The sequence below is a fragment of the Watersipora subatra genome, chromosome 9, assembly GCF_963576615.1.
Source record: "Watersipora subatra chromosome 9, tzWatSuba1.1, whole genome shotgun sequence".
Classification (NCBI taxonomy): Eukaryota; Metazoa; Bryozoa; class Gymnolaemata; order Cheilostomatida; family Watersiporidae; genus Watersipora; species Watersipora subatra.
The window spans coordinates 21,957,605-22,101,783 of record NC_088716.1 but is presented as its reverse complement, the minus strand read 5'-3'; the positions used below and the strand labels follow the sequence as shown (position 1 = coordinate 22,101,783).

The 144,179-nt window shown below is 36.2% G+C and overlaps 1 long non-coding RNA gene across 3 annotated transcripts; it reads right to left on the bottom strand.

The window, feature by feature from the left end:
- Positions 1-57,526: 57,526 nt before the first annotated feature.
- On the bottom strand, positions 57,527-97,714 carry LOC137404381 (uncharacterized). 3 transcript variants are annotated; one of them, XR_010979673.1, is made up of 4 exons: positions 97,647-97,708; positions 63,944-64,069; positions 59,735-59,842; positions 57,527-57,827 (listed from the first exon to the last, which is right to left on the bottom strand). It is a non-coding gene; the product is annotated as an uncharacterized lncRNA (long non-coding RNA). The 3 variants fall into 3 exon arrangements; XR_010979672.1 differs by having other exon boundaries at positions 63,944-64,077; positions 97,647-97,702; XR_010979674.1 differs by lacking the exon at positions 63,944-64,069 and having other exon boundaries at positions 57,529-57,827; positions 97,647-97,714.
- Between the last annotated feature and the right edge of the window lie 46,465 nt (positions 97,715-144,179).

The window sequence follows — 144,179 nt, the reverse complement described above, 5'->3', positions numbered from 1 at the left end:
TTAGTAAGCATAAGTTATGTTATAAGCACAATAGTCAAAATCTGCTCTTCCGTTTTGAAAAATGCAATCAGTTAGTGCAACAAGTGTACGAAGTGTAAACTGAAAAGTTTAAATTAGTGCAAGTTAGAAATTTATAAAGTACAACGCTGAATCATTGTAACGATAGGGTATAAAATTGTCGGTAGAGGTCAACTCCAAATCCATTCAAAGCATGGTAACGGCATGGATGACTCATGCATGGCAAGGATAACATGAGAGTTTATATTCAGTATCTCCCTGAGTTAATCTATTAAAGCTATTAAATTTCTTTACTGTTTTTCTTTCTGTTTACTTGTGAAAGTTCTGCCCTGAAAAGGTTTTGTGGTTCTTGATTAGCTAAAGATTTTAGCTTCGATGGGTCACCAATTCCCTTGTGAACTGTAATAAACAAAATGAGTACAACTGTAATAAAAACTGGGAAATTACAACAATTGTGCAAACAAGGCAAATGAATTACAAATTTTTGTTTCATACATAACCAAATATACGGTACAACTATCCTAAACAAGTTTAATCCTGCATAACACAATCTTTTTGTCTCAACCTTCAATGACAGCTTTAGAAAGACAGATGGGCAAGAATATTATTAAAATAAAGATTTCAAGAAGGAACTTCTGTTTCACGCGCTTTTAGAACTCATATACAGGTCCTTATTTGTAAGTTTTTACCCTCTCATGGTCTAAATTGCTGCCTAAACTGTGAAGTTTGGATAAAATCGGTTGTAAAATGTAAAAACATAACGATTATACAGACTAACAGACATAACACAATGACAAAAAGAAATTTGTTAGCACAAATATTAGTAGATACCAGGACTTAACAATGTGTGTAATCTAATCATACTCACGGCAGCAAACATACATTTTATTTGCTGCAACCGTTAATTTTTACATCTTAATTTTAATAAAGTCTATAATAAGTAATATAATAAATTTAATAAAGTATAATATAAGCAATCTGTCAAATCCAAAAGTGTCATCAATTTAATTGTGAAATTAAATTATTGATGTAATGAACTCGTCACTTTTTATGCTCGGGGAATAAATTTTTTTTCGATAAATGTTGTTTTCATCGGTCTTCACTAGTAATAGGTTCTCTCTAGTTGAACTCCTTCATGGTCCAAAGAGAGAATGACCATGCTATTAAATATGTGAATCAGAGGGTGTTCATGAAGTTACCAAGCAATCCTCAGCTCTGTGTAGTTTCTATAGCTGGACACACTTGCTATCTCAACAACCCTGTCCTTTGACCTGAGCAACTAAAGAAGTCTCTACATTCGATGTGAGAAAGAGAGATAACATATTACTGTAGACTTAGATTATACTCTTGGGTTGGGACGCTGTTATTAATTCTATAACAGTGCAGTTGGTATCTTGATGAAGCCAGGTAGTTATGTTCAGCAAACAGTTGTTATATTCTTGTCCAGTTATTATTTGTATCTCACCAATATTTATCGTAACTACCTTGTGAATCATGCAATTTTGTCATCCAATATTGTTTCATGTAACTTGAACTTTGAAGTATTCTAGCATGACAAGTCTTTACTGCTGAGTTGTTTCTATTTAACCACTTTCTGTTGGTCAGTTTTCTCCTTCAAACGTATATCACTACAGAAGAAGTAGGAGCTCCATGAATTTTGTACAAACGGCTCTAAAAATAGGCGTTAGAAAGGGAAGTTAGAATACGAACTAGTGATTGATCCTGACAAGCAAAATATATGAAAATTAGTTCTCACGCAAACACATGCAGTGAAACATGGAGTTGTCTGCTCGTCATTTGAATATCACAAATGCTGATAGATGTAAATATAGATGCTAAAACACCTACACCTACCTTATAAGAGAGTAAGTCTTAATTTTTTGGGCTATTCAATTGATAGTATATCAGTGAGGTAACAATAAAATGATAGTTTTAAAACAACTTGTAAAACGTATTTTACTGAAACAAGTGAGGACAACTCTTTTTGTCTCTCACAGCTTCTATAGCTTGTATAGTTTTGACGATGATTGGCTATTTTATTATGTTATTTAGATACAGTTATGACCAAGAAAAGGAGATCAGAACTTTCAAAAGACAACTGAATTTACATCAAATAAAGTTTCCATCACCTCCACAAACCACAAGGTTTTTTTCTTTCTTACCCCCAATTAAAGAGGTTGAGGAGATTGATGAGGTCCAAGAAGCTATGCAGTTAGAAAACATTGTCAAGGCTGAGTGCAAAGGTAAGTGCTATGAAATTAAGATATAAATAGAGTAAATAAAATTAGTCTTGAAAAAGGAGTAAAGCTAAGTTTCACCAAAGTTTGATTTAAATTTGGGAGTTGAATTAGTTAAAGGAGTGTCTTTATTTAGAGCTTTTGTAAAGCATTTGCACTCTGGCAGTCTAGTGTGCCACAAAAAATCATCAGGTATAGTAGCTGTGCGTACAACTATTCTTGAATATCAGGAGATAATTGATTGGTGCAGTTGTTAGAGTGTCGGGATATTTGTCTGAAAGTCATGAGTTCAAACCCTGTATGATGCAATATATTTTTTCATGTTCACATGTCCCTGCTCATTTCACAGCTTCTGTTGCATTCATGTCTGAGTCTACATCTACACCTGTGAGCATCTAGTTATAAGTCTGTGTTGATCTCTATGTCAATGTATGTTTCCATGTCTACATCAATGTTTATGATTATGTATTTGTCCACGTCCATATCCATTGTATTATCCACATCCATGTCAATGTTTACATCTGTTTCTATGTCTGAGTATTTGCCTGTCTTTGTTTAAGGCTACATATAGTTCTATGTCTTTGCCAATATCTATGTCTACGTCCATGTCTGTCTATACTCATGTCTATGTCTGTGCTTTTGTTGGTGCCCTTGTCCGCATTCATTTACATGTCGATATTTGTGTCTATGTCCAAATCTATGTTCACATCCATGTCAGTTTCCAGAATATATGTCCACATCCATGACCACACTCATCTCTACATCCACTTCTCTTTTCATATCCTTGTTCACATCCATGCCTATTCTTCGTGTCCATGCTTACAGTTATGCATGTAACCATTGCCACGACGTTGTCTATGCCCATGCCTATGTCTATGTCCGAGCACATATAACTTTCAACGCCTATAATAACTTTCATGAGTCGAAACTATACATTGAATAGCATATGTTCATCTTATTCTGTACTAGTGTTAGTAAAGTTATTAACTAGTATTTATTAATAATAACAATGTGATTATCACTATTATACGAGGTTACACTATTACATTACAGCTTCCTTTTCTGGTGATGCTTTTGACCTCATGGAAGGAGACAACTCCGAGGAACAAAATGGCATGACTAGTAAAATGCTGTTTGACAAAGAGATAACCTCTGGATATCAACTAAGAAGAGTAAACACAACAGAGCATCTTAATGACCAGGAAGCTGACGCTAGCAGGATAACTACTGAGGACAGCGCTGCCAGCTTCAACCATATCACTGACACAGAGATTGGCTTCTTTGACATTTCAACTGCTAATTCTGCTGTGAGGCAGCCAAAAGCAAATAAACGATGCCATGGAATTCCGTTATTTACTTCTTGTTTTGGTTATAAATAATGTTAATGTTATTTTACTTTTTGTTTAAATAATAAATATTTATTTATTTAAGAATTACTTGCTAATCCATAACTAACAGCTGCTACTGACATGTAGTTATCTCTCTTGACTTGGTCCAGTGTGTAGCTAGCGGGAATTAGTATTGCTGCTGACAGCACTGCTTCTGCAGCCTCAACAACAAACATCAACAGCTTTTACTAATGCTCACCGGTAATTATCAAATTGTAGGCCTTAAAAACCTTGACAGAATTTTATAACTACTTTGTTTTATACTTACAAAATATACCTGATCTAAGTTAGTAATAGGTATTGGTGGACAACCGGCAAAGCTTTTTAAATTATTAACATTTCTATGTTATTCAAATGACACGCAACCAACTTCTCAGTTTCACTGCATGAGTTTATGTAAATGTTTAGACTATAAATAGATTATATAAAAACATTGACCATATTATCAATGCTGTCTTAATACTTTGAAGTGCAGTGCAGTACTATATAAAAACCGGTTTCCATTTACAATGGTAGATGAACGACTAATTTTAGGGTAAAGGTTGCGTTTAGCGACCAAAATTTTTAAATGGTGCATTTGTGCTAGAACCGCTGGGTAAAAGTTTTGCTCTGCCAAAAATTGTTTGAAGGCTAATATCGACTAGTTCAGCAGTGCAGAAAATGAGTTGAGGTCAGACGACATTTAGGAAGGTTTTGGACAACCAGAAGATGTTTGTTTTATCAAAAGCAACAATCAGAACGCAGCTATATTAAGAAAGAGAAGATGTTCTCTTTCTTCACCCTACCTGTACTTACACCAACTGTACTTACACCTCCTGTACTTACACTACCTGTACTTACCAATACAAGAAAGAGAAGATGTTCTCATTCTTCACCCTACCTGTACTTAAACCAACTGTACTTACACCAACTGTACTTACACCCCCTGTACTTACACTACCTGTACTTAACAATACAAGAAAAAGAAGTTGTTATCTTTCTTTGCTCTTCTCATGCTTACATCCCTGAACTGCCACTGTACCTATCAACATAGGCATGGTGCTTAAAGTTACTTATTAGAAATATATAAATGAGTACCAAAGTCCTTACCATAAACTGATAGCACAGGCCCTGCAAGCCAAGGGAAAGAATTGGAATATAATTTTGTTAGTTTGGGTTTAAATATCGATGGAACCTTTCATCTGCATATCATTACCAACACTAGCTACTTGAATGAGCAAAAGTCACTCTGTTATACAAGCTGGAAAAATTGGACTCATTGGTAATCAATCTAACTAGCGCTTGCTGGTAATTTATAGTTTATAAATTAGATATTCACTAGTCTAAACCTCAAAACTTTTGGGGCTGTTTACCTAAAGATCAACTTATGGTATTGGAACTTAAGATTTTTCAGAAAACGATAACAGACTATCACAACACTTCATGGACCTGCATTATAACATGAACTGGTAGCTTATCAGAGTCATATTATGGTTTTCTTGATGTTTTTTGTGGTGGTAGCAGGCCTGTATTCACTGGTTGCAAGTTGGGGCGGCTAATGTTAGGCGACTAGTTATGAACACCTGGGGATGTGAAAGGGGTGGTGTAAGCCTCCCCAACAGGTTTCTCTCATGTAGGGCCTCAGCAGGGCCTCTGATATGAAGATTTAAAAAATTTTATCGAAAAGTGTCAACATTTTTTTATTTTTTGAGATTTGTTTTGTTTTAGGTGATGTGACTGCCGGGACGTTTTTAGATTCAAATAGGCAAAACTGGTTGGCAGTTAAAACGCTCAGAAAAAAGACATTTTTTTTAGCGTTTTAACAAAGATCAATTTTGCCAATTTTATTTTAAGTTCATCCAGAGGTTTCCATGCTTTCGATGGGACATGGCCAAGCGGATGTTTGGTAAAACTTGATATGTTGCAAACCTCTATAAAAGTCGTTAACAAGAATATTTTGCCGCTGATGATGATACTAATGACGCCTAAGAACTACTAAAAGTTGATGTTTGTCTCTATGGCTTGGAATAAAGTTATATTCTACAGCGATAAAAACCGTCTCCATAGCCGTTGGGCAAATAACTGTTCGAGTAAATGATGTTGAGGTCGAGTTATCTGAAGCAATTTATCATTGCTTGGGATCGAACCAAACAAATCCGTTCGAGTTAAACTCGTGTTTGAGATGAAATGTTACATTTTATCCGAGGGCGAGTTATCCAAGTTTGACTGTACCTAGCCGCGGAAAACTCCTAAAAAGTTGGGGCGGCTCAGCCAGCCAGCCGCCCCAGGGAATACGGGCCTGGGTGGTAGCAAGTCAGCTTTTTGATGAGTGAATGATGTTTATATGGAATAAAGAATATAATTGTTTAACACCACATAAATAAAATATAAGTAATATAATAAAAAGGAATATAAATGCATACATGGAGGAAGTCATAAATACTATAGACATTTTATTGATTAATATCAGTATTCATGGAGAGGAGTAATAAATCTCAGAGTCAGCTGCTGATGCCACTATTGCTGCCTTAATTATATCAAGTACAATATAAGCAATACAATAAAAAGGAATATATGTACATACATAGAGGAAGTCATAAATATGTGATATTTTATTGATTAATATTAGTATTCATAGAGAGGAGTAATAAATCTCAGTGTCAGCTGCTGATGCCAATATTGCTGCCTTAATTATACCAAGTACAATATAAATAATATAATAAAAAGGAATATATGTACATACATAGAGGAAGTCATAAATATGTGATACTTTATTGATTAACATTAGTATTCATGGAGAGAAGTAATAAATCTCAGTGTCAGCTGCTGATGCCAATATTGCTGCCTTAATTATACCAAGTACAATATAAACAATACAATAAAAAGGAATATATGTACATACATAGAGGAAGTCATAAATATGTGATATTTTATTGGTTAATATTAGTATTCATGGAGAAGAGTAATAAAACTCATAGTCAGCTGCTGATGCCACTATTGCTGCCTTAATTATACAAAATATAAATTACCATTATAACAACCGACACCATTTTCCCTATTAGCTTATGTGAAACATAAATAGCTTTTTCCTTTTTCACATAGTCAACTCTAGTGATACACAAACTGCTATCTCTGCTTAGTTTTAAATATTTCAGCTACATGTAATTGTTGCAAGGGCATAGTGAGTTGTCTATGCTTGCTCTAAAAGTTATTTATTCTGCGATGTAGCACCTGATTAGCAGTTTTAAAACATTCAATTTGTCTATTATCATATGTAGGTATGTTTCCGTGTCTATCCAGCTTTCTCAGTATATGAACACATAAATTTACTTTGTAGCTACGCGAGTGAAGAGGGGTAATTGGATATTATTGACATGCATGTTTAATAATGAGAACGTAACTAACAAGATCATCATGATCAAGATCATTCACTTGATTGTTTCTATCTTTTGCATATTATGCTCAACTTCCTGTGCTAGTTGTAACTATTTATAGACATTGAAGGTTCCTAAGTTAAATTTGTTGTATAAATTTTGGCAGTTCGGAGTGTTTCTTCTAAAGTTAAAGTCTATGGGTAACCTTGATTATACAATGATGGTAATCTTTATTCTACTCTGATCAACAACCATATTGCCTCCATAAACATTATGATTCAGACTGAATAAATCTGTGTGACAGTTTTTGGTATAAGTAAGAATTTTTATTATAAAACAACGTGTCGCTTTTTTCGAAGACGAGCAGTCAATGGTCTACCTAGCTGCTTCATTGATTTTGACACTGACACTCTGTGTAGGTACTCTCTGCAGAAGTCACCCACTGCCCATAGTGACATTCTGTGTAGGTGGTCTCTGCATAAGTTACACACTACCCATTCCCACTTGCTAAAAGTGACAGTCTGCATGGGGCTTTGTTTCCCAGTAATGGAAGCATTTCTTCAAAACAAAACTCATGTTTAGGAAAATGTTGTTACTAAATCTGGTAGTCAGAATCGTAGCCTAAAATATATTCCATGCCTTTTAGTAGGTCATCTCCCAGTAGTGGGTCATCTCTTTCTGCTAGCTTACATTCCTCATAAAATATTGTCATAGATTTGCGATATGCATTATATGTCATAGGCAGATTTGATGTTCATCGCTGCAACCCTGCAATACAGTATCTATTCGTCCAATAAACCCTTTTTACTTTTGACATATTACTCAAACATTTTGAGGTTTTTAAAATATTTAAATTTCGATATAATATATTCATACCTGTCTAATCTAAAGAGCTTTTAGTTTTGATACCAACCGTTTATGTTTGAGAGTTATCCTCACCTTAACTTTTGCAATGTAAATATTTAACTATCATTAATTTGTCACTAGAAATATTGAGAGAGTAAAGGAGTTTAAGACTTGTAAACTTTATGACTTGATGTATTATCATACCTCTGCAATACGAACCTAAAAATATACGGTGTTATTATGTTTTACTCTCAATCAGATGAGGATAGAAGCTAGTGACCTTGTCTGTTGGACACTTTACTCCCCTAAATACTAATAGCAATAATATTCAAATATGATTAAGAGATTGTCTTCTCTTGCAGGAAGACCAAAAGGCAATCGAATAGCATGTGTCAGAGAGAGTGCTGAAGGAGAAGACTTCAGGTTTCAGTTAAGTTTCAGGTCCTGAGTCACGGTCATGTATGGTCTGGACAGACATGTGCTGAGTAGTGCTGCACAATAAAACGATATTGCATGGTAGGTGTCGATTTTGTGTGGGACGATATCATTTTGGGGCGTTTTGTAGGTCGATTCTGCAATCGGGTATATTGACGTTTTCGATGTCATATCACGATGATAATTATCTGTGTTTAGTTGGCAGAACCAACGTCGATTATCACCGGCTTTCGTGGCTCAATTTCGGCACAGCAGTAGTTCCTGAAAACTGATTTGCGAGCCTCAAAGAAAAAAACTGATTTTTTCTTTGAGAATCCTCTAGAAATAGACCGGCGAGGTAGAAAAAAGTTTCATAAAAGTTTCTTAAGCAGAGTTAGAGAGAAAATACAACTCCTAATTTTCTGTATTTGGACACGATTATCGCCCTTGTATTTCTGTTTTATGGTGAAACACCACAATAATCTAATACCGAAAAAGCATAACTCTAACGTTTTGATACGGAACGATATCGATAGCTCACAGGGTCATTATATCGTTTTGGCATATGGTGTCATATGCACATCACTAGTGCTGAGTCAATTGCTTGCAGCTTGAACTTTAATGAGTTGAAACTATACATTGAATATCATATGTTCATCTTATTCTGTACTTGTGTGAGTAAAGTTATTAACTAGAGTCTATTAATAATAACATGATTTCATCCCTATTATACTGGATTACCATTAAATTATAGCGGACAGTTCTGGTGATCTAGACTTTATGGAAGAAGACAACTCCGAGGAACAAAACGTAATGAGTAGTATGATGCTGCTTGACAAAGAGATAACCTCTGGATATCAACTAAGAAGAGCAAAAACAACAGAGCATCTTAATGACCAGGAAGCTGACTCTAGCAGGATAACTACTGAGGACAGTGCTACCAGCTTTGGCCATATTACTGATCCAGAGAGTGGCTTTCGTCAACATATCAACTGCTAATTCTGCTGTGAGACAGCCAAAAGCGAATAAAAAACGCCATGGAATTCCGTTGTTTACTTTTTGTTTTGGTTCCAATTATTGCTAATGTTATTTTACTTTTTGTTTAAACACATCAATTACATAAGCAACTTTATTATGTATTTCACTACATCTTAGTGTTGGCTTTCGATTGAGCCTATATTTAGTACACAAAAAGTAATAAAACTATAAAAAACAGGGTATCAAAAGTATGTCCTCCAATAAAAAAACACTTGGTTGCGGTTCCCACAATGTGGTGTCATAATTATTATTTAGCCTTAAGTTGTTGATCCCTTTCCCTGCCATTGAGGCTGCGCTTTTCTGTAACAATCGGTGCTCTTAAACCCAGAGAGCGCTAATAATATACTAGCATTCTAGATAATCAACAATGCTCGGGGATCATGCTAACGCCCGGCCTATACAAACACATGTTCTGGGTTAATAAATTTTGAGTGATTGTTAGAGTTTACTTTTTCCATCCTTTCGTTCATTTTAAGCATTTATAGTAGTTATTATCACATTGTTTTATATGATGGCATTGTTTGTCCCATACAGAAAATTATTATTAATAACTTGATTAATAAAAGACGAAATAAATAGACGAAATCACACAATGCTTGAAATTAATTAGCTTCAGTCGTGCCCCTCAACATCACAATAAAAAGAGAAGGTTAGTGCATAATATTGTCGGGAAAATATAGTATGGTGCTTGAAATCGGAGTTATTTATCAAAAGAATAATGTGTACATGGAGAGCTAATGATATTGATTCCTTTGGTATCTTTATGGGTTCTCTGGAGTTGTCCTACCTTTGCCTACCACTAGCGTCATTATCGTAGTTGATAAATATAAGCAGAAAGCAGTAAAATAAGCGGTAAGAGCAAACAACAATGAATATGAACATTGTGACGTCACAATTTTTGAGCCTATAGGCCTACCATTAAACACTTCTGTGATAGAGCTCTGGGAAAATCCTATAAACACCAACCAATGTTTGTCTCACCATGTCAAACAATAGCTCATTTGAAAGCCAAGATATTAAAGAACCTGAATAAGCTGAAACAGTCCTTATGTAATTGATGTGCTTCAAATAATAACTAGAAATTCCCCTGTCATACAGCCCATGACCTGATAATGGAATAAGTGATAATGGAAAAAAAGAAATGGCAGTGCTGGTTTTTGAAAAAGTAGTTGTCAGCAGGAATTGGCAGAGTATAGTGTAAATGAAAGCACAGCTAATCTACTACTATCTCAAACCTATGTTTCACAACAATAAATAACACCTAATCACACAAAAAATCACACCTAATCTACTACTATCGCAAACCTATGTTTTACAGCAATAAAATAAATATTAATTAAAGCTGTAGGCCTAACCTACCGTCATGTATGTATTTTAACAACAACAATAATGAAATATGTTTATTATAATTCTGAAATGCAAAATTAGAAGTAAAATGTCAAGCTACTGTGTCCTATACACACTTTGAAAGTTGGTTGTGTTGAATGTAGAATAGTTTTGATAGCGATCTTCAACAGAAAGCAAGTATGAGCGTTCACACGTCTGGAATTTTTCTGCAAACTGGAGCAAAATAAAATGTTCTCGTCATAAAGGGGCATTGTAGTTCAGCCCTAGCTTGTACGTAAGTTGTAAGGAATTTTGGGTAACGTCTTAAATAATTTAATGAAACCTTTGGTAATTGGACAAAAAACATAGGTTGATAAACTGTGTACCACAAATTTGTACTTGTAAATTGGTCTGTGCCTCAAACGGTCTACGTTTATTACAGAAACCTTCGGATAAATTTGATTACAAGTAAACAATGCCATCGACTAGTAAAATGAGCAAGGTTTTCTCGTGAAATGCGCACTGCTAAATAATTCTACTATCTGTCGCATGGCTTTATTGGCGTATCGTAGGTCGGTCTTAACTTTTATTAAACCAAGCTTTTTAAGCGTTTTGTGGCGATTTTTGGCCAAATTAATCTGTCTATATATGTATAATCCGATCTGATGGGTAAGTTTTAGGATACTGTCGACACTTTTCAAAGACTTGGTAATATATTTAAATAGGTTTATATGTGTTTTGTATCGTTATTATACTTAAACGACTCTACAAAAAAATGGTTAAATTTGTTGATGAGATTTCGATACAAGGGTTTGCGACGTTGTTGATGAATAATTTTCGTAAGTTGTGTGCCCATGCATTTATCTGAAAAACTCTCAAATTTTGCTCCACTGGTTTGGCCCAGGGAATATTTATTTCATTAAGAATTGATTGCTAACCCACAAATAACAGCTGCTACTGACATGTAGTTATCTCTCTTGACTTGGTCAAGTGTGTAACTAGCAAGAGTTAGTATTGCTGCTGACAGCAATGCTGCAGCATCTTCAAAAACACCAGTTCTGAATCACGCTCACTATTAATTGTCAAATCTTAGGTTTAAAAATCTTGACAGAATTTGATCGCTTTTTTGTATTATATTTATAAGATGTACTTGATATAAGTTAGTAATAAGTATTCGTTTACAACCAGCAAAGCTTTCTAAACTATCAGCATTTGTGTTATTCAAATGACGAGCAGACAACTCCATGTTTCACTGATGTGTTTGCATGAGAACTAATTTTCATATATTTTGCTTGTCAGAATCAATCACTAGTTTGTATTCTAAATTCCCTTTCTAACGCCTATTTCTAGAGCCTTTTGTACAAAATTCATGGAGCTCCTACTTCTTCTGTAGTGATATACGTTTGAAGGAGAAAACATACCAACAGAAAGTGGTTAATTAGAAACAACTCAGCAGTGAAGACTTGTCATGCTAGAATACTTCAAAGTTCAAGTTACATGAAACAATATTGGATGACAAAATGGCATGATTCACAAAGTAGTTACGATAAATATTGGTGAGATAAAAAGAATAACTGGACCAGAATTTAACAACTGTTTGCTGAACGTAACGACTTGGCTCCATCAAGATACCATCACTACTATAGAATTAATGACAGCGTCCCAACATAAGAGTATAATCTAAGCCTACAGTAATATGTTATCTCTCTTTCTCACATCAAATGTAGAAACCTCATTAGTTGCTCATGCCAAAGGTCAGGGTTATTGAGATGGCAAGTGTGCCCAGCTTTAGGAACTACACAGAGCTGAGGATTACTTGGTAACTTCATAAACACCCTCTGATTCACATATTTAATAACATGGTCATTCTCTCTTTGAACCATGAAAGAGTTTAACTAGAGAGGACCTATTACTAGTGAAGACCGATGAAAACAACATTTATCGAAAAAAAATTTATTCCCCGAGCATAAAAAGTGACGAGTTCATTACATCAATAATTTAATTTCACAATTAAATTGATGACACTTTTGGATTTGACAGATTGCTTATATTATACTTTATTAAACTTATTATATTACTTATTATAGACTTTATTAAAATTAAGATGTAAAAATTAACGGTTGCAGCAAATAAAATGTATGTTTGCTGCCGTGAGTATGATTAGATTACACACATTGTTAAGTCCTGGTATCTACTAATATTTGTGCTAACAAATTTCTTTTTGTCATTGTGTTATGTCTGTTAGTCTGTATAATCGTTATGTTTTTACATTTTACAACCGATTTTATCCAAACTTCACAGTTTAGGCAGCAGCAATTTAGACCATGAAAGATTAAAAATAACAAATAAGGACCTTTATATGAGTTCTAAAAGCGCGTGAAACAGAAGTTCCTTCTTGAAATCTTTATTTTAATAATATTCTTGCCCATCTGTCTGTCTAAAGCCGTCATTCAAGGTTGAGACAAAAAGATTGTGTTATGCAGGATTAGAACTTGTTTTAGATAGAATATTTGTACCCTATATTTGGTTATGTATGAAACAAAAATTTGTAATTTGTTTGCCTTGTTTGCACAATTGTTGTAATTCCCCAGTGTTTATTACTGTTGTACTCATTCTGTTTATTACAGTTTACAAGGGCATCGGTGACTCATCGAAGTTGAAATCTTTAGCTAATCAAGAACCACAGAACCTTTTCAGGGCAGAACTTTCTTGGGTAAACAGAAAGAAAAACAGTAAAGAAATTTAATAGCTTTAATAAATTAACTCAGGGAGATACTGAATATAAACTCTCATGTTACCCTTGCCATGCATGAGTCATCCATGCCGTTGCCATGCTTTGAATGGATTTGGAGTTGACCTCTACCGACTATTTTATACCCTATCATTACAACGATTTAGCGTTGTACTTTATAAATTTCTAACTTGCACTAATTTAAACTTTTCAGTTTACACTTCGTACACTTGTTGCACTAACTGATTGCATTTTTCAAAACGGAAGAGCAGATTTTGACTATTGTGCTTCAAATTTTAGCTCGATTTCCACGAATATGCTCCGAAGATCCTCTGTTCAACGAATGGCGCGTGTATAGTCTATATTATACGATTTCCGTGATTTGCAGTTTGTTTAGAATAAGAATGGGAATGTGAATTTTTGTTCATTCATCATCGTTCTACTGTGTACCTACTGCAGCATTCAGTTGATTTTCATGATTATCGTCACTATTAACAGACTGTAAGTCCACTACAGCCATAATTTTAAAAAGAATAACTTAACCGTGCTGCTCTTGCTGTAAGAAAAGAAAACGATAACATTTGATTCTTGTATTTATCTGCTATCTTATCTATGATTATTTTTATGATTAATATAATAATCATAATGCATATTATACAAAATAATAATATAACTGCGTATAGAATAAATGATGTAACTAATATAATTTGTAGAAAATTTTAAATGATAACCGAAATTGATTCCATTTATTAGCTATAGTTAAAAAAAATCTGAACAGCGCTAAAAGATGTGTCTGAATAAGGAAGCTAAGTGGGAGAACAACAAACCTGAGCTGAACTAGCAAGATAGCGAAATGTTGCGAAATAATAGATGCGTGTAATTATTTCATGCTAAAACTAATCTACACGTCAGAGGGACTGGTTCGGAGTTCTCAGAGCAATGATTGTTAGGCCCAATTTGATTGTTCTATACTTCCAGGGATTAAACCATTTAAAACGCCGTGATTGTTATAGGAGAGCGCACCAGTTGGCTTAATTGACCAATGGCACACAAGTCGATATATTGATGCTACGGTAATATGAGTATTACCAAAACACTTATGTATTTTGGTAGACCTGTGTTTGGCTGGCTATATCTCAGCTTATGGTTGGTCAATCTCCTTGTTTCTTTTTTTAGAACATCAGTCAACACCTCAAGATAAATAATGAAAAATAATAATATCACACTTTCCCTATTCTTTAATGAGCTGGAAGTTGACTCTAGCAGCATAATAATTAACACTATTAAGGACAGTGCTGCCAGCATTCATCACATCGCTGACCCAGAAATTGGCTTCCTTGATACTTTAACTGCTAATTCTGAAGTGAAGCCAAAATCAAATAAAGATGCCGTGAAATTATGTTATTTACTTTTTGTTTCGGTTCCAAATAATGTTAAAGTTATTTTACTTTTCGTTAAAATAATAAATATATATTTCATTAAAGGTTGACTTGCAACAAAATTCACATTACAGTTATTTGGTATCAAAAGATTCACCATGTCTCACTCTGTTGTGTTGTAGGTGCCAAATATGTGGAAATGTGATTAAAATCTTTTAAAAGGTCAAAAACGAAAAGCCGCCGTAGATTGGAATCTCTTTATTTCGATGTCGTAGCCATGAAATTTGGTTATTGTCTTGTAACGTATGTTCTCACGTGAATTGAAAGGCCAATAAAAAGCTCAATATAAAACTTATCGTAGCACTAGTTTATGACAAACACTTCGGGTTTTACCGAAGACCCCGTATCAAATATAGATGCTCGCTACTTCACAGTTTTCTTTCGGTTTGTTCTAATCGGCAAGTGGTAATCTGATCATGGGACCTAATACTTCGAAAATAATTTTTGCAGCACTTTTAGATTATCACAGGTGACCAACAGGTTCGTCATGATTAACAGACAATGATATGTACTCCTTCGAGGTAAGGTTAAAAAATTAAATGATTTTTTACGGTAAGTTATAAGATATCACTGGTAAAAGTGACAGCATTACAATGACGATAAAACAGACGCGTAAGAACAACAGACATGGTTTTATTGAATGCGTGAAGTATATTTGTGAAAATATTTCGACGACTAAGGTTGCATGAAAGTGTAAACAGAAACCATCTCTCACAATTACGTCACATTTGAGCCGTTTTGGAAAGAGAATCCAAACTATGGCGGTTTTGTGTGGCTGCAATTAACTATTCATTTTTGAGCTTTTAAGAGCTTGTAATTACATTTCCACATATTCGGCACTTACAACACAACAGAGTGAGACATGGTGAATCTTTTGATACCAAATAACTGTAATGTGAATTTTATTGCAAGTCAACCTTTAAGAATTACTTGCTGACCCATAAATAACAGCTGCTACTAACATGTAGTTAGCTCTCTTGGCTTGGTCAAGTGTATAACTAGCAAGAGTTAGTTTTGCTGCTGACAGCACTGCTTCTACATCTTCAAAAACACCAGTTCTGAATCACGCTCACTATTTCTTGTCAAGTTTTAGGTTTAAAAATCTTGACAGAATTCGATCGATTTTTTGTATTATATTTATAAGATGTACTTGATATAAGTTAGTAACAAGTATTGACAAAGTGATAAACAGTGGACATCAACTGAGAAGGGTCAACAGAACAGAGCATTTTAATGACCAGGAAGCTGACTCCAACAGCATAATAATTTGCACTATCGAGGTCAGTGCTGCAAGCTTTAATCATATCGCTGACCCAGAGAGTGGCTTCCTTGATAGTTCAACTGCTAATTCGACTGTAAAGCCAAAATCGAATAAAAGATGCTATGGAATTTTGTTATTTTCTCCTTGTTTTGGTTCCAAATAATATTAATGTTATTTTACTTTTTGTTTAAATAATAAATATTTATTTCATTAAGAATTGCTTGCTAACCCATAAGTAACAGCTGCTATAAACATGGAGTTATCTCTCTTGACTTGGTCAAGTGCGTAACTGGCAAGAGTTAGCATTGCAGATGATAGCACTGCTGCTGCATTCTCAAAAACACCAGTTCTGAATCACGATCACTGTTAATTGTCAAATCTCAGGTTTAAAAAGTCTTGACAGAAATTGATCACTCTATTGTATTATCCTTATAAGATATACTTGATATAAGTTAGTAATAAGTATTTGTTTACAACCAGCAAAGCTTTCTAAACTATCAACATTTGTGTGTTATTCAAATGACGAGCAGACAACTGCATGTTTCACTGCATGTGTTTGCATGAGATTTAATTTTTACAAAGAATTTACTTGTCAGCATCAATCACTAGTTTGTATTCTAACTTCCCTTTCTACCACCTATTTTTAGAGTGTTTTGTTCAAAATTCATGAAGCTCTTACTTCTTTTGCAGTGATATATACGTTTAAAAGAGAAAACATACCAACAGAAAGTGGTTAAATAGAAACAACGCAGCAGTAAAGACTTGTCATGCTAAAATACTTCAAAGTTCAAGTTACATGAAACAATATTGGATGATAAAATTGCATGATTCACAAGGTAGTTACGATACATATTGGTGAGATAAAAACAATAACTGGACCAGAATGTAACAACTGTTCGCTGAACATAACTACCTGGCTTCATCAAGATGCCAACCCTACTATAGAAATAATGACAGCGCCCCAACCCAAGAGTATAATCTAAGCCTACAGTAATATGTTATCTCTCTTTCTCACATGAATGTAGAAACCTCTTTAGTTGCTCAGGTCAAAGGTCAGGATTATTGAGATAGCAAGTGTGTCCAGCTTTAGAAACTACACAGAGCTGAGGATTACTTGGTAACTTCATGAACACCCTCTGATTCACATTTTTAATAGCATGGTCATTCTGTCTTTGGACCATGAAAGAGTTCAATCAGAGAGTAATTACTAGTGAAGACCAAGGAAATCAACATTTATCGAAAAAAAATTTATTCACTGAGCATAAAAAGAGTTCATTACATCAATAATTTAATTTCACAACTAAATTAATGGTGTTTTTGGATTTGACAGATTGTCTATATTAGACTTTATTAAAAATTATGTGTAAAAATTAATGTTTGCAGCAAATAAAATGTGTGTTTGCTGCCGTGAGTATGATTAGATTACACACATTGTTAAGTCCTGGTATCTACTAATATTTGTACTAACAAACCTCTTTTTGTCATTGTGTTATGTCTGTTAGTCTGTATAATCGTTATGTTTTTACATTTTATGACCAATTTTATCCAAACTTCACACTTTAGACAACAATTTAGACCATGGGAGGGTAAACAATTACAAATAAAGACCTTTTGATGAGTTCTGAAAACGCAAGAGCAAAAGGTTCCTTCTTGAAATCTTTATTTTAATAATATTCTTGCCCCTTCGACTGTCTAAAGCCGTCATTGAAGGTTGAGAAAAAAAGATTGTGTTATGCAAGATTAGAACTGGTTTTAGATAAAATACTTGTACCCTATATTTGGGTATGCATGAAACAGAAAATTGGTAATTTATTTGCCTTGTTTGCACAATTGTTGTAATTCCCCAGTACTTATTACTGTTGTACTCATTCTGTTTATTACAGTTTACAAGGGCATCGATGACCCATCAAAGCTAAAATCTTTAGCTAATCAAGAACCACATAACCTTTTCAGGGCAGAACTTTCACAAATAAACAGAAAGAAGAACCGTAAAAAAATGGAATAGTTTTTATAGATTAGCTCATGAAGATACAGATTATATACACCCACATGTTATGCTTGCCATGCATGAACCATACATACCATTGCCATGCTTTGAATGAATTTGGAGTTAACTTCCAATGACAATTTTACACCCTCTCGTTTTAACGATTCAAAGTTGTACTCTGAGTTGTATTCAGAGTTGATTCAGAGTTTTCGGTTCATGGTCACTTTTCAATTTACGCTACGTACACCTGTTGCACTAACTGAGCCTGGATACCTGATCAAGTGTTTCTTTTTATTTTCTTTATTGCTGCCCTCTATATATTATATAACAGCAACAGAATTTGCTAATTTCTATACAGTTGTTCTTCAAAAGTCGTGTGAGCGACTTTTTTTCATATATATTTTTTTCATATAAATATATACATATATATATTTTCATTTTATGGTGTAAACGTAGTAGAAAAGCATTAAAAGGTAAACAAAAATGTTACATGTAGTGTTGATTTTTACAACATTAAAGTATTTTAAGGGGTTTGTGGCTCCCACTGTGTTCCTTCCGACGGAAAACGGGTCCAAATAGCTCTTTGAGTGGAAAAAGTTCGACTTCTGACCTAGGAAGAGGAATTGGCAGAAGTTAAATTTGAATCTGTACAATCGGTAGGCTCAATTATTTCACGAATGAGGTTATAATATAAATAAACAGGTACATGTAATTATCTCATCTTGCCATATGAGCAACCTATAGTTGGTGATAGTGGTTAGAATATACCCACAAGGTAGTGTGATGAAATGCGTGGAGTTGTTTTATCTCCACTAGGAGTGCTTAGCTAGTTATTATTGATTCAAAACCATCCGCAGTGAGATATTCTGTGTTGTTGATTAATAGTCTCACTGTGAATGTCTTTGTTGAAACTTTGGAAGTGAAATCGCTTCGAATCTTTTTGGATTTTACCATTTCGATGATTTGGGGTGGAAAAAACTTCAAATCCATTTGAAGCATGAATTCCACAGGAAATCCACAAATTATAGTGGTTGCTCTTTGATAGTCTGCGAGGTGAGAAACATGGGTGTAAGAGAGATAATCAGAGGTGTTTTTAGAACTTAGTACGAAAATACATTTAGGAGGAAAGAAGCACAAGTAAGATACTCAGATTGGCCAGTGCTTGCGAGGCTTCAAAGGACTAGAGACAAAGTTATATTATTTCATATTAATCTGAAAATTTTACCACAATATTCTCTAATAATAGTCATTTTTATCTCAAATCTTGTGAGTATTAAAAGGACAACAACAAGGCATAAAGTTACCAATAAAGGCATGAAATTTGCTAATAAACTAACTCCAAAACAATTTACTTGTGTGTTTTTTACTAAACAATGAATACCAAAAGTCAGTCTATGTGACACAGTGTACTATGAGACACCATATTCACATTTGAGTAGCTTCTTTCATGATTTTATAATACTGAATACTTAAGCAAACAATAATTATTTTATTTTAGCAGTACATAGTAAGATATAATACTGGTTATAACACACACAGGGGGTGTACATAAATTTGAATCGTTCAACAATCAACTATGACGTAATGACGTTGTGCCAACAATCCAATTCACTCGAGATCCTAGCATACGACGAGCGAGATGTGTTCTTTCAAAGCTCTGACAGATATTCTTTTTTGTATTTTTCTTTTCGCATTATTCATGCCTATCTCTATCATCACTATAGTTGTCAGTGTTATAGGGCAACTTATTTTACTCGGAATCGTCTGCTCTCCAATGATATTCCTGCTGAGGTGAGTAAAGCATTAATTGGGCTTATTCTGGTTGAATTTGTTAATAGATACTCATGAGAAAGCCTAATCTCCCGAGAAAAATGTATTTTGCCATGGTTTAACTGAACTACAGTGTGCACCTTATAGGATCTAAAGCTAATATTATATTCTAATTCGTGGAAAAAAACAATTAGTATACAACCTAATAATCGTAGCAGTGAAAAGAACAAAACAGAATATTCTAGAATACCAGAGACTTCTGAAGCAGCTATAATAGAGAAGAGATACTCTTGTATAAATTTAAGGTTCATTACATTGTTGATGTCATCAAACAGGAAGTTTATATTAACCTATAATTATCAGATTAAATATGTCAGTGGTTTAAGGATAAAATTAGCTATGCGCAATTTGATGCATGTTGAAAATGATCATAGGTACCTTACACCTGTCTTGTGTTGTAAATATAGATGCTAAAACACCTACTGGACATGTAGCAACAATTGTACTATAACACCTACTGGCTATGTTACTGTAGTTGCATTGAACTCATAGACAGAAGATGCCTACATATCGCTAACTAGTGTAGGCGGAGCTTTTCTATGACATCATTTCCGTGATATCATATCAAACGATCATCATGATGTACAATATTACTATTTCTTATAAGAGAGTAAGTCTTAATTTTTTGGGCTGTTCAGTTGATAGTATATCAGTGAGGTAACAATAAAATGATAGTTTTAAAACAACTAGTAAAAGGTAATTTACTGAAACAAGTGAGGACAATTCTTTTTGTCTCTCACAGCTTCTATAGCTGGTATAGTTGTGACAATGATTCGCTATTTTATTATGTTATCCAGATACAGTTATGACCAAGAAAAGGAGATCAGAACTTTCAAAAGGCAACTGAATTTACATCAAATAAAGTTTCCATCACCTCCACAAACCACAAGGTTTTTTTCTTTCTTACCCCCAATTAAAGAGGTTGAGGAGATTGATGAGGTCCAAGAAGCTATACAGTTTGAAAACATTGTTAAGGCTGAGTGTAAAGGTAAGAGCTATGAAATTAAGATATAAATAGAGTAAATAAAAAGCCTTGAAAAAGGAGTAAAGCTAAGTTTCACCAAAGTTTGATTTAAATTTGGGAGTTGAATTAGTTAAAGGAGTGTCTTTATTTAGCGCTTTTGTAAAGCATTTACACTCTGAGCGTCTAGTGTGCCACAAAAAATCATCAGGTATAGTAGCTGTGCGTACAACTATTCTTGAATATCAGGAGATAATTGATTGGTGCAGTTGTTAGAGTGTTGGGATATTTGTCTGAAAGTCATGAGTTCAAACCCTGTATGATGCAATATATTTTTCCATGTTCACATGTCCCTGCTCATGTCACAGCTTCTGTTGCATTCATGTCTGAGTCTACATCTACACCTGTGAGCATCTAGTTATAAGTCTGTGTTGATCTCTATGTCAATGTCTGTTTCCATGTCTACATCAATGTTTATGATTATGTATTTGTCCACGTCCATATCCATTGTATTATCCACATCCATGTCAATGTTTACATCTGTTTCTATGTCTGAGTATTTGCCTATGTCCTTGTTTAAGGCTACATATAGTTCTATGTCTTTGCCAACATCTATGTCTACATCCATGTCTGTCTATACTCATGTCTATGTCTGTGCTTTTGTTGGTGCCTTGTCCGCATTCATTTACATGTCGGTATTAGTGTCTATGTCCATATCTATGTTCACATCCATGTCAGTTTCCAGAATATATGTCCACATCCATGACCACACTCATCTCTACATCCACTTCTCTTTTCATATCCTTGTTCACATCCATGCCTATTCTCCATGTCCATGCTTACAGTTATGCATGTAACCATTGCCACGACGTTGTCTATGCCCATGCCTATGTCTATGTCCGAGCACATATAACTTTCAACGTCTATAATAACTTTCATGAGTTGAAACTATACATTGAATAGCATATGTTCATCTTATTCTGTACTAGTGTTAGTAAAGTTATTAACTAGTATTTATTAATAATAACAATGTGATTATCACTATTATACGAGGTTACACTATTACATTACAGCTTCCTGTTCTGGTGATGCTTTTGACCTCATGGAAGGAGACAACTCCGAGGAACAAAATGGCATGACTAGTAAAATGCTGTTTGACAAAGAGATAACCTCTGGATATCAACTAAGAAGAGTAAACACAACAGAGCATCTTAATGACCAGGAAGCTGACGCTAGCAGGATAACTACTGAGGACAGCGCTGCCAGCTTCAACCATATCACTGACACAGAGATTGGCTTCTTTGACATTTCAACTGCTAATTCTGCTGTGAGGCAGCCAAAAGCGAATAAACGATGCCATAGAATTCCGTTATTTACTTCTTGTTTTGGTTTTAAATAATGTTAATGTTATTTTACTTTTTGTTTAAATAATAAATATTTATTTATTTAAGAATTACTTGCTAATCCATAACTAACAGCTGCTACTGACATGTAGTTATCTCTCTTGACTTGGTCCAGTGTGTAGCTAGCGGGAGTTAGTATTGCTGCTGACAGCACTGCTTCTGCAGCCTCAACAACAAACATCAACAGCTTTTACTAATGCTCACCGGTAATTATCAAATTGTAGGCCTTAAAAACCTTGACAGAATTTGATAACTACTTTGTTTTATACTTATAAAATATACCTGATCTAAGTTAGTAATAGGTATTGGTGGACAACCGGTAAAGCTTTTTAAATTATTAACATTTCTTTGTTATTCAAATGACATGCAACCAACTTCTCAGTTTAGTTAGACCATAAATAGATTATATAAAAACATTGACCCTATTATCAATGCTGTCTTAATATTTTGAAGTGCAGTACAGTACTATATAAAAACCGGTTTCCATTTACAATGGTAGGTGAACAACTAATTTTAGGGTAAAGGTTGCGTTTAGCGACCAAAATTTTTAAATGGTGCATTTGTGCTAGAACCGCTGCGTAAAAGTTTTGCTCCGCCAAAAATTGTTTGAAGGCTAATATCGACTAGTTCAGCAGTGCAGAAAATGAGTTGAGGTCAGACGACATTTAGGAAGGTTTTGGACAACCAGAAGATGTTTGTTTTATCAAAAGCAACAATCAGAACGCAGCTATCCTAAGAAAGAGAAGATGTTCTCTTTCTTCACCCTACCTGTACTTACACCAACTGTACTTACACCTCCTGTACTTACACTACCTGTACTTACCAATACAAGAAAGAGAAGATGTTCTCTTTCTTCACTCTACCTGTACTTAAACCAACTGTACTTACACCAACTGTACTTACACCCCCTGTACTTACACTACATGTACTTAACAATACAAGAAAGAGAAGTTGTTATCTTTCTTTGCTCTTCTCAAGCTTACATCCCTGAACTGCCACTGTACCTATCAACATAGGCATGGTGCTTAAAGTTACTTATTAGAAATATATAAATGAGTACCAAAGTCCTTACCATAAACTGATTGCACAGGCCCTGCAAGCCAAGGGAAAGAATTGGAACATAATTTTGTTAGTTTGGGTTTAAATATCGATGGAACCTTTCATCTGCATATCATTACCAACACTAGCTACTTGAGTGAGCAAAAGTCACTCTGTTATACAAGCTGGAAAAAATGGACTCGTTGGTAATCAATCTAACTAGCGCTTGCTGGTAATTTATAGTTTATAAATTAGATATTCACTAGTCTTAACCTCAAAACTTTTGGGGCTGTTTACCTAAAGATCAACTTATGGTATTGGAACTTAAGATTTTTCAAAAAACGATTACAGACTATCACAACACTTCATGGAGCTGCATTATAACATGAACTGGTAGCTTATCAGAGTCATATTATGGTTTTATTGATGTTTTTTGTGGTGGTAGCAGGCCTGTATTCACTGGTTGCAAGTTGGGGCGGCTAATGTTAGGCGACTAGTTATGAACACCTGGGGATGTGAAAGGGGTGGTGCAAGCCTCCCCAACAGGTTTCTCTCATGTAGGGTCTCAGCAGGGCCTCTGATTTGAAAATTTAAAAAAGTTTATCGAAAAGTGTCAACATTTTTTTATTTTTTGAGATTTGTTTTGTTTTAGGTGATGTGACTGCCGGGACGTTTTTAGATTCAAATAGGCAAAACTGGTTGGCAGTTAAAACGCTCAGAAAAAAAACATTTTTTTTTTTTGAGCGTTTTAACAAAGATCAATTTTGCCAATTTTATTTTAAGTTCATCCAGAGGTTTCCATGCTTTCGATGGCACATGGCCAAGCGGATGTTTGGTAAAACTTGACATGTTGCAAACCTCTATAAAAGTCGTTAACAAGAATATTTTGCCGCTGATGATGATACTAATGACGCCTCAGAACTACTAAAAGTTGATGTTTGCCTCTATGGCTTGGAATAAAGTGATATTCTACAGCGATAAAAACCGTCTCCATAGCCGTTGGGCAAATAACTGTTCGAGTAAATGATGTTGAGGTCGAGTTATCTGAAGCAATTTATCATTGCTTGGGATCGAACCAAACAAATCCGTTCGAGTTAACCTCGTGTTTGAGATGAAATGTTACATTTTATCCGAGGGCGAGTTATCCAAGTTTGACTGTACCTAGCCACGGAAAACTCTTAAAAAGTTGGGGCGGCTCAGCCGGCCAGCCGCCCCAAGGAATATGGGCCTGGGTGGTAGCAAGTCAGCTTTTTGATGAGTGAATGATGTTTATATGGAATAAAGAATATAATTGTTTTACACCACATAAATAAAATATAAGTAATATAATAAAAAGGAATATAAATGCATACATGGAGGAAGTCATAAATACTATAGACATTTTATTGATTAATATCAGTATTCATGGAGAGGAGTAATAAATCTCATAGTCAGCTGCTGATGCCAATATTGCTGCCTTAATTATACCAAGTACAATATAAATAATATAATAAAAAGGAATATATGTACATACATAGAGGAAGTCATAAATATGTGATACTTTATTGATTAACATTAGTATTCATAGAGAGAAGTAATAAATCTCAGTGTCAGCTGCTGATGCCAATATTGCTGCCTTAATTACACCAAGTACAATATAAACAATACAATAAAAAGGAATATATGTACATACATAGAGGAAGTCATAAATATGTGATATTTTATTGATTAATATTACTAATCATGGAGAGGAGTAATAAATCTCATAGTCAGCTGCTGATGCCACTATTGCTGCCTTAATTATACAAAATATAAATTACCATTATAACAACGACACCATTTTCCCTATTAGCTTATGTGAAACATAAATAGCTTTTTCATTTTTCACATAGTCAACTCTAGTGATACACAAACTGCTATCTCTGCTTAGTTTTAAATATTTCAGCTACATGTAATTGTTGCAAGGGCATAGTGAGTTGTCTATGCTTGCTCTAAAAGTTATTTATTCTGCGATGTAGCACCTGATTAGCAGTTTTAAAACATTCAATTTGTCTGTTATCATATGTAGGTATGTTTCCGTGTCTATCCAGCTTTCTCAGTATATGAACACATAAATTTACTTTGTAGCTACGCGAGTGAAGAGGGGTAATTGGATATTATTGACATGCATGTTTAATAATGAGAACGTAACTAACAAGATCATCATGATCAAGATCATTCACTTGATTGTTTATATCTTTTGCATATTATGCTCAACTTCCTGTGCTAGTTGTAACTATTTATAGACATTGAAGGTTCCTAAGTTAAATATGTTGTATACATTTTGGTAGTTCGGAGTGTTTTCTTCTAAAGTTAAAGTCTATGGGTAACCTTGATAATACAATGATGGTAATCTTTATTCTACTCTGATCAACAACCATATTGCCTCCATAAACATTATGATTCAGACTGAATAAATCTGTGTGACAGTTTTTGGTATAAGTAAGAATTTTTATTATAAAACAACGTGTCGCTTTTTTTCGAAGACGAGTAGTCAATGGTCTACCTAGCTGCTTCATTGATTTTGACACTGACACTCTGTGTAGGTACTCTCTGCAGAAGTCACCCACTGCTCATTGTGACATTCTGTGTAGGTGGTCTCTGCATAAGTTACACACTACCCATTCCCACTTGCTAAAAGTGACAGTCTGCATGGGGCTTTGTTTCCCAGTAATGGAAGCATTTCTTCAAAACAAAACTCATGTTTAGGAAAATGTTGTTACTAAATCTGGTAGTCAGAATCGTAGCCTAAAATATATTCCATGCCTTTTAGTAGGTCATCTCCCAGTAGCGGGTCATCTCTTTCTGCTAGCTTACATTCCTCATAAAATATTGTCATAGATTTGCGATATGCATTATATGTCATAGGCAGATTTGATGTTCATCGCTGCAACCCTGCAATACAGTATCTATTCCTCTAATAAACCCTTTTTACTTTTGACATATTACTCAAACATTTTGAGGTTTTTAAAATATTTAAATTTCAATATAATATATCCATACCTGTCTAATCTAAAGAGCTTTTAGTTTTGATACCAACCATTTATGTTTGAGAGTTATCCTCACATTAACTTTTGCAATGTAAATATTTAACTATCATTAATTTGTCACTAGAAATATTGAGAGAGAGAGTAAAGGAGTTTAAGACTTGTATACTTTATGACTTGATGTATTATCATACCTCTGCAATACGAACCTAAAAATATACAGTGTTATTATGTTTTACTCTCAATCAGATGAGGATAGAAGCTAGTGACCTTGTCTGTTGGACACTTTACTCCCCTAAATACTAATAGCAATAATATTCAAATATGATTAAGAGATTGTCTTCTCTTGCAGGAAGACCAAAAGGCAATCGAATAGCATGTGTCAGAGAGAGTGCTGAAGGAGAGGACTTCAGGTTTCAGTTAAGTTTCAGGTCCTGAGTCACGGTCATGTATGGTCTGGACAGACATGTGCTGAGTAGTGCTGCACAATAAAACGATATTGCATGATAGGTGTTGATTTTGTGTGGGACGATATCATTTTGGGGCGTTTTGTAGGTCGATTCTGCAATCGGGTATATTGACGTTTTCGATGTCATTTCACGATGATAATTATCTGTGTTTAGTTGGCAGAACCAACGTCGATTATCACCGGCTTTCGTGGCTCAATTTCGGCACAGCCCTAGTTCCTGAAAACTGATTTGCGAGTCTCAAAGAAAAAAACTGATTTTTCTTTGAGAATCCTCTAGAAATAGACCGGCGAGGTAGAAAAAAGTTTCATAAAAGTTTCTTAAGCAGAGTTAGAGAGAAAATACAACTCCTAATTTTCTGTAATTGGACACGATTATCGCTCTTGTATTTCTGTTTTATGGTGAAACACCACAATAATCTAATATCGAAAAAGCATAACTCTAACGTTTTGATACGGAACGATATCGATAGCTCACAGGGTCATTATATCGTTTTGGCATATGGTGTCATAGGCACATCACTAGTGCTGAGTCAGTTGCTTGCAGCTTGAACTTTAATGAATTGAAACTATACATTGAATATCATATGTTCATCTTATTCTGTACTAGTGTTAGTAAAGTTATTAACTAGAGTCTATTAATAATAACATGATTTCATCACTATTATACTGGATTACCATTAAATTATAGCGGACTGTTCTGGTGATCTAGACTTTATGGAAGAAGACAACTCCGAGGAACAAAACGTAATGAGTAGTATGATGCAGCTTGACAAAGAGATAACCTCTGGATATCAACTAAGAAGAGAAAAAACAACAGAGCACCTTAATGATCAGGATGCTGACTCTAGCAGGATAACTACTGAGGACAGTGCTACCAGCTTTGGCCATATTACTGATCCAGAGAGTGGCTTTCGTCAACATATCAACTGCTAATTCTGCTGTGAGACAGCCAAAAGCGAATAAAAAACGCCATGGAATTCCGTTGTTTACCTTTTGTTTTGGTTCCAATTATTGCTAATGTTATTTTACTTTTTGTTTAAACACATCAATTACATTAGCAACTTTATTATGTATTTTATCTTAGTACTACATCTTAGTGTTGGCTTTCGATTGAGCCTATATTTAATACACAAAAAGTAATAAAACTATAAAAAACAGGGTATCAAAAGTATGTCCTCCAATAAAAAAACACTTGGTTGCGGTTCCCACAATGTGGTGTCATAATTATTATTTAGCCTTAAGTCGTTGAACCCTTTCGCTGCCATTGAGGCTGCGCTTTTCTGTAACAATCGGTGCTCTTAAACCCAGAGAGTGCTAATAATAAACTAGCATTCTAGATAATCAAAAATGCTCGGGGATCATGCTAACGCCCGGCCTATACAAACACATGTTCTGGGTTAATAAATTTTGAGTGATTGTTAGAGTTTACTTTTTCCATCCTTTCGTTCATTTTAAGCATTTATAGTAGTTATTATCACATTGTTTTATATGATGGCATTGTTTGTCCCATACAGAAAATTATTATTAATAACTTGATTAATAAAAGACGAAATAAATAGACGAAATCACGCAATGCTTGAAATTAATTAGTTTCAGTCGTGCCCCTCAACATCACAATAAAAAAGAGGGTTAGTGCATAATATTGTCGGGAAAATATAGTATGGTGCTTGAAATCGGAGTTATTTATCAAAAGAATAATGTGTACATGGAGAGCTAATGATATTGATTCCTTTGGTATCTTTATGGGTTCTCTGGAGTTGTCCTACCTTTGCCTACCACTAGCGTCATTATCGTAGTTGATAAATATAAGCAGAAAGCAGTAAAATAAGCGGTAAGAGCAAACAACAATGAATATGAACATTGTGACGTCACAATTTTTGAGCCTATAGGCCTACCATTAAACACTTCTGTGGTAGAGCTCTGGGAAAATCCTATAAACACCAACCAATGTTTGTCTCACCATGTCAAACAATAGCTCATTTGAAAGCCAAAATATTAAAGAACCTGAATAAGCTGAAACAGTCCTTATGTAATTGATGTGCTTCAAATAATAACTAGAAATTCCCCTGTCATACAGCCCATGACCTGATAATGGAATAAGTGATAATGGAAAAAAAGAAATGGCGGTGCTGGTTTTTGAAAAAGTAGTTGTCAGCAGGAATTGGCAGAGTATAGTGTAAATGAAAGCACACCTAATCTACTATTATCTCAAACCTATGTTTCACAACAATAAATAACACCTAATCACACAAAAAATCACACCTAATCTACTACTATCGCAAACCTATGTTTTACAACAATAAAATAAATATTAATTAAAGCTGTAGGCCTAACCTACCGTCTTGTATGTATTTTAACAACAACAATAAGGAAATATGTTTATTATAATTCTGAAATGCAAAATTAGAAGTAAAATGTCAAGCTAATGTGTCCTATACACACTTTGAAAGTTGGTTGTGTTGAATGTAGAATAGTTTTGATAGCGATCTTCAACAGAAAGCAAGTATGAGGGTTCACGCGTCTGGAATTTTTCTGCAAACTAGAGCAAAATAAAGAAATGTTCTCGTCATAAAGGGGCATTGTAGTTCAGCCCTAGCTTGTACGTAAGTTGTAAGGAATTTTGGGTAACGTTTTAAATAATTTAATGAAACCTTTGGTAATTGGACAAAAAACATAGGTTGATAAACTGTGTACCACAAATTTGTACTTGTAAATTGGTCTGTGCCTCAAACGGTCTACGTTTATTACAGAAACCTTCGGATAAATTTGATTACAAGTAAACAATGCCATAGACTGGTAAAATGAGCAAGGTTTTCTCGTGAAATGCGCACTGCTAAATAATTCTACTATCTGTCGCATGGCTTTATTGGCGTATCGTAGGTCGGTCTTAACTTTTATTAAACCAAGCTTTTTAAGCGTTTTGTGGCGATTTTTGGCCAAATTAATCTGTCTATGTATGTATAATCCGATCTGATGGGTAAGTTTTAGGATACTGTCGACACTTTTCAAAGACTTGGTAATATATTTAAATAGGTTTATATGTGTTTTGTATCGTTATTATACTTAAACGACTCTACAAAAAAATGGTTAAATTTTTTGATGAGATTTCGATACAAGGGTTTGCGACGTTGTTGATGAATAATTTTCGTAAGTTGTGTGCCCATGCATTTATCTGAAAAACTCTCAAATTTCGCTCCACTCGTTTGGCCGTGGGAATATTTATTTCATTAAGAATTGATTGCTAACCCACAAATAACAGCTGCTACTGACATGTAGTTATCTCTCTTGACTTGGTCAAGTGTGTAACTAGCAGGAGTTAGTATTGCTGCTGACAGCAATGCTGCAGCATCTTCAAAAACACCAGTTCTGAATCACGCTCACTATTAATTGTCAAATCTTAGGTTTAAAAATCTTGACAGATTTTGATCGCTTTTTTGTATTATATTTATAAGATGTACTTGATATAAGTTAGTAATAAGTATTCGTTTACAACCAGCAAAGCTTTCTAAACTATCAGCATTTGTGTTAATCAAATGACGAGCAGACAACTCCATGTTTCACTGCATGTGTTTGCATGAGAACTAATTTTCATATATTTTGCTTGTCAGCATCAATCACTAGTTCGTATTCTAACTTCCCTTTCTAACGCCTATTTTTAGAGCCTTTTGTACAAAATTCATGGAGCTCCTACTTCTTCTGTAGTGATATACGTTTGAAGGAGAAAACATACCAACAGAAAGTGGTTAATTAGAAACAACTCAGCAGTAAAGACTTGTCATGCTAGAATACTTCAAAGTTCAAGTTACATGAAACAATATTGGATGACAAAATTGCATGATTTACAAGGTAGTTACGATAAATATTGGTGAGATAAAAAGAATAACTGGACCAGAATGTAACAACTGTTTGCTGAACATAACTACCTGGCTTCATCAAGATACCAACTGCACTGCTATAAAATTAATGACAGCGCCCCAACCTAAGAGTATAATCTAAGTCTACAGTAAAATGTTATCTCTCTTTCTCACATTGAATGTAGAAACCTCTTTAGTTGCTCAGGTCAAAGGTCAGGGTTGTTGAGATAGCAAGTGTGTCCAGCTTTAGGTACTACACAGAGCTGAGGATTACTTGGTAACTTCATGAACACCCTCTGATTCACATATTTAATAGCATGGTCATTCTCTCTTTGGACCATGAAAGAGTTCAACTAGAGAGGACCTATTACTAGTGAAGACCGATGAAATCAACATTTATCGAAAAAAAATTTATTCCCCGAGCATAAAAAGTGACGAGTTCATTACATCAATAATTTAATTTCACAATTAAATTGATGACACTTTTGGATTTGACAGATTGCTTATATTATACTTTATTAAAGTTATTATATTACTTATTATAGACTTTATTAAAATTAAGATGTAAAAATTAACGGTTGCAGCAAATAAAATGTATGTTTGCTGCCGTGAGTATGATTAGATTACACACATTGTTAAGTCCTGGTATCTACTAATACTTGTGCTAACAAATTTCTTTTTGTCATTGTGTTATGTCTGTTAGTCTGTATAATCGTTATGTTTTTACATTTTACAACCGATTTTATCCAAACTTCACAGTTTAGGCAGCAGCAATTTAGACCATGAAAGATTAAAAATAACAAATAAGGACCTGTATATGAGTTCTAAAAGCGCGTGAAACAGAAGTTCCTTCTTGAAATCTTTATTTTAATAATATTCTTGCCCATCTGTCTTTCTAAAGCCGTCATTCAAGGTTGAGACAAAAAGATTGTGTTATGCAGGATTAGAACTTGTTTTAGATAGAATATTTGTACCCTATGCTCGGTTATGCATAAAACAAAAATTTGTAATTTATTTGCCTTGTTTGCGCAATTGTTGTAATTCCCCAGTACTTATTACTGTTGTACTCATTTTGTTTATTACAGTTTACAAGGGAATTGGTGACCCATCGAAGCTAAAATCTTTAGCTAATCAAGAACCACAAAACCTTTTCAGGGCAGAACTTTCACAAATAAACAGAAAGAAAAACAGTAAAGAAATTTAATAGCTTTAATAAATTAACTCAGGGAGATACTGAATATAAACTCTCATGTTATCCTTGCCATGCATGAGTCATCCATGCCGTTGCCATGCTTTGAATGGATTTGGAGTTGACCTCTACCGACAATTTTATACCCTATCGTTACAATGATTCAGCGTTGTACTTTATAAATTTCTAACTTGCACTAATTTAAACTTTTCAGTTTACACTTCGTACACTTGTTGCACTAACTGATTGCATTTTTCAAAACGGAAGAGCAGATTTTGACTATTGTGCTTATAACATAACTTATGCTTACTAATGACATAACTCCAAAACAATCTACTTGTGTGTTTTTTACTAAATACTGAATACCAAAAGTCAGTCTATGTGACACAGTGTACTATGAGACACCATATTCACATTTGAATAGCTTCTTTCATGATTTTATAATACTGAATACTTAAGCACACACTAATTATTATATTTTAGCAGTACATAGTAAGATATACTACTGGTTATAACACTCACAGGGGGAGTACATAAATTTGAATCGTTCAACAATCAACAATGACGTAATGACGTTGTGCCAACAATCAAATTCACTCGAGATCCTAGCATACGACGAGCGAGATGTGTTCGTTCAAAGCTCTGACAGATATTCTTTTCTGTATTTTTCTTCTCACATTATTCATGCCTATCTCTATCATCACTATAGTTGTCAGTGTTGCAGGGCAACTTATTTTACTCGGAATCGTCTGCTCTCCAATGATATTCCTGCTGAGGTGAGTAGAGCATTAATTGGGCTTATTCTGGTTGAATTTGTTAATAGATATTCATGAGAAAGCCTAATCTCCTGAGAAAAATGTATTTTGCCATGGTTTAACTGAACTACAGTGTGCACCTTATAGGATCTAAAGCTAATATTATATTCTAAGTTGTGGAAAAAAACTATTAGTATACAACCTAATATTCCTAGCAGTGAAAAGAACAAAACAGAATATTCTAGAATACCGGAGACTTCTGAAGCAGCTATAATAGAGAAGAGATACTCTTGTATAAATTTATGGTTCATTACATTGTTGATGTCATCAAACAGGAAGTTTATATTAACCTATAATTATCAGATTAAATATGTCAGTGGTTTGAGGATAAAATTAGCTATGCGCAATTTGATGCATGTTGAAAATGATCATAGGTACCTTACACCTGTCTTGTGTTGTGAATATAGATGCTAAAACACCTAATGGACATGTAACAGCAATTGTACTATAACACCTACTGGCTATGTTACTGTAGTTGCATTGAACTCATAGACAGAAGATGCCTACATATCGCTAACTAGTGTAGGCGGAGCTTTTCTATGACATTATTTCCGTGATATCATATCAAACGATCATCATGATGTACAATATTACTATTTCTTATAAGAGAGTAAGTCTTAATTTTTTGGGCTGTTCAGTTGATAGTATATCAGTGAGGTAACAATAAAATGATAGTTTTAAAACAACTAGTAAAAGGTAATTTACTGAAACAAGTGAGGACAACTCTTTTTGTCTCTCACAGCTTCTATAGCTGGTATAGTTGTGACAATGATTGGCTATTTTATTATGTTATTTAGATACAGTTATGACCAAGAAAAGGAGATCAGAACTTTCAAAAGACAACTGAATTTACATCAAGTAAAGTTTCCATCACCTCCACAAACCACAAGGTTTTTTTCTTTCTTACCCCCAATTAAAGAGGTTGAGGAGATTGATGAGGTCCAAGAAGCTATACAGTTAGAAAACATTGTCAAGGCTGAGTGCAAAGGTAAGAGCTATGAAATTAAGATATAAATAGAGTAAATAAAAATAGTCTTGAAAAAGGAGTAAAGCTAAGTTTCACCAAAGTTTGATTTAAATTTGGGAGTTGAATTAGTTAAAGGAGTGTCTTTATTTAGCGCTTTTGTAAAGCATTTACACTCTGAGCGTCTAGTGTGCCACAAAAAATTATCAGGTATAGTAGCTGTGCGTACAACTATTCTTGAATATCAGGAGAGAATTGATTGGTGCAGTTGTTAGAGTGTTGGGATATTTGTCTGAAAGTCATGAGTTCAAACCCTGTATGATGCAATATATTTTTTCATGTTCACATGTCCCTGCTCATGTCACAGCTTCTGTTGCATTCATGTCTGAGTCTACATCTACACCTGTGAGCATCTAGTTATAAGTCTGTGTTGATCTCTATGTCAATGTCTGTTTCCATGTCTACATCAATGTTTATGATTATGTATTTGTCCATGTCCATATCCATTGTATTATCCACATCCATGTCAATGTTTACATCTGTTTCTATGTCTGAGTATTTGCCTGTCTTTGTTTAAGGCTACATATAGTTCTATGTCTTTGCCAACATCTATGTCTACGTCCATGTCTGTCTATACTCATGTCTATGTCTGTGCTTTTGTTGGTGCCCTTGTCCACATTCATTTACATGTCGATATTAGTGTCTATGTCCAAATCTATGTTCACATCCATGTCAGTTCCCAGAATATATGTCCACATCCATGACCACACTCATCTCTACATCCACTTCTCTTTTCATATCCTTGTTCACATCCATGCCTATTCCCCATGTCCATGCTTACAGTTATGCATGTAACCATTGCCACGACGTTGTCTATGCCCATGCCTATGTCTATGTCCGAGCACATATAACTTTCAACGTCTATAATAACTTTCATGAGTTGAAACTATACATTGATCAGCATATGTTCATCTTATTCTGTACTAGTGTTAGTAAAGTTATTAACTAGTATTTATTAATAATAACAATGTGATTATCACTATTATACGAGGTTACACTATTACATTACAGCTTCCTTTTCTGGTGATGCTTTTGACCTCATGGAAGGAGACAACTCCGAGGAACAAAATGGCATGACTAGTAAGATGCTGTTTGACAAAGAGATAACCTCTGGATATCAACTAAGAAGAGTAAACACAACAGAGCATCTTAATGACCAGGAAGCTGACTCTAGCAGGATAACTACTGAGGACAGTGCTGCCAGCTTCAACCATATCACTGACACAGAGATTGGCTTCTTTGACCTTTCAACTGCTAATTCTGCTGTGAGGCAGCCAAAAGCGAATAAACGATGCCATGGAATTCCGTTATTTACTTCTTGTTTTGGTTTTAAATAATGTTAATGTTATTTTACTTTTTGTTTAAATAATAGATATTTATTTATTTAAGAATTACTTGCTAATCCATAACTAACAGCTGCTACTGACATGTAGTTATCTCTCTTGACTTGGTCCAGTGTGTAGCTAGCGGGAGTTAGTATTGCTGCTGACAGCACTGCTTCTGCAGCCTCAACAACAAACATCAACAGCTTTTACTAATGCTCACCGGTAATTATCAAATTGTAGGCTTTAAAAACCTTGACAGAATTTGATAACTACTTTGTTTTATACTTATAAAATATACCTGATCTAAGTTAGTAATAGGTATTGGTGGACAACCGACAAAGCTTTTTAAATTATTAACATTTCTATGTTATTCAAATGACATGCAACCAACTTCTCAGTTTAGTTAGACCATAAATAGATTATATAACAACATTGACCATATTATCAATGCTGTCTTAATACTTTGAAGTGCAGTACAGTACTATATAAAAACCGGTTTCCATTTACAATGGTAGATGAACGACTAATTTTAGGGTAAAGGTTGCGTTTAGCGACCAAAATTTTTAAATGGTGCATTTGTGCTAGAACCGCTGCGTAAAAGTTTTGCTCTGCCAAAAATTGTTTGAAGGCTAATATCGACTAGTTCAGCAGTGCAGAAAATGAGTTGATGTCAGACGACATTTAGGAAGGTTTTGGACAACCAGAAGATGTTTGTTTTATCAAAAGCAACAATCAGAACGCAGCTATCCTAAGAAAGAGAAGATGTTCTCTTTCTTCACCCTACCTGTACTTACACCAACTGTACTTACACCTCCTGTACTTACACTACCTGTACTTACCAATACAAGAAAGAGAAGATGTTCTCTTTCTTCACCCTACCTGTACTTAAACCAACTGTACTTACACCAACTGTACTTACACCCCCTGTACTTACACTACCTGTACTTAACAATACAAGAAAGAGAAGTTGATATCTTTCTTTGCTCTTCTCAAGCTTACATCCCTGAACTGCCACTGTACCTATCAACATAGGCATGGTGCTTAAAGTTACTTATTAGAAATATATAAATGAGTACCAAAGTCCCTACCATAAACTGATAGCACAGGCCCTGCAAGCCAAGGGAAATAATTGGAACATAATTTTGTTAGTTTGAGTTTAAATATCGATGGAACCTTTCATCTGCATATCATTACCAACACTAGCTACTTGAGTGAGCAAAAGTCACTCTGTTATACAAGCTGGAAAAAATGGACTCGTTGGTAATCAATCTAACTAGCGCTTGCTGGTAATTTATAGTTTATAAATTAGATATTCACTAGTCTTAACCTCAAAACTTTTGGGGCTGTTTACCTAAAGATCAACTTATGGTATTGGAACTTAAGACTTCAGAAAACGATAACAGACTATCACAACACTTCATGGAGCTGCATTATAACATGAACTGGTAGCTTATCAGAGTCATATTATGGTTTTCTTGATGTTTTTTGTGGTGGTAGCAGGCCTGTATTCACTGGTTGCAAGTTGGGGCGGCTAATGTTAGGCGACTAGTTATGAACACCTGGAGATGTGAAAGGGGTGGTGTAAGCCTCCCCAACAGGTTTCTCTCATGTAGGGCGTCAGCAGGGCCTCTGATATAAAGATTTAAAAAATTTTATCGAAAAGTGTCAACATTTTTTTATTTTTTGAGATTTGTTTTGTTTTAGGTGATGTGACTGCCGGGACGTTTTTAGATTCAAATAGGCAAAACTTGTTGGCAGTTAAAACGCTCAGAAAAAAGACATATTTTTCTTTTGAGCGTTTTAACAAAGATCAATTTTGCCAATTTTATTTTAAGTTCATCCAGAGGTTTCCATGCTTTCGATGGGACATGGCCAAGCGGATGTTTGGTAAAACTTGACATGTTGCAAACCTCTATAAAAGTCGTTAACAAGAATGTTTTGCCGCTGATGATGATACTAATGACGCCTAAGAACTACTAAAAGTTGATGTTTGCCTCTACGGCTTGGAATAAAGTGATATTCTACAGCGATAAAAACCGTCTCCATAGCCGTTGAGCAAATAACTGTTCGAGTAAATGATGTTGAGGTCGAGTTATCTGAAGCAATTTATCATTGCTTGGGATCGAACCAAACAAATCCGTTCGAGTTAATCTCGTGTTTGAGATGAAATGTTACATTTTATCCGAGGGCGAGTTATCCGAGTTTGACTGTGGAAAACTCCTAAAAAGTTGGGGCGGCTCAGCCGGCCAGCCACCCCAGGGAATACGGGCCTGGGTGGTAGCAAGTCAGCTTTTTGATGAATGAATGATGTTTATATGGAATAAAGAATATAATTGTTTAACACCACATAAATAAAATATAAGTAATATAATAAAAAGGAATATACATGCATACATGGAGGAAGTCATAAATACTATAGACATTTTATTGATTAATATCAGTATTCATGGATAGGAGTAATAAATCTCAGAGTCAGCTGCTGATGCCACTATTGCTGCCTTAATTATATCAAGTACAATATAAGCAATACAATAAAAAGGAATATATGTACATACATAGAGGAAGTCATAAATATGTGATATTTTATTGATTAATATTAGTATTCATGGAGAGGAGTAATAAATCTCAGTGTCAGCTGCTGATGCCAATATTGCTGCCTTAATTATACCAAGTACAATATAAATAATATAATAAAAAGGAATATATGTACATACATAGAGGAAGTCATAAATATGTGATACTTTATTGATTAACATTAGTATTCATAGAGAGAAGTAATAAATCTCAGTGTCAGCTGCTGATGCCACTGATTTACTTTTGACATATTACTCAAACATTTTGAGGTTTTTAAAATATTTAAATTTCAATATAATATATCCATACCTGTCTAATCTAAAGAGCTTTTAGTTTTGATACCAACCGTTTATGTTTGAGAGTTATCCTCACCTTAACTTTTGCAATGTAAATATTTAACTATCATTAATTTGTCACTAGAAATATTGAGAGAGAGTAAAGGAGTTTAAGACTTGTAAACTTTATGACTTGATGTATTATCATACCTCTGCAATACGAACCTAAAAATATACAGTGTTATTATGTTTTACTCTCAATCAGATGAGGATAGAAGCTAGTGACCTTGTCTGTTGGACTCTTTACTCCCCTAAATACTAATAGCAATAAAATTCAAATATGATTAAGAGATTGTCTTCTCTTGCAGGAAGACCAAAAGGCAATCGAATAGCATGTGTCAGAGAGAGTGCTGAAGGAGAGGACTTCAGGTTTCAGTTAAGTTTCAGGTCCTGAGTCACGGTCATGTATGGTCTGGACAGACATGTGCTGAGTAGTGCTGCACAATAAAACGATATTGCATGATAGGTGTCGATTTTGTGTGGGACGATATCATTTTGGGGCGTTTTGTAGGTCGATTCTGCATCAGGTATATTGACGTTTTCGATGTCATATCACGATGATAATTATCTGTGTTTAGTTGGCAGAACCAACGTCGATTATCACCGGCTTTCGTGGCTCAATTTCGGCACAGCACTAGTTCCTGAAAACTGATTTGCGAGCCTCAAAGAAAAAACTGATTTTTTCTTTGAGAATCCTCTAGAAATAGACCGGTGAGGTAGAAAAAAGTTTCATAAAAGTTTCTTAAGCAGAGTTAGAGAGAAAATACAATTCCTAATTTTCTGTATTTGGACACGATTATCGCCCTTGTATTTCTGTTTTATGGTGAAACACCACAATAATCTAATATCGAAAAAGCATAACTCTAACGTTTTGATACGAAACGATATCGATAGCTCACAGGGTCATTATATCGTTTTGGCATATGGTGTCATAGGCACATCACTAGTGCTGAGTCAATTGCTTGCAGCTTGAACTTTGATGAATTGAAACAATACATTGAATATCATATGTTCATCTTATTCTGTACTAGTGTTAGTAAAGTTATTAACTAGAGTCTATTAATAATAACATGATTTCATCGCTATTATACTGGATTACCATTAAATTATAGCGGACTGTTCTGGTGATCTAGACTTTATGGAAGAAGACAACTCCGAGGAACAAAACGTAATGAGTAGTATGATGCTGCTTGACAAAGAGATAACCTCTGGATATCAACTAAGAAGAGCAAAAACAACAGAGCACCTTAATGACCAGGATGCTGACTCTAGCAGGATAACTACTGAGGACAGTGCTACCAGCTTTGGCCATATTACTGATTCAGAGAGTGGCTTTCGTCAACATATCAACTGCTAATTCTGCTGTGAGACAGCCAAAAGCGAATAAAAAACGCCATGGAATTCCGTTGTTTACTTTTTGTTTTGGTTCCAATTATTGCTAATGTTACTTTACTTTTTGTTTAAACACATCAATTACATAAGCAACTTTATTATGTATTTCATCTTAGTACTACATCTTAGTGTTGGCTTTCGATTGAGCCTATATTTAATACACAAAAAGTAATAAAACTGTAAAAAACAGGGTATCAAAAGTATGTCCTCCAATAAAAAAACACTTAGTTGCGGTTCCCACAATGTGGTGTCATAATTATTACTTAGCCTTAAGTCGTTGATCCCTTTCCCTGCCATTGAGGCTGCGCTTTTCTGTAACAATCGGTGCTCTTAAACCCAGAGAGCGCTAATAATATACTAGCATTCTAGATAATCAACAATGCTCGGGGATCATGCTAACGCCCGGCCTATACAAACACATGTTCTGGGTTAATAAATTTTGAGTGATTGTTAGAGTTTACTTTTTCCATCTTTTCGTTCATTTTAAGCATTTATAGTAGTTATTATCACATTGTTTTATATGATGGCATTGTTTGTCCCATACAGAAAATTATTATTAATAACTTGATTAATAAAAGACGAAATAAATAGACGAAATCACGCAATGCTTGAAATTAATTAGTTTCAGTCGTGCCCCTCAACATCACAACAAAAAAGAGGGTTAGTGCATAATATTGTCGGGAAAATATAGTATGGTGCTTGAAATCGGAGTTATTTATCAGAAAAATAATGTGTACATCGAGAGCTAATGATATTGATTCCTTTAGTATCTTTATGGGTTCTCTGGAGTTGTCCTACCTTTGCCTACCACTAGCGTCCTTATCGTAGTTGATAAATATAAGCAGAAAGCAGTAAAATAAGCGGTAAGAGCAAACAACAATGAATATGAACATTGTGACGTCACAATTTTTGAGCCTATAGGCCTACCATTAAACACTTCTGTGGTAGAGCTCTGGGAAAATCCTATAAACACCAACCAATGTCTGTCTCACCATGTCAAACAATAGCTCATTTGAAAGCCAAGATATTAAAGAACCTGAATAAGCTGAAACAGTCCTTATGTAATTGATGTGCTTCAAATAATAACTAGAAATTCCCCTGTCATACAGCCCATGACCTGATAATGGAATAAGTGATAATAGAAAAAAAGAAATGGCAGTGCTGGTTTTTGAAAAAGTAGTTGTCAGCAGGAATTGGCAGAGTATAGTGTAAATGAAAGCACACCTAATCTACTATTATCTCAAACCTATGTTTCACAACAATAAATAACACCTAATCACACAAAAAATCACACCTAATCTACTATCATCGCAAACCTATGTTTTACAGAATAAAATAAATATTAATTAAAGCTGCAGGCCTAACCTACCGTCATGTATGTATTTTAACAACAACCAAACCCAAACCCCAAACCCCAAACACCAAACCCCAAACCCCAAACCCCAAACCCCAAACCCCAAACCCCAAACCCCAAACCCCAAACCCCAAACCCCAAACCCCAAACCCCAAACCCCAATAATGAAATATGTTTATTATAATTCTGAAATGCAAAATTAGAAGTAAAATGTCAAGCTACTGTGTCCTATACACACTTTGAAAGTTGGTTGTGTTGAATGTAGAATAGTTTTGATAGCGATCTTCAACAGAAAGCAAGTATGAGCGTTCACGCGTCTGGAATTTTTCTGCAAACTAGAGCAAAATAAAGAAATGTTCTCGTAATAAAGGGGCATTGTAGTTCAGCCCTAGCTTGTACGTAAGTTGTAAGGAATTTTGGCTAACGTTTTAAATAATTTAATGAAACCTTTGGTAATTGGACAAAAAACATAGGTTGATAAACTGTGTACCACAAATTTGTACTTGTAAATTGGTCTGTGCCTCAAACGGTCTACGTTTATTACAGAAACCTTCGGATAAATTTGATTACAAGTAAACAATGCCATAGACTGGTAAAATGAGCAAGGTCTTCTCGTGAAATGCGCACTGCTAAATAATTCTACTATCTGTCGCATGGCTTTATTGGCGTATCGTAGGTCGGTCTTAACTTTTATTAAACCAAGCTTTTTAAGCGTTTTGTGGCGATTTTTGGCCAAATTAATCTGTCTATATATGTATAATCCGATCTGATGGGTAAGTTTTAGGATACTGTCGACACTTTTCAAAGACTTGGTAATATATTTAAATAGGTTTATATCTGTTTTGTATCGTTATTATACTTAAACGACTCTACAAAAAAATGGTTAAATTTGTTGATGAGATTTCGATACAAGGGTTTGCGACGTTGTTGATGAATAATTTTCGTAAGTTGTGTGCCCATGCATTTATCTGTAAAACTCTCAAATTTCGCTCCACTCGTTTGGCCGTGGGAATATTTATTTCATTAAGAATTGATTGCTAACCCACAAATAACAGCTGCTACTGACATGTAGTTATCTCTCTTGACTTGGTCAAGTGTGTAACTAGCAAGAGTTAGTATTGCTGCTGACAGCAATGCTGCAGCATCTGCAAAAACACCAGTTCTGAATCACGCTCACTATTTATTGTCAAATTTTAGGTTTAAAAATCTTGACAGAATTTGATCGCTTTTTTGTATTATATTTATAAGATGTACTTGATATAAGTTAGTAATAAGTATTCGTTTACAACCAGCAAAGCTTTCTAAACTATCAGCATTTGTGTTATTCAAATGACGAGCAGACAACTCCATGTTTCACTGCATGTGTTTGCATGAGAACTAATTTTCATATATTTTGCTTGTCAGGATCAATCACTAGTTCGTATTCTAAATTCCCTTTCTAACGCCTATTTTTAGAGCTTTTTGTACAAAATTCATGGAGCTCCTACTTCTTCTGTAGTGATATACGTTTGAAGGAGAAAACATACCAACAGAAAGTGGTTAAATAAAAACAACGCAGCAGCAAACAATTGTCAAGCTAAAATACTTCAAAGTTCAAGTTACATGAAACAATATTGGATGACAAAATTGCTTGATTCACAAGGTAGTTATGATACATATTGGTGAGATACAAATAATAACTGGACAAGAATATAACAAGAGTTTGCTGAACATAACTACCTGGCTTCATCAAGATACCAACTGCACTGCTATAGAATTAATAACAGCGTCCCAACCCAAGAGTATAATCTAAGTCTACAGTAATATGTTGTCTCTGTTTCTCACATCGAATGTACAAACCTCTTTAGTTGCTCAGGTCAAAGGTCAGGTTTATTGAGATAACAAGTGTGTCCAGCTTTAGGAACTACACAGAGCTGAGGATTACTTGGTAACTTCATGGCCACCCTCTGATTCAGATCTTTAATAGCATGGTCATTCTCTCTTTGGACCATGAAAGAGTTCAACTAGAGAGGACCTATTACTAGTGAAGACCGATGAAAACAACATTTATCGAAAAAAAATTTATTCCCCGAGCATAAAAAGTGACGAGTTCATTACATCAATAATTTAATTTCACAATTAAATTGATGACACTTTTGGATTTGACAGATTGCTTATATTATACTTTATTAAAGTTATTATATTACTTATTATAGACTTTATTAAAATTAAGATGTAAAAATTAACGGTTGCAGCAAATAAAATGTATGTTTGCTGCCGTGAGTATGATTAGATTACACACATTGTTAAGTCCTGGTATCTACTAATATTTGTGCTAACAAATTTCTTTTTGTCATTGTGTTATGTCTGTTAGTCTGTGTAATCGTTATGTTTTTACATTTTACAACCGATTTTATCCAAACTTCACAGTTTAGGCAGCAGCAATTTAGACCATGAGAGGGTAAAAATAACAAATAAGGACCTGTATATGAGTTCTAAAAGCGCGTGAAACAGAAGTTCCTTGAAATCTTTATTTTAATAATATTCTTGCCCATCTGTCTGTCTAAAGCTGTCATTCAAGGTTGAGAAAAAAAGATTGCGTTATGCAGGATTAAACTTGTTTAGGATAGTTGTACCCTATACTTGGTTATGCATAAAACAAAAATTTGTAATTTATTTGCCTTGTTTGCGCAATTGTTGTAATTTCTCAGTGTTTATTACTGTTGTACTCATTCTGTTTATTACAGTTTACAAGGGAATTGGTGACCCATCGAAGCTGAAATCTTTAGCTAAGTAAGTAAGTAAACAGAAAGAAAAACAGTAAAGAAATTTAATAGCTTTAATAGATTAACTCAGGGAAATACTGAATATAAACTCTCATGCTATGCTTGCCATGCATGAGCTATCCATGCCGTTGCCATGCTTTGAATGGATTTGGAGTTGACCTCTACCGACAATTTTATACCCTATCGTTACAACGATTCAGCGTTGTACTTTATAAATTTCTAACTTGCACTAATTTAAACTTTTCAGTTTACACTTCGTACACTTGTTGCACTAACTGATTGCATTTTTCAAAACGGAAGAGTAGATTTTGACTATTGTGCTTCAAATTTTAGCTCGATTTCCACGAATATGCTCTGAAGATCCTCTGTTCAACGAATGGCGCGTGTATAGTCTATATTATACGATTTCCGTGATTTGCAGTTTGTTTAGAATAAGAAATGGGAATGTGAATTTTTGTACATTCATCATCGTTCTACTGTGTACCTACTGCAGCATTCAGTTGATTTTCATGATTATCGTCACTATTAACAGACTGTAAGTCTACTACAGCCATAATTTTAAAAAGAATAACTTAACCGTGCTGCTCTTGCTGTAAGAAAAGAAAACGATAACATTTGATTTTTGTATTTATCTATTATCTTATCTATGATTATTTATTATGATTTATTTAATATTCATAATGCATATTATACAAAATAGTAATATAACTGCGTATAGAATAAATGATGTAACTAATATAATTTGTAAAAAATTTTAAATGATAACCGTAATTGATTCCATTTATTAGCTATAGTTAAAAAAATTCTGAACAGCGCTAAAAGATGAGTCTGAATAAGGAAGCTAAGTGGGAGAACAACAAACCTGAGCTGAACTAGCAAGATAGCGAAATGTTGCGAAATAATAGATGCGTGTAATTATTTCATGCTAAAACTAATCTACACGTCAGAGGGACTGGTTCGGAATTCTCAGAGCAATGATTGTTAGGCCCAATTTGATTGTTCTATACTTCCAGGGATTAAACCATTTAAAACGCCGTGATTGTTATAGGAGAGCGCACCAGTTGGCTTAATTGACCAATGGCACACAATTCGATATATTGATGCTAATATGAGTATTACCAAAACACTTATGTATTTTGGTAGACCTGTGTTTGGCTGGCTATATCTCAGCTTATGGTTGGTCAATCTCCTTGTTTCTTTTTTTAGAACATCAGTCAACACCTCAAGATAAATAATAAAGAATAATGATATCACACTTTCCCTATTCTTTAATGAGCTGGAAGTTGACTCTAGCAGCATAATAATTAACACTATTAAGGACAGTGCTGCCAGCATTCATCACATCGCTGACACAGAAATTGGCTTCCTTGATATTTTAACTGCTAATTCTGCGGTGAAGCCAAAATCGAATAGAAGATGCCATGAAATTATGTTATTTACTTCTTGTTTTGGTTTTAAATAATGTTAAAGTTATTTTACTTTTCGTTAAAATAATAAATATATATTTCATTAAAGGTTGACTTGCAATAAAATTCACATTACAGTTATTTGGTATCAAAAGATTCACCATGTCTCACTCTGTTGTGTTGTAGGTGCCAAATATGTGGAAAAGTGATTAAAATCTCTTAAAAGGTCAAAAACGAAAAGCCGCCGTAGATTGGAATCTCTTTATTTCGATGATGTAGCCATGAAATTTGGTTATTGTCTTGTAACGTATGTTCTCACGTGAATTGAAAGGCCAATAAAAAGCTCAATATAAAACTTATCGTAGCACTAGTTTATGACAAACACTTCGGGTTTTACCGAAGACCCCGTATCAAATATAGATGCTCGCTACTTTACAGTTTTCTTTCAGTTTGTTCTAATCGGCAAGTCGTAATCTGATCATGGGACCCAATACTTCGAAAATGATTTTTGCAGCACTTTTCGATTATCACAGGTGACCAACAGGTTCGTCATGATTAACAGACAATGATATGTACTCCTTCGAGGTAAGGTTGAAAAATTAAATGCTTTTTTTTGGTAAGTTATAAGATATCACTGCTAAAAGTGACAGCATTACAATGACGATAAAACAGACGCGTAAGAACAACAGACATGGTTTTATTGAATGCGTGAAGTATATTTGTGAAAATATTTCGACGACTAAGGTTGCATGAAAGTTTTGGAAAGAGAATCCAAACTACGGCGGTTTTGTGTGGCTGCAATCAACTTTTCATTTTTGAGCTTTTAAGAGCTTGTAATCACATTTCCACACATTCGGCACTTACAACACAACAGAGTGAGACATGGTGAATCTTTTGATACCAAATAACTGTAATGTGAGTTTTATTGCAAGTCAACCTTTAAGAATTACTTGCTGACCCATAAATAACAGCTGCTACTAACATGTAGTTATCTCTCTTGGCTTGGTCAAGTGTATAACTAGCAAGAGTTAGTTTTGCTGCGGACAGCACTGCTTCTACATCTTCAAAAACACCTGAATCACGCTCACTATTTCTTGTCAAGTTTTAGGTTTAAAAATCTTGACAGAATTCGATCGCTTTTTTGTATTATATTTATAAGATGTACTTGATATAAGTTAGTACCAAGTATTGACAAAGTGATAAACAGTGGACATCAACTGAGAAGGGTCAACAGAACAGAGCATTTTAATGACCAGGAAGCTGACTCCAACAGCATAATAATTTGCACTATCGAGGTCAGTGCTGCAAGCTTTAATCATATCGCTGACCCAGAGAGTGGCTTCCTTGATAGTTCAACTGCTAATTCGACTGTAAAGCCAAAATCGAATAAAAGATGCTGTGGAATTTTGTTATTTTCTCCTTGTTTTGGTTCCAAATAATGTTAATGTTATTTTACTTTTTGTTTAAATAATAAATATTTATTTCATTAAGAATTGCTTGCTAACCCATAAGTAACAGCTGCTATAGACATGGAGTTATCTCTCTTGACTTGGTCAAGTGCGTAACTGGCAAGAGTTAGCATTGCAGATGATAGCACTGCTGCTGCATTCTCAAAAACACCAGTTCTGAATCACGATCACTGTTAATTGTCAAATCTCAGGTTTAAAAAGTCTTGACAGAAATTGATCGCTCTATTGTATTATCCTTATAAGATATACTTGATATAAGTTAGTAATAAGTATTTGTTTACAACCAGCAAAGCTTTCTAAACTATCAACGTTTGTGTGTTATTCAAATGACGAGCAGACAACTGCATGTTTCACTGCATGTGTTTGCATGAGATTTAATTTTTACAAAGAATTTACTTGTCAGCATCAATCACTAGTTTGTATTCTAACTTCCCTTTCTACCACCTATTTTTAGAGTGTTTTGTACAAAATTCATGAAGCTCTTACTTCTTTTGCAGTGATATATACGTTTAAAAGAGAAAACATACCAACAGAAAGTGGTTAATTAGAAACAACCCAGCAGTAAAGACTTGTCAAGCTAAAATACTTCAAAGTTCAAGTTACATGAAAACAATATTGGATGACAAAATTGCATGATTCACAAGGTAGTTACGATACATATTGGTGAGATACAAACAAAAACTAGACAGGAATATAACAACTGTTTGCTGAACATAACTACCTGGCTTCATCAAGATGTCAACACTACGATAGAAATAATGACAGCGCCCCCAACCTAAGAGTATGATCTAAGCCTACAGTTATATGTTATCTCTCTTTCTCACATCGAATGTAGAAACCTCTTTAGTTGCTCAGGTCAAAGGTCAGGGTTGTTGAGATAGCAAGTGTGTCCAGCTATAGAAACTACACAGAGCTGAGGATTGCTTGGTGAGATCAAGGTTGCTTGGTAATTTAATTGTGAAATAATTTAATTTCACAATTAAATTAATGGTGTTTTTGGATTTGACAGATTGCCTATATTAGACTTTATTAAAAATTATGTGTAAAAATTAATGTTTGCAGCAAATAAAATGTGTGTTTGCTGCCGTGAGTATGATTAGATTACACACATTGTTAAGTCCTGGTATCTACTAATATTTGTGCTAACAAATTTCGTTTTGTCAATCTGTCTGTTAGTCTGTATAATCATTATGTTTGTACATTTTATGACCAGTTTTATCCAAACTTCACACTTTAGACAACAATTTAGACCATGGGAGGGTAAACAATTACAAATAAAGACCTTTTGATGAGTTCTGAAAACGCAAGAGCAAGAAGTTCCTTCTTGAAATCTTTATTTTAGTATTATTCTTGCCCATCTGTCTGTCTAAAGCGGTGGTTGAAGGTTGAAAAAAAAAAGATTGTGTTATGCAAGATTAGAACTTGTTTTAGATAGAATACTTGTGCCCTATATTTGGGTATGCATGAAACAGAAAATTGGTAATTTATTTGCCTTGTTTGCACAATTGTTGTAATTTCCCAGTACTTATTACTGTTGTACTCATTCTGTTTATTACAGTTTACAAGGGAATTGGTGACTCATCGAAGCTGAAATCTTTAGCTAATCAAGAACCACATAACCTTTTCAGGGCAGAACTTTCACAAATAAACAGAAAGAAGAACTGTAAAAAAATGGAATAGTTTTTATAGATTTACTCATGAAGATACAGATTATATCCACCCACATGTTATGCTTGCCATGCATGAACCATACATACCATTGCCATGCTTTGAATAAATTTGGAGTTAACTTCCAACGACAATTTTACACCCTCTCGTCTTAATGATTCAAAGTTGTACTCTGAGTTGTATTCAGAGTTGATTCAGAGTTTTCAGGTCACGGTCACTTTTCAATTTATGCTTTGTATACTTGTTGCACTAACTGAGCAAGGATGCATGATCAAGTGTTTCTTTTTATTTTCTTGATTGCTGCCCTCTATATATTATAAAACAGCAACAGAATTTGCTAATTTCTATACAGTTGTTCTTCAAAAGTCGTGTGAGCGACAGTCGCTTTGAGTAAAAATATTTCTATGTTGGGGGAAATTTACACCTAAGACCGGAGTCCGAAACCTGCAGTTCTGGAGCCGCATGCGGCTCTTTCATTCCTCGCTGCGGCTCTCTCTGACTTTGGAGTTTTTTTTTATTTAACTTTCTTATTATATGCTAAGTAATTCATGAAAAAAATATAGAAGTTTCATCACTAGACTTTGTACCATACTTAAAAAATTGTCATTATGGTGATAAATCAGATATTGTCGGTTGTTATGCTTCATTATTTATGTTATATTACTAGTAGCACCTTATCACATGATCGTCACGTGGCTTTAATTTTAACATACCTGCCACATATTTTCATTTTATGGTGTAAACGTAGTAGAAAAGCATTAAAAGGTAAACAACAATGTTACATGTAGTGTTGATTTTTACAAAATTAAAGTATTTTAAGGGGTTTGTGGCTCCCACTGTGTTCCTTCCAACGGAAAACGAGTCCAAATAGCTCTTTGAGTGGAAAAAGTTCGACTTCTGACCTAGGAAGAGGTTAGCAGCAGTGAAGTTGGAATCTGTACAATCGGTAGGTTCAATTATTTCACGAATAAGGTTATAATATAAATAAACAGGTACATGTAATTATCTCATCATTGTCATATGAGCAACTTATAGTTGGCAATAGTGGTTAGAACAGTGGTTCCCAACTGGTGGTCCATGGACCCCCTAGGGGTCCACAGGAGGTTTTGAGGAGGTCCACAGGCTGGTGCCAGTATTGGTTTTTCTAGCTAGATATTTACAGCTATTTCTGTCATAGTGGTTGGATCAATGATATAAAACCCTAAAAGGATAGACGACGGCTATCATATGGGCTGGGTTTAATGATCGAAGTCTGCTGGGATTGTGCTAGCCTGGGTTTCTGGGCTAATGCAATTCCCGCGAAGTGGTCACGTTGTCTTCTTAGGTTTTTGGGTCTAGACTTTTATCACCTATGTGCGTCAATCGCTAGATAGTACCTGATTTCTGGTTAGTAGTACAAAACAACAAAACCTGTAACCAGCAAACACATAATTCTCTTTTTCCCTCTTCAATTTCAGCGATATACTAAGATCCATAGAAAATAAAACATTTCAAATTACTTATTTTTACCAATTTTCAGATTGGTAGGGGTCTTAGTATACGCTTAAATTTAAATATAATTTACCCGAAATCATCCAAACAACGGCCTTTTTTCCCTAGTTTTTGATTAATACTTTTCCACCTATAATATAAAATGGCAAAGCCTTTTGTCTTTGTCACATTGTTTGACCTGGCCAATAAGATGGGACAGCAGCAAAGCTGTGCAGTTTAGTTTTCATACTCAAAATCTAGATGTAAAACCAAATTTGGGTCATTTCACAATGACGACTATTAATATCATGAATGCTTGTTAATGGCAACTGACTGGTCATAATTGTGACAATATTCGGCAACTATATTTATTTGACAACAAAATGAAACCAGCAGATCGGTAAAATAACCAAAGATGTTTATGAAGATAAAACCATTGAAGAATTTTGGCCTTCCATGAATCATCCACAGACAGCCAAACACGCCCTTCGAACTCTGCTCCCATTTGTGTCTACATACTTATGCGAGTCTGCTTTCTCCTCCATGGTTGTTCTCAACTCCAAACAACGAAACCAACTGGGACTTGAAGACGACATGCGATGCGCTTTGTCAACCATTTCCCCAAAGCTTGAGAATTTGGTGAAAAACAAAAAGTATAATCTATCCCACTAACAAACTGAAAATTAACAGTCAAAGCAATTTAGTATAGCATTGCTTTATGTAAGTAAATAAATAGAAACATGTCAAATCTATTGACTCTTATATTATTCTAATTTATAATGTACGTCAATTTAAAATGCTTTTTTTATAAACACCATATATTATGATGCTTATAAAGGGGTCCATGACTTTTAGATAAAGAGCTTAGGGGGTCCATGGCTCCAAGGTAGTTGGGAACCACTGGGTTAGAATATACCCACAAGGTAGTGTGATGAAAGTCACTGAGTTTGTTATCTCCACTAGGAGTACTTAGCTAGTTATTATTGATTCAAAACCATCCACAGTGAGATATTCTGTGTTGTCGATTAATAGTCTCACTGTGAATGTCTTTGTTGAAACTTTGGGAAGTGAAATCGCTTCGAATCCTTTTGGATTTTACCATTTCGATGATTTGGGGTGGAAGAGACTCCAAATCCATCTGAAGCATGAAATCCACAAGAAATCCACAAATTATAGTGGTTGCTCCTTAATAGTCTGCGAGGTGAGAAACATGGGTGTAAGAGAGATAATCAGAGATGTTTTTAGAACTTAATACGGAAATACATTTAGGAGGAAAGAAGCACAAGTAAGATACTCAGATTGGCCAGTGCTTGCGAGGCTTCAAAGGACTAGAGACAAAGTTATATTATTTCATATTAATCTGAAAATTTTACCACAATATTCTCTAATAATAGTCATTTTTATCTTAAATCTTGTGAGTATTAAAAGGACAACAACAAAGCATAAAGTTACTAATAAAGGCATGAAATTTGCTAATAAAATAACTCCAAAACAATCTACTTGTGTCTTTTTTACTAAATAATGAATACCAAAAGTCAGTCTATGTGACACAGTGTACTATGAGACACCATATTCACATTTGAGTAGCTTCTTTCATGATTTTATAATACTGAATACTTAAGCAAACAATAATTATTTTATTTTAGCAGTACATAGTAAGATATACTACTAGTTATAACACTCACAGAGGGAGTACATAAATTTGAATTGTTCAACAATCAACTATGACGTAATGACGTTGTGCCAACAATCAAATTCACTCGAGATCCTAGCATACGACGAGCGAGATGTGTTCGTTCAAAGCTCTGACAGATATTCTTTTTTGTATTTTTCTTGTCGCATTATTCATGCCTATCTCTATCATCACTATAGTTGTCAGTGTTATAGGGCAACTTATTTTACTCGGAATCGTCTGCTCTCCAATGATATTCCTGCTGAGGTGAGTAGAGCATTAGTTGGGCTTATTCTGGTTGAATTTGTTAATAGATATTCATGAGAAAGCCTAATCTCATGAGAAAAATGTATTTTGCCATGGTTTAACTGAACTACAGTGTGCACCTTATAGGATCTAAAGCTAATATTATATTCTAAGTTGTGGAAAAAAACAATTAGTATACAACCTAATAATCGTAGCAGTGAAAAGAACAAAACAGAATATTCTAGAATACCAGAGACTTCTGAAGCAGCTATAATAGAGAAGAGATACTCTTGTGTAAATTTATGGTTCATTACATTGTTGATGTCATCAAACAGGAAGTTTATATTAACCTATAATTATCAGATTAAATATGTCAGTGGTTTGAGGATAAAATTAGCTATGCGCAATTTGATGCATGTTGAAAATGATCATAGGTACCTTACACATGTCTTGTGTTGTAAATGTATATGCTAAAACACCTACTGGACATGTAACAGCAATTGTACTATAACACCTACTGGCTATGTTACTGTAGTTGCATTGAACTCATAGACAGAAGATGCCTACATATCGCTAAATAGTGTAGGCGGAGCTTTTCTATGACATCATTTCCGTGATATCATATCAAACGATCATCATGATGTACAATATTACTATTTCTTATAAGAGAGTCTTTTTCTTATAAGAGAGTATTTTCTTATAAGAGTCTTAAATTTTTGGGCTGTTCAGTTGATAGTATATCAGTTAGGTAACAATAAAATGATAGTTTTAAAACAACTTGTAAAAGGTATTTTACTGAAACAAGTGAGGACAACTCTTTTTGTCTCTCACAGCTTCTATAGCTTGTATAGTTTTGACAATGATTGGCTATTTTATTATGTTATTTAGATACAGTTATGACCAAGAAAAGGAGATCAGAACTTTCAAAAGACAACTGAGTTTACATCAAATAAAGTTTCCATCACCTCCACAAACCACAAGGTTTTTTTCTTTCTTACCCCCAATTAAAGAGGTTGAGGAGATTGAAGAGGTCCAAGAAGCTATACAGTTTGAAAACATTGTCAAGGCTGAGGGTGAAGGTAAGAGCTATGATATTAAGATATAAATAGAGTAAATAAAAATAGTCTTGAAAAAGGAGTAAAGCTAAGTTTCACCAAAGTGCGATTTAACATTGAAAATTGAGAGTTGAATTAGTTAAAGGAGTGTTTTTATTTAGCACTTTTGTAAAGCATTTGCACTCTGGCAGTCTAGTGTGGCACAGAAGATTATCAGGTATAATAGCTGTGCATACAACTATTCTTGAATATCAGGATATAATTGATTGGTGCAGTTGTTAGAGTTTCGGGATATTTGTCTGAAAGTCATGAGTTCAAACCCTGTATGATGCAATATATTATTTCATGTTCACATGTCCCTGCTCATGTCACAGCTTCTGTTGCATTCATGTCTAAGTCTACATCTACACCTGTGAGCATCTAGTTATAAGTCTGTGTTGATCTCTATGTCAATGTCTGTTTCCATGTCTACATCAATGTTTATGATTATGTATTTGTTCACATCCATATCCATTGTAACATCCACATCCATGTCAATGTTTACATCTGTTTCTATGTCTGAGTATTTGCCTATGTCTTTGTTTAAGGCTACATATAGTTCTATGTCTTTGCCAACATCTATGTCTATGTCTATGTCTGTCTATACCCATGTCTATGTCTGTGCTTTTGTTGGTGCCCATGTCCGCATTCATTTACATGTCAATATTAGTGTCTATGTCCAAATCTATGTTCACATCCATGTCAGTTTCCAGAATATATGTCCACATCCATGACCACACTCATCTCTACATCCACTTCCCTTTTCATATCCTTGTTCACATCCATGCCTATTCTCCATGTCCATGCTTACAGTTATGCATGTAACCATTGCCACGACGTTGTCTATGCCCATGCCTATGTCTATGTCCGAGCACATATAACTTTCAACGTCTATAATAACTTTCATGAGTTGAAACTATACATTGAATAGCATATGTTCATTTTATTCTGTACTAGTGTTAGTAAAGCTATTAACTAGTATTTATTAATAATAACATGATTATCACTATTATACTAGGTTACACTATTACATTACAGCTTCCTGTTCTGGTGATACTTTTGACCTCATGGAAGAAGACAACTCCGAGGAACAAAATGACATGACTAGTAAGATGCTGTTTGACAAAGAGATAACCTTTGGATATCAACTAAGAAGAGTAAACACAGCAGAGCATCTTAATGAACAGGAAGCTGACTCAAGCAGGATAACTACTGAGGACAGTGCTGCCAGCTTCAACCATATCACTGACACAGAGATTGGCTTCTTTGACCTTTCAACTGCTAATTCTGCTGTGAGGCAGCCAAAAGCGAATAAGCGATGCCATGGAATTCCGCTATTTACTTCTTGTTTTGGTTTTAAATAATATTAATATTATTTTATTTTTTGTTTAAATAATAAATATTTATTTAAGAATTACTTACTAATCCATAAATAACAGCTGCTACTGACATGGAGTTATCTCTCTTGACTTGGTCAAGTGTGTAACTAGCAAGAGTTAATACTGCTGCTGACAGCACTGCTGCTGCCTCAACAACAAACATCAACAGCTCTCACTAATGCTCACTGGTTATTATCAAATTGTAGGCTTAAAAAACCTTGACAGAATTTGATAACTACTTTGTTTTATACTTATAAAATATACCTGATCTAAGTTAGTAATAATTATTGATGTACAACCGGCAAAGCTTTTTAAATTATTAACATTTCTATGTTAATCAAAGGACACGCAACCAACTTCTTAATTTCACTGCATGAGTTTATGTAAATGTTTAGACCATAAATAGATTATATAAAAACATTGACCATATTATCAATGCTGTCTTAATACTTTGAAGTGCAGTGCAGTACTATATAAAAACCGGTTTCCATTTACAATGGTAGATGAACGACTAATTTTAGGGTAAAGGTTGCGTTTAGCGACCAAATCTTTTAAATGGTGCATTTGTGCTAAAACCGCTGCGTAAAAGTTTTGCTCTGCCAAAAATTGTTTGAAGGCTAGTATCGACTAGTTCAGCAGTGCAGAAAATGAGTTGATGTCAGATGATATTTAGCAAGGTTTTGGGCAACCAAAAGATATTTGTTTCATCGAAAGCAACAATCAGAACGCAGCTATTCTAAGAAAGAGAAGATGTTCTCTTTCTTCACCCTACCTGTACTTACACCAACTGTACTTACACCTCCTGTACTTACACTACTTGTATTTACCAATACAAGAAAGAGAAGATGTTCTCTTTCTTCACCCTACCTGTACTTACACCAACAGTACTTACACCAACAGTACTTACACCTCCTGTACTTACACTACCTGTACTTACCAATACAAGAAAGAGAAGATGTTCTCTTTCTTTGCTCTTCTCAACCTTACATCCCTGAACTGCCACCGTACCTATCAACATAGACATGGTGCTTAAGGATACATTGTAGAAATATATAAATGAGTACCAAAGTTCCTACCATAAATTATTAGCACAGGACGGGCAAGTCCAATGAGAGAAATGGAACATAATTTTGTTAGTTTGGGTTTAAATATCGATGAAACCTTTCATCTGCATCATTACCAACATTGCTACTTGAGTGAGCAAAAGACACTCTATTATACAAGCTGGAAAAAATGGACTTGTTGGTAATCAATCTAACTAGCGCTTACTGGTAATTTATAGTTTATAAAGTAGATATTCACTAGTCTAAACCTCAAAACTTTTGGGGATGTGGAGGGGGTGGTGTAAGCCCCCAACAGGTTTCTCTCATGTAGGGCCTCAGCCGGGCCTCTCATATGAAGATTTAAAAAATTCTATCGAAAAGTATCAACATTTTTCGATTTTTTGAGATTTGTTTTGTTTTAGGTGATGTGACTGCCAGGACGTTTTTAGATTAAAATATGCAAAACTTGACCACAGTTAAAATGCTCAGAAAAAAAACATCTTTTTGTTTTGAGCGTTTTAACAAAGATCAATTTTGCCGATTTTATTTTAAGTTCATCCGGAGGTTCCCACGCTTTCGATCGGAAATGGCCAAGCGGATGTTTAGTAAAACTTGACATGTTGCAAACCTCTATAAAAGTCGTTACCAAGAATATTTTGCCGCTGATGATGATACTAATGACGCCTAAGAACTACTAAAAGTTGATGTTTTTCTCTATGGCTTGGAATAAAGTGATATTCTACAGCGATAAAAACCGTCTCCATAGCCGTTGGGCAAATAACTGTTCGAGTAAATGATGTTGAGGTCGAGTTATCTGAAGCAATTTATCATTGCTTGGGAACAGACCAAACAAATCCGTTCAAGTTAACCTCGTGTTCGAGATGAAATGTTACATTTTATCCGAGGGCTAGTTATCCGAGTTTGACTGTACCTAGCCGCGGAAAATTCTTAAAAAGTTGAGGCGGCTCAACGGGACAGCCGCCCCAGGGAATATGGGCCTGGGTAGTAGCAAGTCAGCTTTTTGATGGGTGAATGATGCTTATATGGAATAAAGAATATAATTGTTTAACACCGCATAAATAAAATATAATTAATAATATAAAAAAGAATATATTTACATACAAAAAGGAAGTCATAAATATGTGATATTTTATTGATTAATATTAGTATTCATAGAAAGGAGTAATAAATCTCAGAGTCAGCTGCTGATGCCACTATTGCTGCCTTAATTATACTAAGTATAAAGTACCATTATTACGATCAACACTATTTTTCCTATTAGCTTATGTGAAAGATAAATAGCCTTTTAATCTTTCGCATAGTCAACTCTAGTGATACACAATCTGCTAACTCTGCTTAGTTTTAAATATATCAGCTACATGTAATTGTTGCAAGGGCATAGGGAGTTGTCTATGCTTGCTCTAAAAGTTGTTTTGTCTACCATGTAGCATTTGAATAGCAGTTTTAAAACATTCAATTTGTCCAGTATCATATGCAGGTATGTTTCCATACCTCTAGCTTGTTCAGTGTATTAACACATAAATGTACTTTGTAGTTACGCGAGTGAAAAGGGGTATTTGGATATTATTGACATGTATTTTCAATGATGAGAACGCAACTAACAAGATCATCATGCATCATTCACTTGATTGTTTATATCTTCTGCATATTATATTTAACTTCCTGTGTTAGTAATAACTATTTATAGACATTGAAAGTCCCTAAGTTAAATATATTGTATACATTTTGGCAGTTTGGAGTGTTTTCTTTTAAAGTCTATGGGTAACCTTGATAATACAAAGATGGTAACCTTTATTCTACTCTGATCAACAACCATATTGCCTCCATAAACATTATGCTTCAGACTGAATAAATCTGTGTGACAGTTTTTGGTATAACTAAGTTTTTATTATGAAACAAGGATGTATCACGTGTCGCTTTTTCTCAAAGATGAGCAGTCAACGGTCTACCTAGCTGCTTCATTGATTTTGACCCTGACACTCTGTGTAGGTACTCTCTGCGTAAGTCACACACAGCCCATAGTGACATTCTGTGTAGGTAGACTCTGCGTAAGTTACACACTGCCCATTCCCACTTGCTAATAGTGACAGTCTGCATGGGGCTTTGTTTCCCAGTAATGGAAGCATTTCTTCAAAACAAAACTCATGTTCAGGAAAATGTTGTTTCTTAACCTGGTAGTCATAATTGCAGCCTGCAATATATTCCATGCATTTTAGGAAGTCGTCTCTTTGTGGTGGGCCATCTTTCTCTGCTAGCTTAGATTCCTTTTCATAGATTTGCAATATGCATTATATGGCATTGGCAGATCTGATAATCATCGCTGCAACATTGCAATATCTATTTCCCTAATAAACAATTATTATTTTTGGCATATTACTCAAACATTTAGAGGTTTCTAAAACATTTAATTTTATATATATACATGTATATCCACACCTGCCGAAACCAGAGAGCTTGCAGTTTTGAAACCATCTGTTTATGTTTGAGAGTTATCCTCACCTTAACTTTTGCCCTGCCTAAATATTTAACTATCATTAATTTGTCAATAGAAATATTGAAAGATAGCAACGGATTTTAAGACTTGTAAACAACCGATGGACACATCTGCAATGCTAAAATAGAAAACACATTATTATATTTTACTATCAATCGGATGAGTATAAAAGCTAGTGACCTTGTCTGTTGGACACTTGATTCCACTAAATATTATATGAGCTATAATATTCAGATATGATTTGAAGATTGTCTACTCTTGCAGGAAAACCAAGAGGCACTCAAATAGCATGAGTCAGAGAGAGTGCCGAGAGAGAGGACTTCAGGTTTCAGTTCAGTTTCAGGTGCTGAATCATGGATTGCTTGCAACTTGCACAAACATCGATGTTCAGTACTAACTCATTCTATGCCTTCGAAGCTAACAAGCCAAATGCCTTCTGAAGTTCGTACTTTTCCTTTTTGAGCTGCAGCATTTTTTGTGAGATCTTGTATTTTCTACAACAAAAAATAAATTCAGTTCTAAAAAGTTTCCAAAACCTCCCAATTCCCTGTACAATCACATAGTACCATGGCTGTGAATCACCCATTCTAAAGTATGGCTGATAAACAATTACGAGCCTAACAGAGAGTCTAGCAATAAAGATGAACTGCGGCTACCTTGTGTCCGGTAATTGCCTACCTAAACAGATAACTAACAGACAATCTCAACGCTGCTATTAAGCAAATATAGTAGACGCTGTTATATTGTAAACCTTTAACACAAACTACAATTAACGTAAAGAATAATATGTAGTGTTTGGTTCATATTATGTAAGAAATTCCATATAACGTAGTGTGTCAAGTCAGTGCAAGTTCTCAACTTCGATTTGAATAATGTGAGTCTGATAGTCAGCCATAAAAGTATTGTTTTCTCTCTTGCTGTGTTTGGGAGGAAAAACCACATGTAGGGGTGTATTTCTATTATATATACTAATACCCTGGCAGTCTAGAGTAGTGCTGGGCACGAGTACTTTTTGGCCAACAGGTTTTTCGGGTATCGCGTTTGTTGATACGGGTTTTATGTCTAAAATTTCCAAATATCAGACTTGTTTTAAAATTTACAATGCAATTATAATTCTATTCGATTTAATTATTATTTTTTACTATTTTCTATCGACCGATATTTGTACTTGCAGCCTTCACCCATTGAATTTTAAACCCTAATGGTCGGTTTTATGGCATTGCATAGGGTGTGTCAGAGACTCTATGGCCGAAATTTCGGCATTCACATGGCTTTGTTTACAAAAGCCGTTTCTAAATAACAACGCAAACCAATCAAATTTCAAAAATCCAATTTTGCACAAGATATTAGACCAGGAATTTCACTTCCATTTGTAACAGTTTTCAAATATCTCAACCTACTTCCTTCGTTTTAATAACAAATTCTATTTGAACGATATCGCGAAGAAATCGATACAACTCGTTTGTTGGTAGGTCATTAATAATTGTGATGCAAATAAGAAACTTTATAATACTAATTATAAATTCCCAGTATATTTTGAGTCATAAAATAATGATGGACATTTGCTCAATGGATATGATGCTATTGTAAATGTTTTGACGAGTTTTTTTTAAATCATACAAACTTTCATAGTTTTGGCCCGAATAATGGTAAAGTAGGCTACTGTTTTTTTTGTTTAATGACTTTCACTGTGGGTTGCCAGACTTTTTACCAAACATCAATGTGTTATGAGCACGCTCAAATGTATAAAATAAAAGTTTAAAAACCCCGGATTGTTGGACAGATTGCCCAGGATTAGTGACACGCATTGAAAAAAATGACCAGGGTTCAAAGGGTTAACATGTGGGTTGTTAAATAGAGCGGAGGGCATAGTAGACCGAGTTTGTGTCCACTTTATTTGACGGATTCGTGTAGCAAAACCCGAACTCGCAAGTCAAAACCGAACCCGCAAGAGCCAATTGCTCAAAATTTCTATTCCCCGAGACTCGAGAGAAGATAAACCCGTGAGTTCAACGAGTTTTATTACCCATGCCCAGCACTAGTCTAGAGTGTTGTGAGAGATCATCAGGGATGGTGATACAACACAGAGAATAAGTATGTATACAACTATTCAGAAATACCTAAAGGTGATTGATTGGTGCAGGTTTCAGTCTACCGAGTTGAATGTCATGAGTTGGAGTCTTGTTAAAAGCAATCTTTAACCTTAACATCAAATCCTGAATTCGGACAAATGCAAAGACCGACTTACATGCCCTTTACTGTAGTAAATATATGTTTTTGTTTCATCATTATTTTAGAGAAAATATTTTTTTTCTTTGCAGCATGTACCTTGCTATCTAGAAAACATCCCAGACTAAATACAAAGTCAACAAAAAGTGGCCTCCACTCTTTATCTACTTACCATATTTATGTTGTTATTGGAGCCAGCGTTGGCAGGGAAGACTATGATAGGTGCATTGGAGCCTGTCACACTTGTGGTACCTCGCTGTGGTTCTTTGTTAACTTTGCCCTAAAACATACTTTGTGTTCAATAATGTCAACTGTTAACCTTGTTCAACAACTATGAAATAAGGATATTTACATAGTTGTTGAACACCTTCATGTAGGGATGAGTGGAGTTAACACAAGGCTGCACTTGTTCTAAAAATACAAGTGTTATCATGTCTAGCGCTGGACTAGTAGAAAGAAGAAAAATCAAGAAAGTTATGTCATGTCTGTGAAAATTTGCTCGGGACATGAAAGGTCAGGCAAGTTATTCTTCTGCTTGCTCATCTATAGTGAAACGGCGACTAACTATCTGCAGAGAACAATGGCAGTTATAAATATTTTAATAACAGATAACTGACAAGGTTTAACAGCAGTGATATCATGGTGTAAATGAACCAATGACTGTGCATGCGCATATGCTGACATGAAGCCACGAGGAGAGTTTTGGACAAAAATTCATAATACAAGATTTGAACCAACTATCCTGGGGTTCCACACACAGCTCCACGACCTGCACCAATCATTAATCTTAATGTAGAATTGTTGTACATGTGCTTATTCTTTGTACTTTATTGATACGCGTGACTATCTCTCCCAGTGTAACAGACTATCAGGGCACTAGTCTATCTTCTATCTATATATTTCGCAAAGTATGTCTGTCATTCCGGCTATAGATCTTAAAATCTTGATATTGTGATTCCGCATTCTGATGGATTTGAACTCACGACGAATGCATCATCAATTTTGTAATCCGGAGGCTCTACCACTGAGCTAGAACACCACAGCGATCAGATATGTTTTCATATAACGGATACACCATGCGTGTGCTAACTTTTTTCACCTTGCGTCCACGAATGCTTCTGTTCAGAAATATTTTGGGACCTAAGTATATACAACGCGATGCTTGTTCGTCTTTTTTCATTAGGACTAATTTATTCGGCCCCACGATATCGACAATAAGTTATCACAAACTTAAAAGTTGGCGACTTGTGTACTGATTATATACAGTGGAACGGCTCTTGGATGCTTCAGTTCTCGACCAACTCGGTTATACACCAAAGATTTTGAGATTTGTTCGTCTCGGATCTCGAACATAAATTTGAGAGAATGCGCATTAAAATTGTAACAGCTCCGGAACCAGCAGGCAAACATTCATTAACAAACGGAGAAGCAAATTACGCTTTATTCACTTATTATATTCACTTTACGCTTTATTCATTTATTTACGCAAGTACTTACGCCATATTCTTTACAAAAAGGGAGGAACCATCTGGAATGAAGAGATTCACCGAATAGATTTGCTAGGGAGACAACTCTTCCAGTCGAGTTACCCTAAATTGTTTTAGAGGAGGATTCTCCTTCAAAGATGTGAAGTACACATGCCATTGCTGTTTATATTTTCCTTTTCCTACGATTCTGGATGTAACTGATCTGCTGCATTTTTTGCTGTTTCATTATCAATTTCTGCCATTTTTGTCATTGTATCTTAACCTTTAATGTTTTTGATGTTTTAAGAGCAAAACATACGGAACGTTTACTTTTGTTTTCTTTTTCTACCATCATAAATAGAAAACCTTTCATTAAAATTTAACACGATCTATATCTACCCGTCTTTATTTATAGTATGCAGTATACAGTAGTTTATGGTGTAAAATGTAAATGAGCCATGATGACCAAGTTTTCAGTTGCCATATTATATACTACATAATCCATGCGCGCGCTAATTATTTTAGCGTCGGGTTTTTCACCAAAGATTTTGAGATTTGGTCGTCTCGAAGCTCGAATATAAATTCGAGCTAAATATCAAAATAAATATAAAACCGCAGCATGCGCATTGCAATTAATTAAGCTCCGGAAACGCATGGAAACATTCGCTGACTGAGAAGCATTTTACGATGCATAAATTCTTCACAAAAAGAGAGGAACCATCTGAGACGGCGTCTCCTCTACCGAAGAAATGTGTTAGGGAGATAACCCCTCCAGTTGAGTTACCCTAAATTGTTTTGGAAGAGGATTATCTTTTAAAGATGTGAAGTAAACGTGCCATTGCTGTTGATATGCTCTTTTTCCTACGATTTTTGATGTAACTGATCTATTGCATTTTTAGCTGTTTCATTATTAATATTTGCATTTTGAGTATTGCAGCTTTAATGTTTTTGATGTTTTAAGAGCCAAACGTACAAAATGTTTACTTTTGTTTTCTATTTCCATTATCATAAATAGAAAAACTTTTATTAAAATTAAACACGATCTATATCTACCCGTTTCTATTTATAGTATGCAATATACAGTACAGGTGATGGTGTAAAATGTTTATTAAAGTTGTTTTATTGCCTTGGAACGGATTACATAATTTACATAGAATTATTTTAATGGGAAAAATTTTTCGGATTTCGAACAACTCGGTTTTCAAACAACCTTTTTACACGTCGCTGAAAGTTATGAAATTTTAAATTTACAATGGTTTAAAAACCTTTACAGTTGTTTAATTTATTTTTAATTTAGTTGTCCTGCACAAAACCTCTTCTTCATGATATGAAGTTTGAAAGTTACGGTTGTTTGAAAAAGTTTGAAAACCTTTACAGTTTTTTTAATTTTCTCTCTTAATTAATTTCAATTACACAAAACACTTTTCTGATGATATGTAGTTTGAAATGTTAGAGCGGCAAATTTTGTTACATGGGATAAAAAATAAATTATACTTAATTATACCAAATTATACTTATATAAAAACAAAATATCCTTTTTTATTACCTTATTTATTAAATAATTTTTTGTTGTAATCATAGCTAAACAGATTATATTTAGCCATTACTTGCTAATTATTTCACATTTACATTTAAACACAATTACAGTTTTATTTTTCTTTCTAATTTATTTCAACCAAAAACTTCTTTCACGATATGAAATTAAAAAGTAGTTGTTTGAAAAAAGCTTGAAAACCTTTACAGTTGTTTTCTTTTCCCTCTTAATTCATTTGAACTGCTTAAAAATATTTTTTCATGATATGAAGTTTAAAAGTTAGAATGGTAAATGTTGTATATGGTACATCATATAAAATTAAATTTTCTGTCCAGACTTTTTTATTACTCGAGCAACATCGAGTAGTACAGCTCGTATATATATACTGCTCAAAGTATGTATGTGGATCTGTCTGCATTCTGGCTATACCGGTAGCTATTCAAATCTTAGAATAGAGAGTCCGTACCAAAGAAGATTTGGTCTTGGACCCTCCCATTCACCAGTCCGACGCCGTACCCATTAGGCCACAGAAATCGAATTGTTCACTAGCTGATATATGTTGTTATATGGAAGCAAATACCCAACAGCTTTGCGTAATATGCAGGGTCATTGCGTAACATGAGACGAGTAGCTCTCATTAATAAGCGTACTCAATTTTTTCATTGGCAATGTGCCAGGCTAATAGCAGGTGGCAGGCAACTCTCATTGCTTATAAGCTGATTTTGAATACCCGAGCAACGCCGGTAGCGCAGCTAGTTATATATAAAAAAGGAAATTAATAAAGTATTGATCAATATAAAAAGCTTTATATCATTACTGTACTTCACTCCACCTTAAAATCATGTGAGTGAATGTGTAGATTAGGCCGTTTCAGTGGTACAGTTACTGATAGACATCTGTGGTACAACATACTCCACATGGAGATTCTGTTAGCCTCATTTATATACCTATACTTTCTATTCCTTTTGTGGTTTATTTTTAAATTATAACATCTTTTCAGAATTACAAAATTACAATTACAAAATATTTTGGGCCTTATATGTCGAGAGTTACTTGACACGGTAAGACAAATATTTGATCACATTTTACATTCATTGATAAATTTGTAATTAGAGGTGATTATTAGTCTGTGTTTGACTGTATTACAATTCACCAAAAAAATGTCTCGAGTACGCAATTGCTGAGTATGCAATCTTACTGAACTTTAGTAAGTCTAGAATTACTGGCTTCATGTTTTCAGTTGGTGTCACGTCGTAAATAGAGTTTAGACTCAAAATCTAATGACAGTTCAAAATAAAAAACTGTCAGTTCAGAAACACTGACTAGAGAATCAACTGGAGGCTTCATTATGGACATGATTGAACATTTATAACCTACTCACCTTGCTCCTCAGGCTTCTATTAGTTTGTCTTCTGTGATGTAGAAATTTCTTTCTTACCCGAGTGGTAATCGCAGCTTCCTCTGGTTTCAGGGAAAATACTGTGTTAACTGGCAGAAGAGGCTAACTCTAAAAAACTATCAACAAGGATAAATGACTGGGAATTTATTTGTTGAAGACTTGAAAACATTCAGTATTTGCATGTCACAGAAAACTTGACACCACAACAAAAAATTTAAACCCTTATCTCTGCGGTGTCCGCAGAGATAAGGATTAAAATATTCAAGAGATAGGCAGGAACATATCAGTTGCTCAGATGGTCCCATGATTGTAGAAGCAGGTGTCCGCAGATGCATGAAATGAGATGAGAAGTAATGACCTTGATCTGGAGACCTTGAAAAGTTGTCACAGTGAATGTGTCGGTGGCTGAGGCAGTGGAAGAGCAGGAGGACGAGGAAGGGATGGCATAGTGGAGAGTGTATGAAGAACTTGTGAACTTATTAACACAATCGTTAATTTAGCTAAACATATTAGCTCAGTCTCTTGACTGTTTGTATAGCAAATATTGACTATTTTACTTATTACTTCATTGCTTTGTTGGTAGAATTAAGTTATGTGTACCCTTTATTGCTGGCATTCACTCGATATCTTTGCTGTAAAGCGGAAGTTTTGTCATACAACCTCAATTTAAAATTTATTATAATCAGTAAAAACTTCTGCACAATAATCAATTTGTTTGAAAAAAACAGAAATGTTTAATATTTTGAAGTTTGGAACCGACTGCAAAAGAAAAATGCGATCGTTTTTGCAGTTTGACCAAAACGCGGACACTTTCAGTGCTGAAGGATTTCACTAGCAGAAATACGTTTACGTCGCTGTTTACAATATTTCTTTCACCCTTAACCTGAAATAAAGAAAAAAGTGGAAATTACGATTTTACGCTGTGTTCCGTGAATAAAGGAAAAACTATGCGACTCGTTCGTTGTAGGCCCAATAATAACCCAACTTCCCCAATTTATTGTGGCAAAGTTTTGGGCGAATCTGATAATACTGCGATGTGTGGTAATTATTTTTGTATAAATACAAAGGCGAGTGGTTAAAAAGGCTTCTTTTGGTAGAATGAACGATATTCACGTGCAGCTATAAAGCTTATAAGCTTATTGTCGTAGTACATATTATTGGCCAATAAAATATATGCAGTGATATCGAAATCTTTTAAAAATGTGTGCGGGTGACAACACGAGACTGACATCTTCGCTTTAGCGCACATCAAGTAACAGATTGTGTTACTTAGGACATCACTGTCACATCAGTCAACAGAGTATTTATAAAAGGAAAGATTAGTGCGATTTCACTCGAGCAATTTTGCTAATTCAAAGTGGAGAATCGATTAATTTTATGAAACGAAAACATCAGATTTACTTTTTCTAATGCAAGGCGGCAATAATATAACTACAAAACACTTTACTTGTTGACATGTAACCTCATTAGTCATGTAGGATGTTTGCATATGACTGCAATCATGTGCTTTCAGGCTTTCAACATTGTTCGGCATAAACAGTGTAATGGTATTTTTATAGCTAAGCCATGCTACCGCTTTGCCTTTATTTGTGTTTCAGCAATCTGACTGTGAACAATAAAAAATAAATACTTCAGTATCTCATGCACCACTCAACAAGTCTGCACAATCTGACATGGTGTCAGGAATGGGATCATAGCATTGCACCCGTTTCATTACAAGTGTGACATGGCTGAAGGAGTCTTAAGGCTGCCAGGCAATTTTATTGTACAACAGTCTACTGGCAATCCAAGTGAGACAAGTCACAACTGGTCAGCATGGCTACTGCAATTTGACCTCTATATAGCTTCAGAGAAATCTACTAACAATGAGGAAATACAAGTGGCGACGTTGCTCACACTGCTTGGAGCACAGGGGCAGGAATAATTTCATACATTTAACCTACTTGATGAGAATGCTAAAAAGATAGCACTGGTCAAAGAAGCTTTCACAAAACATTTCGCACCTAGAGTTCGTGAGGATTTGAAAGATACCAATTCTACAGTAGAGTCCAGCAGGAAGGTGAGCCTTTTGACAGGTATGTCACAGTACTGAGAGACTTGCGGTCAACATGCAATTTTCATAAGGCTGAGAGTGACAAGGCACTAAGGGATAGGATTGCGTTTGGAACAAATTCTGAGCGACTGCGTGAATAACTGCTTGGCGCTGATGGTGATTTAACATTAGCCAAATGTTTGGATATATGCCAGAAAACAGAGGCTACTGCGAAATACATGCAAAATATTAGAAAGGCGCCATCTGATAACCTTAATGCAATAGTCAATCATGAGTTAGATGCTGACAAAGCACATACACAAGGGAAATGCCTGATCTCACTGTAAACGCGGTAATGAACAGACACAGCACCAATAATAATTGGTGGCACACTGCAGCTAGTAACTACAGCCTCCCTACCGTGTCAAATCAGAAACTGTAAGTTCTGCAAAGGAAACCATACTCGTCGTAACTGTCCAGCCTTTGGCAAGCATTGCAAGGGCTGCCGGAAAATTGGCCACTATACAAATTCCAAGGCATTGCAAATGCCTTGAAATGCTGACACTAAACCAGGGCTAACGAGGTGACTATTGCTGATGACAATGCTGTTTACACAGTCAATACTACAGACGTAACTGGTAAGGAATAGTTTATTGACGTGAAGTGTAAAAATCGACTAATACAGCTTAAAGCTGATACAGGGGCTTCATGTAATGTCATGCCAAAGTCTGATTATTATTCCTTACAGAGTCGAAGCTTAAACTGAGAAAGCATAGCCAATCACTTTTGTCGTTTCATGGACATAAGTAGCATGTATGAGGGGTGATACCGCTGTCTATTGAACACCGTAATGTTTTTTTGGATACATAATTTTGTTGTGACAGATCATGGTTAGATAACTTTGTTGGGTTTGCCAAACATTGGTCTGGTGTGCACAGCTGATAGCATTACAAATAGTGTTGCTTCACAGTATTCCCATGTTTTTGATGGGATAGGTAAATTGCCTAGTAAACATGCTTTGAGACTGAAAGACAATTGTAAGCCTGTTGTATAATCTGCTAGGCGTGTGTCTTTTAGGTTCAGAGAGCAACTCAAGTGTCCGCTTTCTGAGATGGAAGACAATGGTACCATAACTAAAGTGAGGGTGTTTACCGACTGGGTCCATCCAATTGTCAATGTACTGGAACCAAATGGCTCTCTTCGCATTTGTTTAGACCCTTCAGAGCTTAACAACTATTTTCTAAGCTGTCAAAATCTCGAATCTTTACCAGCTTGGACTGCACATCAGGGTATTTGCAAGTTGAGTTTGACCATGATAGTAGCATACTAACTACTTTTGCCACACCTTTTGGCCGATATAGATTCTTGCGTCTTCCCTATGACATTAGCTCGTGCCTGAGGTTTTCCATAAAACGGTAAGTGAGTTGTTGGGTAACATTGAGGATTTCGAGGTGTATGTCGATGACCTGCTCGTGCATGCTCTTCCTAAATCTAAACATGACAAAATTCTGGCAGCAGTGCTTGAACGATGCGAGGCTGTCGATCTGAAGCTGAAATTGTATAAATGTTTCTTTGAATGAACTGAACTAAAATAACTGGGCCATATATTAGACAACTGGGTTATAAAAGAGGATCAGGCAAAAGTAGAGGCCATAATTGCTATGACTGACCCAATTTGCAAGGAAGATGTTCCACGGTTTTTAGGAATGGTTACTTACCTTTCCAAATTTTGTGATAATCTAGCTACTTTGATTATTCCATTGCCGGAGGTCACTAAAAAGAATTCTGTGTGAGAGTGATCAGAGGTTCATAAACAAGCTTTTGAGTGCAGTTAGTAATATCAAAGGGTCCAGCTTTGGGAATGTTTGACCCAGAAAAACCAGTGACCGTTTCGGTTGATGGTAGCCAAAATGGAGTAGGTGCGGTAATTCTACCGGAAGGACAGCCAATAGAGTTTGCTAGTTGTGCACTTACTGACACACAGAAAGCTTATGCCCAAATAGAAAAAGAGTTTTTGGCCGCACAATTTGACCTGCGGCGATTTCACCAGTATGGGTATGGGTAAGCAAGCAGTGACAGTGCAAACTGATCATATGCCACTTTTGGGTATCATGAGGAAAGGCCTGAATGACTTAACAGCATGGTTACCGCGAATGAGATTACAAAGTGCCTGGCAAATCGTTGATTTTGGCAGACGCACTTAGCAGGGCATACCTGAACAGATTAGGTGAAAATTCTGAAATATATGATTTGAGAAACAATGAGCAAATCCAAGCTGTTGTATATAGAATTTTGCCAAACGTGTTTTTCAGCAATAGACTGGTAGATATCACTAGCAAGGGCCCTTCTATGGAGGTACTCAAATCATTTATTACAAAGGGGTGGCCAGCACATCGGAAGTTTTGCCTAGATAGAGTCAAACCATTTTGGAAAACGAGCTAACGTGTAACAATGGCTTGATATTATGCAACAACCAAATAGTTATTCCTGCAGAAATGGGAAAAGAAATTTTTAACACCCTGCACATTGGGCATCTGGGCAGTGTTAAGTGTATTGAGCGTGCAAAGAATTCAGTGTATTGGCCTGGCTACCTAGCATATGTGAAAGACATGGTTGATTCATGCTTCAACTGCCAAAAAGCATGGTTATGTTTTAGGTGGAAAGGTATGTCAAATCCAAACTCCTGTAGTGCAAAAAAAAAACATTCTTGAGGCAATAATGAGAGCCAGTTCTGCAGACACGTCAGCCCTCGAGGGCTATTGCCCCGAACTCAACAGGAATGCACCAAAAATGAGTTACTTCTCATACTCTGGTATGCAGTCAAGGGATGTAGATCACAAATGTTTAGCATTATTTGACCATTTATACAGTGACATCTGTTGGTAAATTCAGCAATGTTGATGGTATTATTTTTGTATGATTTGACTGAAGGTCATTCAGTCCACGTTATAAAATTCAAAAGAAACACAAAAATGACATTGGACTTGAAAAACTCATGATGATTCATATATTCGAGTTGAGTAGGTTTGCATATAACTGTAACATATAACTGTAACTAATATTCAAATAATAGCTGTATACACACGTATATTAAATTTTCTACAAACCCAAGAAATATTAAGACTTAAAAATAAAAAATATTAACGCTGAATACTTATTAAAAAGGGAACATAAAAAATGAAACAATCTGCATATGTGTTTAACCATGTAAAATAGTGAAAAACAGAAACACTTAGCTAATGAAATATAGTTGCAATTGATTCCATTTGGTGAAGCGCAAACAGAAAGCTGGTGAACTTTAACTTAAATTTGGAAAAATCTTATAAAAAAAGTAGAATAATATGAATAAAAGGTGTACAATGTGAAAGCAAAGTTAACCGATCTGTCATCAGCAAATAACAAGATTAATTTGGTGTATATGATGTACTGAATATGTAAACTTTTTGAAAGAGACAGAAAGAGCTACGTGTATGTTATAATTTACCAATACATATGTTACGTCCAAAGAGTTATGTTATTTTCTCTTTGTATTATGTCACAGTTATTCGAAGAGAAATTAGTTACATTATACATAGTCGATGGTGTCTTGAGATACGACCTACCTATGATGCCAGCTGTTGAAAATTCAGCGTTACAAAACCCAAAGCAATGGAACCCTGTATGAGAATTTTGACAAATATTTGCTACAAAAGCAAAGCCACGAGCGATCGTTTTTTGAAAACTCATTTTCTTAAACCTCTGCCTTTGCGTTGCCTGCGAAGATTGGTGCACCAGCTGTTCAGCTCGTGACAGTAACCCTTAGACCATGTTTTATAACTTATTACATGCCTGGTATATCATATAAATACACATCAGCGACTCATCCAGATCAGTCTCTACTACTCACTAAAACGGCAATGTTACAAAGTTCGCCCTTGAAAACTTTGCAAAACTTTACTTATCAATTTATCAACATAATGCTTTTATTATAGTAGAGACTTTTCGATATACAACAAATTATACCACTTGGGTGAATATGTTAAATACTTTCAAGTACTAGTAATGCTCCGATGAGAGGAAAATAAAGGTACGTTAATTTTCATTTTTCATGACATATACATCTGACTTTATTTACCTTTTGTAATATCCGTATATTCTATCTGCATATTTTAGTCATACATTTTATTCACCGCTGACATCATCAAAATCATATTTTGGTCTTTATAATTTTTAGTTTTTACGAGATTTATTGGTCAATAAACAAATTATCTCTGTCCAAAAACTCAATATGGGCCTTTGTGGAATTACCGGAAATTTAAGAAAATATTCCCCTTTAGATTATTTACACTGTAGTAGCGTCTACTGTATATGAATATGTTCTAATTCATAATATTCTGGGTGGTCTGTTTTAATCTTATGACCAGATGACAAGTATGTCTTCTTATTTCCTGTGTTGCATGTTTTCTCAAAATATACCTTATTTCGTCTCATTGATTTGTTTAAGAGCATCTGCTATATTATTTTCTTCAATAAACTCATTTTCATAGTCCACTCCCATCGATATCTATAAAATAATAATGTATTTGCAATAAAATATTTCAACGTCCAAAGAATTTTGGTTATAAATTGATCACACTGATATACTCCGTAAGGCCTTATGGGGTACATTTGTGGTAATACCTGTAAGTACAAGTAATGATCAACATAATGCTTTTATTATAGTAGAGACTTTTCGATATACAACAAATTATACCACTTGGGTGAATATGTTAAATACTTTCAAGTATTCAAGTACTAGTAATGCTCCGATAAGAGGAAAATAAAAGTACGTTAATTTTCATTTTTCATGACATATACATCTGACTTTATTTACCTTTTGTAATATCCGTATATTCTATCTGCATATTTTAGTCATACATTTTATTCACCGCTGACATCATCAAAATCATATTTTAGTTTTTATAATTTCTAGTTTTTACGAGATTTATTGGTCAATAAACAAATTATCTCTGTCCAAAAAGCAATCTCCAAAAACTCAATATGGGCCTTTGTGGAATTACCGGAAATTTAAGAAAATATTCCCCTATAGATTATTTACACTGTAGTAGCGTCTACTGTATATGAATATGTTCTAATTCATAATATTCTGGGTGGTCTGTTTTAATCTTATGACCAGATGACAAGTATGTCTTCTTATTTCCTGTGTTGCATGTTTTCTCAAAATATACCTTATTTCGTCTCATTGATTTGTTTAAGAGCATCTGCTATATTATTTTCTTCAATAAACTCATTTTCATAGTCCACTCCCATCGATATCTATAAAATAATAATGTATTTGCAATAAAATATTTCAACGTCCAAAGAATTTTGGTTATTAATTGATCACACTGATATACTCCGTAAGGCCTTATGGGGTACATTTGTGGTAATACCTGTAAGTACAAGTAATGATATTTGTTGAACAATGGTATTACACTTATTTATTGAAGTTGCTTCTAACTACCTTTTTTCGGTGAAGGTGACACGCTACCTGGTAGAAGTGTTGCTTGGGGTAGACAGCAAGGTGCTCGTGGTAGGCAGAGAGGTGATTGCGGTACGTTCAGGAATAATCGTTGTAGAAGATGGGTTTTAGAGGGAGAAGAAATGGTGGTGGTGGCGATGCAACTAATCGCTGTAATCAACCAGGTAATCAATGTTGTATCGGTAACGTTTCCGTTCGATCTTTTGCTTTGCAGTCACTTTGGATAAACTAGACGTGTGCAGGTTTTCTTCACTAAATATATTTGTTTACCCTAGGTGAAATGAAACGAAAGAAAAATACACCACAGCCGAACGAAAGAATTCTACTAACAGGAGCTCCAGGTGGAAAATCGAGGCTAGGAGCAAATCCATCAGGTCTTGATTGCTATCAGTTATTTATGGATGATGGAATTATGGACATGATATTGAGCGAAACAAACAGGTATAGCAGTGAGAAGAACACCAACTGGAAAGCAATAACAAAGAATGACTTGCATCACGTATTCGCTCTGTTTATGCTCACAGGGATAATAGAAAAACCAACGCTAAAATCATATTGGTCTACGGATCCGATCCTAACAACTCCATTGTTTGATTCCGTCATATCCATCCTATATCTCGATATAGCATACTGTTTGATTATATAATTGATAAAACTATCACCGAAGTAGTGTTTGTGAGAAGCTCATAACACCTGTTCTATTTTCACCACTCTCTTTTTGATTTTCTGCTGATAAAGCTCAATTTCGTGCAACTCTGTTTTAGCTACAAGGCTACTGAAAAATTAATCAGGCTTGGGGGACAGTCAACCGATAACTAACTAGTCGTGAAAAGCTTAACAAAAGCTCAATGCATAGAACGAATGTTTAACACATCAAATCGAGTAAGAAGACAAAATATCAAGTGAGTTTACAACAAAGTTAAACATCTACAAAATGTTCATTACTACAGAACTAAAGATTCTGAACAGCTGCATACTGAACATTTTCATTGAGTGTACAAATAAGTAGTGTATAAAATGGGTGTCTATAAAAAATGGGTGCCAATTGAAAGAAACTGGCTGAAGCAACTGACTGGTCCTTACATTTAGTCTTGGCATGAAGATAGATATTAGAGAGCGAAAGAAGTTCTAAAAGCTTTTGTCATGTGATAAAATACGATGATTGAACTCCATGAAAGGAGTGAGACAGCAAATAAGCGCAATCAGAAAAGAAAAACAAATTTGTTAACTAACTTCTTGTAGTTAAGAGTAGCCAGCTGTAAAAAAATTCAGCAACGCAAACACGAAAAATATTAAGACTTATAAATAAAAAAATATTTAACGCTGAATACTGATTAAAAAGAGAACACATAAAAATTAAACCGTCTGCATATATGCAGATGGTTTGGTAGATAGGTAGGAAGGTGTGTGGCAACTGTATTTAAAAATTGAACAACAATACCATAGTCACCAATCAGACCAGGAATCTGATGAACACCATCCTGAAACCTCAGTACGCCAAGAAATGGAAACGCGATGTTACAAAATTAAATGACACATTAGAGTCTTTTGATACCCCTATAAAAACTTCAGAGATTGTAGAAATATCTAGGAAACGAAGGTCAGAACTTGCAAACAAAAAAGCTGGAAAAGCTAGGCGTGTCCTGGCAGTTGAGAGAAAAAAGAAAAAATGCAGCATCTGATGATGAGCATGAAAAAGAAGATGAGTTAAAAGACCTGCTATGTGAGATAAAGAAAAAGCTCAGAGTTAGCAGCTACAGAGATCAAATTAGCGTATTGACACTGTTACCAGTCTCTTGGCCCAGAGTAGGGATAGTACTCAAGTATGGGGTTACTTAACATCAGTTCACGAAAGCCAAGGAGCTACGAAAAACGGCAAGTATATTAACACAGCCAGAGCCTGGAAAGCATGGTCAAAAATGGTAAGAGGCGGCAACAAAAGCTGCAGTGATTGCATTTTATAAAGAGTGAATTCGTTAGAATAATGCCAGGTTCGAAACAGGTGGTGGCATGCCGGAACCTCGACGGTAGCAAAGCATACAAACCCCAACGATTGATCTTGTGTAATATATCTCAATTATACAAACACTTCTGTCAAAAACATCCAAGCCATTCAAACAAGATAAAACTTTCTAAACTCTGAGTTGCGACCTAAATTCTGTAAAACGGCTAGCTCCAATGGAGTTCATTCAGTGTGTGTTTGTACAATTCACCAGAATTTTAGGTTTCTCGTGGAGAGGGTTCCGGGATTGTCCCATTACAGGGAGATATTGTCTCTGCCTGTCTGCAATTAAGAAAGTTCTGACTGTATGCTGCGTAAATGTGACCAATGTCCAGGGCGTACAGCTGTAGAGGAAAAACTCAATTGGCTGTTCAGGGACAGTGCTCAACATTATATCAATAATAAACAGGCAGCATATCTTCAGAACTTAAAAAAAACATTTTTACCAAATACATGTAAGTTATCATCCAGATGGACTTTGCAGAAAAATATTCGTTTTTAGTTCAGGATGCCAATCAATCATTTCATTGGAACATTCAACACTGCACCCGATAGTGGTATATTATAAGTCCTTTGAAAGTCAACTCTTACATACATGTATATCTTATTGTTATATCGGTGGTCATATGCACCATGACCATCTTGCTGTATACGCAATGATGAGAGACTTTATACCTAGACTGAGATCGATGATACCATAGATTGTTATGGTACATTACTTTACAGCCGGCTGCACTGGGCAGTATAAATCATATAAGAGCTTCTGCAACCTGATGCATCACACACTAGACTTTGGGATTCCTGCCAAATGGCATTACTTTGCAACCTCTCATGGCAAAACTGCATGTGACGGCATAGATGCTGTTGTAGAGTATCAGGCCTGTAGAACGAGTCTGCAACACACTCCTGCTGACTTCATCACTAAACTTAAAGAACTCTATAACTACGCCAGGGAGAATATAAAGTCTACTAATTTCATGGTATAAAATGTGGACATCGCTAAATATCGTAAACTTCAAGAGGAAAGAATCAGAGACTGCCATTCCTGTGGCTGGTTCGCGGAGTCATCATTGTTTTGATGCAAATGCTGCTAGCCTTATTGGCCGTCAGAGTAGAGTATCACAGTTCAGTACCCATGTTGTTGCATGTACCCATGTAATTTTGCAGCCAGAGCAAACATTGTGCCACCGCAAGTTCATTTAGATATGACTAACTTTAAGCAGGGTGATATACAGGCCTACAAATATGACAACGATTGGTATGTTGGATCAGTTCTTGAAATAAACATCAACGAGCAGGACTTCAAAATCAATTTTCTTCACTCAAAAGGTCCTTCACCTGTTTTCAAACATCCTATCAGACCAGATGAACTGTATGTTCCTATTCAACATGTGCTCATGCTAGTCATTCTACAGACAACCAATCGCCACCGTGACTACAAACTTGATCAAGAAATCCAGGAAAGACTGACAAAACAGGTATGTTATCAATTTATATATGATTCAGTAAGGATAAACAGATTACATAAAGAAATAAAATAACTAACACATGAGACTGTTAGTTTACAAGCTCTTTTATAGGAATACATAGCCATATTGGAATTTTCAATATGATTACCATGTTGCGCAACTGAATTTTACTATTTGAAATAGTCAAATGTTAATCATGAAATAGACTGGTTTACAGCGGGAAAGCAAGAATAATAATGCCAGAATTGAAATCAGCACATATGAATTATGTAGGATAGATGTTTTGTTGATCATATTTTTTGTGCGAACATCGCCAATTCCAGCCAGTAAGATGGCGTGATTTACCCGGTGGCGTCGGCGACCATTTTGAAAATTGGCTGTTGTGGCTAACTAACCAGGATCTTTTGCAAAATTAAGTGTTATCAATTTGAGAGACATCAAAAGTTACAGAAAAGCATTTGCTTTACCTCATTTACCTCCAGCAAGAGCATCTAGGAGGTGAGTGAATTTTAAAAACTTGTACTAGATATGTACTAACCAGTAGGAGTATTAAACCTGATAAAAAGGAATGGCATCATTGAAATGGTTTTTGAGATATTGAACTCCCAAACACCCAAAAAATAAAAAAACTGAGTTGTCTCCACGTCGAGCAACATTGAAAGGCCGTATCCGGGCACCATTTCCATGTAGGAATCTTAAAACTTGGATTTGTACCAAACTTGAAAGGCTCTTCAAGATGGTACTAGTTTTGAAACAATCTGTGATGAGCCAGTTAACACTTTGGTGAAACCTAATGGAATGGCCCATATCTATGTCTAATGAGTTAAAACAGTGAAAAACAAACACTTAATTATTAAAATATAATAAGTTGCAATTGAATCTATTTGGTGAAGTTCGAACAGTAAGCTGGTAAACTTTAAGTTATATTTAAATTTGGAAAACTTTTATAAAAAGTGTAGAATAATACGAATTGGTGCACAATTTGAAAGCAAAGTTAACCGATTTGTCATCAGCACATAACAAGACTAATTTTCTGTATATGATGTACTGGATACGTAAACTTTCTAGAGAATGAAAGAGCTATGCCTATGTTGATAGCATTCTTAACTTTCCTACATGCATCTCTATAATAGAGAAGAGAGACCTCATAAAGGATGTCGGTGACCAGAATATCACACATGTGAGCATTAAAAATGGAGTCATTCCTGATGTGATAACCCTCAAGCTTTAAACATTACAGGGCATAACCTGATGGTCTGGTAAAAACATTTTGGTCAGCATGATATTGATAACATTCCTAACTTTCCTACATGCATCTCTATAATAGAGAAGAGAGACCTCATAAAGGATGTCGGTGACCAGAATATCACATACGTGAGCATTAAAAATGGAGTCATTCCTGATGTGATGACCCTCAAGCTTTAAACATTACAGGGCATAACCTGATGGTCTGGTAGAAACATTTTGGTCAGCATGATATTGATAGCATTCCTAGCTTGCCTACATGCATCTCTAAAATAGAGAAGAGAGACCTCATAAAGGATGTCGGTGACCAGAATATCACACATGTGAGCATTAAAAATGGAGTCATTCCTGATGTGATAACCCTCAAGCTTTAAACATTACAGGGCTTAACCTGATGGTCTGGTAAAAACATTTTGGTCAGCATGATATTGATAGCATTCCTAGCTTTCCTACATGCATCTCTATAATAGAGAATAGAGACCTCATAAAGGATGTCGGTGACCAGAATATCACATATGTGAGCATTAAAAATGGAGTCATTCCTGATGTGATGACCTCAAGCTTTAAACATTACAGGGCATAACCTGATGGTCTGGTAGAAACATTTTGGTGAGCATGATATTGATAGCATTCCTAGCTTTCCTACATGCATCTCTAAAATAGAGAAGAGAGACCTCATTCCAAAGAACAACACAATGTCTTGTTTGCTGCCAAAATACGCATCATTGGTTTTTTTGCATTGACCAAGAAGGTATGACTCCTACTGTCAGCCATGAATGAGGGTAGTTGCCGCTTGTAGCAGTATGGTCCGAAATGTGGCCACCAATTGCGGGGAAGACGGAGCAATTAAAATGTATTTTTTGCAACCAGGTCATTCCAGCATCCTTATGATTTAGTTTCACAGTAACACAGCCATAAGCGCACACCTATATTGTAAAGCAAACAGTAAAGCAAGATTTTTACAGCCTACGGAGGCAAAGGTAATTAATTATATCACTGTTTTATTGTGAATTATTGTGAATTATATAACTTTTAATATGCTGTCATTGCCAGAACCTTTAATTGTGTATCAAAGCTTGTAAATGTGTTACTCATAAAATTTTAACTTGGCTTAATTTGATTATTACATTCTCTATTTTAGGTGCATGTTTCTTTTATGCTAGGCTTCACGGTCATGATGCTTAATAAACTAAAAAGGACCAGTGAAATCAAACCTCAACACGTTACATGACTGTCACAATCTCAGTTAGTCTAGAGTTTTACCAAAAACTCTATACTTATAAAGGATGTCGGTGACCAGAATATCACATGTATGTGAGCATTCAGAATGGAGTCATTCTTGCTGTGATAACTTCAAGCCTTAAACAACTAAGGCTAAAAAATGTGAATCCAACCCAACTGGACTGATATGTCTACTGTTGTCTACAGTTTTAACATTGATTTAAGAATGGAGTATCATTAGTACATTTTGACGAATAAGAAAAAACTAATTTTTATCCTTAAAAACCCTATGATTGTTTGTTCAAGGTTGCAATGCTTCATAATAGTACAAAATGTATAAAAAAACACCTGGTGTCTGAAGATCCATGGTGGATTGGTTGTAACCCAGCATATTTGTATTGAAAAGCTGTCGATAAATTGGAAGATTCCAAGGTTATCGCTGGTTGGCGAAAAATATCTGATCAAAATGCACCATCAGTAAAACCAGGTATAACATCAAAGGAATGTCAATTATGGTCAATCACATAAAATCTGTGATCAACTCAAATCTTCCCACATAGGCAAATACCATCATATGGTGGTCGACAACTACTGTACGAGTATTCCTCTCTTGAACTGTTTTTACTGAAAGGTACATGTGTAGCAGACCAAATATGACCATATACAGTCTGTTTTCCTCCTGATATGAAAAAAAGAGTGTTGAACAAAAGTTTTCTCCCTAACATGAGAGGCAATCTCCTTGCCATGAACTGGTAAAACAGGAAACAAGACAGACTGCTCTACAGCTGCTCAACTCCTAAACTAGTAGAGAAGCTTCTGTATGAGTCAAACAACAAAATTCAAAAGGTAGTAGATGATTACAATAATGGCATGGACGGAGTAGATATCTCAGATCAGATGACAGAATACATTATTATGTAGAAGTATTCAACATGGTCAAGCTGTGGAGACAAGTGGTGTTTCAAATGTTAGGTGGAACAGTGACAAAGGCTTAGAATTGCCACAGAAAAAATCCCAAACATTTGGATAAAAAACTAGACCGCTTGGCAAACAACTAATCAGTAACTATCTAAAACCACGCAAATGACTAAGGCACCCCAGTCTCAGCAGCAAAGAAAACTGACAGGCACTCTCTTCAAAAACCGCCAAAAAGAAAAATTGAGCAGTTTGTGTTAAATCAAGGAAACTAAACCCAGAATACAAAGGAAGCAGAATCCCAAACTAATATCAAGATTGTTGTGTAGGACTCTGCAAGGAAAAGCGCTTCAAAAAGCATAATACATAGTATAAACGATCAGACTAACGTTGGCATTAGAATTTATTTACTTGTAAATGCTGTCTTATTCTGTACCACAGAAGCATGGTACAGGTAAATAGATTAATCAACATGAATCATCAATTTGGAAAATTCCCTTTTTCGATAATTAAATCCTACCCACAAAATGGTCATCATCTCCAAGAGCTACTGAAAACCATATTAATAATAACTTTTGTTACAAAAAATGATTAGTAAATAAAAAAAACAAATTGAAGTGTGCTGGGGCTGTGAAAAGGCATTGTTGGGTGTCAAAAGCAGTTCACAAATGATTAATCTTTACATTGTATAAATCGAATGCTATGAATTGATACACAAAAACTTGATAGAACCCATGAATTATATTTAAACTGGGATGTAGTGCTGTACCTGTTTGCTCTTGATATCTTCTCTGAAAGGATGGCAGATTTCAATTGTCATATTTGTACCGTCGAAGGTGTGACTCGGCGCTGTGTGTACCGCTGCGGCCACAGTGTTTGCTCCCGTTGTCATGAGGCTCTAGTTGCGGAGGCTATATCGCATCGTCGCAACGATATTAACTGCCCCGAATGTTGGGCAGCCATGCCAGTCGTCATTGCAGAGGAGTATGGCCCCTCTCTATTGTCCGTGTTATACATGATGCAGCTGTCTAGTTTTCTAGAGGTAAGACATTCAATTTTCTTCCATATTTGATGGGTTTTTTCTGGTGCTTATCTGTAATTTTCCTTCTATTAATTGGTTGTTGCGCTACCATCTCTACCTATCCGTTTCATTTATTCCATCAATTCGAGGTGCATAATTATGTCTTGTAGCTTGTTGTCTCACATGGATATGCCAGGAGACGTATGGATTTCCATGACACTCACCGTTATCACGGGACTACTTTACATGCTCTGAGGGTGTACTGGAGTACCATGTGGGGTGCTATTGACTATCTGTTGGTCAACAACACCCTGCAGCCTCTGCTGGCCAGTCGAGCTGAAATGTTGCCGATTTTGGTCTGGCACACCACGACCGGCAAATGTAAGCATTTCCTGTGTTAACCATTTTCTTTACCTACTTCTTCACCACTTTTTGTGTCCTGTATCAGATTGCCATTCCACCCACTTTCATGCTCGTATTTCAGACCGACTACTTTCCAGAGTGAGCGGCAGACGGATATAAGCGACTAACACAGACAACAGTTTGGAAGATATTTATCAACAGCTTGTTGACAGTTCAGTTGCAATGCGGGGTGGCCAGCCGCTGCCCTACCCACTCGTTAATACTATTAGTTGTACGCCTCCTCAGTCGCCTACCACAGGTCTTCCACAAAAATTTCAGCACTAAAAAAACTGTTTATGAGCTGCATTAAAACAAACATTCATTTGATCAAAAAGAAATAAACAAATGTATCAGAATTATGGTCAGTAAAATGTGTAAAGGTAGACAGATATTTGTATCAAATTGTGGCTTGAAATGTTTTTGTAGGCTTGAAAAACCAAATTTGGATTATTTTGAAAAACATTATGGTAGAGACTTTTCGATATACAACAAATTATACCAGTTGGATGATTATTTTAAATACTTTCAAGTACTAGTAAGGCTCCGATGAAAGGAAAATAAAGGTATGTTAATTTTCATTTTTCATGACATATACATCTGATTTTATTTACCTCTTGTAATATCCGCATATTCTATTTCCATATTTTATTCATACATTTTATCCACCGCTGACATCAAAATCATATTTTAGTCTTTATAATTTCTAGTTTTTATGAGATTTATTGGTCAATAAACAAATTATCTCTGTGCAAAAAGCAATCTCCAAAAACTCAATATGGGCCTTTGTGGAATTACCAGAATTTTTAGTAAATGTTCCCTTTTGGATTACTTACATTGTAGTAGCGTCTACTGTATATGAATATGTTCTAATTCATAATATTCTGAATGGTCTGTTTTAATCTTATGACCAGATCACAAGTATGCCTTCTTATTTCCTGTGTTGCATGTTTTCACAAAATATATCTTATTTTGTCTCATTCATGTGTTTAAGAGCATCTGCTATATTATTTTCTTCAATAAACTCATTTTCATAGTCCACTCTCATCGATATCTATAGGATAATAACCACCATGACCACAAACTTTATCAAGAAATCTAGGAAAACTGACAAAACAGGTACGTTATCAATTTATATATGATTCAGTAAGGATAAACAGATCAAAAAAATAAAATAAGCAACACATGAGACTGTTAGTTTACGAGCTCTTTTATAGAATTACATAGCCATATTGGAATTTTCAATACGATTACTGTGTATTTCGCGCAACTGAATTTTACTATTTAAAATAGTCAAATGTTAATCATGAAATAGACTGGTTTACAGCAGGAAAGCAATAATAATAATGCCAGAATTGAAATCAGCACATATGAATTATGTAGGACACATGTTTTGTTGACCATATTTTTTGTGCGAACATCGCCAATTCCAACCAGTAAGATAGAGTGATTTACCCGGTGGTGTCGGTGTCCATATTGAAAACTGATCGATGTGGCTACACTAACAAGCATTTTTTTGCAAATTTAAGTTTTATCAATTTGAGAGACACCAAAAGTTACAGAAAAGCATTTACTTTATCTCATTGACCTATCGCAAGAGCATCCAGGAGGTGAGTAAATTTTAGAAACTTTACTAGATATGTAGGAGTATTAAACCTGAAAAAAGGAATGGCATCATTGAAATGGTTTTTGAGATAATGAACTCCCAAATACCCAAAAAATAAAAACGGAGTTGGCTCCACGTCAAGCAACTTTGAAGGGCCGTATCCGGCCACCATTTCCGTGTAGAAACCTGAAAACTTGGATTTGTACCAAACTTGACACGCTCTATCTGCCGACTGACCGGGCAGTGGGCACTCGGCTTTGATACCGATTATCCATCACATTTTTAACATTGATTTAAGAATGGAGTGTCATTACCATATTTTGACAAATAAGAAAAAACTAATTTTTATCCTTAAAAACCCCATGATTGTTTGTTCGAGGTTGCAATGCTTCATAATAGTACAAAATGCGTAAAAAAAACACCTGGTGTCTGAAGATCCATGGTGAATTGGTTATAACCCAGCATATTTGTATTGAAAAGCTGTCGATAAATTGGAAGTAAGATTCAAAGGTTATTGCTGGTTGGTAAAAAATATCCAATCAAAATGCACCATCAGTAAAACCAGGTATAACGTCAAAGGAATGTCAATTATGGTCAACCACATAAAATCTGTGATCAACTCATGTCTTCCCATAGGCAAATACCATCATATGGTGGTCCACAACGACTATACGAGTATTCCTCTCTTGAACTGTTTTTACTGAAAGACCAAATATGACCATATACAGTCAGTTTTCCTCCTGATATGAAAAAAGAGTGTTGAACAAAACTTTTCTCCCTAACATGAGAGGCAATCTCCTTGCCACGAACTGGTATGACAGGAAACAAGACAGACTGCTCTACAGCTGCTCAACTCCTAAACTAGTAGAGAAGCTTCTGTATGATGAGTCAAACAAAAATATTCAAAAGGTAGTAGACGATTACAATAATGGCATGGACGGTGTAGATCTCTCAGATCAGATGACAGAAGACATTATTATGCAGAAGTATTCAACATTATCAAACTTTGGAGACAAAGAGTGTTTCATATGTTAGGTGGAACAGTGAAAAAGGCTTAGAATTGCCACAGAAAAAATCTTAAACCTTTGAATAAAAAACTAGACCACTACAACTTTGACATACAGCTTTGCGAGCAACTAATCGGTAACTACCGGAAACCAAGCGAATGACTAAGGCACCACAGTCTCAACAGCAAAAAAAATTGAGAGGCACTCTCTTCAAAAACTGCCAAAAAGAATATTTGAGCAGTTTGTGTTGAATCATAAAAACTAAACAACAATACAAAGGAAGCAAAATCTCAACCTAATATCAAGATTGTTATGTAGGAAAAAGTGCTTCCAAAAGCATCATACGTAGTATAAACAATCAGACTAACAGTGGCATTAGAATTTATTTACTTGTAAATGCTGTCTTATTCTGTACCACAGAAGCATGGTACAGGTAAATGAATTAATCAACATGAATCAATTTGGATATTTCCCTTTTTCGATAATTAAATCTTACCCACAAAACGGTATGTCATCATCTCTAAGAGCTACTGAAAACCATATTACTAATAATAACTTGTTACAAAAAATGATTACAAAACTTGTGCAAAATAAAAGAAACATGAATTGAAAGTAATGGGGCTGTAAAAAGGCACAGGTTAGTGACAAAAGCAGTTCACAAATGATTAATTTTGCATTGTATAAATCGAATGCTACGAAATATTTTAGGTAAACTGAAACAAAAACTGAAAATACCAAGAAACTTAATAAAACCCACGGCTCATATTTAAACTGGGATTTAGGGCTGTCAAGGGAAAAATTGGTTATGTATTTAATGAATATTTGAATTTATACTAATTAATATCTGCGATGTTTATTTTGTTATAATATTTGTAATGATTATTTGATACTTAAATAGTAATATAAACGTATTGTTTTTGTGTTTCCTCTGAGTGAAATACTACAATGGTTCTATGGTTCTATGAGTAGTGGCTAGCCTCTGAGCCTTGAGTTCAATTTTCGCCAAAACAAATTTTGACCGCAGACAAATTGGCACATCTGCCCCACACAATCAGACTTGCTATAAAGCAAAATTGAAATACTTGAAATACTTGAAGTTGAGATGGGCACTACTATAGTTATCCTTGCAAATTGTTTTGTCAGTAAGACGCTGCTGTAATGATGAGACCAAGTATCAAGTATTATTGAGATTGCAAGGCCTACTATCTCTTATAGGCAGCTGTCTGCAGGTAATTATCTTATAATCGACAATAACACGCCAGTGCTTTGTTTCTAGTGTCTGTGAACTCTATTTTCCTCCAAATGTCAAAATAACAGTTATTCTGTCAAGGCTTACGAGTTAAAGCAAAAATAACAATATGCTCAGATACTTAGCCCTATTTGTTATGGTCTTACTAGGTTCAATGAGTATGTATCTATTAGGCGTGCAGCAGTAGCTCTTGCTGTCAGGGGGCTGAATAAACTCTATTCTCAGGGCTTTATAGCTTCCTGGCTTGCCAACTTTTTGGGTGAATCGTATCTCCTGTGTATTTCCTCGGCAAGCTGTTTGCTGCCGGCTCCTTGGCTATCTTGGGCTTTTGTTGGTCTTCTCCTGTCTTGGCTCCTTTCTTGTGCCTTCCCTTTGCTGACTGGCTCGCTGCCAGCTTCTTGCTCCTTTCTCGTCGGTTTTGCACCTCTTCTATACTTGTCTTTGAGTCATTACTAAAGGTCATTGGTTGGTTGTGTTTTGCTTGTGGTTTGTGCATCATTTCTTGCATAATTCCTGTTTCAGATTCTGTGCGGTGAGCTAAATTTCCTTACTGTTCTAGGAATCCCATGAGGACAAGCGAAAAATATTCCAAGTCCGGCAATAAATTGTACAAAACTGGCCCTAACTCAAAAACTAATGGGAGTAGCATTGTGAAATTAATTTTGCAGCAATCCTCATTCTAAGATGCTCTTAGTTAGCTAATTTATATAAAGCAAGAAACATGTTATCATTTTATGCCATTCCTTTCACAGCCATTTCATCAATATGTTTGCGTAAAAATTTTAACACAAAAATATTTTGCGATATCAACAATATTTTAGTTAATGAAAAATTATGCTATATTTTTCTACTGTTATACAATACAACAGTTTCAAGACCCAAATGATCTTAGAAGCTATATCTAAATATACTAAATAAAGTGTTGTAAATAATTGTCTCGCTGATGACTGGTTGCTGATCTGGTGCATGTTGACTGCTACTTCCCTCCTACAAGTCATAAATCTAGCTGGCTCCTGTAATATTGGTGATATACCTCTCCTTGTGCTTGGCACTCTGCAGAGTTGTTTGCTTCACAGAATAGCCATTAGTAATTGTTGTAGCCAGTTAGTCTCTTTCATATTAGGTGGTATTGGTCAATAATAATCATGATTTAGTAGCAATTTTGTGCTGTTTTTCATTCATGAGCTTTTCATTATGATGATCAGAAAACTCCCAATCCAATTGATGTCTCATATATTCACATTGCATCAGCTGTGATGGTTGGACAAATCCCATGCTTGATATTTCTAGCAGCATAGCAATTGCCCTAGATTTTCATGTTTGCTTGTTGCTGTATCGCAGTGCTTAGTGCAATGTTTTGCAGCAGTTGTGATGTTCCATGATCCCACAATTGACTATTTCTTTTGACTTATTGGTCATCTATTGTTTCAAACCCTGACACATACCGACCCTCAGGTGAAGCCAGAGCTTGGCTCCCTGCAGTTAATGTTGGCAACTTCATCATGACCATTCACTAGAAAAGGCCCTTGTCCTCTTTGTCTCCCCATACCTGTTTTCTCTTAATATCTTCTCTAAAAGGATGGCAAATTTCAATTGTCATATTTGTACCGGCGAAGGTGTGACTCGGCGCTGTGTGTACCGCTGTGGCCACAGTGTTTGCTCTCGTTGTCATGAGGCTCTAGTTGCGGAGGCTATATCGCATCGTCGGGCAGCCATGCCAGTCGTCATTGCAGAGGAGTATGGCCCCTCTCTGTTGTCCGTGTTATAAATGGTGCAGCTGTCTAGTTTTCTAAGTTTTGTCTAGTTTTTTCTAGGTAAGACATTCAATCTTCATCCAATTTTTATGGTTTTATTTGCCTTTTTGTTCTGATCTGTAATTTTCCTTCTATTAATTGGTTGTTGCGCTACAATCTCTACCTATCCATTTCCTTTATTCTATCTATTCGAGGTGCATAATTATGCCTTGTAGCTCATGGCCCCACACGGATATGCCAGGAGACGTACGGATTTCCAGGACACTCACCGTTATCACCGGACTACTTTGCATGCTCCGAGGGTGTACTGGAGTACCATGTGGGGTGCTATTGACTATCTGTTGGTCAACGACACCCTGCAGCCTCTGTTGGCTAGTAGAGCTGAAATGTTGCCGATCTCGGTCCGGCACACCACGACCGGCAATTGTAAGCATTTCCTGTGTTAATCATTTTCTTTACCTACTTCTTCACCACTTTTTGTGTCCTGTATCAGATTGCCATTCCACCCACTTTCATGCTCGTATTTCAGACCGACTACTTTTCGGAGTGAGTGGAAGACGGATACAAGCGACTAACACAGATGACAGTTTGGAAAAGATATATCAACAGCTTGTTGACAGTTTAGTTGCAATGCGGGATGGACAGCCGCTGCCCCACCCACGCGTTAATACTATTAGTTGTACGCCTCCCCGGTTGCTTTCCACAGGTCATCCCAATGATTCCAGAAGGAGTCATCCCAGAAATCGCCTCTATTGACAATGTTAACTGCTTCCTCTTTTTTATCATTACATTTTTATATCATTTTCTTTTTTGTATTTCAATATTGTGTCATGTTAAAAAAAATATACGTATCATGTTTATAATTATCATCCTACCATGTGTATTCTGTTGTGCATACTGCATATCCATAGTTACTTCAATAGCTACACATTCCTCATTAACATACCGGAGCGGTGACTATTCTCCTCTCTTTGTCATGCTTTGTTATGGCTATAGCGAGCTCTATTATGGGTGTGTTTTATCGTATTGTCTTACTCACCATGCCTCGTTAATTATACTGCATGTGAGTCATTGGAGGATTTGTCATCACTTGCGCAGCTTGCTTTCGTAGTAGAAATAATGTCAATTGTCTCTATCAGATATAGCTTGACCGTTGAAAAGGCTACATTACTGTCATCTGGTATGATTCATTCTTTCAAAGTTATCACTGTCAGCTTGTTATATCATCTTGGGAGTCACATGCAATGGATATATATATATACTTAACATTTTGTGTAAGTTTGTTTGCGATCATTCGTAATTTGTATATTCTTAGTCGATAGATATTTAGCTATGTAAAGTATATCCCTCTTTTTGCAACACTTTCGCTATTTAGTTTTCCATTAATAATATTTAATATGAATATTTGTGAAGCTGAGTGCTGTAAGCTACTCGATTCATACTGTGCTTCATCATCGTAAATATAGTCTGGCTTACGCCAGACTATATTTACGATGATTCGATTTCGGATTCCTCATTCGGCTCCGTAGCTCATACCTTTTGTTTGTTGCTGACGTATTTCTTGGCGTGCTTTCTTCTCTATAACTTCTGCTTCTCGGCTGCATATCGCTCGTTGTTTCAGACAAATTATCATGTCTTGCTTCTGGCACATCGTCTATTCCATCCGGGTGCTGTGGGCTACTCGGTGGGTAGAATGGTTGCGGTAAATTTTGATTCTGTATTTTGCCCCTACCATTGGCTATGTATTCTTCATCTATGTAATCATATTCCTTCTGTTCAGAACTAATGTCGTCCTCTAAATCTGGTGTCCCCTTTGCGTTGGTTTTGTACAAGTGAAAAATCTTTGCGTACAGTTTTAATTGCTTTATTGAAACTCACTTCAGTTTTGCATAGGGCTCGATACACAGCACTATGTTTGCCATGACATCTGTTAAGTTCAGAATGTGAAACGGGCCCAGGTATTAGCTTGAGAGGGCTCGGTTGCAATTTTTGCCAATCTTAGGTCTGAAAAGGTAGCAACTATCTCTTATTTCGAATGGTATGTCCGTTGCTTGTCGATCGTAACATTCCTTGTACTGTTTATTCATTTTCTCAAGTGTCTGATACACCCTTTCCAACGCTTCACGAATTCTTAGCATCAAGTCCTCTCTATAGTGAGCAGTCAGATTTGTCCTTTCATTTATGTTTGGTGGCGCAGCTTCACCAAGCAAATTGAACAATGGCACCCTGCAGTCTCTTCCAAAGGTCAGAAAGAATGGTGTCTTCAAAACTTGAATTAGATCGGCATATAGTAGTATTATGAGCTAACAACGCTGCTGGTACATAGAAATCCCATGTAGTCTGTGCTTCTGTAGAATAACACTGCAGAGTTCGCTGAAGTGTTTGTATAGCGTGTTCCACTATTCCATTTGATTGGGGTGCATAAGCTAGTGTGAAATTGCGTTCTAGATCCACTAGCTTTTCTAATAATGTTTCCATAATGTTGTTCCACATATGCATCTGACATCATATGCCTCACCAAAACACACCTGGACCATACAAGACCCAACAGTAATATTGTACCTATGGAAGACCAAACTATATTCAGACGAGACCGGAATATTCACGGTGGGGGACTCCTGATTGCTACATGTGAGCAACTGATACCCAAGTTCGTAGATCTGAGCAAATATGATGAAGAAATTATCGCAGTAAAAATACAACCAAAAACAGTTATATTCTGCGACCCCATGTTCAACTACAGAACACAGATTTAATAGATGATATTCTTGGAGAGATACAAAGTTCCAGGGACACAATATACTATTTGTTGGAGATATGAACTTTCCAGGTATTGACTGGACAAGAGGTCAAAACATCGGCTCCATTCAAAAGAGTGCAGCACGCCTTTTTTGATGTGTTACACAGCCATTGGATAAAACAATTAATAACTGGTCCTACACATGTACTAGGTAATACTCTAGATTTAGTGTGTACTAATCACTCAACCTACATCCGTAATACTGATTTGTAACACCAGGACTAAGTGATCACTCTTACATCACTGTGCATTTTCAACAAGAAATCATATCTGCTCTCCCTAGACCACACACTATCAAACAGTACAAGAAAGCTGACGAGGAAGCAATTCAAATAGATATGCAGAACACAAATGAGGAACTTGGTCAATTGACTGACCCTGGCCTAATGTGGGATATCTATACTAAAAATCTAATCAGAAGTATTGAGCAGTATGTACTAATAAGGGAGATAAAACCGAAACAACCATCTATACCAGAATGGTTCAGCAAGCGGGCACTAAAACTTCAATATATACAAAGAAATGCATATATAAGGCCTAAGGACACTGGTACAGAATGTGACAGACTCAAATACAAACAAACCCGAAAGGAAATTAAAAAGGAGCTAGACGCTATTTGAAAAGCCTGTTATACAAATAGAACATATCAATCACCAAAAAAAGGAAACTCAAAGCCCTTCTTCAAACTCCTTGGTGCAGACGAGAACCAAAAGATCTAGCCAGATAACACTTGGGGATGGTAAGAATATCCTCACAGAAAAACTTGAGCAATGTGCCGGACTACTGAACATTTTCTTCCACAGCCAGTTCCAAAATGGTTATTTAGCCAGGGATTTTAAACATATAGGGAGTGATGATGACAGTCTAAACATACCAACTGATGGAGTGGTGAAACTCATACGTGACTTGCCAAACGGAAAATCACCAGGATCTGATGGAATTAGGAAACCTGACATGCTAATAGACTTGCCAACCACTGCAAAAGCACTAGCACTGATTTACAAAGCTTCTCTAAAATCTGGAAAACTTCCTGAACAGTGGAAATATGCCAATGTAACCCCTTTACATAAAGGGGGAGACCCAGAGAATAACTACAGGCCAATATCACTCACAAGCATACCCTGTAAAATGATGGAACACAGTGTTGCATTATCTAAACAAGACACTTGATAATGTACTTCATCACCGACAACATGGCTTTAGGAGGAGAGTGTCCTGTCAAACACAGCTCTGTACCACATACAACGGACTGGCAAAAACAGCAGACGATGGCCATACCACTCACGTCATCATCATGGATTTCAAAAAGGCTTTTGACAAAGTTCTACATCTACTGCTCCTTGAAAAACTACAGAGTATACCAAGGATAAACCCACAACTCCTCAACTGGATCCACGACTTCCTACCTAACAGGCAACAATCTGTAGTACTCAACGGAGAGTTTTCAGAAATGTGCTGTAACATCTGGAGTCCCACGGGACTCGGTACTGAGACCTACCCTTTTCCTATGCTACATTAATGATCTACCCGAGAGTTTATCCTGAAATGTTAGTCTTTACGCTGTTGACCCACTAATTTACCAAGTAGTTAATAGTTCAGGGGATGCCAAAATATTTCAAAATAACATTAACAAAGTGTACAACAAAAGTGGTCAAAAAAATGGAAAATGCCATTCAATGAGAAAAAGTGCCAAGCAATATGCTTTGGTACAATGAGCCAGCAGTTTACGTATAGCCGAGGAAACTCGCCTTTGGTCTGGACAGAGGACACAAAATATCTAGGTGTGATCATCTAGTTGGATCTGAAATTCGATCAACACATAAAGAGCAAATGTAGTAAATCAAGTGAGACACTGGGGGCATTAAACATCTGATGTATAGCGCCCCAAAGAAGGCTAAACTGCTCGCATACACAAGTCTATGTAGACCATATTTAGAATATGCAGATGCAGTCTGGGACCCAACCAATAAAAGCACAATCCAATGCATAGAGCTGGTACAAAATGATGCTATACGGTTCATAAGTAACATGAGAGGGCGAGGGGAAAGTGTTTCGGAAGCAAGAAACCAGCTAGGTATAAAATCACTAGAAGACAGGCAAAAAAGCCACCGACTCTGTCTGCTCATTAAAATTCTTCAGAATGAAAAAAAACACCATTCTCTCTCTGAAGCATACTGTTATAGCGCCTTTTACTGCTTTTAATTACTAAGGTAATGCTATAACAACACTATATCAGACCCAGCGTAGCTATCGCAATCAATCACGATTATCGTTAAATGCAATCAATGTAATAATTCCAAATACCTGTTGTAGCGTTCTTGATTTTATCTCAACCCCAGTGCGTCCACCAGGTTGAAAATCCGGACTCAAAAATAATACCTTTTTGTCCTCCGAATCTCCCACCTTAGATTAGTTAAAGAAGCTCTGCCAGCGTGTAACAATCTTATTGGATTTTGCCTTAAACCTGGAAGTTCTAGCTTAAGACGAAAATGTAGAAAAAAAGATGAATTAGACAGACTAATGATGTCGTTTGGTAGAATATCAAGATTCTAGACAACCTCCGCTATCTAACTTTAGCTAGATTACACAGTTCATGTTGACGTGGTTGCTGCCCATAAATCAAGGTTATTGACTGTTCCTTATATACTACAGTATATGCTCCTCACATATACTACCAAAAATTTACTATCACGATTTCAAACAGGGTTGCCCACACCACTGCAAATGCTTCTATGAGGTGTGGGACTGTCGCACGTTGCCACCCACCACCTCAACTTCAACTTTTCCACCTACTTCTACTGTGACATCTACTTCTACTTATGTATCAGGATTTGGTTCGATGACCGACTTACCTGTCTCCATCGGGGAGCCAAACCTGACAACAACCTCTGCCATTTCTTCCATTAATTTTACTGATGCTGGGGAAACACTGCAACACTTTATCAAAAAATGAGTGAATATTGGTATGTCATAGAAATTCTGAAGAGACATTCCTCTCAGTCTCTATTATTTTAGGCAAGCTATATTTGTAGATTGAAATGTGCTAGGCCCTATTATTGCCGTTGCTGGCATTTTGCTTGCCATCTTGTTTGAGATCTTCTATGAAAGGTGTAATACTAGACGGCAAGCGTCCGTAACATTAAATTTCGCTGACCAAAACCCTGAAAAGGCCTGATTTGGATTATATCTGATGCATTTCATATTCGATATATATCTTGAATAAATAATCTATGGTTTGGTACCCTTCTATTATACTTGATTTCCTCAAGTGTTGATAGCAATGATTTTATTTTAGACCCGCTCATGTTGGCCACCCTCCTTGTATGTGGGATGCTATTAAGTATTCCTGTCATATTCCTACCGATAACCTGCTACCACCGCGCAAGAAAGCAGTAGTATTGCAAAGCTTCGAATGCGATACTGTGCCAAGATGCTTAGTTGCTTTCCTGAATATTCTGACAAAAAATGGCGGCATGTTGCTTAACAATGATAATACTACCAGTGAACTCAAAGTATACAGTGATATGTCTTATGAGCACGTCGTAAACTAATTACTGGCATTTTGCTTGCCATCTTGTTTGGGATCTTCTATGGAAGGTGTAATACTAGACGGCAAGCGTCCGTCACATTAAATTTTGCTGGCCAAAACCCTGAAAAGGCCTGATTTGGATTATATCTGATGCATTTCATATTCGATATGTTATTACTAAATTATTATTTCTTTTGACTTATTGATCATCTATCGTTTCAAACCCTGACACATACCAGCCCTCAGGTGAAGCCAGACCCTGGCTTGAATCCTTGCAGTTAATGTTGGCAACTCTATCATGACCATAGACTTTTAAAGGGCATTGTCTTCTTTGCCTCCCCATACCTGTTTGCTCTTGATATCTTCTTTGAAAGGATGGCAGATTTCAATTGTCATATTTGTACCGTCGAAGGTGTGACTTGGTGCTGCGTGTACCGCAGCGGCAACAGCGTTTGCTCCCGTTGTCATGAGGCTCTGGTAGCGGAGGCTATATCGCATCGCCGCAACGATATTAACTGCCCCGAATGTCGGGCAGCCATGCCAGTCATCATTACAGAGGAGTATGGCCCCTCTCTATTGTCCAAGTTATAAATGGTGCAGCTGTCTAGTTTTCTAGACATTCAATCTTCGTCCAATTTTGATGGGTTCTTTCTCGTCTTTATTTGTATTGTTCCTTCTATTAATTGGTTGTTGAGCTACTGTAACGTATCCCATGCATGCATGTTTGTCATTTATATCTTGGAAGCTATTTAGTGGTAGCAGCATCAAATCATTACTTGTTTTGACTTTACGTATAATACACCGCATGACTCAATAACAGTGTAATTGTCAGCTAGGTGCAAAGTTCAAATATTTAGACTCACTGTATCGTTGTAAACAAAGCCTAAACAGTGTGTTGCGTAGCCGAGAAAGTGAATCAGGTATGGTGTCGTCGGCGCTAGCATAACGAAAAGGGGCTGTATGGCAATGATTGAGCAGGAAGTGGTGCTGATCCTCCGCTTGGGGATTGGGTAGGATCGATGGTCCATATTTGGTGGCCAATGAGACAAAACCCTTGTTGATTTGTTTATGACAACCCGTTTTATATTCTGATGGTATGGTCAGTTTTCCTGATCAGTAGTCAACAAGATTTTGAAGTAGAAGAGTTCAGTAAACTTATCCATAGAAGTTTTATATTGTTATCTGTTATTTAGAAGTCTTAAAGCAGGCTAAGGAGAACAAAAGCTTCGTTTTATTTGGTTATTAATGAATTTTATTTGGTTATTTATGTTTGATTTGGATTACCGCTTGTGGTAAGGTAAAATTGTTGAGATGTTGTGTGAATATTGGTTTTATGAACTTTGCTTACTTCAATTATCATTTATGTTTTATTACTCAATTATAGCATCGTGATTTGTATTTTACCCATGTTCTGACTATTCTCTTATAGACTTCACGTTGCTGGCTCTAGTACAAAAATACAGTACTGAAATAGCATATATATACCAACAAAAGCTGTTTCTTATTGTTATATACTGGACAGCACCAGTAAAGTTTCACGCTCTTCCCAGTTTAAGCCTGCCGGGTGTCTAGCAGACCCAAACTGCTATAGCTACCATCTCTACCTATCCATTTCCTTTATTCCATCTTTTCGAGGTGCATAATTTTGTCTTGTGGCTCCTGGTCTTACAAGGATATGTCAGGAGATGTACGGATTTCCAGGACACTCACCCTTATCACGGGACTACTTTGCTTGCTCTGAGGGTGTACTGGAGTACCATGCGGGGTGCTATTGACTATCTGGTGGTCAACGACCCCCTGCAGCCTCTGTTGGCCAGTAGAGCTGAAATGTTGCCGATTTTGGTCCGGCACAACGGGACCGGCTATTGTAAGCATTTCATGTGTTATCCATTTTCTTTACCTACTTCTTCACCACTTTTTGTGTCTTGTATCAGATTGTCATTCCACCCAATTTCATGCTCGTATTTCAGACCGACCACTTTCCGGAGTGAGTGGCAGACGGATACAAGCGACTAACACAGACGACAGTTTGGAAGATATTTATCAACAGCTTGTTGACGGTTTAGTTGCAATGCATGGTGGGCAGCCGCTGCCCCACCCACGCGCTAATTCACACTTGATTGTGAAATAGCCGATAGCGTGTTCCACTATTCCATTTGATTGGGATGCCTAAGCTAGCGTGAAACTGTGTTTTAGATCCACTAGTTTTTCCAATAATGTTGCCATAATGTTGTTCCACATATGCATCTGACATCATATGCCGTACCGAAACACACCTGGACCATACAATACCCAACAGTAATATTTTACCTATGGAAAACCGAACTATATTCAGACGAGACAGGAATATTCACGGTGGGGGAGTCCTGATTGCTACATGTGAGCAACTGAAACCCAAGCTCGTAGACCTGAATAAATATGATGAAGAAATTATCGCAGTAAAAATGCAACCCAAAACAGTTATATGCTGCTACTACCGACCCCATGCCAACTACACAACACAGATGTAATTGATGATATTCTTGAAGAGATAGAGAGTTCCAGGGACACATACTATTTGTTGGGGATATGAACTTTCGAGGTATTGACTGGACAAAAGAGGTCAAAACATCAGCTCCATTCAAAAGAGTGCAGCACGCCTTTTTTGATGTGTTACACAGCCATGGGATAACACAATTAATAACTGGTCCTACACATGTACTAGGTAATAAGCTAGATTTAGTGAGTACCAATTATCTAACCTACATTCGTAATACTGAATTTGTAGCACCAGGACTAAGTGATCCCTCTTGTATCACTGTGCATCTTCAACAAGAAATCATATCTGCTCTCCCTAGACCACACACTATCAAACAGTACAAGAAAGCAAATGAGGAAGCATTTCAAATAGATATGCAGAACACAAATGAGGAACTTGCTCAATTGACTGACCCTGGCCTAATGTGGGATATCTTTACTAAAAATCTAACAAGAAGTATTAAGCAGTATGTACCAAGAAGGGAGATAAAACGGAGACACCCATCTACACCAGAATGGTTCAGCAAGCGGGCACTAAAACTTTAATATATACAAAGAAATGCATATATAAGGTCTAAGAACACTGGTACAGAATTTGACAGACTGAAATACAAACAAACATGAAGAGAGACTAAAAAGGAGCTAGACGCTATTCGAAAAGTATGTTGTACAAATAGAATATATCAATCCCTAAAAAAATGAAACTTAAAGCCCTTCTTCAAACTCCTTGGTGCAGACAAGAACCAAAAGATCTAGCCAGATAACACTTGGGGATGGTAAGAATATCCTCACAGAAAAACTTGAGCAATGTGCCGGACTACTGGACATTTTCTTCCACAGCCAGCTCCAAAATGGTTATTTAGCCAGGGATTTTAAACGGATAGAGAGCGATCATGACAGTCTAAACATAACAACTGATGAAGTGGTGAAACTCATACGTGACTTACCGAATGGAAAATCACCGGGATCTGATGGAATTAGGAAACCTGATATGCTAATAGATCTGCCAACAACTGCAAAAGCACTAGCACTGATTTACAAAGCTTATCTAAAATCTGGAAAACTCCCTGAACAGTGGAAATATGCCAATGTAACCCCTGTACATAAAGGGGGAGACCCAGAGTTACCTAATAACTACAGGCCAATATCACTCACAAGCATACCCTGTAAAATGATGGAACACATAGTGTTGCATTATCTAAACAAGACACTTGATGATGTACTTCATCACCGACAACATGGCTTTATGAGGAGAGTGTCCTGTCAAACACAGCTCTGTACCACATACAACGGACTGGCAAAAACAGCAGACGATGGCCATACCACTCACGTCATCATCATGGATTTCAAAAAGGCTTTTGACAAAGTTATACACCTACTGCTCCTCGAAAAACTACAAAGCATACCAGAAATAAACCCACAACTCATTAACTGGATCCACGACTTCCTATCTGACAGGCAACAATCTGTAGTACTCAACGGAAAGAGTTCTCAGAAATGTGCTGTAACATCTGGAGTCCAACAGGGCTCGGTACTAGGACCTATCCTTTTCCTATGGTACATTAACGATCTACCCGAGAATTTATCCTGAAATGTTAGCCTTTACGCTGATAACACACTAATTTACCAAATAATTAATAAATCAGGAGATGCCAAAATATTCCAAAATAACATTAACGAAGTGTACAACTGGTCAAAAAAATGGAAAATGCCATTCAATGAGAAAAAGTGCCACGCAATATGCTTTGGTACAATGAGCCAGCAGTATAACCTAGGAAACTCGCCTCTTGTCTGGACAGAAGACACAAAATATCTAGGTGTGCTCATCCAGTTGGATCTGAAATTTGATCAACACATAAAGGGCAAATGTAGTAAATCAAGGACGATACTGGGGGCATTAAACGTCTGATGTATAGCGCCCCAAAGGAGGCTAAACTGCTCCCATACACAAGTCTATGTAGACCAATTCCATAATATGCAGATGTAGTCTGGGACACGACCAATAAAAACACAAGTCAATGCATAGAGCTAGTACAAAATGATGCTATACGGTTCATAAGTAACAAGAGGGCGTGGGGAAAGTGTTTCGGAAGCAAGAAACCAGCTAGGTATAAAATCACTGGAAAACAAGCAAAAATGCCACCGACTCTGTCTGCTCATTAGAATTCCTCAGAATGAAAAAACACCATTCCCATTACTTTGTATACCTGGGCATACAGGTTTCTAAATCGCTCAATTTTAGTGATCATATAAATTTTATTATGCGTAAGGCTAATGCCACCCTTTACATGCTTATGCGAACTCTCAGAGGAACTTCCCATGCTGTTAAGAGAACGGCTTATTTTAGTGTATGTCGTCCTCTACTGGAGTATGCTTCAGAGGTGTGGAATCCACATTTTATGTACATCATTAGGGATTTAGAAGCCATAAACAGAAGAGCGTTCAGATGGGCAAACGGTTTTAGAAAGTCTGACAGTATTACATCTTCAATGGAAAACATGTCTTGGCACACTCTTGAAGAGAGAAGATGCACTAAGGATAAAAACACTTTACTGAAAATTTTAAATCAAGACCTTATGGTCGATTTTAAAAAGTTTACACTGTGCAACTCCGCCTATTTTACTCGTGGGTCTAATATTAAGCACACTATTAATACAGATGCCATGAAGTTCTCATTCTTTAATCGAATCATGAAGTTTTGATATATATATATATATATATATATATATATATATATATATATATATATATATATATATATATATATATGTAACAAGCTCAATCGCAGATTTTATTCAACTCTCGATTTTACAAGAATATCTGATCTCTTTTATCGTTATAGTCGCATCTTATCTCTATAGGCTTATCGGGCCACAAGAGATATTTTATCGAGATAGATAGATAGATTCCCTCTCTGAAGCATACAATGAAATCAACCAAGACAGAGAAAATATGACAATAACAACAAGAATAGCCTCCAGGAGAGCACTTAACTCTGTAACAACAAACAAAAATATCTACCACTATTGCTTTTTGCCCCGAACAATTCGAGACATCAGAGGGCACACAACCAAAACTCAATAATCCTAAGCAGCAGTGTGCTGCTCTCCAAATTATACCCTGACTCAAAACAAATCCACTTAATAGAGGCTTTCCTTTAGATTTATTTTAAATTGCTAGGAGGTTCTACCTCGTCTGAGGTAAGATATGCGTAACCTATAATACGCATTTATATGCAACAAAAACTATAATTTACGGCAGCAATAACGGCCAACAAATAGTGCCTGTTCCAACGTAATGAAAAGTGTTGTTGTAATTTGAAAAGTATAACTGCATCAAAAAAATTATTTTATAGCAGGCTTCACACTGATTATAGCACGCGAATTTTAATAATAGAACGTCTCATAAAAAGTATATACCGTAATAACTTGAGTTATCTTCAGATTGTCGTTTTCTTTTCGCTCGCATCCTCCTGGGCGGCTTGACTCAAAACAAAACTGGAGCCGATATCAAACGCACACGCAATACTACTTAGCTCATTATTGGTCATCGAAAACTATACATACGTACCGATGGTTTAGCGGCCTTCCGTTGATTCGTCAGATACTCATTTTTCTTCGGGACAAGCTTGCTTCCCACTAATCTTTGCCCCGAATGTATATCTCGCTATGCGGACGCTTTACATTCAAAGATCTAGCGTGCTGTGCAACGTCACTACTTCTGAACGCTGTTAAGTGTAGCATTTCATGTATACAGGTTGTTAGAAGGTATAAAAATTTTTGCATTAGTAGGAAATGAATTTTCAATATCTATGTAGGTATTACGTGTACACCAGCCTGGTCCAGCCAGTGTGGCTAGTTGATGATTTTCTCGTCACACACACAGAATACAATTAGTCAAAGCGCTTCATTCGCAGCAAGTGATTACGTGTACACAGCAGCACTGCGCTAATTCAACTGACCCATCGCATAACACACAATTGCTCTATCAAGCCTACTGCAATGTTTACATAAACATTCCTGTGGCATCTACTCGCTGCGAGCACCGTCAATGGGCAACTATAGTTGAAGCTGACAAGAGTAGGTGGCTGTAAGCATTACGCACACTGATGACACAGTACAAATATTAGCAAGCATTACTTATACTGCAAAGCATTACATAAAACACAAACAGTATTAAATGAATACTACTTCTACATGTTCAGACAATTCCTATTAACAGCCAGAACCTGATTCGGTTAGGCTAAGAGACTGAAGCAAACTCTTCTACAAAAAAATGGAGAAGAAAACCCCCTACGTATTAGCTTTCCATTTTACGCTCTATGTTCTGTGAGAATTTCCTTTGCGCGAGTTCCAGTACCCACTGTATTGCGAGGAATTTTTAGTAGGCCAAACATGGATTTTGTTTAGTTGTTTACTGTAACCTATTAAAAAGCGTACGATCGTCACTACAGTCATCGCAAGTAATATCTACAATTGACGGAGTTTTCATCACCTAGTGTGTTGGATCCTGCGACCAACACGTAGAGGCGACTAGGTCGGCTTACTCTACCTGTTGTATTTCCAAGTACTTATTAGATTCTATTATTTAAATCCAATTGTTGAATTGGTAGCTTTTAACTCAATATAGACAATTACCTGTTAGCATGAGTTTTAGCACCAGACGATCCTGGCGTATTATTGTGTAGTACTATCGATTAGGGACAAATATGGGCTGGCCAGCCAAAAAGGGACAGTTAGCTTTAAAAACGTGGTTCTACATTACAAGTCCATTTCTACAAGATGTTCGATTCTGCGGTGCTGTTATTCTGCGTTTCTTATTTATTAATTAAATGTCCGATGATGCTTCTAATAATATGTAGAGTAAAATGACGATCAAAGGCTACGTTGATAACTGTAATAAATGTCTAGGCTAATATCCAAAGCTATGTGAATAAATGAGGTTGTCGGCAAACAGCGACTAGCTACAATACGTAAGAACTAAGGCTATAGCGAATATTTACAAAGATACAACATCCCTCCTCTTCTAAAAGCATTAGAGTCGGCAGAGAATAAACGCAAATGCGTTAAGCCATGTCATAGTCTCGGTATCTGCCAGGCAGAATACCTCGAGTTGAGCGGGGTGCTCGCTGAGTACGGGGACTGAAGGATGTAGGAGTTCTAGCAGCTCTGGGGGTTGGCGTAGTCGGTGTGACTGGCTCTGACGCCTTATCAATTGCTGTGTTGGGACTATCTGGGTTGTTCTCCGTGGTGGTCTCATCATGAAGATCCAGAGGTTCTCTTGGTGTGTGATTTGGTTTCAAATGAACACGGTTCCGACGTACAACACTGTTGCCATTGTCCACCCAGTATGAGCGAGGTAAGTCATGCTTGGAAACAATAGTGCCAGGTTCCCAGGTCTGGTCATGTCCTGTTCTCACTAGCACTCTCTCTCCCTCAGTCAAAGGTTTTAGGGCTCTGGCCGACCGGTCATAGTATTGCTTCTGCTTCTGTTGATACACTGTGGATGTCTCGGGAGCACTGGGTGGCTGAACCTGTAGAGTAGCACTTGTACGAGGGAGGCAGCTTCGGATACACCTGTTGAACAGCATCTCTGCAGGACTGTAACAGCTGCCAGAGAAAGGAGTCTCCCGGTAGGCTAGCAGTGAAGCATAGATGTCTTCCTTTGAGTCTTCACACTTACGTAGAAATTTCTTCATTGTCTGTACGTATCTCTCAGCCTGGCCGTTGCTCTTTGGATAGTGCGGGCTTGACGCTACCATGTCAAAACCCCAGTCTTTGGCAAAAGACTGCATCAAATAGCTGTTGAATGGCATGTTGTCAGCTAGTATTGTCTTGGGAACACCATGCACTGCAAACATTGACTTGAGTGCGGAGATCACTTCAGAGGCCGTCTTACTGCTGACGAGTCTCAATTCGGGAAAGTGTGAGTAGCAGTCAACAACTACTAAATAACTACGAGATTTGAATTCCAGGATATCCATAGCCACACGGAGCCAGGGAAGTGTGGGCACTTCGTGTTGCTGAAGGGGCTCTTTGGTCTGCTGATTGCTAAATCTGGCACATGTTGAGCAGCTAGCTACTGTCTGGAATATATCATTAGTGAGTCCTGGCCAAAAAACACATGCCTTGGCCCTCTGAGTACACTTCGTCATCCCTAGGTGGCCACGGTGTAGCTGCTTAAGTACATGCTTACGTTGGGAAAGGGGTACTACCAGTCTTTCGCCAACATATATAAAACCGTCATGCTCATGGAGTTCATCTTTGACAGCCCAGTAAGGCTGCAAGTCTGGTGGGGCTTTCTTTCTCGACGACCAATTCCAGCCACAAGAGATAGCCTGTCTCAACAGGTGCATGGTTTGGTCATCCTGATATGCTTTACTGAGCGTCAACTGTTCATCCTTTGTAATCTCAAGACTGTGTACCATGGCAACTGTTTCTCCCTCGAGCTCAGCACATTCGCTATCATTGTCTCTAAGGAAAGCACGGGACAGGGTGTCAGCAAGATATAAGTGCTTTCCAGGAACATATTTTACCTCGGCTATGTCATAGCGCTGAAGTCTCAACATTAGTCTCTGAAGCCTGGGAGAGGCTTTGTACAGTGGTTTATTAAGGATAGCAGTGAGAGGGTTGTGATCAGTCTGAATGATGACAGGTCTTCCATATATGTAGTGATTGAAGTGTTCACATCCAAATACTATAGCCAAGAGTTCCTTGTCAATCTGTGCATAATTGACTTCAGCAGGGGTCAGAGACCTAGAGGCGTATGCTACAGGCATCTTCTCTTGTAGAAGGACAGCACCTAAACCGTGTTGAGAAGCATCTACCTGAAGTTCCACTGATTTGTCGGCATCAAAATAGCGAAGTATAGGCTCACTGGTTAAAAGCTTCTTGATTGCAGATATAGCAGCTCTCTGCTCTGGACCCCAGCACCATGCTGATTCCTTATTCAACAGTACTCTAAGAGGCTGGGTAAGAGAAGACATGTTGGGTATGTAGCCCCTTAAGAAGTTCAGAGTACCAAGCAACCTTTGCACACCAGCGACATCTGTTGGTTCAGGCATTTCCTGAATGGCTGCTACCTTTTTAGGATCGGGCCTCATCCCTTCCTTCGTCACGGTATGCCCCAGATAGGATACCTCAGACTTGTTTAGCTGAATTTTGTCTTTATTGAACTTCACATTGGAATCACGAGCTCGAGCTAACACTCTTCTGAGGTTCTCGTCATGTTCTGCTTGATCCTTGCCAGCCACGATCAGATCATCAAAGTATATGCAGACATCCAAATCACAGAATATTTGCTCTACACGTTTCTCGAATACTTCTGCAGATGAGTGGAGGCCGAATGGGAGTCTGAGAAATCTGTAACGACCAAAAGGTGTATTGAAAGTTGTGAGATAGCTACTGTTGGCCTCCAGAGAGACATGCCAGTAGCCATGTTTCATGTCAACTATGCTAAAGTGTTTCTTGCCACTGAACTTGTGGGCTATATCTTCTAGTGTAGGTATGTGGTGATGTTCTCTTTTGATGGCCCTATTCAAATCTCTGGGATCCAAGCAGATACGAATGTCTCCATTTTTCTTCTCAACTACGACCATGCTGTTTACCCATTCAGTCGGTTTGTCAACCTTAGCTATAATATCTGCCTGTTCCATACTGGCTAATTCTGCTTTTACTTTGTCCATTACACTGAGGGGAATGCGCCTTGCTGCATGAACAATTGGTTTCACCGTAGGGTCCGTCTGAATGACGTGCTCATCTTTGAAACATCCTATACCCTCGAAGACCGACGGAAACTCATCCAGGATGGACGTAGCAGCTAGGTTGTCAATTCTACTGACAATACCTAGCGCAACACAAGACTTAAGTCCAAGTAAGGCTGGGAGATGATCATTCACTACTTCAAATTGGAGAAGGTGTTCATTGGAGTTGTGCTTCAGACTAAGCATTACTCGTCCGAGGTTTTCAATTTTGGCATTGCCGTAACCTGTTAGGCGTGCTTTAGGAGCAGATATTTGGGCTTTTAAGGATTTGACGACACTTAGGTTGACGATATTGGCCTCAGTCCCAGTATCTAGTTTGAAAGTGACTTTCTTTGACCTACTTTCATGCCTAAGATTTAGCTCAACATTCCAGGAAGTCTCATCATCGCCAGTTGATGAACCAACATTCCCCAGAAACAGTGAGTGCATACAGGACTGAGTGCTGTCTTCCTGTGACTGAGCCTCGACAGCTCTAAGATCTGTAGACATACATCGGCGAGCAAAATGGTTCTTCTTGCCACACTTCTTGCAGGTCTGTCCGTAGGCTGGGCATTTGCCTCTTGCATGATCATAGCCACAGAACCTACAATCTTTCACCTTTTTAACCGTGTGGCTGGGTTGATTACTGACAGCAGCCACAGACTTCTTTGAATCCTGCGGAGTGTCTTTCGGTTTAAAAGCTGATTGTTCCTTCATGGATGCAACATTAATAGCTTTGCTTCCCCCTGCTATCTCATTCAGCTGTGTTAGTGTAGCTTCTGCAGCTCTAATGTCATTCATAGCCCGTTCTAGTGTCATCTGATTGTCACGGAGCATACGTTCTTTAAGTTTATCTGATGAAATTCCAAATACAATTCTACACAAAAGCATTCTGTCCCTTAAATTTCCAAATTCACATTTGGTTGCCTGTGTTTTGAGCCTCTTAACAAAGCTATCTAATGGCTCACCCTCTTTCTGAATCATGGACCAAAACACATACCATTCATACAGTATGTTGCGACGAGGATTACAGTACGTTTCAAAATGGTCAATTACTATGTCTAGATCATCACGGTCATCTTCATTTTCAAAATCAAATTGACTGTAAATTTCATAAGCTTCCTCCCCTGCTGTATGAAGAAATATTGCCAGTTGCCTTCTCATAATAGCTGCATTGCCTGCTGGCGGCGCTTCGCCATCCTCAACAGGCTCACGCACAATGTCCACAGCACGTAAATAGTTCTCAAAACTTCTTCTCCATCTTCTCCAGTTTTCCGACACATTGCCCTCGAACGACAGCTCACCAGGCGGTTTCAAACCTTCCATTGTCTCAGTCGTGGTGGTTTTCACAAACAACAGCCAAGCAAAACAGAAACAAATATGCGAGGAGCAGCAGCTCTAGTTGACAAATAACTCAACCAATACGTCTGTAGTTAATATTATTATAACGAGAGTCTCTCTTTCTAGGCGTAGGCACACCTCGCTGCCACCATGTTGTATTTCCAAGTACTTATTAGATTCTATTATTTAAATCCAATTGTTGATTTGGTAGCTTTTAACTCAATATAGACAATTACCTGTTAGCATGAGTTTTAGCACCAGACGATCCTGGCGTATTATTGTGTAGTACTATCGATTAGGGACAAATATGGGCTGGCCAGCCAAAAAGGGACAGTTAGCTTAAAAACGTGGTTCTACATTACAAGTCCATTTCTACAAGATGTCCGACTCTGCGGTGCTGTTATTCTGCGTTTCTTATTTATTAATTAAATGTCCGATGATGCTTCTAATAATATGTAGAGTAAAATGACGATCAAAGGCTACGTTGATAACTGTAATAAATGTCTAGGCTAATATCCAAAGCTATGTGAATAAATGAGGTTGTCGGCAAACAGCGACTAGCTACAATACGTAAGAACTAGGGCTATAGCGAATATTTACAAAGATACAACACTACCGGTCTGCATTCACTCTTCACAGGGGCTGTGTAAGGGTTGCCCGTGACCAACACGCGGAGGCGACTAGGTCGACTTACACCACCGGTCCACATCAACCACCTTACAACAGGAATTGCTCCCTGAGTGGTACTATACTAGTTCGACAAGGTCGACCTGAGGTCGACGGGGTCGACAGTGTTTTTGTGGCTTTACTCCCAAAGCACAGTCCATAGACTGAGTCTTGGAGTAAAGTAAGTGCTCGGTGTGGTTCTGCTATTGCGCAAGTAACAGAAGAGTATGGTTCCAAATGCAAGGCATATATTGAACAACGTAAATGAGCCGAGGCTCTGCCTTAAATACAGCTGAATATGCAAATAAGGTAGCAAGGGCCAGCCTCCTTTAGGGGCGTGGTTACATAAATGAAAAAGAGAATACAACTCCAAATGATATAAAGAAAAAAAGGAGATGGCAACATACGTTTCCATCACACACGCCGCCCCTATAGACGACCATCGGCTATATAAAACAAACCAAAAAGAAAAGAAAAATAAAATAATATGAGAGAACACCAACTAAAACATACCAAGAAAAATAGGGATAAACAATGTCTTTCTAGTCAGTCAGCCAAGGTAGTTTATCGTTCAGTTTCGTTTCTACTTAATTTAAACTAAGTTTTGTAACTATAGAGTTATGTAAGGAAGTTTGTAGATTCCATTTCTTATAATTTGCCCCAAAATCTGTTGCACATTAAATAATTATTTGATTCAAGACATTGACATTTTATTAGCGTAGCCGGCGCAACAGTATTTATATATAATCTATCGGAATGTGATACGGTTTGTTATGAACATTGACCAATGAGCATCAGTTTCCGGAATCGGCAAACTGATGAAAGTTTGCAAAAGTCGTAATTGAAGCGTTAGGAGCGATTGATGATCTAAATGACTGCTATAATTGCTACTGACGCTTGTTGCATTCATCTTGAGGGTAGCTCATCAAAGCCTGAAACTGTATCACAATTGACAACAGTTAAAGTAAACAAGATAAAATAATGCTCTAACAGATGGGCTGCTGTTTCTAAACAACCTGAACATTCACATCTAAAGAAGTCATCAACTGTTACATTATTAGAGGTAAGATAAATTATATTATTATTATTTGATGGTGTAGCTGCTGTATATATTAAATTAAAAAAACTTCTAGGAAGTTTGTAAACATCAACATTTTTCACTATGAACCTAAGGGTGGAAGGTATGTTAAATACAATTAATCTCTGTTATTAAAAAAACATTGCTTTTTAATCAGTCAGCCACATAACAGAAAAGTGACTAGAAATAAATTTTCGTTTCTACTTTAGTCAAACTAAAGTTTGATAGTGGAAAAACATTCTCTATATAATAAGGAACTTGTTTATAAACTTTTGCCCCAAAATTTCTATGCACGTTTTCGAGTTATTACCAAAATTGTTATCGCAAAAATTTGGCCAATTCGCAATAATTGTCCCTATTGTGCCAAAAAGAAATATTTTGAGAAAGGCTGTTACTATCTTTATAATATATGTGCATAACAATCAAGTTATGTTTAAAATTATATCCTGCAAACATGTACTGTTGATTTACCTCTTTTGTAGCAAAAGTAGAATTGTTTCTTATCTGCAAGTAATACAAGACGGACAACTCCGAATTCTATATTTAGATAATAGATGTTGACTAAAATTGGATGAAGATTTGACAAAAAATTAGAAAAATAGCCCAATTACAGATTTACTTAATCATCAAAATTATCAAAGTCCTCCTCAAAGTCACTGGAAACATGCTGTGCATTGTCCAAACATTTTTCCTTTGTTGAATCTTCTATGACATTTCTTATTTGTAGACCACTATAATACAGTTCTCTGTTTACATTAGATGCTGAAGACGGTATCGACTGACTAAGATTACAGTCTACAGAGTCTTCACTGGTTGTTGATGATCTGGCGAGTCGAAAACTGTCATCTGCCACAATATCAGACAGTGAAGCAGTATCAGCATAGACAATTTCAGATCGAGTTCGGTTTGCAGGCTTGTAAAAGACCAATCTGTCAAACTGCTTATGAAGCTTTAGCTGATACTTTAGCTTAGCTGATGTCCTGAAGCATAAAACAATAAAATCTAAATTTTGTGCTGCATGAGGCACACAGCACAGAACACTTGCTTATTGCTACATAAAATTACAATTTGCACACCGAATGAATACATCTTCTACCTAGTTTGTAAGTCAATCTCAAATGAAACAGCTACTAAACACCTATAGGTAAGTGTTCCAAAATCACATGTAACTAGGACAAACGCAAATTGGTTTTTGGCTGGTTACAATGACACCTAAATGTAGGCTCCTCACATTAAAAGTAAAGGAAGTATTTATATCCCGCCTTATGTACCTTATGTGCCTTATGTATACCTTCAGAAAATGAAATGAATATAAAATCATCAAATGACCCCTATTATAAATGTCACTCTAGAGAATTAAGGATACTATCTGTCTGTGAATATTAGGTGATATTTCAGCATTTGCGGAAATATTTGAAAAACAAGAAAATTGTGAATTGTCAAAAATTGTTAATTACCTGGCAAGTTTGTTGGGAATGGTCTTTTGAGCTGGCCAGACTCCATTGCAGCGTTTAATAAAGACTGGTCAAAAGTCCCACCATCTGAATATCTTCCAGGAGTGTCAACATCAACATATGTGAACCGGTACTTGGCATCAGACATTGCCATAAGTACAACACTGAAATAATTAAAAACATATTTGCTATGTGACAAGTAATGTGCTAGTTTACCAGCAGATTGCCAGGACCCAACACTTGGTTTTAAATGGCAACATGGTGATATTATATAGCATATTTCACAGGTTGGCTCATCACTAATTTAGAAAACTGCAACTCTAAAGAAATGTGTTGAGAGGTGAGGAAGAGGGAAACATGAAATGATAAGAAAAACAATCCCGTAAGGCATGCTTTTCAAAAATCTTGTTACCTAAAGGTCATCTTGTAGTTAAAATACATTGAGCCGTTGTTACGTGGTGCGTGAATTTGGCAATGTTTTCCATCTATACTTCCTAAACAATCAGGAAAGTTCTATGTTTGCTCAAATTTGTAATATGAATAGACTCAACTGCCTTTAAAATTGTATACAATATACAACAACAGAGCTTATTTAGTTCTGCGTATATGAGCATCTTACCATTCTACGGCACCATATCTAATGAAGTAAGATTTGAAGCGATTTCTGATGTCTGTGGCATCTTGACTATAGCTGCGGTTTGTTTATAAGTGGTTATGAGCAGGTGTGTCAAGTCGCCAGATACCTTTTACGATTTCTCCTTCAGGTGCTATGGAGTCGGCAAACCCTGGTGGACTATACGGGTTTATATTCTGCTCTCTTACAACATTGTGGAGAACACAAGTTGCTAGAATAATTCTCTTCGCGTTATCTGATGACACGACTAGAGTATTATCTCTCAGACATCTCCATCTAAAAAAATTCAAGGAAAGTAAATCATAAACAGCGCATAATGAAAATGTGGCATAGTGCCTAACATAATAATATTTGTTGCACAAGGTGTTTCAAGCAGTAAAGTAGATTGCAGATTCGTGTATTGAGAACACTAACCTAAAAGTAATAATGCCAAAAGCATTTTCAATGGTCCTCCGTGCCCTGCTTAGCCGATAATTGTAAATTTTTCTGTCATGGCTGTTTAGCACTCTCCTAGGGAATGGACGCATTAGCCATGGTTCAAGAGGAAATGCCTACTATAACAAATGGTAGTGACTGAGAAGTTCCTGAAATAAATATAAAATCATCAAATGACCCCTATTATACATGTCACTCTGGGGAATCGAGGTTGCCATCTAATGCCGATGAATATTAGGTGATATTTCAGCACTTTGGAAATATTTTAAAAAAAAAGAAATTTGTGACTTGGCAAAAAATCATTAATTACCTGGCGAGTTTGTTGGGAATAGTATTTTGAGCTGGCCAGACTCCACTGCGGCGTCGAATGAAGACTGGTCAAAAGTCCCACCATCTGAATATCTTTCAAGAGTGCCAACATCAACATATGTGAACCGGTACTTGGCATCACACATTGCCATAAGTACAACACTGAAATAATTAAAAAGATGTTTGCCATGTGACAAGTAGTATGTTAGTTTACCAGCAGATTGCCAAGACCTAACATTTGGTTTTAAATGCCAACATGGTTATATTTTGTAACTTATTTCACAGGTTGGCTCTTCACTAATTAAGAAAATTGCAACTCAAAAAACAAAAGTGTGTAGAGAAAGTGAGGAAGAGGGGAAATAACAAAATGCAATCTTATAAAAGTTGCTTTTCAAACATTTTGTTACCTAAAGGTCTTCTTCTAATTAAAATACATTGAGCCGCTGTTACGTGGTGCCTGGATTTGGCAATGCTTTCCATCTAGATTTCCCAAACAATAGGGGAAATTCCATGTTTGCTCATATCTGTAATACGAATAGAATCACTTGTCAATACATTGTTGAGACATTATGTTACATGGTGCATAAATTGATGTGAACAGCTAAAATATTTGGTACTAAATATTTATCAGGTACAAAATAGCACCTTTCTAACCTGTTTTTTATTTAACTGAGAGAAAATGAACAATTGCTTATGATATCTTTCCCTTTGGCAATATCGAGCCAGGCATTCTCAGTAGATGGAGTTGCCAGATAAATAGCACGCGACCAATTCCATATAGCATGACAAGGGGTGTAGATGATTCCCCTCGCTGTGGATGCCCCTTTTTTAAAGAACATGGCTATTAATTTTATGCTGTCCCCAGTGGCTAGGTAGAGTAAAGTGACAGTGAGTTTCAGTCCTACTGGTACCACTTCTCTTAACTGCGTGTCCGATTTAGTTAGGTTTAGTTTAATAAACTCCAATATGTGATGAAAACATTGGGGTGTGAAACGGACAGCTTCTCGGTAGAGATGCTCGTGAGAGTTGGTTCATTGATAACACTTCAAAAATGTTGTTGTAGCCACCTTGCAATGATCTATAAAGGCTAGGCATCTGAACCCACAAACGGTTTTTTTTGTTTCTTGTAATGCGCAATTCATGTAAGTGAGACAGACCTAGTAAAAACAGAAAGTTCTTAACATCATTGTCTTGAAGGCGCCATATTTATTCACATACATTGATAACTCCGGAGAAACTGGTTATATAGAATTCTATTGGCTATTTGCGAGCATGCTTTATCTATTGATCGTTGGTGAATCGCTCAAATGTGTTTACGAATAAGCCAGTGATATCTCCGCCCTCATTACGCACGCGATAAAATCGATTAGTGTGTTTGGACTTTTACTCTCTCCTTCCTAATTTCTTTGTTCGACACCAATCCCTGAGAGAGATTCATTCCTATTAACACTTGCTTGAACTATTTCCCTATCATCTTTTGTCTGGCTCGCCGATCCAGCTGCTTTTTCAGTATCCTCTCCCAGCATACCTCTGACAAATTTTTTCTCACTCTCTCCCTCCAGGTTTCTTTGTTCGAAATGTTTCCCTGAGAAACCATTGTCCTATTAATACTCGGCTGTTTCGCAATCATTATTTTTGTCTGGCTCCCTCATCCAACTACTTTTTCGATATTTTCTCTTTGTATACCCCTTGAAACATTTCCTTTACTCTCCCTCCTTGTCTCTTTGTTTGATTTCCATCTCTAAGAAAGCTTTGTTCCTGTCAACACTTTATTGAACTGTTTCGTTATCATCTTCTGTCTGACTCCCTGATCTAGCTGCTTTTTTGGTATCTTTTCTCTATATACCTCCAGAAATTTTTGGGTTCTGTATCTTGCTGGTACTTTTCATTGCTGTTTTGACAATCCTATATCTTTAAAATATAATCTATTGGAAGTTTTTTGTATAAGATGAGCCATTAAACTAACAGTTTTGTTTTTCCTTTATTTTTTTAAAGTGCTTTGCAGTAATTAGGAATAATAAATATAGTATCAAAGAGGTTTTTATAGAAACTTTTCAATCTCATGGTAATGTTAATGTGTTAATGAATTAAATGTTATTGCAACTGTTTAATTTTCTACAAATCACTAAAATTACTTACGGTGTTAACATAGCTGTCAAAATTAGAGATTATTCTTTATAAAAATGAGCCGTGTAGTTGTTCATTTTCAAAATGTACAGTTCGTGATATACCATTTGAATACATTGAACCGATTTGAATCTCATAAGTTTGTCTTAAGCCTCCATGTTTTCCATGGCAAACCAAATGTGAGACCCATACAACCCTTATACTGCTTCTCATGCTAGTCAGTTTTTTTTAGTAGTGAATAGACAAATGCAACAAATTGTTAAGAGAATGTCACCTATCAAACAAAACATGAAGTCAGTTAAAATTATCTAAAGTTCATTTTTTAACAATGCCATTTTCTCTTCTCTTTCGCTAAGATATTCTGCTGGTGCCAAAAAAGCACGAAAGAGCAGATTAGCAAAATCTTTTTTTTATCGCTGTCCCACAACTTGTTTCTTACTATTTCCTCCTTGTTTTCCGGTTCGATTCTCATCTCTGAGAAAACTTCAACCATATCAACTTTTAACTGAGCTTTTTCTTGCTCATCTTTTTCTGTCTGGCTTTCTGATCCAACTGCTTTTGCTGTATCTTCTCTCTGTACACCTCCGAAGATTTTTTCGAATTCAGTTTCTTTCTGATACCCCTCATTGCTGTTTTGGCAATTTTTCCATCTGTCTAAAATATAATATATTGTAAGTTTTTTGTCTAAGAACATAACCTAATAAACACAGTTTTGTTTATCCTTAAGGTTTCCTAAAGTGTTTTGTAGTCAATAAGAATAATACATACGGTATCAAAGAGGTTGTTTAGAAATTTTTCAATCTGAATGTCATGTTAACTTTTCAATGAATTAAGCTCGATTGCAATCGTTTTATTTCCCACAAATTACTAAAACTACTTACATTTTAAACATGGACGTCAAGATTAGAGTTTATTCTTTATAAAATTGATCAAGTAGTTGTTTACTTTCAAAATGTTAAACTAGTCTTATACCATTTGACTACAATTTCTTAAAACAATTTGAATGTCTCAAGTTTATCTTAAGCCTCATAAGGTTTTTATGAAGAACCAAATGTCAGACCTATACATATTCCTTATTTCGCTTTTTATGCTTTTTCTATACTTCAAATGCAACAAGTTGTTAAAAGATACTGTATCACTATTTGCCACATGTCACCTATCAAATAAGACATGAAGTCGGTAAGAATTATATAAAACTCATTTTCAACAACATCATTTTCTCCTCTCTTTCGATAAGATATTATGCTGGTGCGAAAAAAGCACGGAAGAGCAGATTAACAAAACCTTTTTTATCACTGTCACTAATGCATATTGGTAGAGGCCCTTATTATGCTGATAACAATCACAATGCTGTCACATGACACTTAATTTACCTGCAAGTCCCTACAGGTTATACTATCCAATATTCAGCTTAAAACTTATTAAAAATACAAGCTACTTCTGTAATTACCCACATGCACTGCTTACTTTCAATACTCATCTTTAGGAGTTGCCTCATCTCCTCCTCCAGTGCCAGATTCTTCGACAAATTCCCGTCATTTTTTACTATTTCCTTAGCCGCCCCTGGCTTAGAAAATAGCTAAAAATCATCCCATTACAACCTTTCAACCTTTAGTTATCAATGTGATCACAATGTTCGGTCGTGGGCCAAACACAAAGTATATTTGCTAATTTTGTTAACAACAATTTAAACAACCATGTATAAGGTACAAGGGAGTGAAATGAAATTTTATCAGGATATGTGCTGAAATTTCTCTCAACTGCAGCATATGATAGCTAGAAATAGAGGAAGTGGCCCAAATTTTCTTACTAGTTTCACCTCATAAATTAATGTCATCATTTATCATGCAATTACAAAGGGGAGCACTCCAACATGTTTAACTGCCAACATATTGCCAACTGCCAATATGTTCAAGTTGATCGATTTTATTATCAATATCTTCGTCGTTGTATAATTCACTCATTGGCCAGTTCAAAAAACTGTTTAAATGAATTGGTTTCTATTTACGTAACTTGTAAAAACAAAATATTCACAGACACTGCGGTATGAACTAAGCTAGGCATTTTAACAACCAGACAGGTGAGCAAGAGTTCAACTATCCTTACCAGGTGACATCGAGGTAGCCGCTTGAAATGGCTGCATGAAGCGGTGTCCAGCCTTCCACATTTCGAGAGTTAATATTGGCATTATTCTCCATGAAGCGTTCAACTAGGCCAAGATAGCCATCATTGCTTATCTGCAACCCACACATGGCTTTATAACATCCAGGCTAACAACTGCAATACCTGCGTAGAGTAGGGCCCACCCTTCAACATATTGTGCCTTTATATTCTCACCACTCTCCACAAATAGTTCGACAAGCCCTAGATCGCCATCGATGCCCGCCTACAACCCCCCTGCTAAGAATTAAAAAGGCTGTCTGCTTTCATAACTAAGCTTATGACAGTATCACAATGCATTGATTTGTGCGCACAGAAAAACTCATGTTCATATAAACTTCAAAGTTACAACAAACCTGTTGACTAGAGGCCCGAATATGAACCTTTTATTAAGAGGTTTTCTGTAAGCCCCAGCAACACACATACAGTTCTGGTTACTTAGTAGATCTGACTCCCATACACACACCTGCAGGTTTCACACAATGTTGTCATGGTTATCATTGAAGAGGTCAGTACATTATTGACTTTTAGAATATCTACTCAAGTATTGAGCCTCAAAGCTGATTGACCAGAATACACCCCTAGATACCCAGGTTGCTATTTTGTACACAATAATTTAGCATGAATTTTTGCTGTCATTTTAGTAATACTATTTGCACTTTCTGTAGGGAGTGTAGAGACATGCATACCCTCGGATCGTTGTACAATCTGGTAACTCTGTCCTATCTAACCAATATTAATGTTAGAAGATACCGAAATTTTGTTAATGCAGGTCATGTAATCATTGCAAACGCCATTTTCTTTTTTGATAGCGCTGTCTTGCAAACTTTTTTAAAATGAATAATAGTATTAGTTGCGAGTGAACTACTAGCAACTACTTTTAAATAACACCAGGTTGTATGTGTTTAATTGATGAAGTATGCATGAGTTTAACGCACATGTTTAAGTGAGCAATGGATAGACATAGCAAAGCAAACATACCAGGTGAAGGCCCGTGATGTCTAGGTAGTTAGAGACATTTATATCAACACCTTCTTTGGTTAACTGTGTTACTTTTTCAAGGTCTTTCTCTTCACAGGCAGTTGAAAGTTTTGTTTTTATATCAATTGAAACTTTGCTCGCAGATCTTATAATCTGTTCCTCATCAGCCAACGAGTCCATATACTTTTCTATCTGTTCTCTCCTCCACCACGCAGCTGGCCTCCGCTCGTTCGGGTCAGCTGGTTGCAACATGTTCTTAGCTTTAGGAGCAAAAAAATATAATAAACAATTAAATATGCCTAATAATTAATATATAATTAAAAGACGTCATCCATTGTCATATGATGATATATTGTAAAAAGACTTTATCGGGCTTTACTCAGGCACAATGTAGCTTGTGAATGTTCATGTACATGTTTAGGTGAGCACTAGATAGAAACAGCAAAGCAAACATACCAGGTGAAGGCCTGTGATGCCCAGGTGGTTGGAGACGTTCATATCAGCACCCTCTTTGGTTAACTGTGTTACTTCTTCAAGGTCTTTCTCCTCACAGGCAGCTAAAAGTTTTGTTGTTACATCAAATGAAACTTTGCTCATCAGCCAACGAGTCCATATACTTTTCTATCTTTTCTCACCTCCGCCAGGCAGCTGGCCTTCGCTCATTTGTGTCAGCTGGTTGCAGCATGTTCCTAGCTTTAAGAGTAAAAAGATCTATTAAACAATTAAACATGTCTAAACCTATTACAACAGCAGCTCACCTACTTTACAGTACAATTAATTTCATTTTACAATTCATATTAGGGGAAGGTGGGGTAATTTGTGCCATTTTTCAGTTTGTGATGCATGTACTAGTATTTTTTAACTCGTCACCCAAATATTTGTATGTATATAAATTAACATGTTGTGTAACAAGATATGTCAATCAGTTTGAAGAAAGCTTACAAGGTAACCAAGGGTACTATTTCTTATAAAACCTTAATGGCGCAACTTACCCCGTATGCACGGTGAGTTGCGCCACATGCTCATACAGGCTAATTTGTGTCAGCATAAAACATTCACAAAATTTCATAATTTTGACTGACTTTATGATAATAACACTTTATACAACTTGTATTACCCTAGGACACTTATGTATTCGCCTCATCTAACTTTCGCGTTTTTGCGGAGTCATCCTCTCGCGAAAACTTCATGAGCGAAACTAAACTATCATAACGAACGAGCGAAAACGCGGAATTATTTAGCTTTGTTCGTTGATACTGTTGAATGGAATTTTATAATGACATTTTAACGTTTTTAACGACCACTATAGCATCGTTAAAATATGGATGAGTATAACTGGTGTGGCTCAGAACCTGGTCACGTGGCGGAGAATTTTCTGTTTTTGTCTAATATTTAATATCTCATGCCAAATCTTACCAATTTTTTCGAGGTTTATGTTTTTTTTATACATTTCTCTATTTTTCTATACATTTTCCAAATACCTCTCTGTGTACAATAATATTATGCAAGATTCTGCAACTATTTATGCACATTTTTGCATAATATCTTATCTTATATTTCTTAACAGTATTGGGTTATTAGTAGTGGGTTATTGCAATATTGCTGTGATAGAATATAGCATTGTGGCAAGTGTCTAATATTAATCATGATACATGATTAAATGCAATTGGGCATGTGCAAGACATGTGACAAAAACAAAAAGTTCCCCGTCAAGTGACCAGGTTCTGAGCCACTTCAGTTATACTCGTCCTTAAAATATAAACCAGCAAAATAATTTGATTCAAAATTTATTACGTTATTATTTTGCAATTAATTATGATTATTTTCCCATTAAGAATGATTTATAATGATAGGAATTTGATGTCAATGCACACGCATTAGTAGCGTTATCGTTTGTTGGGGACATCAATCGATGCCATGAGTGTTGAAAGAAAATAAGACACACTGAAACTCACAGTACTACACAAGCAGCATGGCTCTGGAAAGGTTTTGATTCACCACTGGCACCTCTTCAATAAATTGAAATGGTTCAGAAGATGAGGCAATAGAGAAAAAGTTAGCTCTGATAAATAACACTAATAAAAGAGGAAGAGAAGAAGTTATAATAACTGCATACTTTGCTAGTATCTGTAGCTGTAGTATTACTAGCAGCTGTATCATGTATGTATTTGTATACAACTTGTAATTACTGTAATAAAGATGTTAAGCAATTATTAGCAGCAGTTGAGTGTTTGGGAAAACGTTAAAATTAATACCTATACACAACACCGTTGATCGTTAAAATTAAAATGTGTCAATATAAAAACAAGCTAAATTGCGACAAAAACGTTAAAATTTTCAGCGTAATTAAATTCCATTCCACAGTAGTCCAAGAAACAAATGGCAGCAAGCGATCAAATTGCATTATCGATCTCGGCCATACAATTCTACCTGCGGTTCACAGTTACAAACTAGTCCCAAAATGAAAGTTTTTTCTTACCGGCGAACCGAACCTGAGGAATATAATTATGTTTGTTCCACTGCATTTATTTTCACATCATTATATTTTCGCGCTCATCAGAGTTGCGAAATTAAGTCGCCGCAAAATTTTACACTGTATGCTACTCACGAAACTAAATACTAGCGAAATATAAGTGTCCTAGGGTAGCTAATATAATTCAGCTAAGTATTTAAATACTAGAAAATATTTTAAATGGTTACACTGCACAAGCCAGTACATAAAACATTAAAAAAAATTTTATTCAATGATGAAATCACCCAAGTCAATACTAAACATGACTTTACTTGCAGCCTTTTTCGTTTTCGCGATAGAAATTGGCTTTCCATGCATTAGCACAACAGCATTAAATGTAATCAAATTTAGTTCATCATCATCCGGGACAGCGAATGATGCAGCCGGCCCCTTTACTTTACATTAAACTTGGACTTCGAAATTGTGTTCTACGAGAGCCATCACTTTTCCAACCTAAAACTTGTGCTGTTTATCAGTCACATACTTCACCAGCACAAAATCCCACTTAACTATAATGTTGGCTGGTCAAGGATGTCAGTTTCACCAAACTCATCATCTGGGCTGTCTGAATCTGCCTGTAGCGACTCAACTCCCATATCCTCTTCTGACGAGGACTCGAGTATTGGAGCTTTTTCAACTTTATGCTTCATTGCTGGTGCTTCTCGTTTGCTGCTTTATTAGAAGCTTTCTTAGTTTGTTCTTTTTTTAACTTTTCCCTTTGCTGGGGTATCTGTTAAAATGGCTGATTGCTTTTCCCGCTTACATGTATATGATTTTTTTCCTGGAAGCGGATTATGGCACCAGTAGAGTCTGCGACTGGGTAACTTACCTAGTTGAAGCTTGCAGCATGGCACATGATTGCAAGTTTTTTTCAGTAGTAACCGAGTTGCCCGTTTGGGACAATGAAGTGGGTAATTGTAAAGCTGTCGGCTTGTAATAAGGAGTTCGTTCAGTTGATAGAGTTTGATCTACACATATTGCTGATAAATCCTGGGCTTCTGCCAAAAGGGCTCTCAGCTTAAGTTTTATAAAAATAATTTTCAATTATAAGTAATTCAATTTTTAATAATTTTCAATTTAAAGTAGATCAAGTAGAGGTGCGCAATGATCGGGTAATTTTGCTGTTATCAGTTGATTTTCGAAAACTCCATCGATTGTTTGGATCGAGGCGCCTGAGGAACTCTGCAACGTTGTCTTGGTCATCAGAATGGGTACTGAAAAGTCAAAGAATATCTTTGAAATAACACAAAAATATAAACCACATATTATAGAATTCCATCTCTCCGAAACCAAGTCAAGTTTATCTATAGCAATATGGTCATCCTTATGAAATTAAAGTACTTTGTTTCACGACTGAATCTCTATGGATGGATTGTAAAATCTCACTATGTTATTTTGACATGTGCTGAAGAGCTCATGGCATAGACATTACACGTTAGAAAATCTTGCCTTTAATCTAAGATAATGATATAAAAGGTTTTGATCAGGCATTGGATAGCTTACTGGTTAGCAGCTGTAACACTATCTATACAGTTCTTTAACTCTTTGGCTGATGGATAGAACCTTCTATTAGATTTAGGTGGCAGATTTCCATGAAACAAATTGGTTTCTACAAAGTCGGCTAGATGCCTGGCAACCAATTTTGTTTGAGTAACATACAGCTTGTTGACTATATATGTCACACGGTCTTGTACTCGCTTATTCATTGGGAGATATCCTGAATGCTAAAGAGAAAATAACATATTGAATGATATTCTATATATTGATGTATGAATGAGAGCAAATTGGGCTTTAAATTGCTAGTTAAAAATAGACCAGGCATTTAGATTAGCAACACCCACCCTAGCAACACCCTGAAGGGTGTTGCTAGGGTGGGTGTTGCATTATATCCTAGCAATAATGCAAATAAATTATAAATATTAATGTATTTATTTGTTTGTATTTATTGAAAAAATATATACATACACGTATTCACATACTGACATACCGTGCATGTATGTAACAAAACAGCCCATATTTCTTGTAATTTGCAAATAAAAGTAGTTACTGTTAGTGGCACAGTTCACTCTGTGATAATGAAGTCTCTCTTGTATTGCTGGATGAACGGCTGCGTCTGTACAAGTTTAGAGCAAATCAACGTTTCTTTTAATTACCGTTAGCCATTTAATTCTCTCAGTAAGGAATCTCTTCTATCACTATCAATGTAGCCAGTCGAACTGAAGAGGGGACTCACTCATTTCACATTTCTATTTGTGAAATGAAATTATTGCCAATAAAGTACTATACTTGCCGCAGATGATGGGGGACAGGCTAAATACCAATAAGCCACTGGGGTTACCGGTTTTTATACTATACAAACAGTATATTGTATTGTCAAGATCAAGAGAGTTATAGATAAATTATGCATCGGCTGTTTAAATTACTTTCGTAATGCTAGTAAATAGAAATATTACACTGCTGTCTTTGCTGTCCCATCTTTTCTATCTTGTTCGTGATTGGCTGCAATAAATCCTATCGCTTTAATTGGGAAATACCACACTTTGTGATTACGTCTTGACTAAAACAATAATGTTCCTCAGCTGTGTTGAGCAGGCTATAGACATGAAATTTCTATAAAATAGTAATTGTATAAAATAATAACACAATGAAACTATTCGATGGCATTCAACTTCCCAAAGTTGACGAGTGCATCAGACAGTCTTTCTGGTTAACTAGAGAATTAACCACGAGATATACACGCGTGGAACAGTGTTCATCAGTGTCTTTCCTCTCAAGTGTACGTTGACCTATAACCTAAAGCATAGCTTACAGTTCTTGTCTTACAATAACCTGCAAAAGACGGTAGGCAGCATGCCATCCCTGTTTTTTTTAAACCTGCCATGTAATGTAGGAATATGAAGACTAGTGGTGCTACACTACTGAACTGATTCTCCCTTTTCACCTACTTACTGCATTTAAGACAGCAGTATTGTCAGACTGAGACGCCTCTAATGATGTATTCCCTTGTCTGCCACAAACATCTCTGCTACCCTCTTGACTTTGTTCACACTATAAATATACAGGGTTCTATCTGGGTCAACTCTATGACAAAGGGATTTACTTTTCACTTAACTAGGGCTTTCTACATTTACTCAGTTTCTATGTGAGCGTAACAAGCCAACAAAACTGGATTCGTCTCATGGTCTATGGAAGTATCTAGAAAAGGTGACGGTTGAACTTGCAGAGGCCTTGGTAACATGAACTCGCGTTGTTAATGTATTATTACTACCGGATTCATAATAGACCAAAAAACAAAGATAACACAAAATTGACCATGGCCTACAGTCGACTTACCAAATTGATGTTGTTATTTGTTATGGAATTACCCGGAGAGGCTATCATAGGTTCTTTAGATTATCTTACCTTGGAGATATCCTGTTCTGTCATTCTATTTATTTCATCCTACCAATACACTTTGTGGTCAGTAAATACAACAATCAACTGTGAAGTAGGGATATTCCTATAGGTATTTAACACATTCATGTAGCGAGGTCATTGTTAACACAAGGCAACACATTTTGTGTAAACACAAGCATTATAATGACTAAGTTTGGACCTCTAAAATGAGAGAATAATCATCAAAGGTACATCACATCTATGAAAGTTTACTAGATACGTAAACGGTCAGCCAAACAAGGTCCGGTTTCTTCAATGATAATATACAGAAAAAGGCAACTATATAAAACAGGCAAGTATAAGCAAAGGATGCTATTTTAAAAATGATGGTTCAACTTTAACACTTATTTTTAAGGAAGTCGGAAGTTTCACCGATTGGATTGAAAATAATTTATGATTGAGATAAGCAACTAATAATTCACAGCAAGCTACAGACTCTAGTAAGTCATAGTTACTGCTATGTCAGAATTCCATAGTGGGGTGTGCTTATCGTAAACAGTCAGAAGTACAGAATATTACCGACCTAACCCACAAAATATGAGATTTGTTGAAGGTTACTACTCACTCTTTCGTCAATGTGGTTAAGGAAAAAACACCTTGTGACCAATTTAGTTACCTGCAACACAAATGATCCGGTGAAATGATTGTTTGAAACATAAAATAGTAAAAGATGAATTTTCAATGAAACGAGTAGACATCTACACATGAATGACTCGCTTTACTGCATTTTCCTTATTACAATTCATTAAGATGTTTTTTTTCATGTAATCAAACAGTCTTAATGTAGTACATTACATATAATATCCCTGAGCATTTTGTACCCAGAAATGGGTGATAAAATATGAAGAGTGTGCAATCAAATTTTCCACAAGTTCACTGTTTTGTAAGCATAGTAAGGAAGTACTAGCAATGTTACCAATTCATTAAAGTTGTGTCACAACAATTATATATATACGTAGCTTTCACAGAAAGGCAATTTAAAAGTTTGTTTGAAGATTTTCCTACCCAATGTTTAAAATCTAGAGAACATTTTGCAATTACTAGCTGCTATTATAGAAACAACCAAAAACTAAGAATATACATAAAAGCTTTTCAAATTCCTCCTTACTCGATTCCATGCCTTTGCTAGCTCAAAGCCAACATTCCTTTGTCTTGTGCCTTTCAACTTATTTTTGTTTACTCGACGAAACTGTTTTTCTTTTCGCGTATCTTCTGTTTGGTCACACCCATCCATCACAGCATGCTACAGATTCTAGTCAGTCATAGTTACTGCTGTGTCAGAAATCCACAGTAGGGTGTGCTTATCGTACGCAGTCAGAAGTACAGAATATTACCGACCTAACACACAAAGTATCAGATTTGTTAAAGGTTACTACTCAATCTTTCATCAGATTGGTTAGGGAAAAACACCTTGTGACCAATCTAGTTACCTGCAACACCGATGAACCGGTGAAAGGTTTGTTTGAAATGTAAAACATTAAAAGATGAACTTTCATTGAAACGAGTAGACATTCACATATGAGTGACTCGCTTTGCTGCATTTTCCTTTTTACAATGCATTAAAATGTTATTTTTTCATATAATCAAACAGTCTTGATGTAGTACAATACATAAAATATCGCTGAGAATTTTGTATCGAGAGTTGTGTGATAAAAAGGGAAATGTGCAGTCAAATTTCCTACAAATTCATACCTTTATATGCAGTCAGGAAGTGCCAGTAAGGTTTTACCAACTCATTAAAGTTGTTTCACAACAACTATGTATAAATATGTAGCTTTCACAAAAAACAATTTCAAAGTTTGTTTGAAGGTTTTTCCACCAATGTTTAAGGAATCTAGAGAAAGTTCTAAGTTACTAGCTGCTATTATAGAAAAAAAAGCTATAAACCAAGAACTATAGGCTACTTCAAAGTTTTTTAAACTTCTGCTTACTCGATTCCATGCCTTTGCCAGCTCAAAGCCAACACTCCGTGGTCTTTTGCCTTTCAACTTCGTTTTGTTCACTCGATGAAACTCTTTCTTTTCGCGTGTTTCCTGTTTGGTCACACCCATCCATCACCGCCTCCTCCTGAGACTTTCCTTCCAGCTGTTTCCGCGTGTTCGAATCCAGTTCTGCATACTCAGCGTCATACTCATAGCTATTTTCATTTTCATGTTGTCTATTTGGTTTAAATTTGTCAGTATTCTTTGCCACTCTTTGTCCTTTTATTTCTGAGTAAACTTTTTTTTTGACATACAATGCAACTGCGTCCCTTACATCAGCTTTGTCTGTTTGGCTTCCTGCTCTAATTTCCTCACCGATGTCTCCTCTCTGGATTTTTCCTACTTTCTACCTCCTCATTTTTTGTTTGATTCCAATCCCGAAAAAACTTTGTTACAATCACACTTAATTGAACTGTTTTTGCTCTTATCTTCTGCCCGATATCTCGATTTAGTTACTTTTTCAGTACTTTTTCTCTGTATACCTCGAGCAACCTTTTTCTTACTATCTCCCTTCGCATTTTGTTCGATTCCCATTCTTGAGAAAGCTTCGTCCCTAGTAATACATGAACTGTTCCTCTATCATCTTCTTTGGCTTGCTCCCTGATCCAGCTAATTTTTTGGTAGTATTTTCTTTTTATATACTTTGAGAAAATTTTTCCATGAGGTGAAAACACACCAGGCGATTTTGCACTGCCTGGTGCTAGCCTGATGAAAACGCTCAGCGAGCTCATGCAGAGTGATAACGCTAGAAATTCTTCATCACAACTTTATCGCCCGTGAGGTGCATTTTGATTGGTTGTTTTCCTTCCCCCAGGATGCACTGCTCTAGCTGTGGTTTTCTCATGCCATATTTATTTTTTTGTTACAACTGCTACAGTTAAAACGCGCGCAAAATGGTCACATAAATTTTTGTAGATTTGATATGGGAAAACCCTGTTTTATATGATACTACACACTAAAACTACAAAGACACACCGCTGAAAAATGAGACGTGATCTTCAGAGCGAAGTTTCACAGAAGTCTACAAACTGCCCACACTGACGAGTTCAACAAACAATGTTATATTATAATTTAATTTTCAACACACAAACTTGATAAATAAAGTTTGCTAAATACATGATGTATTTGCTTTGAAAATCACATGTTGCGACATTAAAGTTGTATACAAAAAGCTACAACAAAGTGTATTGATTTATTGTGTTCTGCATGCACGGGTATCTTGCCATTCTACATCACTGTGTACATTGAAGTATGTGTTGAAATAACTTAGGCAAATGGTGCCACTTTACTGGACTGTACAACTAGCTTTATTGAACGCACTAGAAACTGCACTAGACAAAGTATAAAATAATGGTAACAGCAAAATATGGTGTAAGCCAAGAAAAGGAAAAACAATCAAGCTGCAATTGTCATCAGCCACAGATGTTTCTGTGCAGTCATAAGGTCAAACATCAGACCAACAAGCTGAATATAAAACTACACAGTTCAACAGCATGATTTGAATCGATTTCTAATGTCAGTGGCATCTTGAGTATAGCTGCGGTCTGTTTGTACGTGGTTATCAACAGGTCTCTCAAGTCGCCATATACCTTCTACAATTTTTCCTCCAGGTGCTATGGAATCAGCAAACTTTGATGAACTATACAGGTTTATATTGTGCTCCCTCATAACGTTGTGGAGAACACAAGTTGCTAAGATAATTCTCTTTGCGTTATCTACTAACATGATTATCTCTCAAACATCTCCATCTAAAAAATTTAAGTGAAGGAAATTATAAACAATGTATAATGAAAATGTGGCATATAATAATAATTATAATATAATAATATAATATTTGTTGCACATTATATTGTTGTCAAGCAGTAAAGTAGATTCCAGATTTGTGTACTGAGAACATTAACCTACAAGTCATTATGCTAAAAGCACTTACAATGGTCCTCCATGCCCTGCCTAGCCGATAGTTATATACTTTCTTGTCATGGCTGTTTACCACTCTTCTAGGGAGTGGACGCATTAGCCATGGTTAAAGCATGCTTTTCAAAAATCTTGTTACCTGAAGGTCCTCTTGTAGTTAAAATACATTGAGCCGTTGTTACGTGGTGCGTGAATTTGGCAATGTTTTCCATCTATACTTCCTAAACAATCAGGAAAGTTCTGTTTGCTCAAATTTGTAATATGAATAGAATCAACTGCCATTAAAATTGTATACAATATACAACAACAGAGCTTATTGAGTTCTGCGTACATGAGCATCTTACCATTCTACGGCACCATGTCTAATGACGTAAGATTTGAAGCGATTTCTGATGTCTCTGGCATCTTGACTATAGCTGCAGTTTGTTTGTACGTGGTTATGAGCAGGTGTCTCAAGTCGCCAGATACCTTTTACGATTTCTCCCTCAGGTGCTATGGAGTCGGCAAACCCTGGTGGACTATACGGGTTTATATTCTGCTCTCTTATAACATTGTGGAGAACACAAGCCGCTAGAATAATTCTCGTCGCGTTATCTGATGACACGACTAAAGAATTATCTCTCAGACAACTCCATCTAAAAAAATTCAAGGGAAGTAAATCATAAACAGCGCATAATGAAAATGTGGCATAGTGCCTAACATAATAATATTTGTTGCACATGGTGTTTCAAGCAGTAAAGTAGATTGCAGATTTGTGTATTGAGAACACTAACCTAAAAGTAATTTGCTAAAAGCATTTTCAATGGTCCTCCGTGCCCTGCTTAGCCGATAATTGTAAATTTTTTTGTCATGGATGTCTAGCACTTTCCTAGGGAATGGACGCATTAGCCATGGTTCAAGAGAAAATGCTTACTATAACAAATGGTAGTGACTGAGAAGTTCCTGAAATAAAGATAAAATCATCAAATGACCCCTATTATACATGTCACTCTGGGGAATCGAGGATGCCATCTAATGTCGATGAATATTAGGTGATATTTCAGCACTTCGTGGAAATATTTAAAACAAAAAAGAAATTTGTGATTTGACAAAAAATTATTAATTACCTGGCGAGTTTGTTGGGAATGGTATTTTGAGCTGGCCAGACTCCATTGCGGCGTTGAATGAATACTGGTCAAAAGTTCCACCATCTGAATATCTTCCAAGAGTGCCAACATCAACATATGTGAACCGGTACTTGGCATCACACATTGCCATAAGTACAACACTGAAATAATTAAAAAGATGTTTGCCATGTGACAAGTAATATGTTAGTTTACCAGCAGATTGCAAAGACCTAACATTTGGTTTTAAATGCCAACATGGTTATATTTTGTAACTTATTTCACAGGTTGGCTGATCACTAATTAAGAAAATTGCAACTCTAAAAAACAAAAGTGTGGAGAGAAAGTGAGGAAGAGGGGAAATAACAAAATGCAATCTTATAAAAGTTGCTTTTCAAACATTTTGTTACCTAAAGGTCTTCTTCTAATTAAAATACATTGAGCCGCTGTTACGTGGTGCTTGAATTTGGCAATGTTTTCCATCTATACTTCCCAAACAATAGGGGAAATTCCATGTTTGCTCATATCTGCAATACGAATAGAATCACTCTTCAATACATTGTTGAGACATGTTACATGATGCATAAATTGATGTGAACAGCTAAAATATTTGGTACTAAATATTTATCAGGTACAAAATAGCACCTTTCTAACCTGTTTTTTATTTAACTGAGAGAAAATGAACAATTGCTTATGATATCTTACCCTTTGGCAATATCGAGCCAGGCAATCTCAGTAGATGGAGTTGCCAGATAAATAGCACGCAACCAATTTCATATAGCATGACAAGGGGTGTAGATGATTCCTCTCGCTGTAGACGCCCCTTTTTTAAAGAACATGGCTATTAATTTTATGCTGTCCCCAGTGGCTAGGTAGAGTAAAGTGACAGTGAGTTTCAGTACTACTGGTACCACTTCTCTTAACTGCGTGTCCGATTTAGTTATGTTTAGTTTAATAAACTCCAATATGTGATGAAAACATCGGGGTGTGAAACGGACAGCTTCTCGGTAGAGATGCTCGTGGGAGTTGGTTCATTGATAACACTTAAAAAATGTTGTTGTAGCCACCTTGCAATGATCTATAAAGGTTAGGCATCTGAACCCACAAACGGTTTTTTTTGTTTCTTGTAATGCGCAATTCGTGTAAGTGAGACAGACCTAGTAAAAGCAGAAAGTTCTTAACATCATTGTCTTGAAGGCGCCATATTTATTCACATTCATTGATAACTCCGGAGAAACTGGTTATATAGAATTCTATTGGCTATTTGCGAGCATGCTTTATCTATTGATCGTTGGTGAATCGCTCAAATGTGTTTATGAATAAGCCAGTGATATCTCCGCCCTCATTACGCACGCGATAAAATCGATTAGTGTGTTTGGACTTTTACTCTCTCCTTCCTAATTTCTTTGTTCGACACCAATCCCTGAGAGGGATTCATTCCTATTAACACTTGCTTGAACTATTTCCCTATCATCTTTTGTCTGGCTCGCCAATCCAGCTGCTTTTTCAGTATCCTCTCCCAGCATACGTCTGACAAATTTTTTCTCACTCTCTCCATCCAGGTTTCTTTGTTCGAAATGTTTCCCTGAGAAACCATTGTCCTATTAATACTCGGCTGTTTCGCAATCATTATTTTTGTCTGGCTCCCTCATCCAACTACTTTTTCGATATTTTCTCTTTGTATACCCCTTGAAACATTTCCTTTACTCTCCCTCCTTGTCTCTTTGTTTGATTTCCATCTCTAAGAAAGCTTTGTTCCTGTCAACACTTTAATGAACTGTTTCGTTATCATCTTCTGTCTGACTCTCTGATCCAGCTGCTTTTTTGGTATCTTTTCTCTATATACCTCCAGAAATTTTTGGGTTCTGTATCTTGCTGGTACTCTTCATTGCTGTTTTGACAATCCTATCTCTTTAAAATATAATCTATTGGAAGTTTTCTTTGTATAAGATGAGCCATTAAACTAACAGTTTTGTTTTTCCTTTATTTTTTATAGTGTTTTGCAGTAATTAAAAATAATAAATATAGTATCAAAGAAGTTTTTATAGAAACTTTTCAATCTCATAGTAATGTTAATGTGTTAATGAATTAAACGTTATTGCAACTGTTTAATTTTATACAAATTACTAAAATTACTTACGGGTTAAACATAGCTGTCAAAATTAGAGATTATTCTTTATATTAATGAGCCGTGTAGTTGTTCATTCTCCAAATGTACAGTTCGTGATATACCATTTGAATACATTGAACCGATTTGAATCTCATAAGTTTGTCTTAAGCCTCCATGTTTTCTATGGCAATTTGAATTTCTCAAGTTTATCGTAAGCCTCATAAGGTTTTTATGAAGAACCAAATTTGAGACCCATACAACCCTTATTTTGCTTCTCATGCTAGTCAGTTTTTTAGTAGTAAATAGACAAATGCAACAATTTGGTAAGAGATACTTCCTATTAACCACATGTCACCTATCAAACAAGACATGAAGTCGTTTAAAATTATCTACAGTTCATTTTAATAATGCCATTTTCTCTTCTCTTTTGCTAAGATATTCTGCTGGTACCAAAAAAGCACAAAAGGACAGATTAGCAAAACCTTTTCTTTTTATCACTATCACTAATGCATATTAGTAGAGGCCCTTATTATGTTGATAATCACAATGCTATTACATGACACTTGATTGGCCTGCGATTCCCTACAGATTTTACTATGCAATATTCAGCTCAAAACCTATTAAAAATACAAGCTCCTGTAATTACCCACTTGCACTACTTACTTTTAATACTCATCTTTAGGAGTTCCCTCATCTCCTCTTTCTGTGCCAGATTCTCCGGCAATTTCCCGTCATTATTGAGTTTGTTTTTTAGCCGCTCCTTGGCTTAAAAAATAGCTAAAAATCATCCTATTACAACCTTTCAATCCTTAGTTATCAATGTGATCACAATGTTTGGTTGTGGCCCAAACACAAAATATATTTGCTAACTTTGTTAATAACAATTTAAACAACCATGTATAAGGTACCAGGAAGTGAAATGAAATTTTATCCGGATATGTGCTGATATCTCTCAACTGCAGCATATGATAGCTAGAAATAGAGGGAGTGGCCCAAATTTGATTACTAGTTTCACCTTATAAAATAATGTCATCATTTATCATGCAATGTCAAAGGCGAGCACGCCAACATGTTCAGGTTGATTGATTTTATTATCAATATCTTCGACGTTGTATTATTCACTCATTGGCTGGTTCAAGTAACTGTTTAAATGAATTGGCTTCTATTTACGTAACTTGTAAAAAATCAAAATATTCACAGACACTTATGTATGAACTAAGCTAGGCATTTTAACAACTTGGCAGATGAGCAAGAGTTCACCTATCCTTACCAGGTAACATCGAGGTAGCCGCTTGAAATGGCTGCATGAAGCGGTGCCCAACCTTCCATATTTTGAGAGTTTTGGCATTATTTTCCACGAAGCGTTCAACTAGATCAAGATAGCCATCATTGCTTATCTGCAACCCACACATGGCTTTATAACATCCAGGCTAACAACTGCAATACCTGCGTAGAGTAGGACCCACCCTTCAACATATTGTGCCTTTATATTCTCACCACTCTCCACAAATAGTTCGACAAGCCCTAGATCGCCATCGATGCTTGCCTACAACCCCCATGCTAAGAATTAGAAAGGCTGTCTGCTTTTATAACTAAGCTTATGACAGTATTGCAATGCATTAATTTGTGTGCACAGGAAAGCTTATGTTCACATAAACTTCAAAGTTGCAACAAACAAAGTTTTCTGTAAGCCCCAGCAAATACATATAGTTCTGGTTACTTACTTAGACTCCCATACACCCACCTGCAGGTTTTGCACAATGTTGTCATAGTTATCATTGAAGAGGTCAGTACATTATTGACTTTTAGAATATCTACTCAAGTATTGAGCCTCAAAGCTGATTGACCAGAATACACCCCTAGATACCCAGGTTGCTATTTTGTACACAATAATTTAGCATGAATTTTTGCTGTCATTTTAGTAATACTATTTGCACTTTCTGTAGGGAGTGTAGAGACATGCATACCCTCGGATCGTTGTACGATCTGGTATCTCTGTCCTATCTAACCAATATTACTGTTAGAAATACAGAGATTTTGTTAATGCAGGCCATGTGGTCATTACAAAAGCCATTTTCTTTTTGGCAGCGCTGTCTTGCAAGCTCTTTTAAAATGAAGAATAGTATTAGTTACGAGTGAACTACTAGCACCTACTTTTAAATAACACCAGTTTGCATGTGTTTAAGTGATGAAGTATGCATGAGTTTAACGCGCATGTTTAAGTGAGCAATGGATAAACATAGCAAAGTAAACATACCAGGTGAAGGCCTTTGATGCCCAGGTAGTTGGAAACGTTCACATCAGCACCCTCTTTGAGTAACTGCGTTACTTCAAGGTCTTTTCTTCACAGGTAGTTAAAAGTTTTGTTTTTATATCTAATGAAACTGCTCGCAGATCTTATAATCTGTTCCTCATCAGCCAACGAGTCCATATACTTTTCTATCTGTTCTCCTCCACCAGGCAGCTGGCCTCCGCTCGTTCATGTCAGCAGGTTGCAGCATGTTCCTAGCTTTAAGAGTAAAGAGATCTAGTAAACAATTAAATATGTCTAAAACCTATCAAAACAGCAGCTCACCTACTTGACAGTACAATTCATTTGATTTTACAATTCATATTAGGGGAAGGTGGGGTAATTTGTGCCATTTATCAGTTTGTGATGTATGTACTAGTATTTTTTAACTCATCACCCAAATATTTGTATGTATATAAATTAATATGTTCTGTAACAAGATATGTCAATCAGTTTGAAGAAAGCTTACAAGGTGACCAAGGGTACTATTTCTTATAAAACCTTAATGGCGCAACTTACCCCGTATGCACGGTGAGTTGCGCCACATGCTTATACAGGCTATTTTGTGTCAGCATAAAGCATTCACAGAATTTCATAATTTTGACTGACTTTATGATAATAAAACTTTATACAACTTGTACTAGCTAATATAATTCAGCTAAATCTTTAAATACTAGAATATATTTTAATTAAATGGTTACACTACACAAGCCAGTACTTACAACATTAAAATATTTTTTATTCAGTGGTGAAATCACCCAAGTCAATACTAAACATGACTTTACTTGCAGCCTTTTTCGCTTTCGCGATAGAAATTGGCTTTCTATGCATTAGCACAACAGCATTAAATGTAATCAAATTTAGTTCATCATCATCCGGGACAGCGAATGATGCAGCCGGCCCCTTTACTTTACATTAGAATTTGACTTCGAAATTGTGTTCTACGAGAGCCATCACTTTTTCAACCTAAAACTTGTGCTGTTTATCAGTCACATACTTCACCGGCACAAAATCCCACTTAACTATAATGTTGGCTGGTCAAGGATGTCAGTTTCACCAAACTCATCATCTGGGCTGTCTGAATCTGCCTGTAGCGACTCAACTCCCATATCCTCTTCTGACGATGACTCGAGTATTGGAGCTTTTTCAACTTTATGCTTCATTGCTGGTGCTTCACGTTTGCTGTTTCATTAGAAGCTTTCTTAGTTTGTTCTTTTTTTAACTTTTCCTTTTGCTGGGGTATCTGTTAAAATGGCCAATTGCTTTTCCCGCTTATATGATTTTTTCCTGGCAGCAGATTTTGGCACTAGCAGACTCTGCAACTGGGTTACTCAACTAGTTGGAGCTTGCAGCATGACAGATGGTTGCAAGTCTTTTTTCAGTAGGAACCGATTTGCCCGTTTGGGGCAATGAAGTGGGTAATTGTGAAGCTGTCGACTTGTAATAAGGAGTCTGTTCAGTTGATAGAGTTTGATCTACACATATTGCTGATAAATCCTGGGCTTCTGCCAAAAGGGCTCTCAGCTTAAGTTTTATAAAGAGAATTTTCAATTTAAAGTAGATCAAGTAGAGCTGCGCAATGATCGGGTAAATTAAACGATAAGCGTGATCAATACAAATACACGATTAACTGAGTTGAGCCAATTTATCTTCAAATAAAATCCAACCGAGGTAATGATCATGGTGTGGTTCTTTTGTATTGGTTAATGCATTACATTAACATAGCGGGTTACTACCATTTAATTTATTAAAAAATAGATATGACAAGCAACACTTTCTTGCCATCTAAATACAACCACAATTATTTTGCACTCAACTATGAAAAACCTAAGTGAGGTACTAACATAAGACTTGTTTATACAATGCAATAACACAAGCACCGTGTCAATCTAGTTGTAAGTGGCCACAAAGTTGTACATTTTTCTAGGTAATAGCAACAACAGCAATTTCAGTATTATTTAATATCTTAGTCTATTTTTTGTTTTTATTTAAAAACTTTCTTCGGTAAATTATACATCTCTTTTCATTCATCAAAAAAATCACAATCATGACTTAGCTTCAGAACATTACTAATAAAAGATTGACACTTTACTGCAACATGAAAGCAGAAAAACGTCCTCCATACTAGGTGGCACATTTTCATTTTGTTGAAAGCATAAACAAGAAAGGGAAATGCAATATATGCCAGAAAGAATTTGCCTACCACCACAGCAGATCATCACTAAGATATCGTTTAACTAATTCTCATCCTACCACTCAGAACTCATCACCAGCTGTCGCAGACAATAAGCAGCAGCAACTGACCCTCGAGTCATTCACTATCCCTGTTACTCAAGACAGGTCAAACAAGATCACTAATGCTATTGCAAGATGGGTTGCTATGAATGCCAGACCCATGGACATTGTTGAAGATAATGAATTTATCAAGTTGCTACAGACAGCTGTGGCTAACCCACAATATGAACCACTAAGTCGAACCACTGTTAGTAGAAAGGTTGAAGGCCTACACAGAGATAAAGAAGATTGTATCAAAGCCGAATTACAAAATGTCGAGTTTATCGCTTTGAAAACTGATTATTGGACAAGCTGTGCTAATGAAAGATTGCTGGAGTAGCTGCTCATTACATAAACAATGACTGAAATATGCGGACACTAATTCTCGCTGTAAAGAAATCAGATGGACACCATACAGCTGACAATGTCTCAAAACAAACCTAATTTATCATTGATGAGTGGTGCATTTGCGACAAAGTAGTAAGCCTAGGGACTGACTCTGATAAAAACATGCTGTGCGCTGCAGCCAAATTTGAGTGGATTCACATTCCTTGTGTTGCTCATTCTCTTCAACTTTCTATCAACAAGGGAATTAAAGCTGCAGGAATAGATGGAGTATGTGTTAAAACTCGAAAACTTGTTGGTCATTCCAAGCACTCTCCAATAAACACTGCTTCTTTACATGCTGAGCAAGTCAAACAGGACCTTCCAAAGGAGTCACTGGTTAGTGTTTATAATAAATAAATATGCCCCATTTTAGCTGGTATATTATTCAATGAATGATGACTTAAATCCACATTTTGTTTGTTACAGAAACAAGATGTACCTACTTGGTGGTCATTTATAAAAACCATGACTAACGGTGTTCTACGAAATATTTATCGCATCCAAGCTGTTTTAATTGGTGAAGGTCATAAGAACATTTCATCACCAACTGGTAAATATTTTATTTTAGTCCCTATCCACAAGAAGGAAGTGTTTTTCAGGTTTATTAGCTACTTGTGCTTGCATTTATACCAGGTAATGAAATGGAGAAGCTGAGGTTCGTCTGAGATCTATTGGCACCTTTGGGCGCAGCTACTCAGAGACTTGGTTGTGAGAAGTATGTATCTGTATCAATCGCACTACCAGACCTCAATCACCTCTTGAGGTTGATGTGTGTGGATGATGATCCTAGTTATATATCCGAGTTCAAGCATGCCTGTACTAGTGATCTGAGACAAAAGCTTGATGTTCTTGAATCCAACATGCATGTTAAAGCTGCCTCTGCCCCTGACCCAAGGTTTATGACATTTAAGTGTATACCAAAGGAAGATCAAAAAACTAGAATTTCATACTTAACAAGTTTAAGTAAGGAGATACCAGTCAGTCTTCAACTAGCATTGATGAGCGTCCTATAAAAAAGTCGATACCAATACAGTTCTAGTGAAAACGAAGACAGGGAGAACAAAGTTACAAGCGCTTCAAGTCTTAAAGAACTACAAAATTACAAGCATGGTACCGCAGCTCATGATGATGTTGTCTCACTAGTCTGGGGGAAACACTGCTCTTAATGCTGAGGAGCTAATATCAGCGATTATACATAACTATCAAAACTGTTCATATCAGGTGGCACAACCCAGAAGCATAATTTTTCAAATCATTTCAATTTTTCTTCATCAGTTTTTGATACAAACGGATACCAGTTTGTAGCAGCGTAAGAGAACATGGACAATATATGAATTTTATAAAAGAGTGGTAGCCTGTTCTGTTTAACATCTATCTTTTGGAGCTGAATTAGAGCATGAATTGATGGTCTAGTTTTTAGAAAAAAAAGTGGCAGGTTGGGATTTTTTCTTAACTTTGTATTGCAGTGCCATAAACCTACATTAATAAAAACATGTTATCCTATTTAAATCTCTATAAAATATTACTTGACTATTTTATAAACTATTTCGAAAATTCAAGTGTAGATGATAACTTGTTATAAGTTTTAGCTAACAGTTTCTAAACCGCAAACGGTTTAATAAACTTTTATGTGACATATATCTTAACATGCTTTACGCTAATTAACTGGGCATGCTTTAATACATAAATTTTCGTTTTTAATCTGTACATCTACTATATGAAGACGGAAACACAGTTTGTTGTCAAAGTTCAAAATTACATCTATTGATACATATGCATATATAAGAGCATATACAGAGAAAATAATTGGAAGAGCGTTAGAAAAGCATATACCGTAAAACCTTTATTTAAACGTCATGGCATTCTATTTTTCAACACTTATTTTATGATGATGTTTAATTAGAGGTGACCTTCAATAAAAGGGTGGCATTCAATTTTTCCACTAGCTGCCCAGGATTTTGGTAAGTTACATTTCATTTAACGAACATCCAACGATAACATTCAACGAAAAATTTTCTAACACAAAATAATTTAATGAATACTGAGCGAAATTTCAACTCCTTGCATCACACCCAACATACAATTATAATACAAGAAATATGATATATACAACACATATAATGCAAATAACATGATGATTACTGGCAAAAAATAAAATGTTTGCTGTTGAAAATCAATTGATACATCGCTATTGCAACAGCCTTCGTCATTCTCTAGAGCACATGTGTCAAACTCACGGCCCGCAGGCCACATCCGGCCCATCATGCAATCTTATCTGGCCCTCAAATCATTTTAAATTATAGCTATTCATGGCCCATTGATATGAAGCGTTAATGACATAATACTGCACAGAACTGCAGATCCCATAATGCAACGCTTCAGCTGCCTTGCCACTTACTTCTTGCATCAATTAAGTCTAGCTATTACAAGATATTATGAAGATAGTCCTTAGCCTGATGAGCACCTGCTGTCTATCTTGAGAATCTCCACAACACAGGACATTACACTAAATGTAAATTAATTTGTTGCTTCTGTCAGATCATATAATCAGATCGAAGTCATAAGAGCAAAGAAAACTGAATGATTTGAATTTTTATTGCTGAACAGCACACATTTTATGTATATTTCCAGGTTTTTAGCATGCTCATATTTCTAACTTGTATAATTTTGATAGAAGATACTTTTGAAAAGGGCGAAATATTTTTTAGGATATTTAAGATTATTTATATGTACATTTTCGACATAGGAGAAAAGCAACTCGGATTTTACTTTCAACAAAATGTTTTTATGAAAAGCAAAGAATTAAATGGAATTAATTTAAAATTGACTTGCAACAAAATTCACATTGGAGTTATTTGGTATCAAAAGTTTCACCATCTCTTACTCTGCTGTGTTGTAGGTCCGAAATATGTTGAAATGTGATTACAAGCTTTTAAAAGATCAAAAATGAACAGCTAATCGTAGCCATCACGAAATTGGCCATAGGTTGGAAATTGGAATCCCTCTCAAAACGGCTCAAATGTGACGTAGTTAAACACAATGTGCTCCTGTTTACACTTTAATTCAATCTCATTCGTCAAAATGTTTTCACTAATATACTTCACGCATTCAATCAACCCTGTCTATTGTCCTTACTCATCTATTTCATCATAATTGTAACGCTGTCACTTTGAGCACTTATATCTCAAAACCTAGCTTAAAAATCAGTTTAATTTTTAAACCTTAGCTCGAGGGGGTGCATATAATTCTCATATAAACATGAGGAGCCTGTTGGTCATCTGTGATGGTCGAAAAATGCTGTAGTTGTTCGCACCATCTAGCGAAAAATATGGGTCACATGATCAGATTATGACTAGATGATTAAACCGAGCTGAAACAAAACTGTAAAGTAGCGAGCATCTATATTTGATAGGGGCTTTTCGGTAGAACCGAAAGTGTTTGTCATAAACTAATGCTACGAGACATTTTATATTGAGCCTTTTATTGGCATTCCATTTTACGTGATAACATCATTTGTCAAAATAAGCACATCGAGTTTAGTACGTCTTCAAAATATGGGATTCCAACTTACGATCACTTTTTAACTGTTAGTTTTTCAGCTTTTGAGAGCTTGTGATCACATTTCTACATATTTTGAACCTACAACACAGCAGAGTAAGACATGGTTAACCTTAAGACACCAAATAACTGCAATGTAAGTTTTGTTTCAAGTCAACCTTTGCGGTTTAATTTTTTTTCAGAATAATATTCCTTGTCTGCTTTTATTCGTATTTATGTTCCAAAAACATTTAGTGTTAGTGTGTTAAATAAATTTTTATACCCTGTTTGGCCCGCGACCTAAAATGTGTTTTGAATTTAAGCCCCTTGTACAAATAAGTTTGACATCCCAGCTCTAGAACATGCATATCAGCGCTAAATAGTTAAATGTCATTTTATTGGTAATGCCAGCATTGGTCTAGCTTTGCTGGAGACATTCCGGTCGTGTCTTTATAGGGTCGTCTGACATGAAACGGTGAATTTTTTTATCCTCATAGCCGTTTAGAGCATTGGTCAGCCTACATTCTTTGAACAACTTGATGATTAGGGTTTTCGGGTTTGTGCCAGCTCAACTTGGCTGCCAAAGTTTATAGGCACATTCTCGTGGTGCTCTGAGAAAGTTTAACACACAACCATAGAGTTATCTTCCCCTAGAGTGATAGCACGCCGCCATTGTGCTATGTTGCCATGTAAGCGTGGTGGCCATCTTGTTTTTTTGTGCTCTGGACAAATTACTCAATACACATATATATGCAATGATGTTTTCATATGATTGTCACTAAATTGTCAAGTAAAAGCTTTGTTGAAAATGAAGACCTCTGAAGAAATAAAGACCTAGGCTTTTTATTAGTTTGCACATGTATCAAGGGGAGTGACCTACAAGCCAAACACTGTCATTGTAACAATAGTGGAAACTTATTCAGTACAAACAACTGCCACTGAATTTAAATACTTTTCTATATATAGTTCAGACAGTCATTATAACAAAGTTAATTCATACATTACAACTGTATTTCCATTCTATACTACTTCTACATTCGCTTTGTTTATTCTTTGAATGGAGCACACGGTCTGCTCCCCTACCAAACCAAGATAGCCAGCTTTCTCAAGATTTAGTTGACCAACTCAACACTCTTGTTTCCCAGTCAAATACTCACAGGGGAAACATTGTATGCATAGGAGGCTATATTGTAAGATTACTAAGTGGTAGAGCCAAATGTGATACCTCTGCTTCTGCTCTAACCTATCTCAAACCACCCACATATTGTGATGATTGGTTTTTACCATCAATGATAGCCATTATCGCCTTATCAAGACAAAATATAGGAAGGTCGTATCATTCCTTCACAGTCAGTAACAACCATTCTGCAGCGGTGTGAGCAGGTCATTCTCACATTCCTGGACCCTATGTTTCTGACTCAAAAGTGTGTAGCCGCTAAGCTTAGAAGCATTGGTGTTCAGAAGCCTGTTGGAAGATCAACTAGCCAGGCTTTTCACACACCAATGTGAGTTGATTGAGATGGAGTTGGAATATAGGCTCCAGCTTGTGAAAATGATAACCAGCAAATATCTTGACATCAGGAGAAAGCACTACATTGCCAAGCACAACAAGCTGATTCTAGAGGAAAGGAAGGAAAAATCAGTTCTCTCACGCCTGGCAATTTATAAACACCAGTAATATATATACATGTATGTATTGAGATGCAGTATAAACTGTTTTGAATCGCAAAATCTTATAACACGTGTTATCTTTTTTAAACGATACCGAGTTAGAAGAGTAAGGGCTATGCTAATATCATTGTCAATAATAATAACTAGAAATTCCACTGTCATACAGCCCACGACCAAAGAGATGGCCAGAGATACTGGCAAAAAAATAAAGGGTACTGATTGTTGAGAAATGCAATATTAGCAATCAAATGGCTCTGCAGTGCAATAGGATAACTGCAATGGTAGCTGTAATGTACTGGGTGTGGGTGTTATTATATACAACAATAAGCAATAATGAATGGAAAAGATGTTTATATTTTCCCCCTGCAATAGTAGAAATGCAATATTGGCCAATATTAGAAGTAAAATGCACTGATATTCTTAGAATAATCAATTTTGTTAATATAGTAATAATAGAAAAACAATACACAATTTTGATTACATTTCAAAACGTAATAGGTAGCAATATCGAGAAGTGGTATTTATATAGGTTTTTAGAAAATTTATTTAAAAAGTGTTTGGTCATGACAAACAACAACAATGAAAGGAAAATATTACACGTTTATATCTCTCCCTTGCAATAGGAGAAATGCAATGTTGGCCAATATTATAAGTAAAATGCACTGATATTATTAAAATAACCAATATTGTTAATATAGTAATACAGCAATAATAGAAAACCTATGAGCGTTCATGCGTCTCGAAGATTTCTGCAAACTGCAGCAAAATAAAAGCTGTTATTAAAGTGTTATAAAGCTGTAGGCCTAATTTACTGTAATGTATGTAATTCAACAACAATAAAGAAATATGTTTATTATAACTCTGAAATGCAAAATTAGAAGTAAAATGGCAAGCTACTGTGTACTATACACAGTTTGAAAGTTGGTTGCGTTGAATGTAGAATGGTTTTGATAAGCGATCTTTAACAGAAAGCGAATAAGAGTATTCACGCGTATAAAACTGTAGCAAAATAAAAAATGTTCTCGTCATGAAGGGGCGTTGTAGTTCGGCCCTAGCTTGTACATAAGTTGTAAAGAATTTTGGTTAACGTTTCAAATAATGAAACCTTCGGTGATTGGACAAAAAACACAGGCTGATAAACTGTGTACCACAATTTCGTACCTGTAAATTGGTCTACGCCTCAAACAGTCTACGTTTATTACGGAAACCTTCGAACAAATTCGATTACAAGTGAAAAATGCCATAGACTGATGAAATGAGCACGGTTTTCTCGTGAAATGCGCACTGCTAAATAGTTCTACAATCGGTCGCACGGCTTTATTGGCATTTCAATTTTCGGTCTTAACTTTTATTAAACCGAGCTTTTCAAGCTTTTTGTGGCAATTTTCGTTCAAATTAATCTGTCTATTTGTGTATAATCCGATCAGATGGGCAAGTTTTAAGATATTATCGTTGGTTTACAAAGACTTGGTAACATATTAAAATAGGTTTATATGTGTTTTGTATCGTTATTATACTTTAACGACTTTAAATTCCGATGCTTAAATTTTTTGATGAAATTTCTTGACGAGGGTTCGTCTCATTGTTGATGAATAATTTTCGTAAGTTGTGTGCGCATGCATTTATCATAAAACTCCCACACTTCCGCTCCGCTCGTGTGGTCGTGGGATGATTCATCTGCCAAAGTCTCAGATTGTTTGGTGTGTTCTGTTTATGATAATCATTCCCTTATGATACCCTGGAAGAATGGCGGAGAAAATGGTCTGACCAGGCCTCTGGGTTTCCCCAAGTTCCTGTCTCATAGAAGTTTATGAGCAACCCGGCTGAATGGCAACGAATGGTCTCACCAGTCGTTTAGATTTTCTAACTTCCTGTCACAAAGAAGTTGGTAAACACTGGCTTAATGGAAGAGCATAGTCTGACCAGGCCTTTGGGTTTTTTTTCAAGTTCCTGTGACAAAAAAGTTCAGTAACACCATGAATGAGAGGTTTGTCTTTGGAGAGCACAGAGGTAGATATCTCTTTCCTGTAGGTGAGACAGAAAATTAATGTTGTATATCACAAGGTTGAGCAGTTATGCTTACATCAAGCAAGGATGTCCACTAACTAGTGGAAATCCTTGCTTCAAGCTAGTCTATATATTTGATTGATATGTATTGAAATCTAATATTACATGCAAGGGCTGTTTGTAGACTGGTGTCAATGAACAACTATCACCACACAATGTAAATACTTTCAGTTGATGGCAGTCGATTAGCTTCCCATCACACCAATGTAATACAACTCCAGTATGACATATATCTTATCTATGAGTAACTGATTGCATTAACTCAATTAACACTATCTATTCAGTGCCTTTGCAAGTCATGTAGGTATTAAATTGCTTTAAATAATAAGCATATATTAGAGTAATAAACTATAATCATCATTTCTTTAATATGAGCAATAATTACTACCTTAACTGTGGAAATTCATGATCATTGTTTAACCATTCTCATGGCTGATGTTATTGATCTAGCCAATCACTACAATTAACTAGCACAAAAAAGGGCATGGCCTAAACATTCATTGTATACTGAGTATAATAAAATGACTAATTCAATAGTAAACCTACATCTACAAGTTGAGACGGTTTATCGGTTTACGGGTTTGAGTGCTCCGACAAGGAGTTGTCGTAACCTGTGGTCTGGGCGAGTTATATAAGTGCGGTCTACTCTGTAGGCTCAGGAGTATTAGATATGTGATTGTCAGTATTCTGATTGTTAGGTAGAGGTATAACAGCCCGTCGGTTACGGCGAATTTCAGTAGAGTCAGTGAGCACTTGAACAGAATATTCAGAAGTGCCTGGGTTACGATACCGGTTCGATCTAGATCACGCACATATACTTTGTCAGATGGTACGACTTCTGGTAACTTACGAGTGTTATGAAATTGGTCGTAGTTAGTCTTCATATTCTGTTTGTAAGTGTGCTCTCGATCCGAGATGGTATTGTAGTCGGGTACAGTCGGCATTAGAGAAGACGGATCAACAGGCAAGTCTGTCCTAAGTCTTCTATTCATCAGCAGTTCGGGGGGTGAGTATCTATTTTGTATAGGTGTGCTACGCTAGTAGGGCTTGGTACGGGTCAGCAGACTTGTTAAGCAAGTTCTTGACAGTGCGTACAGAATGCTCAGCAGCTCCATTGCCTTGTGGGTAATGTGAGGAGCTAATCATACTTTGGAAGGCTCTCCAAAGTACTTTGGAGTCTCTTTGCTTTGTAGCTCCCCAATTACATGTAAGATAGAGCTGAACTTAACCAAACTTGACGACAAAATATAAAGAATATCCATAGAGTTATTACTCACATTTTTATGTTTACAATATCATGGATTCTGATAAGGTTTTGTAAAATCTGTGTCATGATTGCATGGCTATATATTTATTCTTTTTCTGATCAAGCAAATATGATATAATAACAGTAAATGATGTTGTACAAATCTTATTGCAAGTCAACTATTGTGTTGTGATTTCATACCCGAATCCTCCTTCATTGAGGAGAACATAATAGTAAGTGTGACAGCACTCCAGCGACTATTTCACTGTAACGCCTGCGCCCTCCCCTGCTCATTCACGATGGTGCGAGAAGGTGGATGGGTAGAGTTCAAGGTTACATGTGCCTCCTGTCACCAATCGTACACTTGGGAAACAACTGCCAGGGTGAACAGAGCTCACGTCATCAACCCCCGGCTGACAGCTGCATCACTCTTTTCTGGCGGATGCCTTACGCAGAACCTCCGTTTTCTGTTGCTCCTGAACATCGCGATACCAAGCTACAGCGTTTGCCTCTACCAACAAAGAAAATACTTACATGGGGTGAGTGTTAATATTTACCCATAAACTTGGAAAATGTTAGTAAAAGCTTGGCACACTAATTGAATAACGACATTTAGAAACAATTTTTTTCTTGAAATGAAAATATGTCATCCTTCAAGCGAAATATAATATAATTTAAAATTCTGATTCTTTATCATAATATAGCACAAAAAGGGGGAAAAGGATTCTACATTCTTAGACTAATGATAATGATACAAATTAATCATGTATAATGAAGTTTTACAATATTTTGCAGTGTATTGCTGAGCAGTACACCCTGCATAACGAGGGATTGATGGCAGCAATCGATTGGGAGCTTGATTTGGCAGGTGACGGTAGATGCGATAGTCCGGGGCATTGCACACTATACGGGGCCTACACTATGAGGATCAGAGCTGTGGTTTAATAGTCAGCAGCCATCTTGTCAAGGTACAACTTTGACAGTTTTTACTTCGCAGCCTTACAAAAACCCAAATTTTTTAGTAGTTATCAATACATAAACGTGAAGTTGCCGATCTAGCTAAATAATTCATTCAAATAATGTGAAAGTGATTGTTGGTCGTAACTTTCTTTACTTTGCAGTCAACGGAGACCACCAGCTCTAACGCCATGGAGCTGGAAGGCTTCAAGCGATGCCAGTCCGATCTAATTTCCTACGGCCTGAGAGTGAGGTCCATTACAACGGATGTTGTTACAAAGGTTGTGTGCATACCGCAAGCTTGTGTTTTGGCTTATGCCGCAAATTCGTCGCGGTGAGCAGTGGCCTCTACCTGCCTGCTTGGTGTCTAAGATTCGGGTTCTTTTCCCACCAACGGATGATGAAGAAGAGTTTGCAGACTATGTGTTCAAGGGCTTATGGTATGATAGTCTGCAAACTCTTCTTCATCATCCGTTGGTGGGAAAAGAGCCCGAATCTTAGACACTAAGCAGACAGGTAGAGGCCGTCGCTCACCGCGACGAATTTGTGGCATAAGCCAAAACTCAAGATTGCGGTATGCACACAACCTTTTCCGAGCATTTGGCGATGGCTCTCCAAATGGGAATAGATTATCTACCAAAACAATTATTGAAAAACAATAAATGCTGATCATCAAAATAATCTCGATCTTTATATAATAAGATCATAAAACTAATACACTCTCTACTGTAGTAAGTGTACAAGCCAAATATAACAGTTCTCCTTGTGTTCCACGAGTTCAGAATATGTGTGTTCAACCGATGCATTAAATGTGTAACACAAGAATTGTAGATAATGCTTGACACATTAGCATAGCTTTGGAGTTGTTGGCATTAAATGAAAATCCAACTCACTATGATAACGCAGGTATTTATTCCACCCCAACTCAATGGATGCAGGCGCCACAAGTTCGTCCACACCAGGATGCATACACAGGCATTCATGCTCCTCGCGGGCATGGAGACGATGCGCAAACTCAGCATCATGGCAGCACAAACATTCAGGAAGAGATGTCATGTCTTGACAGCGCTTGCAGATAAAACCACTCTGTAGCCAGTGGTATTAGCTCTTAAAGAAATGACCAGATATGTCTATGCAACCATAGCTAATACATCAGGTCGATGTTATCCAACAGTATATCAGTTCAGCACTAGATTTAAATATTAAAATTGTTAATGTTGTCATTCGAGAAAAATCTGTAATTATTTTTTCGCAATATAAAGTGATAATTATCATCATTAAAATCATATATATATATAATATTCATTCTATCACTCTTTAGCTAAAACTATTACTACTAGCTAGCTTGGCACATAAGAGCTGGCTAGTGGCGGTGCTTACTTACTGGGAGGTTTGATTCTGTTGAGGATCTTCTTCAGATAGAGCGTCAGGCTCGAAACGCCAGGGTCTTAACTCTTCAGAATTTGACATTTTTTATGATCGCAACTCAGACATGTACACGTACGTTGAATTGTCAGACGGAGTAGCCAAGCAGAAACTGTAAAGTAGCGAGCATCTATATTTGATACGGGGTCTTAGGTAAAACCCGAAGTGTTTGTCATAAACTATTGCTACGATAAGTTTTATATTGAGCTTTTTATTGGCCTTTCGATTCACGTGAGAACATCACGTGACAAGACAATAACCAAAATGCGTGGATATGTCATCGAAATCAAGAGATTCCAATCAACGGCGGCTTTACGTTTTTGAGCTTTTAAGAGATTGTAATCACATTTCCACATATTTGGCACCTACAACACAACAGAGTAAGACATGGCGAATCTTTTGATACCAGAATACTGTGATGTGAATTTTGTTGCAAGTCAACCTTAAAATCATGTTTTACTTCATGACTATCATCTAAGGATATAAATAATGATGCAGACCAAGGCTTGTTTGTAATGTTAGCATGTCTAATTTCACCTAACAACGGGTCGAGTAAGTTCACTTCAATAACATCAGTTTTCTTACGACACATAATTTTCCAGTGGCCCATGAGGTTACAAAAGTTACATTTGGATTTGATGGCTGGACAAGACTGTTTTTTGTGCTGTGGAGATTTGCCGCATCGAGTGCATCTAGAGTTATTGTTAGAGTTATGCTGTTTGTACGTAGTCTATGCTTGGGCTCTTTTTTCTGCGGTTTTGGGTGTCTGTGTGTGACTATTCTGGCGTTTATCTCGGTTATTGTTGTAACCTTTGGATCTCATCATGTCCACCGTACCGGTACCACCAGCAATGTTAGCTCTTAATACAGGTTGAGCTTCCTTAGCAGCTTCAAATCGCCTACATATTTTTACAGCAGCAGCTATAGTTAAGTTTGTTTCCGACTGCAGCTTTTCACTCAGTCAGTCATCACTAACTTCTACGACTAACCTGTCTCTTATTAGCTCTTCTCGCAACGCTCCATACGCGCAATTCTCTGCCTGTCTATAAAGTTTATGTATATAACTGTCCATTCCATCTTGACCTTGAGTTCGTTTATTAAACTTAGCACATGCTACGATGGTGTTATTTTTGACGCCAAAGTGGTCATTGAAGGCTGTGATCAAGTTATCATGTGTGTCTTTGTCTATATTCCTGGCTAGTATAATATCTTCTGCTTGCTTTCCTAAAGCATATACTAATGTATTTATTTGTTCAATTTCTGGTTGTTTGGATAGCCTGCTGGCATCCCTATATCGTAACCACTTTACCCTCCATCTAGTCCATTGAGCCGGATCTGTGGATCTATCTGGAGGTGTCAATCCTGATGCATGAAATCTAGGAAGAACAGCTGCTTGAGGGTTCTCCTCCTCTCCCATGATGAACAACTGGTCAAGAAAAGGAGTTTCGCTGCCACCTTATAGTATTATCGCTTGTTACATGTTGGATGTCATTGTAGAGACTAATTAAATAACAAACGGGAGCATTAATTAGTGCGCGGGAAGAGAGCGTGAAGTGTATTTGTTCCGAATACAACTAGCAACATACGAGTAAACAAATAGCGTGTGAACCAAAGTAATATGATAATGCTACAATTGCTATTAATCATTATGAATTAGTTAGTATGGCCAGTTGGGTTTTGCGTACACAAATGGGAAATATAAAAACTTTTGCGTGAAAGATGGCTATTCTCAAAAGTCATCCATTTAAAACTAATTAATGCTTTCATGAATAACACTCAGAAACTCGGTTTCCTGGCAACCACACAGTAATATCCCTACGTTTTAATGTTTCTCTGATGATTAACTCAGTCCTGAGTCCTGTCTTAAAGCTAATTTAAGAATACATGTACTTTTTATATTATCAACAGAGAAGGTTCATTCTCTAATAATAATGACAAAGTGCAACTCTCTCTGTAATTAAGATGACTAGATTTATATTTTTTCAACAGACTTGTTACTATGTTGAACCCTGCGGTGGAGTCTACCTTCTCCTGTGAAAGTATTATCGTTTTACACACGAGAATTGCTTAACTGCACAAATCGGACATCGTTCTCTTTCAAGCATTGTGAAAATAT